This window comes from Schistocerca piceifrons, chromosome 2, assembly GCF_021461385.2.
Source record: "Schistocerca piceifrons isolate TAMUIC-IGC-003096 chromosome 2, iqSchPice1.1, whole genome shotgun sequence".
Lineage (NCBI taxonomy): Eukaryota > Metazoa > Arthropoda > Insecta > Orthoptera > Acrididae > Schistocerca > Schistocerca piceifrons.
In genome coordinates this window covers 1,117,301,970-1,117,446,148 of record NC_060139.1, presented here as the reverse complement: position 1 = coordinate 1,117,446,148, position 144,179 = coordinate 1,117,301,970, and positions in this window count along the sequence as shown.

Genomic DNA, 144,179 nt, shown 5'->3' with positions numbered 1-144,179 from the left:
AATGCCGACTTAGGTACAAGAAGAGTAAATTATCTCATTGTCTGTGGTTTGCTTTGAGCGTTTCCTGGCAGATCAGTATTAGATTCCGAAGCACTACTGCAGCATTACTCTATCCCTTGGACCTTCACATTGACGATGAAACACAGAAATAGCGTCTGGATTTATTACAAACGTTACAATGCCGACTTAAGTAAAGGAAGAGTATATCTTCTCATTGTTTGTGGTTTGATTAAGCGTTTCCTTGGAACCCAGCATTAGATTCCGATGCACTACTGAAGCTTTACTCTTTCATTTGGACCCTCACATTGACGATGAAACTCAGAAATTGCGTCGGGATTAATACCAAAGTCATATTGCCTACTTAAGTACAAGAAGAGTAAATCTTCTCGATGTTTGTGGTTTGCTTTGAGCGTTTCCTAGGAACTCAGTACTTGATTCGGATGCACTACTGCAGCTTTAATCCATCCCATGGACCTTCACATTGACGATGAACCACAGAAATTGCGTCGGGATTTAATACAGAAGGCACAATGCCGACTTAAGTACTAGAAGAGTAAATCTTCTCATTGTTTGTGGTTTGCTTTGAGGGTTTTCTGGAAGATCAGTGTTAGATTCCGATGCACTACTGCAGCTTTACTCTATCCCTTGGAATTTCACATTGTCTATGAAACACAGAAATTGCGTCGGGATTTAATAGAAAAGTCACAATGCCGACATCAGTACAAGAAGAGTAAATCATCTCATTGTTTGTGGTTTGCTTTAAGCGTTTCCTGGGAGATAAGTATTAGATTCCGATGCACTACTGAAGCTTTAATCTATCCCTTGGACCTACACATTGACGAAGAAACTCAGAAATGGCGTCGGGATTTAATACAAAGGCACAATGCCGACTTAAGTACAAGAAGTGTAAATCTTCTCATTGTCTGTGGTTTGTTTGAGCGTTTCTTGGGGGATCAGTACTAGTTTCCGATGCACTTCTGCAGCTTTACTGTATCCCTTGGACCTTCACATTGAGGATGAAACACAGAAATTGCGTCGGGATTTAATACTGAAGGCACAATGACGACTTAAGTACAAGAAGAGTAAATAATCTCTTTGTTTGTGGTTTGCTTTGAGCGTTTCCTGGGAGATCAGTAATTGATTCCCATGCACCACTGCAGCCCTTGCTCAATCCCTTGGACCTTCACATTGACGATGAAGCACAGAAATAGCGTCGGGATTTTATACAAAAGTTACAATGCCGACTTAAGTACATGAAGGTTAAATCTTCTCATTGCTTGTGGTTTGCTTTCAGCGTTTCCTGGGATATCAGTATTAGACTAGGATGCACTACTGCAGCTTCACTCTGTCCCTATTACCTTCACATTGACGATGAAACACAGAAAAAGCGTCGGGATTTAACACGAAAGGCACAATGCCGTCATAAGTAAAATAAAGTTAAATCCTCTCATTTCATGTGGTTTCTTTGAGCGTTTTCTTGTAGATCAGTATTAGTTTCCGATGCACTACTGCAGCTTTACTCTATTCCTTGGACCTTCACATTGACGATGAAACAAACAAATTGCGACGGGATTTAATACAAAAGGCACACTGCCGACTTGGGTACAAGAAATGTAAATCTTCTCATTGTTTGTGGTTTCCTTTGAGCGTTTCCTGGGAGATCAGTACTAGATTCCGTTGCACTACTCCAGTTTTACTTTATCCTCTGGACCATCACATTCACGATGAAAGACAGAAATTGTGTCGGGATTTTATACAAAGGGCACAATGCCGACTTAAGTACAAGAAAAGTATATCTTCTCATTGTTTGTGGTTTGCTTTTTGCGTTTCCTGGGTGATCAGTATTTGATTCCGATGCACTACTGCAGCTTTACTCTATCCCTTGGACCGTCACATTAACGATCAAACACATAACTTGCGTTAGGATTCAATACAAAAGGCACATTGCCGACTTAAGTACAAGAAGGTTAAATCTTCTCTATGTTTGTGGTTTGCTTTGGGCTTTCCCTGGGAGATCAGTACTAGATTCGGATGCACTACTGCAGCTTTAATCTATCGCATGAACCGTCTAATTGACGAAGAAATACAGAAATTGCGTCTGGGTTTATTACAAAAGGAAAATGCCGTCTTAAGTACAAGAAGAGTAAATATTCTCATTGTTTGTGGTTTGCTTTGAGCGTTTCCTGGGAGATCAGTATTAGATTCCGATGCACTACTGCAGCTTTACTCTATCCCTTGGACCTTCACATTAACGAAGAAACGCAGAAATAGCCTCGGGATTTAATACAAAAGGCACAATGCCGACCTAAGTAAAAGAAGAGTATATCTTCTCATTGTTTGCGGTTTGCTTTGAGCATTTTTTTCTGGGAGATCTGTGTTAGATTCCGATGCTCTACATCAGCTTCACTCTATCCCTTGGACCTTGACATTGACGATGCAACACAGAATTTACGTCGGGATTTAATACAAAAGGAAAATGCCATCTTAAGTACAAGAAGGGTGAATATTCTCATTGTTTGTGGTTTGCTTTGAGCGTTTCCTGGGAGATCAGTATTAGACTCCGAGGCACTAGTGCAGCTTTACTCTATCCTTTGGACCTTTACATTAAGGAAGAAATGTCGAAAAAGCCTCGGGATTTAATACAAAAGGCACAATGGCAACTTAAGTACAAGATGAGTTAATATTCTCTTTGTCGTGGTTTGCTTTGAACGTTTCCTGGGTGATCAGTATTAGATTCCGATTCACTAGTGCGGCTTTACTCTATCCCTTGGACCTTCACATTGACGATGAAACACAGAAATAGCGTCGGGATTTAATTCAAAAGTTACATTGCCGACTTTAGTACAAGAGGATTAAATCTTCTCATTGCTTGTGGTTTGCTTTGAGCGATTCCTGGGAGACCAGTATTAAATTCCGATGCACTACTGCAGCTTTACTCTATCCCTTGGACCTTCACATTGACGATGAAACGCAGAAATAGCCTCGGGATTTAATACAAAAGGCACAATGCCGACCTAAGTAAAAAAAGAGAAATTCTTCTCATTGTTTGTGGTTTGCTTTGAGCGTTTTCTGGGAGATCAGTATTAGATTCCGATGCTCTACATCAGCTTCACTCTATCCCTTGGACCTTGACATTGACGATGAAAAACAGAAATTGCGTCGGGATTTAATACAATAGGAAACTTCACATTGTTAGTGGTTTGCTTTGAGCGTTTCCTGGGAGATCAGTGTTAGATTCCTATGCACTACTGCAGCTTTACTCTAACCCTTGAACCTTCACATAGACGACCAAACACAGAAATTGCGCCGGTATTTAATACAAATGGCACATTGCCGACGTAAGTACAACAAGAGTAAATCTTCTCATTGTTTGTTGCTTGCTTTGAGCGTTTCCTGAAAGATCAGTACTATTTCGGATCACTACTGCCTCTTTAATCTATTCCCTGGACCTTCTCACGATGACACAGAAATTGCGTCGCGATTTATAACAAAAATCGCAATCCCGACTTAAGTACAAGAAGAGTGTATCTTCTCATTGTTTGTGGTTTGCTTTGAGCGTTTCCTGGGAGATCAGTGTTAGATTCCGATGCACTACTGCAGCTTTACTCTATCCCTCTGACTTTCAAATTGTCGATAAAAAACTGAAATTGCGTCGGGATTTAATACAAATGGCACACTGCCGACGTAAGTACAAGAAGAATAAATCTTCTCTTTGTTTTTGGTTTGCTTTGAGCGTTTCCTTGGAGATCAGTATTAGAATCCGATGCACTACTGCAGCCTTACTCTATCCCTTGGACTCTCACATTGGCGATGAAACAAGAAATTCCGTCGGGATTTAACACAAATGGCTCAATGCAGATTTGAGTACATGAAGAGAGAATCGTCTCATTGTTTGAGGTTTGCTTTGAGCGTTTCCTGGGAGATCAGTATTAGATTCCGATGCACTACTGCAGCTTTACCCTATCCCTTGGACCTTCACATTAAAGATGAAACACAGAAATTGCGTCGAAATTTAATGTAAATGGCACAATGCCGACTTAAGTAGAAGAAGAGTAAATCTTCTCTTTGTTTGTGATTTGCTTTGAGCGTTTCCTTGGAGATCAGTATTTGATTCCGATGCACTTCTGCAGCATTACTCTGTCTCTTGGACCTTCACTGTGACGATGAAGCACAGAAATTGCCTCAGGATTTAATACAATAGGCACAATGCCGACTTAAGTACAAGAAGAGTAAATTTTTTCATTGTTTGTGGTTTGCTTTGAGCGTACCTGGTATATATGTGTTAAAATTTCATGCACTACTGCAGCTTTACTCTATCCCTTGGACCTTCACATGGTCGATGAAACGCATACATTGCGTCGGGATTTAATAGAAAAGTCTCAATGCCGACTTCAGCACAAGAAGAGTAAATCATCTCAATGTTTGTGGTTTGCTTTAAGCGTTTCATGGGAGAACAGTATTAGATTCCGATGCACTCCTGCAGTTTTACTCTATCCCTTTACCCTCACATTGACGATCAAACACAGAAATTGTGTCGGTATTGAATACAAAGGCACATTGCTGTCTTAAGCATAAGAAGAGCATATCTTCTCGATGTTTGTGGTTTGCTTTGAGCGCTTCCTGGGAGATCAGTACTCGATTCGGATGCACTGCTGCAGCTTTAATCTATCCCTTGGACCTACACATTGACGAAGAAACTCAGAAATGGCGTCGAGATTTCATACAAATGGCACAATGCCGACTTCAGTACAAGAAGAGTAAATCTTCTCATTGTTAGTGGTTTGGTTTGAGCGTTTCCTGGAAGACCAGTATTAGATTCCGATGCACTACATCAGCTCCACTCTACCCCTTGGACCTTGACATTGACGATGAAACACAGAAATTGAGTCGGCATTTAATACAAAAGGACAATGCTGTCTTAAGTACAAGAAGAGTAAATCTTCTCTTTGTTTGTGGTTTGCTTTGAGCGTTTCCTGGGAGATCAGAATTAGATTCAGATGCAGTACTGCAGCTTTACTGTATCCCTTGGACCTCCACATTGGCGATGAAACACAGAGATTGCGTCGGGATTTAATACAATAGGCACAATGCCGACCTAAGTACAAGAAGAGTAATTTTCCCATTGCTTGTGGTTTGCTTTGAGCGTTTCCTGGGAGATGAGTATTAGATTCCGATGCTCTACTGCAGCTTTACTCTATCCCTTGGACATTCAAATTGAAGATGAAAATCAGAAATTGCCTCGGGATGCGATACAAAAGGCACAATGCCGACTTAAGTACAAGATGAGTAAATTTTGTCATCGCTTGTGTTTTGCTTTGAGCGGTTCCTGGGATATCAGTGTTAGATTCTGATGCACTACTGTAGCTTTACTCTATCCCTTGGACCTTCACATTGTCGATGAAACACAGACATTGCGACGGGTTTTAATACAAAAGGCACAATGCCGACTTAAGTACAAGAAGAGTAAATCATCTCATTGTTTGTGGTTTACTTTGAGCGTTTCCTGGGAGATCAGTATTAGATTCCGATGCACTACTGCAGCTTTACTCTATCCCTTGGCCCTTCACATTGACGATCAAACAAAGAAATTGTGTCGGGGTTGAATACAAAAGCACATTGCCGTCTTTGGTACAAGAAGAGTAAATCTTCTCGATGTTTGTGGTTTGCTTTGAGCGTTTCCTGGGAGATCAGTATTAGAATCCGATGCACTACTGCAGCTTTACTATATCCCTTGGACCTTCCCATTCACGATGAGACACAGAAATTTCGTCGGGATTTAATACAAAAAGCACAATGCGGACTTAAGTACAAGAAGAGTAAATCTTCTCATTGTTTGTGGTTAGCTTTCAGCGTATCCTGGGAGATCAGTATTTTATTCCGATGCATATCTGCAGTTTCACTCTATTCCTTGGACCTTCACAGTGACGATGAAACATAGAAATTGCATCGGGATTTAGTACAAAAGGCAGAATGCCGACTTAAGTACATGCAGATTAAATCTTCTTATTGCTTGTGTTTTGCTTTGAGCGTTTCCTGGGAGATCAGTACTAGATTCCGATGCACTACTGCAGGTTTTACTCTATCCCTCGGACCTTCACATTGACGATCAAACACAAATATTTCGTTAGGATTTAATACAAAAGGCTCATTGCTGACTTAAGTACAAGAAGAGTAAATATTCTCGATGTTTGTGGTTTGCTTTGAGCGTTTCCTGGAAGATCAGTATTAGAATCCGATGCACTACTGCAGCTTTACTCTATCCCTTTGGCCTTCACATTGACGATCAAACACATATATTGCGTTAGGATTTAATACAAAAGGCACATTGCTGACTTAAGTACAAGAAGAGTAAATCTTCTCGATGTTTGTGGTTTGCTTTGGTCTTTCCCTGGGAGATCAGTACTAGATTCGGATGCACTACTGCAGCTTTAATCTATCGCATGAACCTTCTAATTGACGAAGAAACACAGAAATTTCGTCTGGGTTTATTACAAAAGGAAAATCCTGTCTTAAGTACTAGAAGAGTAAATATTCACATTGTTTGTGGTTTGCTTTCGGCATTTCCTGGGAGATCAGTATTAGATTCTGATGCACTACTGCAGCTTTACTCTATCCCTTGGACCTTCACATTAACAAAGAAACGCAGAAATAGCCTCGGGATTTAATACAAAAGGCACAATGCCGACCTAAGTAAAAGAAGAGTAAATCTTCTCATTGTTTGTGGTTTGCTTTGAGCCTTTTTTTCTGGGAGATCAGTATTAGATTCCGATGCTCTACATCAGCTTCACTCTATCCCTTGGACCTTGACATTGACGATGAAACACAGAAATTACGTCGGGATTTAATACAAAAGGAAAATGCCGTCTTAAGTACAAGAAGGGTGAATATTCTCATTGTTTGTGGTTTGCTTTGAGCGTTTCCTGGGAGAATAGTATTAGATTCCGAGGCTCTCCTGCAGCTTTACTCTATCCTTTGGACCTTCACATTAAGGAAGAAACGTCGAAAAAGCCTCGGGATTTAATACAAAGGGCACTATGCCGACTTAAGTAAAAAAAGAGAACTTCTTCTCATTGTTTGTGGTTTGCTTTGAGCGTTTTCTGGGAGATCAGTATTAGATTCCGATGCTCTACATCAGTTTCACTCTATCCCTTGGACCTTGACATTGACGTTGAAACACAGAAATTGCGTCGGGATTTAATACAAAAGGAAACTTCACATTGTTAGTGGTTTGCTTTGAGCGTTTCCTGGGAGATCAGTGTTAAATTCCTATGCACTACTGCAGCTTTACTCTAACCCTTGAACCTTCACATAGACGATCAAACACAGAAATTGCGCCGGTATTAAATACAAATGGCACATTGCCGACCTAAGTACAACAAGAGTAAATTTTCTCATTGTTTGTGGTTTGCTTTGAGCGTTTCCTGGGAGATCAGTACTATTTCGGATGCACTACTGCCTCTTTAATCTATTCCCTGGACCTTCTCATTGACGATGACACTGAAATTGCGTCGGGATTTAAAACTAAAGGCGCAATGCCGACTAAAGTACAAGAAGAGTGTATCTTCTCATTGTTTGTGGTTTGCTTTGAGCGTTTCCTGGGAGATCAGTGTTTGATTCCGATGCACTACTGCAGCTTCACTCTATCCCTCGGACTTTCACACTGTCCATGAAAAACGGAAATTGCGTCGGGATTTAATACAAATGGCACAATGCCGACTTAAGTACAAGAAGAATAAATCTTCTCATTCTTTGTGGTTTGCTTTGAGCGTTTCCTGGGAGATCAGTATTAGAATCCGATGCACTACTGCAGCCTTACTCTATCCCTTGGACTTTCACATTGGCGATGAAACAAGAAATTGCGTCGGGATTTAATACAAATGGATCAATGCAGACTTGAGTACAAGAAGAGAGAATCTTCTCATTGTTTGAGGTTTGCTTTGAGCGTTCCTGGGAGATCAGTATTACATTCCGTTGCACTACTGCATCTTTAATCTATCCCTTGGACCTCCATATTGACGATGAGACACAGACATTGCGTCGGGATTTAATACAAAAGGCAGAATGCCGACTTAAGTACAAGAAGAGTAAATCTTCTCATTGTTTGTGGTTTGCTTTGAGCGTTTCCTGGGAGATCAGCATTAGAATCCGATGCACTACTGCAGCTTTACTCTATCCCTTGGACCTTCACATTGGCGATGAAACACAGAAATTGCGTCGGGATTTAATACAAAAGGCACAATGTCGACTTAAGTACAGGAAGAGTAAATAATCTCTTTGTTTGTGGCTTGCTTTCAGCGTTTCCTGGGAGATCGGTATTAGATTCCGATGCACTACTGCAGCTTTACTCTATCCCGTGGACCTTCACATTGGCGATGAAACACAGAAATTGCGTCGGGATTTAATACAAAAGGCACAATGCCGACGTAAGTGCAAGAAGAGTAAATCTTCTCATTGTTTGTGGTTTGCGTTGAGCGTTTCCTGGGAGATCAGTATTTGATTGCGATGCACTTCTGCCGCATTACTCTGTCCCTTGGACCTTCACTGTGACGATGAAACACAGAAATTGCGTCGGGATTTAATACAATAGGCACAATGCCGACTTAAGTACAAGAAGAGCAAATCTTCTCGATGTTTGTGGTTTGCTTTGAGCGCTTCTTGGGAGATCAGTACTCGATTCGGATGCACTGCTGCAGCTTTAATCTATCCCTTGGACCTACACATTGACGAAGAAACTCAGAAATGGCGTCGGGATTTCATACAAAAGGCACAATGCCGACATAAGTAATAGAAGAGTAAATCTTCTCATTGTTAGTGGTTTGCTTTGAGCGTTTCCTGGGAGACCAGTATTAGATTCCGATGCACAACATCAGCTCCACTCTACCCCTTGGATCTTGACATTGTCGATGAAACACAGAAATTGAGTCGGGATTTAATACAAAAGGAAAATGCTGTCTTAAGTACAAGAAGAGTAAATCTTCTCTATGTTTGTGGTTTGCTTTGAGCGTTTCCTGGGAGATCAGTATTAGATTCAGATGCTCTACTGCAGCTTTACTCTATCCCTTGGACCTCCACATTGGCGATGAAACACAGAAATTGCGTCGGGATTTAATACAAAAGGCACAATGCCGACTTAAGTACAAGAAGTGTAAATCTTCTCATTGTCTCTAGTTTGCTTTGAGCGTTACTTGGGGGATCAATACTAGTTTCCGATGCACTACTCCAGCTTTACTGTCTCCCTTGGACCTTCACATTGAGGATGAAACACAGAAATAGCGTCGGGATTTAATACTGAAGGCACAATGACGACTTTACAAGAAGAGTAAATAATCTCTTTGTTTGTGGTTTGCTTTGAGTGTTTCCTGGGAGATCAGTAATTGATTCCGATGCACTACTGCAGCATTACACTATTACTTGGACCATCATAATGACGATGAAACTCAGAAATTGCGTCGGGATTAATACCAAAGTCATATTGCCTACTTAAGTACAAGAAGAGTAAACCTTCTTGATGTTTGTGGTTTGCTTTGAGCGTTTCCTAGGAACTCAGTACTTGATTCGGATGCACTACTGCAGCTTTAATCCATCCCATGGAACTTCACATTGTCTATGAAACACAGAAATTGCTTCGGGATTTAATACAAAACGCACAATGCCAATTTGAGTACATGAAGAGTAAATCTTCTCATTGTTTTGTGGTTTGCTTTGAGTGTTTCCTGGGATATTAGTATTACAATCCGATTCACTACTGCAAGTTTTGCTCCATCCCTTGGCTCTTCACTTTGTCGATGAAACACAGAAATGGCGTCGGGATTTAATACAAAGGGCACAATGCCAACTTAAGTACAAGAGGAGTGAATCTCCACATTATTTGTGGTTTGCTTTCAGCGTTTCCTGGGAGATCAGTAATAGATTCAGATGCACTACTGCATCTTCACTCTATCCCTTCGACCTTCACATTCACGATGAGACACAGAAATTGCGTCGGGATTTATTACAAAAGGCACAATGCCGACTTAAGTACAGGAAGTGTAAATCTTCTCATTGTTTGTGGTTGGCGTTGAGCGTTTCCTGGGAGATCAGTATTTGATTCCGATCTACTTCTGCAGCATTACTCTGTCTCTTGGACCTTCACTGTGACGGTTAAACACAGAAATTGCCTCGGGATTTAATACAATAGGCACAATGCCGACTTAAGTGCAAGATGAGTAAATTTTTTCATTGTTTGTGGTTGGCTTTGAGCGTTACCTGGGATATATGTGTCAAAATTTCATGCACTACTGCAGCTTTACTCTATCCCTTGGACCTTCACATGGTCGATGAAACGCATACATTGCGTCGGGATTTAATAGAAAAGTCACAATGCCGACATCAGTACACGAAGAGTATATCTTCTCATTGTTTGTGGTTTGATTAAGCGTTTCCTTGGAACCCAGCATTAGATTCCGATGCACTACTGAAGCTTTACTCTTTCATTTGGACCCTCACATTGACGATGAAACGCAGAAATAGGGCATGGATTTAATATGAAAGGCACAATGCCGACTTATGTACAAGAAGGTTATATCATCTCATTGTTTGTGGTTTGCTATGAACGTTGCCTGGGAGATGAGTATTAGACCCCGATGCACTACTGCAGCATTACACTATTACTTGGACCTTCACATTGACGATGAAACTCAGAAATTGCGTCGGGATTAATACCAAAGTCATATTGCCTACTTAAGTACAAGAAGAGTAAATCTTGTGGATGTTTGTGGTTTGCTTTGAGCGTTTCCTAGGAACTCAGTACTTGATTCGGATGCACTACTGCAGCTTCAATCCATCCCATGGACCTTCACATTGACGATGAACCACAGAAATTGCGTCAGGATTTAATACAGAAGGCACAATGCCGACTTAAGTACTAGAAGAGTAAATCTTCTCATTGTTTGTGGTTTGCTTCGAGGGTTTTCTGGAAGATCAGTGTTAGATTCCGGTGCACTACTGCAGCTTTACTCTATCCCTTGGAATTTCACATTGTCTATGAAACACAGAAATTGCGTCGGGATTTAATAGAAAAGTCACAATGCCGACATCAGTACAAGAAGAGTAAATCATCTCATTGTTTGTGGTTTGCTTTAAGCGTTTCCTGGGAGATAAGTATTAGATTCCGATGCACTACTGCAGCTTTAATCTATCCCTTGGACCTACACATTGACGAAGAAACTCAGAAATTTCGTCGGGATTTAATACAAAAGGCACAATGCCGACTTAAGTACAAGAAGTGTAAATCTTCTCATTGTCTGTGGTTTGTTTGAGCGTTTCTTGGGGGATCAGTACTAGTTTCCGATGCACTTCTGCAGCTTTACTGTATCCCTTGGACCTTCACATTGAGGATGAAACACAGAAATTGCGACGGAATTTAATACAAAAGGCACACTGCCGACTTGGGTACAAGAAATGTAAATCTTCTCATTGTTTGTGGTTTCCTTTGAGCGTTTCCTGGGAGATCAGTACAAGATTCCGTTGCACTACTCCAGTTTTACTTTATCCCCTGGACCAACACATTCACGATGAAAGACAGAAATTGTGTCGGGATTTTATACAAAGGGCACAATGCCGACTTAAGTACAAGAAAAGTATATCTTCTCATTGTTTGTGGTTTGCTTTTTGCGTTTCCTGGGTGATCAGTATTTGATTCCGATGCACTACTGCAGCTTTACTCTATCCCTTGGACCGTCACATTAACGATCAAACACATAACTTGCGTTGGGATTCAATACAAAAGGCACATTGCCGACTTAAGTACAAGAAGGTTAAAACTTCTCTATGTTTGTGGTTTGCTTTGGGCTTTCCCTGGGAGATCAGTACTAGATTCGGATGCACTACTGCAGCTTCAATCTGTCGCATGAACCGTCTAATTGACGAAGAAATACAGAAATTGCGTCTGGGTTTATTACAAAAGGAAAATGCTGTCTTAAGTACAAGAAGAGTAAATATTCTCATTGTTTGTGGTTTGCTTTTTGCGTTTCCTGGGTGATCAGTATTAGATTCCGATGCACTACTGCAGCTTTACTCTATCCCTTGGACCTTCACATTAACGAAGAAACGCAGAAATAGCCTCGGGATTTAATACAAAAGGCACAATGCCGACCTAAGTAAAAGAAGAGTATATCTTCTCATTCTTTGCGGTTTGCTTTGAGCCTTTTTTTCTGGGAGATCTGTGTTAGATTCCGATGCTATACATCAGCTTCACTCTATCCCTTGGACCTTGACATTGACGATGAAACACAGAATTTACGTCGGGATTTAATACAAAAGGAAAATGCCGTCTTAAGTACAAGAAGGGTGAATATTCTCATTGTTTGTGGTTTGCTTTGAGCGTTTCCAGGGAGATCAGTATTAGACTCCGAGGCACTAGTGCTGCTTTACTCTATCCTTTGGACCTTTACATTAAGGAAGAAATGTCAAAAAAGCCTCGGGATTTAATACAAAAGGCACAATGGCGACTTAAGTACAAGATGAGTTAATATTCTCTTTGTCGTGGTTTGCTTTGAACGTATCCTGGGTGATCAGTATTAGATTCCGATTCACTAGTGCGGCTTTACTCTATCCCTTGGACCTTCACATTGACGATGAAACACAGAAATAGCGTCGGGATTTAATTCAAAAGTTGCATTGCCGACTTTAGTACAAGAGGATTAAATCTTCTCATTGCTTGTGGTTTGCTTTGAGCGATTCCTGGGAGACCAGTATTAAATTCCGATGCACTACTGCAGCTTTACTCTATCCCTTGGACCTTCACATTGACGATGAAACGCAGAAATAGCCTCGGGATTTAATACAAAAGGCACAATGCCGACCTAAGTAAAAAAAGAGAAATTCTTCTCATTGTTTGTGGTTTGCTTTGAGCGTTTTCTGGGAGATCAGTATTAGATTCCGATGCTCTACATCAGCTTCACTCTATCCCTTGGACCTTGACATTGACGATGAAACACAGAAATTGCGTCGGGATTTAATACAATAGGAAACTTCACATTGTTAGTGGTTTGCTTTGAGCGTTTCCTGGGAGATCAGTGTTAGATTCCTATGCACTACTGCAGCTTTACTCTAACCCTTGAAACTTCACATAGACGACCAAACACAGAAATTGCGCCGTTATTTAATACAAATGGCACATTGCCGACGTAAGTACAACAAGAGTAAATCTTCTCATTGTTTGTTGCTTGCTTTGAGCGTTTCCTGAAAGATCAGTACTATTTCGGATCACTACTGCCTCTTTAATCTATTCCCTGGACCTTCTCGCGATGACACAGAAATTGCGTCGCGATTTAAAACAAAAATCGCAATGCCGACTTAAGTACAAGAAGAGTGTATCTTCTCATTGTTTGTGGTTTGCTTTGAGCGTTTCCTGGGAGATCAGTATTTGATTCCGATGCACTTCTGCAGCATTACTCTGTCTCTTGGACCTTCACTGTGACGATGAAGCACAGAAATTGCGTCAGGATTTAATACAATAGGCACAATGCCGACTTAAGTACAAGAAGAGTAAATTTTTTCATTGTTTGTGGTTTGCTTTGAGCGTTACCTGGTATATATGTGTTAAAATTTCATGCACTACTGCAGCTTAACTCTATCCCTTGGACCTTCACATGGTCGATGAAACGCATACATTGCGTCGGGATTTAATAGAAAAGTCACAATGCCGACTTCAGCACAAGAAGAGTAAATCATCTCAATGTTTCTGGTTTGCTTTAAGCGTTTCATGGGAGAACAGTATTAGATTCCGATGCACTCCTGCAGTTTTACTCTATCCCTTTACCCTCACATTGACGATCAAACACAGAAATTGTGTCGGTATTGAATACAAAGGCACATTGCCGTCTTAAGCATAAGAAGAGCATATCTTCTCGATGTTTGTGGTTTGCTTTGAGCGCTTCCTGGGAGATCAGTACTCGATTCGGATGCACTGCTGCAGCTTTAATCTATCCCTTGGACCTACACATTGACGAAGAAACTCAGAAATGGCGTCGGGATTTCATACAAATGGCACAATGCCGACTTCAGTACAAGAAGAGTAAATCTTCTCATTGTTAGTGGTTTGCTTTGAGCGTTTCCTGGAAGACCAGTATTAGATTCCGATGCACTACATCAGCTCCACTCTACCCCTTGGACCTTGACATTGACGATGAAACACAGAAATTGAGTCGGCATTTAATACAAAAGGACAATGCTGTCTTAAGTACAAGAAGAGTAAATCTTCTCTTTGTTTGTGGTTTGCTTTGAGCGTTTCCTGGGAGATCAGAATGAGATTCAGATGCAGTACTGCAGCTTTACTGTATACCTTGGACCTCCACATTGGCGATGAAACACAGAGATTGCGTCGGGATTTAATACAATAGGCACAATGCCGACCTAAGTACAAGAAGAGTAATTTTCCCATTGCTTGTGGTTTGCTTTGAGCGTTTCCTGGGAGATGAGGATTAGATTCCGATGCTCTACTGCAGCTTTACTCTATCCCTTGGACATTCAAATTGAAGATGAAAATCAGAAATTGCCTCGGGATGTGATACAAAAGGCACAATGCCGACTTAAGTACAAGATGAGTAAATTTTGTCATTGCTTGTGTTTTGCTTTGAGCGTTTCCTGGGATATCAGTGTTAGATTCTGATGCACTACTGTAGCTTTACTCTATCCCTTGGACCTTCACATTGTCGATGAAACACAGACATTGCGACGGGTTTTAATACAAAAGGCACAATGCCGACTTAAGTACAAGAAGAGTAAATCATCTTATTGTTTGTGGTTTACTTTGAGCGTTTCCTGGGAGATCAGTATTAGATTCCGATGCACTACTGCAGCTTTACTCTATCCCTTGGCCCTTCACATTGACGATCAAACAAAGAAATTGTGCCGGGGTTGAATACAAAAGCACATTGCCGTCTTTGGTACAAGAAGAGTAAATCTTCTCGATGTTTGTGGTTTGCTTTGAGCGTTTCCTGGGAGATCAGTATTAGAATCCGATGCACTACTGCAGCTTTACTATATCCCTTGGACCTTCCCATTCACGATGAGACACAGAAATTTCGTCGGGATTTAATACAAAAAGCACAATGCGGACTTAAGTACAAGAAGAGTAAATCTTCTCATTGTTTGCGGTTAGCTTTCAGCGTATCCTGGGAGATCAGTATTTTATTCCGATGCATATCTGCAGTTTCACTCTATTCCTTGGACCTTCACAGTGACGATGAAACATAGAAATTGCGTCGGGATTTAGTACAAAAGGCAGAATGCCGACTTAAGTACATGCAGATTAAATCTTCTTATTGCTTGTGTTTTGCTTTGAGCGTTTCCTGGGAGATCAGTACTAGATTCCGATGCACTACTGCAGGTTTTACTCTATCCCTCGGACCTTCACATTGACGATCAAACACAAATATTTCGTTAGGATTTAATACAAAAGGCACATTGCTGACTTAAGTACAAGAAGAGTAAATCTTCTCGATGTTTGTGGTTTGCTTTGAGCGTTTCCTGGAAGATCAGTATTAGAATCCGATGCACTACTGCAGCTTTACTCTATCCCTTTGGCCTTCACATTGACGATCAAACACATATATTGCGTTAGGATTTAATACAAAAGGCACATTGCTGACTTAAGTACAAGAAGAGTAAATCTTCTCGATGTTTGTGGTTTGCTTTGGTCTTTCCCTTGGAGATCAGTACTAGATTCGGATGCACTACTGCAGCTTTAATCTATCGCATGAACCTTCTAATTGACGAAGAAACACAGAAATTGCGTCTGGGTTTATTACAAAAGGAAAATCCTGTCATAAGTACTAGAAGAGTAAATATTCACATTGTTTGTGGTTTGCTTTGGGCATTTCCTGGGAGATCAGTATTAGATTCTGATGCACTACTGCAGCTTTACTCTATACCTTGGACCTTGACATTAACAAAGAAACGCAGAAATAGCCTCGGGATTTAATACAAAAGGCACAATGCCGACCTAAGTAAAAGAAGAGTAAATCTTCTCATTGTTTGTTGTTTGCTTTGAGCCTTTTTTTCTGGGAGATCAGTATTAGATTCCGATGCTCTACATCAGCTTCACTCTATCCCTTGGAACTTGACATTGACGATGAAACACAGAAATTACGTCGGGATTTAATACAAAAGGAAAATGCCGTCTTAAGTACAAGAAGGGTGAATATTCTCATTGTTTGTGGTTTGCTTTGAGCGTTTCCTGGGAGAATAGTATTAGATTCCGAGGCTCTACTGCAGCTTTACTCTATCCTTTGGACCTTCACATTAAGGAAGAAACGTCGAAAAAGCCTCGGGATTTAATACAAAGGGCACTATGCCGACTTAAGTAAAAAAAGAGAAGTTCTTCTCATTGTTTGTGGTTTGCTTTGAGCGTTTTCTGGGAAATCAGTATTAGATTCCGATGCTCTACATCAGCTTCACTCTATCCCTTGGACCTTGACATTGACGTTGAAACACAGAAATTGCGTCGGGATTTAATACAAAAGGAAACTTCACATTGTTAGTGGTTTGCTTTGAGCGTTTCCTGGGAGATCAGTGTTAGATTCCTATGCACTACTGCAGCTTTACTCTAACCCTTGAACCTTCACATAGACGATCAAACACAGAAATTGCGCCGGTATTAAATACAAATGGCACATTGCCGACCTAAGTACAACAAGAGTAAATCTTCTCATTGTTTGTGGTTTGCTTTGAGCGTTTCCTGGGAGATCAGTACTATTTCGGATGCACTACTGCCTCTTTAAACTATTCCCTGGACCTTCTCATTGACGATGACACTGAAATTGCGTCGGGATTTAAAACTAAAGGCGCAATGCCGACTAAAGTACAAGAAGAGTGTATCTTCTCATTGTTTGTGGTTTGCTTTGAGCGTTTCCTGGGAGATCAGTGTTTGATTCCGATGCACTACTGCAGCTTCACTCTATCCCTCTTACTTTCACACTGTCCATGAAAAACGGAAATTGCGTCGGGATTTAATACAAATGGCACAATGCCGTCTTAAGTACAAGAAGAATAAATCTTCTCATTGTTTGTGGTTTGCTTTGAGCGTTTCCTGGGAGATCAGTATTAGAATCCGATGCACTGCTGCAGCCTTACTCTATCCCTTGGACTTTCACATTGGCGATGAAACAAGAAATTGCGTCGGGATTTAATACAAATGGATCAATGCAGACTTGAGTACAAGAAGAGAGAATCTTCTCATTGTTTGAGGTTTGCTTTGAGCGTTCCTGGGAGATCAGTACTAGATTCGGATGCACTACTTCAGCTTTAATCTATCCCTTTTACCGTCTTAATAGACGATGAAGCACAGAAATTGCGTCGGGATTTAATACAAAAGGCAGAATGCCGACTTAAGTACAAGAAGAGTAAATCTTCTCATTGTTTGTGGTTTGCTTTGAGCGTTTCCTGGGAGATCAGCATTAGAATCCGATGCACTACTGCAGCTTTACTCTATCCCTTGGACCTTCACATTGGCGATGAAACACAGAAATTGCGTCGGGATTTAATACAAAAGGCACAATGTCGACTTAAGTACAGGAAGAGTAAATAATCTCTTTGTTTGTGGCTTGATTTCAGCGTTTCCTGGGAGATCGGTATTAGATTCCGATGCACTACTGCAACTTTACTCTATCCCGTGGACCTTCACATTGGCGATGAAACACAGAAATTGCGTCGGGATTTAATACAAAAGGCACAATGCCGACGTAAGTGCAAGAAGAGTAAATCTTCTCATTGTTTGTGGTTTGCGTTGAGCGTTTCCTGGGAGATCAGTATTTGATTGCGATGCACTTCTGCCGCATTACTCTGTCCCTTGGACCTTCACTGTGACGATGAAACACAGAAATTGCGTCGGGATTTAATACAATAGGCACAATGCCGACTTAAGTACAAGAAGAGCAAATCTTCTCGATGTTTGTGGTTTGCTTTGAGCGCTTCCTGGGAGATCAGTACTCGATTCGGATGCACTGCTGCAGCTTTAATCTATCCCTTGGACCTACACATTGACGAAGAAACTCAGAAATGGCGTCGGGATTTCGTACAAAAGCACAATGCCGACATAAGTAATAGAAGAGTAAATCTTCTCATTGTTAGTGGTTTGCTTTGAGCGATTCCTGGGAGACCAGTATTAGATTCCGATGCACTACATCAGCTCCACTCTACCCCTTGGACCTTGACATTGTCGATGAAACACAGAAATTGAGTCGGGATTTAATACAAAAGGAAAATGCTGTCTTAAGTACAAGAAGAGTAAATCTTCTCTATGTTTGTGGTTTGCTTTGAGCGTTTCCTGGGAGATCAGTATTAGATTCAGATGCTCTACTGCAGCTTTACTCTATCCCTTGGACCTCCACATTGGCGATGAAACACAGAAATTGCGTCGGGATTTAATACAAAAGGCACAATGCCGACTTAAGTACAAGAAGTGTAAATCTTCTCATTGTCTCTAGTTTGCTTTGAGCGTTACTTGGGGGATCAATACTAGTTTCCGATGCACTACTCCAGCTTTACTGTCTCCCTTGGACCTTCACATTGAGGATGAAACACAGAAATAGCGTCGGGATTTAATACTGAAGGCACAATGACGACTTTACAAGAAGAGTAAATAATCTCTTTGTTTGTGGTTTGATTTGAGCGTTTCCTGGGAGATCGGTAATTAATTCCGATGCACTACTGCAGCCCTTACTCAATCCCTTGGACCTTCACATTGACGATGAAGCACAGAAATAGCGTCGAGATTTTATACAAAAGTTACAATGCCGACTTAAGTACATGAAGGTTAAATCTTCTCATTGTTTGTGGTTTGCTTTCAGCGTTTCCTGGGAGATCAGTATTAGTCTATAATGCCTTACTGCAGCTTCACTCTGTCCCTAGGACCTTCACATTGACGATGAAACACAGAAATTGCGTCGGGATTTATCACGAAAGGCACAATGCCGACATAAGTAAAGTAAAGGTAATCCTCTCATTTCATGTGGTTTCTTTGAGCGTTTTCTTAAAGATCACTATTAGTTACCGATGCCCTACTGCAGCTTTACTCTATTCCTTGGACCTTCACATTGACGATGAAACACAGTAATTGCGACGGGATTTAATACAAAAGGCACACTGCCGACTTGGGTACAAGAAATGTAATTCTTCTCATTCTTTGTGATTTGCTTTGAGCGTTTCCTGGGAGATCAGTACTAGATTCCGATGCACTACTCCAGTTTTACTCTATCCCCTGGAGCATCACATTCACGATGAAACACAGAAATCGCGTCGGGATTTTATACAAAGGGCACAATGCTGACTTAAGGAAAGAAGGTTAAATCTACTCAATGTTTGTGGTTTGCTTTGAGCGTTTCCTGGGAGATCAGTGTTAGATTCCGATGCACTACGGCAGCCTGACTCTATCCCTTGGGCTTTCACATTGTCGATGAAACACAGAAATTTTACTCTATCCCTTGCACCATTACATTGACGATGAAACACAGAAATTGCGTCGGGATTTAATACAAATGGCACAATGCCGACTTAAGTACAAGAAGAATAAATCTTCTCATTGTTTGTGGTTTGCTTTGAGCGTTTCCTGGGAGATCAGTATTAGAATCCGATGCACTACTGCAGCCTTACTCTACCCCTTGGACTTTCACATTGGCAATGAAACAAGAAATTGCGTCGGGAATTAATACAAATGGCACAATGCAGTCTTGAGTACAAGAAGAGAGAATCTTCTCATTGTTTGAGGTTTGCTTTGAGCGTTCCTTGGAGATCAGCATTAGATTCCGATACACTACTGCTGTTTTTTTCAATCCCTTGCACCACCACATTGCTGATGAAACACAGAAATTGCGTAGGGGATTTAATACAAATGGCACAATGCTGACTTAAGTACAAGAAGAATAATTCTTTTCATTGTTTGTGGCTTGCTTTGAGCGTTTCCTGGGAGATCAGAATTAGATTCCGATGCACCACTGCAGCTTTTTTCTATCCCTTGGACTTTCACACTGACGATGAAACACAGAAATTTGACACTATCCCATGCACCTTTACATTGACGTTGAAACACAGAAATTGCGTTGGGGTTTAATACAAAAGGCACAGTTCCAACTTTATTACAAGAAGAGTAAATCTTCTCCATGTTGTGGTTTCCTTTGAGCGTTTCCTGGGAGATCAATGCTAGGTTCGGATGCACTACTGCAGCTTTAATCTATTCCTAGGACCTTCTCATTGACGATGATACACAGAATTTGCGTGGGGATTTAATACAAAAGGCACAATGACGACTTAAGTACAAGAAGAGTAAATCTTCTCAACGTTTGTGGTTTGCGTTGAGCGTTTCCTGGGAGATCAGTAATAGATTCCGATGCACTACTGCAGCTTTACTCTATCCCATGGACTTTCACATTGTCGATGAGTTACGGACATTGCGTCGGGAATTAATACAAAAGGCACAATGCTAACTTGAGTACAAGAAGAGTAAGTCTTCTCATTGTTTGTGGTTTGCTTTGAGCGTTTCCTGGAATATCTGTATTACAATCCGTTGCACTACTGCAGCTTTACTCTATCCCTTGGACCTTCATATTAACAATGAAACACAGACGTTGCGTCGTGATTTAATACAAAAGGCACAATGCCGACTTAAGAACAAGAAGAGTAAATCTTCACATTGTTTTTGGTTTGCTTTGAGTGTTTCCTGTGAGATCAGTATTAGATTCGTATGCACTACTGCGGCTTTAATCTCTCCCTTGGACCTTCATATTGACGATGAAACACAGACATTGCGTCGGGATTTAATACAAAAAGCGCAATGCCGACATAAGTATAAGAAGGTTAAATCTTCTCAATGTTTGTGGTTTCCTTTGAGCGTTTCCTGGGAGATCAGTGTTAGATTCCGATGCACTACGGCGGCTTTACTCTATCCCTTGGACCTTCACATTGACGATCAAACACTGAAATTGCGCCGGTATTTTATACAAATGGCACATTGCCGTCTTAAGTACAACGAGAGTAAATCTTCTCATTGTTTGTGGTTTGCTTTGAGCGTCTCCTTGAATATCAGTATTACATTCCGTTGCACTACTGCAGCCTTAATCTATCCCTTGGACCTCCATATTGACGATGAGACACAGACATTTCGTCGGGATTTAAGACAAAATGCAGAATGCCGACTTAAGTACAAGAAGACAAAATCTGCTCATTGGTTGTGTTTTGCTTTGAGCGTTTCCTGCGAGATCAGTACTAGATTCTGATGCACTACTGCAGCTTTAATCAATTCCTTGGACCTTCTCATTGACGATTAGACACAGAAATTACGTCAAAATTTAATACAAAAGGCACAATGCTGACTTAAGTACAAGAATGTTGAATATACTCAATGTTTGTGGTTTGCTTTGAGCGTTCCTGGGAGATCAGTGTAAGATTCCGATGCACTACGGCATCCTTACTCTCTCCCTTGGACTTTCATATTGTCGATGAAACACAGAAATTGCGTCGGGATTTAATCCGAAAGGCACAATGCCGACTAAGTACATGAAGGCTAAATTTTCTCATTGACTGTGGTTTGCTTTGAGCGTTTCCTGGGATATCAGTATTAGATATCCATGCACTACTGCAGATTTACTCATTCCCTTGGACCTGCACATTGACGATGAAACACAGAAATTGCGTCGGGATTTAATACAAAAGGCACAATGGTGGCTTAAGTACAAGAAGAGTTATTCTTTTCATTCTTTGTGGTTAATTTGAGCGTTTCGGGGAGATCAGTAATAGATTCCGATGCACAACTGCAGCTTTACTAAATCCCTTGGACCTTCATATTGACGATCAAACACAGAAATTGCGTTGGGATTTAACACAAACGGCACATAGCCGAATTAAGTACAAGAAGAGTAAATCTGCTCAATATTTGTATTTTGCTTTAAACGTTCCCTGGGAGATCAGTACTACATACGGGTGCACTACTGCAGCTTTAATCTATGCCTTGGACCTTCTCATTGACGATGAAAGACAGATATTGCGTCGGGATTTAAAATAAAAGGCACAATGCTGACATCAGTAGAAGAGGCTTAAATCTTCTCAATGTTTGTGGTTTGCTTTGAGCGTTGCTGGGAGTTCAGTGTTTGATTCTGATGCACTACGACAGCCTTACTATATCCCTTGGACTTTTACATTGTCTATGAAACACAGAAATTGCGTCGGGATTTAATACAAAAGGCACAATGCCAACTTGAGTACAAGAAGAGTAAATCTTCTCATTGTTTGTGGTTTGCTTGAGCGTTTCCTGGGAGGTCAGTATTACATTTCGATGCACTACTGCAGCTTTACTCTATCCCTAGGACCTTCACATCCACGATGGAACACAGATATTGCGTCGGGATTTAATACAATAGGAACAATGCCGACTTAAGTACAAGAAGAGTAACTCTGCTCATTGTTTGTGGTTTGGTTTGAGCGTTTCCTGGGAGATCACTATTAGGTTCCGATGCACTACTGCAGCTTTACTCTATCACTTGGACCCTCACTTTGACGATGAAAAACAGAAATTGCTTCGGGATTTAATACGATAGGCACATTGCCGACTAAGAACAAGAAGGCTAAATTTTCTCATTGATTGTGGTTTGCTTTGAGCGTTTCCTGGGAGATCAGTACTAGATTCGGATGCACTACTTCAGCTTTAATCTATCCCTTTTACCGTCTTAATAGACGATGAAACACAGAAATTGCGTCGGGATTTAATACAAAAGGCACAATGCCAACTTGAGTACAAGAAAAGTAAATCTTCTCATTGTTTGTGGTTTGCTTTGAGCGTTTCCTGGGATATCAGTATTACATTCCGATGCACTACTTCTGCTATACTCTATCACTTGCACCTTCACATTGACGATGAAACACAGATATGGCGTCGGGAATAAATACAAAAGGCACAGTGCCGACTTAAGTAGAAGAGGAGTAAATCTTCTCATTGTTTGTATTTTGCTTTGAACGTTTCCTTGGAGCTCTGTATTAGATTCCGATGAACTACTGCAGCTTTACTCTATCCCTTGGAACTCCACATTGACGAAGAAACACAGAAATTGCGACGGGATTTACTCCATAAGCACAGTGTCGACTTAAGTACAAGAAAAGTATATCTTCTCGTTGTTTGTGGTTTGCTTTGAGCGTTTCCTGGGAGATCAGTGTTAGGTTCCGATGCCCTACTGCGGTTTTACTCTATCCCCTGGACTTTCACATTGTCGATGACACACCGAAATTGGGTCAGGATTAAATACAAAAGGCACGAAGCCTATTTGAGTACAAGAAGAGTAAATCAGGTCATTGTTTGTATTTTGGTTTGAGCGTTTCCTGGGAGCTCTGTATTAGATTCCGATGAACTACTGCAGCTTTACTCTATCCCTTGGACCTTCACATTGACGATGAAACACAGAAATGGCGGCGGGAATTAATACAAAAGGCAGAATGCGGACTTAGGTACAAGAAGAATAAATCTTCTCATTGTTTGTGGTTTGCTATGAGCATCTAATGGGAGATCACTGTTAGATTCCGATGCACTACTCCAGCTTTACTCTATCTATTGGACCTTCACATTGATGATGAGACACAAAAATTGCTCCGGGATATAATACAAAAGGCACAATGCCGACTTAAGTACAAGAGGAGTTAATCTTCTCATTGTTTGTGGTTTGCTTCGAGCGTTTCCTGGGAGAACAGTATTAGATTCCGACGCACTATTGCAGCTTTGCTCTATCCCTTGGACCTACACATTGGCGATGAAACACAGACATAGCGTCGGGATTTAATACAAATGGCACAATGCCGACTTAAGTACAAGAAGAGGAATTTTCTCATTGTTTGTGGTTTGCTTCGAGCGTTTCCTGGCAGATCAGTGTTAGATTACGATGCACTACTGCAGCTTTACTCTATCCCTTTGGACCTTCACATTGACGATGGAACCCAGAAATAGCGTCGGAATTTAATACAAATGGCACAATGCCAAATTGACTACAAGAAGAGTAAATGTTTTCATTGTTTGTGTTTTGCTTTGAGCGTTTCCTGGGATTTCAGTATTACATTCCGATGCAATACTGCAGCTTCACTCTACCCCTTGGACCTTAACGTTGACGGTGAAACACAGAAATAGCGTCGGGATTTAATACAAACGGCACAATGTCGACTTAAGTACAAGAAGAGTAAATCTTCTCAGTGTTTGTGATTTGCTTTGAGCGTTTCCTGGGAGATCAGTATTAGATTCCGATGCACTAATGCAGCTTTACTCTATCCCTTAGCCCTTCACATTGACGATGAAACACAGAAATTGCGTCGGGATTTAATACTAAAGGCACAATGCCGAGTTAAGCACAAGATGAGTAAATCTTCTCATTGTATGTGGTTTGCTTTGAGCGTTTCCTGTGAGATCAGTGTTATATTCCGAATCACTACTGCAGCTTTACTCTATCCCTTGGACCTTGACATTCATGGTGGAAACAACAATTGCGTCTGGATTTAATACAAAAGCACAATGCCGACATAAGTACAATAAGAGTAAATCTTCACATTGTTTGTGGTTTGCTTTAAGCGTTTCCTGGGAGATCAATATTAGATTCCGATGCACTACAGCAACATTACCTTATTTCTTTGTCCTTCACATTGACGATGAAACGCAGAATTTGCCTCGGGATTTAATACAAACGGTACAATGCCGACATAAGTACAAGAAGAGTAAATCTTCTCATTGTTTGTGGTTTGCTTTGAGCGTATCCTGGGAGATCTCTATTAGATTCCGATGCACTACTGCAGCTTTACTCTATCTCTTGGACCTTCACATTGACATTGAAACGCAGAATTTGCGTCGGGATTTCATACAAAAGGCACAATGCCAACTTGAGTACATGAGGAGTAAATGTTTTCATTGTTAGTGGTTCGCTTAGAGCGTTTTCTGGGATATCAGTATTACATTCCAATGCACTACCGCAGCTTTACTCTATCCCTTGGACCTTCACATTGACGGTGAAACACAGAAATTGCGTCGGGATTTAATACAAAAGGCACAATGCCGACTTAAGTACAAGAAGAGTAAATCTTCTCATTGTTTGTGGTTTGCTTTGAACCTTTCCTGGGAGATCAGTTTTAGATTCCGAAGCACTACTCCAGCTTCAATATATCACTTGGACCTTCACATTGACGATGAAACACAGAAATTGCATCAGGATTTAACACAAAAGGCACAATGCCGACTTAAGTACAAGAAGAGTAAATCTTCTCATTGTTTGTGGTTTGCTTTGAGCGTTATCTGGGGGATCAGTATTAGTTTCCGAAGCAGTACTGTATCATTACTCTATCCCTTGGACCTACACATTGACGACGAAACACAGAAATGGCGTCGGGATACAATACAAAAAGCACAATGCCGACTTAAGTACAAGCAGGGTAAACCTTCTCATTGTACGTGGATTGCTTTGAGCGTTTCCTTGGAGATCAGTGTTAGATTCCGATGTACCACTGCAGCTTTACTCTATCCCATTGGACGTTCACACTGACGATGAAACACAGAAATTGCGTCAGGATTTAACACATAAGCCACAATGACGTCTTAAGTACAAGAAGAGTAAATCTTCTCATTGTTTGTGGTTTGGTTTGAGCGTTTCCTGGAAGATCAGTTTTAGATACCGACGCACTACTGCAGTTTTACTCTACCCCTTGGACCTTCACATTGACGAAGGAACACAGATACTGCGTCGGGATTTAATCCAAAAGGGACACTGCCAACTTGAGTACAAGAAGAGTGAATCTCATTGTTTGTGGTTTGCTTTGAGCGTTTCCTTTGATATCAGTAATACCTTCCGATGCACTACTGCAGCTTTACTCTATCCCTTGGACCTTCACATTGTCGATGAAACACAGAATTTGCTTCGGGATTTAACATAAAAGGAACAGTGCCAACTTGAATACCGGAAGAGTAACTCTACTCTTTGTTTGCGGTTTGCTTGGAACGTTCCATGGGATATCAGTGTTAGATTCCGATGCTCTACTTCAGTTATACTCTATCCCTTGGACCTTCGCATTGACGGTCTGACACAGAATTGGCGTCAGGATTTAATACAAAAGGAAAAACCCGACTTAAGTACATTAAGAGTAAATCTTCTCATTGTTTGTGGTTTGCTTTGAGTGTTTCCTAGAAGATCAGTATTAGATTCTGATGCACTACTGCAGGTTTACTCTATCCCTTGGTTCTGCACATTGACGATGAAACACAGAAATTGCGTCGGGATTTAATACAAAAGGCACAATGCCAACTTGAGTACAAGAGGAATAAATCTTCTCATTGTTTGTGGTTTGCTTTGAGCGTTTCCTGGGATATCAGTATTACATTCCGATGCACTACCGCAGCTTTACTCTACCACTTGGACCTTCACATTGACGATGAAACACAAAATAGCGTCGGGAATTAATACAACAGGCAGAACGCCGACTTAAGTACAAGAAGAGTAAGTCATCTCATTGTTTGTGGTTTGCTTTGAGCGTTTCCTGGGAGATCAGTATTAGATACCGACGCCCTACTGCAGCTTTACTCTATCCCTTGGACTTCACATTGACGATGAAACACAGATATAGCGCCTGGATTTAATACACGAGGCACAATGCCGACTTAAGTACAAGAAGAGTAAGCCTTCTCATTGTTTCTGGTTTGCTTCGAGCGTTTCCTGGCAGATCAGTGTTAGATTGCGATGCACTACTGCAGCTTTACTATATCCCTTGGGCTTTCACATTGTCGATGAAACACAGAAATAGCGTCGGGATTTAATACAAATGGCACAATGCCAAATTGAGTACAAGAAGAGTAAATGTTTTCATTGTTTGTGTTTTGTTTTGAGCGTTTCCTGGGATATCATTTTTACATTCCGATGAAATACTGCTGCTTCACTCTATCCCTTGGACCTTCACATTGACGGTGAAACACAGAAATAAAGTCGGGATTTAATACAAAAGGCACAATTGCGACTTAAGTACAAGAAGAGTAGATCTTCTCATTGTTTTTGATTTGCTTTGAGCGTTTCCTGGGAGATCAGTATTAGATTCCGATGCTCTACTGCAGCTTTACTCTATCACTTGGAACTTCACATTGACGATGAAACATAGAAATTGCGTCGAGATTTAATACAAAAGGCACATTGCTGACTTAAGTACAAGAAGAGTAAGTATTCTCATCGTTTGTGGTTTGCTTTGAGCGGGTTTTTGGGAGATCAGTATTAGATTCCTAAGCACTACTGCATCTTTACTCTATCCCTTGGCCCATCACATTGACGTCGAAACACAGAAATGGCGTCGGGATATAATACATAAAGCACAATGCCGGCTTAAGCACAAGAAGGGTAACCTTCTCATTGTACGTGGATTGTTTTTAGCCTTTCCTGGGGGATCAGTGTTACATTCCGATGTACTACTGCAGCTTTACTCGATCCCTTGGACGTTCACACTGACGATGAAACACAGAAATTGCGTCGGGATTTAATACAAAATGCACAATGCCAACTTGAGTACATAGAGTAAATGTTTTCATAGTTTGTGGTTTGTTTTGAGCGTTTCCAGCGAGATCAGTATTAGATTCCGATGCACTACAGAAGCTTTACTTTATCCCTTGGATCTTCACATTCACGATGGAACACAGAAATTGCGTCGGGATTTAAATCAAAAGGTACAATGCCGACATAAGTACACGAAGAGTAAATCTTCTCATTGTTTGTGGTTTGCATTGAGCGTTTCCTGGGAGATCAGTATTAGATTCCGATGCACTACAGCAGCATTACCCTATCTCGTGGTCCTTCACATTGACGATGAAAAGCAGAAATTACCTGGGGTTTTAATACAAAAGGCACAATGCCGACTTAAGTACAAGAAGAGTAAATCTTCTCATTGGTTGTGGTTTGCTTTGAGCGTTTCCTGGGAGATCTCTATTAGATTCCGATGCACTACTGCAGCTTTACTCTATCCCTTGGAATTCCACATGTCGATGAAACACAGAAATTGCTTCGGGATTTAATACAAAACGCACAATGCCAACTTGAGTACAACAAGAGTAAATCTTCACATTGTTTGTGGTTTGCTTTGAGCGTTTCCTGGGATATGAGTATTACATTCCGATTCACTACTGCAAGCTTTACTCCATGCCTTGGATCTTCACATTGACGATGAAACACAGAAATGGCGTCGGGATTTAATACAAAGGGCACAATGCCAACTTAAGTACAAGAAGAGTAAATCTCCTCATTATTTGTGGTTTGCTTTCAGCGTTTCCTGGGAGATCAGTAATAGATTCCGTTGCACTCCTGCAGTTTTACTCTATCCCTTTACCCTCACATTGACGATCAAAGACAGAAATTGTGTCGGTATTGAATACAAAGGCACTCTGCCGTCTTAAGCACAAGAAGAGCAAATCTACTCGATGTTTGTGGTTGTCTTTGAGCGCTTCCTGGGAGATCAGTACTCGATTCGGATGCACTGCTGCAGCTTTTATCTATCCCTTGGACCTACACATTGACGAAGAAACTCAGAAATGGCGTCGGGATTACATACAAAAGGCACAATGCCGACTTACGTACAAGAAGAGTAAATCATCTCATTGTTAGTGGTTTGCTTTGAGCGTTTCCTGGGAGACCAGTATTAGATTACGATGCACTAAAACAGCTCCACTCTATCCCTTGGACCTTGACATTGACGATGAAACACAGAAATTGAGTCGGGATTTAATACAAAAGGAAAATGCTGTCTTAAGTACAAGAAGAGTAAATCTTCTCTTTGTTTGTGATTTGCTTTGATCGTTTCCTGGGAGATCAGTATTAGATTCAGATGCACTACTGCGGCTTTACTCTATCCCTTGGGCCTTCACATTGTCGATGAAACACAGATATTGCGTCGGGATTTAATACAGAAGGCGCAATGTCGACTTAAGTACAGAAAGAGTAAATAATCTCTTTGTTTGTGGTTTGCTTTGAGCGTTTCCTGGGAGATCAGTAATAGATTCCGATGCACTACTGCAGCCCTTACTCAATACCTTGGCCTTCACATTGACGATGAAGCACAGAAACAGCGTCGGGATTTTATACAAAAGTTACAATGCCGACTTAAGTACATGAAGGTTAAATCTTCTCATTGTTTGTGGTTTGCTTTCAGCGTTTCCTGGGAGATCAGTATTAGACTAGGATGACCTACTGCAGCTTCACTCTGTCCCTAGGACCTTCACATTGACGATGAATCTCTGAAATTGCGTCAGTATTTAACACGAAAGGCACAATGCCGACATAAGTAAAATAAGGTTAAATCCTCTCATTTCATGTGGTTTCTTTGAGCGTTTTCTTAAAGATCAGTATTAGTTTCCGATGCACTACTGCAGCTTTACTCTATCCCTTGGACATTCAAATTGAAGATGAAAATCAGAAATTGCTTCGGGATGTAATACAAAAGGCACAATGCCGACTTAAGTACAAGATGAGTAAATTTTTTCATTGCTTGTGTTTTGCTTTGAGCGTTTCCTGGGATATCAGTGTTAGATTCTGATGCACTACTGCAGCTTTACTCTATCCCTTGGACCTTCACATTGTCGATGAAACACAGACATTGCGACGGGATTTAATACAAAAGGCACAATGCCGACTTAAGTACAAGAAGAGTAAATCTTCTCGATTTTTGTGGTTTGCTTTGAGCGTTTCCTGGGAGATCAGTATTAGAATCCGATGCACTACTGCAGCTTTACTCTATCCCTTTGACCTTCACATTCTCGATGAGACACAGATATTACGTCGGGATTTAATACAAAAAGCACAATGCCGACTTAAGTACAAGAAGAGTAAATCTTCTCATTGTTTGTGGTTAGCTTTGAGCGTATCCTGGAAGATCAGTATTTTATTCCGATGCACTACTGCAGCTTTACTCTATCCCTTGGACCTTCAAATTGATGATGAAACTCAGAAATTGCCTCCTTATGTAATACAAAAGGCACAATGCAGACTTAAGTACAAGAAGAGTAAATTTTATCATTGTTTGTGGTTTGCTTTGAGCGTTTCCTGGGAGATCAGTATTAGATTCCGAGGCACTACTGCAGCTTTACTCCATCCTTTGGACCTTCACATTAAGGAAGAAACGTCGACAAAGCCTCGGGATTTAATACAAAAGGCGCAATGCCGACTTAAGTACAAGATGAGTTAATATCCTCTTTGTCGAGGTTTGCTTTGAACGTTTCCTGGGAGATCAGCATTAGATTCCGATTCAGTAGTGCGGCTTTACTCTATCCCTTGGACCTTCACATTGACGATGAAACACAGAAATAGCGTCGGGATTTAATTCAAAAGTTACATTGCCGACTTAAGTACACGAGGAGTAAATCTTCTCATTGCTTGTGGTTTGCTTTGAGCGATTCCTGGGAGACCAGTATTAGATTCCGATGCACTACTGCAGCTTTACTCTATCCCTTGGACCTTCACATTGACGATGAAACGCAGAAATAGCCTCGGGATTTAATACAAAAGGCACAATGCCGACCTAAGTAAAAAAAGAGAAATTCATCCCATTGTTTGTGGTTTGCTTTGAGCGTTTTCTGGGAGATCAGTATTAGTTTCCGATGCTCTACAACAGCTTCACTCTATCCCTTGGACCTTGACATTGACGATGAAACACAGAAATTGCGTCGGGATTTAATACAAATGGAAACTTCACATTGTTTGTGGTTTGCCTTGAGCGTTTCCTGCGAGATCAGTTTTAGATTCCTATGCACTACTGCAGCTTTACTCTAACCCTTTGACCTACACATAGACGATCAAACACAGAAATTGCGCCAGTATTTAATACAAATGGCACATTGCCGACATAACTACAACTAGAGTAATTCTTCTCACTGTTTGTGGTTTGCCTTGAGCGTTTCCTCGGAGATCAGTACTATTTCGGATGAACTACTGTCTCTTTAATCTATTCCTTGCACCTTCTCATTGACGATGACACAGAAATTGCGTCGGGATTTAAAACAAAAGGCGCAATGCCGACTTAAGTACAAGAAGAGTAAATCTTCTCGTTGTTTGTGGTTTGCTTGAGCGTTTCCTGGGAGTTCAGTATTAAATTCCGATCCACTACTGCGGCTTTACTCTATCCCTTGGACCTGCACATCCACGATGGAACACAGTTATTGCGTCGGGATTTAATATAAAAGGCACAATGCCGACTTATGTACAAGAAGAGTTACTCTGCTCATTCTTTGTGGTTTGCTTTGAGCGTTTCGTGGGAGTTAACTATTAGGTTCCGATGCACTACTGCAGCTTTACTCTATCACTTGGGCCCTCACATTGACGATGAAACACAGAAATTGCGTCGGGATTTAATACTACAGGCACAATGCCGACTTAAGTACAAGAAAGCTAAATCTTCTCATTGTTTGTGGTGTGCTTTGAGCGTTTCCTGATAGATCAGTATTAGATTCCGATGCACTACTGCAGCTTTACGCTATCCCTTGGACTTTCACATTGACGATGAAACACAGAAATTTTACTCTATCCCTTGCACCATTACATTGACGATGAAACACAGAAATTGCGTCCGGATTTAATACAAAAGGCAGAATGCCGACTTAAGTACAAGAAGAGTAAATCATCTCATTGTGGTTTGCTTTGTGCGTTTCCTGGGAAATCAGTATTAGATTCCGATGCACTACTGCAGTTTTACTCTATCCCTTGCACCTTCACTATGACGATGGAACACAGAAATTGCGTCGGGTTTTAATACAAATGTCACAATGCCGACTTAAGTACAAGAAGATTAAATTTTCTCATTGTTTGTGGTTTGCTTTGAGCGTTTCCTGGGAGATCAGTATTAGAATCCGATGCACTACTGCAGCCTTACTCTATCCCTTGGACTTTCACATTGGCGATGAAACAATAATTGCGTCGGGATTTAATACAAATGGCACAATGCAGACTTGAGTACAAGGAGAGAGAATCTTCTCATTGTTTGAGGTTTGCTTTGAGCGTTCCTGGGAGAACAGCATTAGATTCCGATGCAATACTGCAGTTTTACTCTATCTTTTGCACCATGACATTGCTCATGAAACACAGAAATTGCGTAGGGGAATTAATACAAAAGGCACAATGCCGACTTAAGTACAAGAAGAATAAATCTTTTCATTGTTTGTGGCTTGCTTTGAGCGTTTCCTGGGAGATCAGTATTAGATTCCGATGCACCGCTGCAGCTTTTTTCTATCCCCTGGACTTTCACATTGACGATGAAACACAGAAATTTGACACTATCACATCCACCTTTACATTGACGATGAAACACAGAAATTGCGTCGGGATTTAATACAAAAGGCACAATGCCGGCTTAAGTAGAAGAAGAGTAAATACTCTCATTGTTTGTGGTTTGCTTTGAGCGTTTCCTTGGAGATCAGTATTAGAATCTGATGCACTACTGCAGCTTTACTCCATCCCTTGGACTTTCACATTGACGATGAAACACAGAATTTGCGTCGGGATTTAATACAAATGGCACAAGGCCGGCTTAGGTAGAAGAAGAGTAAATACTCTCATTGTTTGTGGTTTGCTTTGAGCGTTTCCTTGGAGATCAGTATTAGATTCCGATGCAATGCAGCAGCTTTACTCTATCCCTTGGAACTTCCCATTGACGATGAAACACACAAATTACGTTGGGGTTTAATACAAAAGGCACAATTCCAACTTTATTACAAGAAGAGTAAATTTTCTCGATGTTGTAGTTTGCTCTGAGCGTTTCCTGGGAGATCAATGCTATATTCGGATGCACTACTGCAGCTTTAATCTATTCCTAGGACCTTCTCATAGACGATGATTCACAGAAATTGCGTCAGGATTTAATACAAAAGGCACAATGCCGACTTAAGTACAAGAAGAGTAATTCTTCTCAATGTTTGTGGTTTGCGTTGGGCGTTTCCTGGGAGATCAGTAATAGATTCCGATGCACTACTGCAGCAATACTCTATTCCTTGGACCTTCACATTGACATTGAAATACAGAAATTGCGTCGGGGTGTAATACAAAAGACACAATGCAGACTTAAGTACAAGAAGAGTAAATCTTCTCATTGTTTGTGGTTTGCTTTTAAAGCTTCCCGAGAGATCAGTTATAGATTCCGATGCACTACTGCAGCTTTACTCTAAGCCTTGGACCTTCACATAGACGCTCAAACACAGACATTGCACCGGGATTTAATACAAAAGGCACAATGCCGACTTAAGTACAAGAAGAGTAAATCTTCACATTGTTTGTGGTTTTCTTTGAGCGTTTCCTGGGAGATAGGTGTTAGATTCCAATGCACTACTGCAGCTTTTCTCTAACCCTTGGACCTTCACGTAGACGATCCAACACAGAAATTGCGCCGGTATTTAATACAAATGGCACATTGCCGACTTAAGTACAACAAGAATAAATCTTCTCATCGTTTGTGGTTTGCTTTGAGCGTTTCCTGGGAGATCAGTACTATTTCGGATGCACTACTGCTCCTTTAATCTATTCCTTGAACCTTCTCATTGACGATGACACAGAAATTGCGTCGGCATTTAATACAAAAGGCGCAATGCCGACTTAAGTACAAGAAGAGTATAACTTCTCATTGTTTGTGGTTTGCTTTGAGCGTTTCCTGGGAGATCAGTTTTAGATTCCGATGCACTACTGCAGCTTTACTCTATCCCTCGGACTTTCACATTGTCGATGAAAAACGGAAATTGCGTCGGGATTTAATACAAATGGCACAATGCTATCTTGAGAACAAGTGGAATAAATCTTCTCATATTTTGCGGTTTGCTTTGAGCGTTTCCTTGAATATCAGTATTACATTCCGTTGCACTACTGCAGCTTTAATCTATCCCTTGGACCTCCATTTGACGATGAGACACAGACATTGCGTCGGGATTTAATACAAAAGGCACATTGCCGACTTAAGTACAAGAAGACTAAATCTTCTCATTGGTTGTGTTTTGCATTGAGCGTTTCCTGCGAGATCAGTACTAGATTCGGATGCACTACTGCAGCTTTAATCTATTTCTATGACCTTCTCATTGACGATTAGACACAGAAATTGCGTTTGGATTTAATACAAAAGGCACAATGCTGACTTAAGTACAAGAAGGTTAAATATACTCAATGTTTGTGGTTTGCTTTGAGCGTTTCCTGGGAGATCAGTGTTAGATTCCGATGCACTACGGCAGCCTTACTCTATCCCTAGGACCTTGACATCCACGATGGATCACAGATATTGCGTCGGGATTTAATACAATAGGAACAATGCCGACTTAAGTACAAGAAGAGTAACTCTGCTCATTGTTTGTGGTTTGGTTAGAGCGTTTCCTGGGAGATCACTATTAGGTTCCGATGCACTACTGCAGCTTTACTCTATCACTTGGACCCTCACATTGACGATGAAAAACAGAAATTGCGTCGGGATTTAATACGATATGCACAATGCCGACTAAGAACAAGAAGGCTAAATTTTCTCATTGATTGTGGTTTGCTTTGAGCGTTTCCTGGGAGATCAGTACTAGATTCGGATGCACTACTGCAGCTTTAATCTATCCCTTGGACCGTCTTAATTGACGATGAAACACAGAAATTGCGTCGGGATTTAATACAAAAGGCACAATGCCGACTTAAGTACAAGAAAAGTAAATCTTCTCATTGTTTGTGGTTTGCTTTTAAAGCTTCCTGAGAGATCAGTTATAGATTCCGATGCAGTACTGCAGCTTTACTCTATCACTTGGACTTTCACATTGTCGATGAAACACGGAAATAGTGTCGGGATTTAATTCAACCGGCACAATGCTAACTTGAGTACAAGAAGAGCAAATCTACTCATTGTTCGTGGTTTGCTTTGAGCATTTTCCTGGAATATCATTATTACATTCCGTTGCACTACTGCAGCTTTACTCCATCCCTTGGGCCTTCATATTGACGACGAAACACAGACATTGCGTCGGGATTTAATACAAATAACGCAATGACGATATAAGTTCAAAAAGAGTAAATCTTCTCATTGTTTGTGGTTTGCTTTGAGCGTTTCCTAGGAGATCACTAATAGATTCCGATGCACTACTGCAGCTTTACTCTATCCCTTGGAGCTTCACATTGACGATCAAACACAGAAATTGCGTCGGGATTTAACACAAGCGGCACATAGACGACTTAAGTACAAGAAGAGTAAATCGTCTCATTGTTTGTATTTTGCTGTAAGCGTTTCCTGGCAGATCAGTACTAGATACGGATGCACTACTGCAGCTTTAATCTATGCCTTGGACCTTCTCATTGACAATGAAAGACAGATATTACGTCGGGATTTTAAACGAAAGGCAGAATGCCGACTTAAGTACAAGAAGAGTAAATCTTCTCATTGTTTGTGGTTTGCTTTGAGCGTTTCCTGGGATATCAGTAATACATTCCGATCACTACTTCAGCTTTACTGTATCACTTGGACCTTCACGTTGACGATGAAACACAGAAATGGCGTCGGGATTTAATACAAATGGCACAATGCAGACTTAAGTACTAGAAGAGTAAGTCTTCTCATTGTTTGAAGTTTGCTTGAGCGATTCCTGGGAGGTCAGTATTAGATTCCGGTGCACTACTGCAGCTTTACTCTAACCCTCTGACCTTCACATTCACGATGGAACACAGAAATTGCGTCGCGATTTACTACAAATGGCACATTGCCGACTTAAGTTTCAGAAGAGTAGATCTTCTCATTGTTTGTGGTTTGTTTTGAGTGTTTCGTGGGAGACCACTATTAGGTTCCGGTGCACTACTGCAGCTTTACTCTATCCCTTGGACCTTCACATTGACGATGAAACACAGATATAGCGCCGGGATTTAATACAAAAGGCACAATGCCGAGTTAAGTACAAGAGAAGTAAATCTTCTCATTGTTTGTGATTTGCTTTGAGCGTTTCCTGGGAGAACAGTATTAGATTCCGACGCACTAATGCCGCTTTACTCTATCGCTTGGACCTTCGCATTTACGATGAAACACAAAAATGTTGTTCGGATTTAATACAAAAGCACAATGCCGACTTATGTTCAAGAAGTGTAAATCTTCTCATTGTTTGTGGTTTGCTTTAAGCGTTTCCCGGTAGATCAGTATTAGATTCCTATGTACTACTGCACCTTTTCTCTATCCCTTGGACCTTCACGTTGACGATGAAACACAGAAATAGCGTCGGAATTTAATACAAATTGCACAATGCCAAATTGACTACAAGAAGAGTAAATGTTTTCATTGTTTGTGTTTTGCTTTGAGCGTCTCCTGGGATATCTGTATTACTATCCGATGCAATACTGGAGCATCACTCTACCCCTTGGACCTTCACATTGACGATGAAACAAATAAATGGCGTCGGGAATTAATACAAAAGGCAGAACGCCGAATTAAGTATGAGAAGAGTAATTCTTCTCATTGTTTGTGGTTTGCTTCGAGCGTTTCCTGGCAGATCAGTGTTAGATTACGATGCACTACTGCAGCTTTACTCTATCCCTTTGGACTTTCACATTGACGATGAAACACAGAAATAGCGTCGGAATTTAATACAAATGGCACAATGCCAAATTGACTGCAAGAAGAGTAAATGTTTTCATTGTTTGTGTTTTGCTTTGAGCGTTTCCTGGGATATCAGTATTACAATCCGATGCAATATTGCAGCTTCACTCTACCCCTTGGACCTTCACATTGACGGTGAAACACAGAAATAGCGTCGGGATTTAATACAAACGGCACAATTTCGACTTAAGTACAAGAAGAGTAAATCTTTCATTGTTTGTGATTTGCTTTGAGCGTTTCCTGGGAGATCAGTATTAGATTCCGATGCACTACTGCAGCTTTACTCTATCCCTTGGACCCTCTCATTGACGATGAAACACAGAAATTACGTTGGGATATAATACATAAAGCACAATGCCGACTTAAGCACAAGAAGGGTAAACCTTCTCATTGTACGTGGATTGTTTTGAGCCTTTCCTGGGGGATCAGTGTTACATTCCGATGTACTACTGCAGCTTTACTCGATCCCTTGGACGTTCACACTGACGATGAAGCACAATGCCAACTTGAGTACATAGAGTAAATGTTTTCATTGTTTGTGGTTTGTTTTGAGTGTTTCCATCGAGATCAGTATTTGATTCCGATGCACTACAGAAGCTTTACTTTATCCCTTGGATCTTCACATTCACGATGGGACACAGAAATTGCGTCGGGATTTAAATCAAAAATCACAATGCCGACTTAAGTACAAGAAGAGTAAATCTTCTCATTGTTTGTGGTTTGAGTTGAGCGTTTCCTGGGAGGTCAGTATTAGATTCCGATGCACTACAGCAGCATTACCCTATCTCGTGGTCCTTCACATTGACGATGAAAAGCAGAAATTGCCTCGGGATTTAATACAAAAGGCACAATGCCGACTTAAGTACAAGAGGAATAAATCATCTCATTGTCTGTGGTTTGCTTTGAGTGTTTCCTGGGAGATCAATATTTGATTCCGATGCACTACAGCAGCTTTACTTTATCCCTTGGATCTTCACATTCACGATGGAACAAAGAAATTGCGTTGGGATTTAATTCGATAGGCTCAATGCCGACATAAGTAGAAGAAGAGTTAATCTTCTCATTATTTGTGGTTTGCTTTCAGCGTTTCCTGGGAGATCAGTGTTAGATTGAGATGCACTACTGTAGCTTTACTATATCCGTTTGACCTTCACATTGACGATGAAACACAGAAATTGCGTCGGGATTTAATACAAAAGGCACAATGCCGAGTTAATTACAAGTTGAGTAAATCTTCTCATTGTTTGTGGTTTGCTTTGAGTGATTCCTGTGAGATCAGTGTTACATTCCGATGCACAACTGCAGCTTTACTCTATCCCTTGGACCTTCACATTCACGATGGAACACAGAAATTGCGTCCTGATTTAACACAAAAGCACAATGCCAACATAAGTACGAGAAGAGTAAATCTTCTCATTTTTTGTGGTTTGCTTTGAGCGTTACCTGGGAGATCAGTATTAGATTGCGATGCACAACACCAGCTTCACTATATCCTTTTGACCTTCACATTGACGATGAAACACAGAAATTGCGTCGGGATTTAATATGAAACGCACAATGGCGACATAAGTACAAGAAGGTTAAATCTTCTCATTGTTGTGGTTTGTATATCCGGGAGATCAGTACTAGATTCCGATGCACTACTGCAGTTTACTCTATCCCTTGGACCATCACATTGACGATGAAACACAGAAATTGCGTCGGTATTTAATACAAAAGGCACAATGCCGACTTAAGTACAAGAAGGGTAAATCTTCTCATTGCTTGTGATTTGCTTTGAGGGTTTCCTGGGTGATCAGTATTAGATTTCAATGCACTACAGCAGCATTACTCTATCTCTTTGATCTTCACATTGTCGATGAAACGCAGAAATTGCCTCGGGATTTAACACAAACGGCACATAGCCGACATAAGTACAAGAAGAGTAAATCTTCTCATTGTTTGTATTTTGCTGTAAGCGTTTCATGGCAGATCACTACTAGATACGGATCCACTACTGCAGTTTTAATCTATGCCTTGGACCTTCTCATTGACGATGAAACACAGAAATGGCGTCGGGATTCAATAGAAAAGGCTGAATGCCGACATAAGTACAGGGGGAGTAAATATTCGCATTGTTTGTGGTTTGCTATGAGCGTATCCTGGGAGATCAGTATAAGATTCCGATGCACTGCTGCAGCTTTACTCTATCCCTTTGACCTTCACATTCACGAAGGAACACAGAAATTGCGTCGCGATTTACTACAAATGGCACATTGCCGACTTACGTTTAAGAAGAGTAAATGTTCTCATTGTTTGTGGTTTTGTATGGGTGTTTCCTGGGAGATCACTATTAGGTTCCGGTGCACTACTGCAGCTTTACTCTATCCCTTGGACCTTCACATTGACGATGAAAGGCAGAAATCGCATCGGGTTTTAATACGAAAGGCTCAATGCCGACTAAGTACAAGAAGGTTAAATCTTCACATTGTTTGTGGTTTGCTTTGAGCGTTTCCTGGGAGATCAGTATTAGATTCCGATGCACTACTGCAGCTTTACTCGATCCCATGGACCTTCACGTTGACGATGAAACACAGAAAATGCGTCGGGATTTAATACAAAAGGCAGAATGCCGACATAAGTACAGGAGGAGTATATATTCTCATTGTTTAAGGTTTGCTATGAGCGTTTCCTGGGAGATCAGTACTAGATTCGGATGCACTACTGCAGCTTTAACCTATTACTTGGACCGTCTTAATTGACGATGAAACACAAAAATTGCGTCGGGATTTAATACAAAAGGCACAATGCCGACTTAAGTACAAGAAAAGTAAATCTTCTCATTGTTTGTGGTTTGCTTTTAAAGCTTCCTGAGAGATCAGTTATAGATTCCGATGCAGTACTGCAGCTTTACTCTATCACGTGGACTTTCACATTGTCGATGAAACACGGAAATAGTGTCGGGATTTAATTCAACCGGCACAATGCTAACTTGAGTACAAGAAGAGCAAATCTACTCATTGTTCGTGGTTTGCTTTGAGCATTTTCCTGGAATATCATTATTACATTCCGTTGCACTACTGCAGCTTTACTCCATCCCTTGGGCCTTCATATTGACGACGAAACACAGACATTGCGTCGGGATTTAATACAAATAACGCAATGACGATATAAGTTCAAAAAGAGTAAATCTTCTCATTGTTTGTGGTTTGCTTTGAGCGTTTCCTAGGAGATCACTAATAGATTCCGATGCACTACTGCAGCTTTACTCTATCCCTTGGAGCTTCACATTGACGATCAAACACAGAAATTGCGTCGGGATTTAACACAAGCGGCACATAGACGACTTAAGTACAAGAAGAGTAAATCGTCTCATTGTTTGTATTTTGCTGTAAGCGTTTCCTGGCAGATCAGTACTAGATACGGATGCACTACTGCAGCTTTAATCTATGCCTTGGACCTTCTCATTGACAATGAAAGACAGATATTACGTCGGGATTTTAAACGAAAGGCAGAATGCCGACTTAAGTACAAGAAGAGTAAATCTTCTCATTGTTTGTGGTTTGCTTTGAGCGTTTCCTGGGATATCAGTAATACATTCCGATCACTACTTCAGCTTTACTGTATCACTTGGACCTTCACGTTGACGATGAAACACAGAAATGGCGTCGGGATTTAATACAAATGGCACAATGCAGACTTAAGTACTAGAAGAGTAAGTCTTCTCATTGTTTGAAGTTTGCTTGAGCGATTCCTGGGAGGTCAGTATTAGATTCCGGTGCACTACTGCAGCTTTACTCTAACCCTCTGACCTTCACATTCACGATGGAACACAGAAATTGCGTCGCGATTTACTACAAATGGCACATTGCCGACTTAAGTTTCAGAAGAGTAGATCTTCTCATTGTTTGTGGTTTGTTTTGAGTGTTTCGTGGGAGACCACTATTAGGTTCCGGTGCACTACTGCAGCTTTACTCTATCCCTTGGACCTTCACATTGACGATGAAACACAGATATAGCGCCGGGATTTAATACAAAAGGCACAATGCCGAGTTAAGTACAAGAGAAGTAAATCTTCTCATTGTTTGTGATTTGCTTTGAGCGTTTCCTGGGAGAACAGTATTAGATTCCGACGCACTAATGCCGCTTTACTCTATCGCTTGGACCTTCGCATTTACGATGAAACACAAAAATGTTGTTCGGATTTAATACAAAAGCACAATGCCGACTTATGTTCAAGAAGTGTAAATCTTCTCATTGTTTGTGGTTTGCTTTAAGCGTTTCCCGGTAGATCAGTATTAGATTCCTATGTACTACTGCACCTTTTCTCTATCCCTTGGACCTTCACGTTGACGATGAAACACAGAAATAGCGTCGGAATTTAATACAAATTGCACAATGCCAAATTGACTACAAGAAGAGTAAATGTTTTCATTGTTTGTGTTTTGCTTTGAGCGTCTCCTGGGATATCTGTATTACTATCCGATGCAATACTGGAGCATCACTCTACCCCTTGGACCTTCACATTGACGATGAAACAAATAAATGGCGTCGGGAATTAATACAAAAGGCAGAACGCCGAATTAAGTATGAGAAGAGTAATTCTTCTCATTGTTTGTGGTTTGCTTCGAGCGTTTCCTGGCAGATCAGTGTTAGATTACGATGCACTACTGCAGCTTTACTCTATCCCTTTGGACTTTCACATTGACGATGAAACACAGAAATAGCGTCGGAATTTAATACAAATGGCACAATGCCAAATTGACTGCAAGAAGAGTAAATGTTTTCATTGTTTGTGTTTTGCTTTGAGCGTTTCCTGGGATATCAGTATTACAATCCGATGCAATATTGCAGCTTCACTCTACCCCTTGGACCTTCACATTGACGGTGAAACACAGAAATAGCGTCGGGATTTAATACAAACGGCACAATTTCGACTTAAGTACAAGAAGAGTAAATCTTTCATTGTTTGTGATTTGCTTTGAGCGTTTCCTGGGAGATCAGTATTAGATTCCGATGCACTACTGCAGCTTTACTCTATCCCTTGGACCTTCTCATTGACGATGAAACACAGAAATTACGTTGGGATATAATACATAAAGCACAATGCCGACTTAAGCACAAGAAGGGTAAACCTTCTCATTGTACATGGATTGTTTTGAGCCTTTCCTGGGGGATCAGTGTTACATTCCGATGTACTACTGCAGCTTTACTCGATCCCTTGGACGTTCACACTGACGATGAAGCACAATGTCAACTTGAGTACATAGAGTAAATGTTTTCATTGTTTGTGGTTTGTTTTGAGTGTTTCCATCGAGATCAGTATTTGATTCCGATGCACTACAGAAGCTTTACTTTATCCCTTGGATCTTCACATTCACGATGGGACACAGAAATTGCGTCGGGATTTAAATCAAAAATCACAATGCCGACTTAAGTACAAGAAGAGTAAATCTTCTCATTGTTTGTTGTTTGAGTTGAGCGTTTCCTGGGAGGTCAGTATTAGATTCCGATGCACTACAGCAGCATTACCCTATCTCGTGGTCCTTCACATTGACGATGAAAAGCAGAAATTGCCTCGGGATTTAATACAAAAGGCACAATGCCGACTTAAGTACAAGAGGAATAAATCTTCTCATTGTCTGTGGTTTGCTTTGAGTGTTTCCTGGGAGATCAATATTTGATTCCGATGCACTACAGCAGCTTTACTTTATCCCTTGGATCTTCACATTCACGAGGGAACAAAGAAATTGCGTTGGGATTTAATTCGATAGGCTCAATGCCGACATAAGTAGAAGAAGAGTTAATCTTCTCATTATTTGTGGTTTGCTTTCAGCGTTTCCTGGGAGATCAGTGTTAGATTGAGATGCACTACTGTAGCTTTACTATATCCGTTTGACCTTCACATTGACGATGAAACACAGAAATTGCGTCGGGATTTAATACAAAAGGCACAATGCCGAGTTAATTACAAGTTGAGTAAATCTTCTCATTGTTTGTGGTTTGCTTTGAGTGATTCCTGTGAGATCAGTGTTACATTCCGATGCACAACTGCAGCTTTACTCTATCCCTTGGACCTTCACATTCACGATGGAACACAGAAATTGCGTCCTGATTTAACACAAAAGCACAATGCCAACATAAGTACGAGAAGAGTAAATCTTCTCATTTTTTGTGGTTTGCTTTGAGCGTTACCTGGGAGATCAGTATTAGATTGCGATGCACAACACCAGCTTCACTATATCCTTTTGACCTTCACATTGACGATGAAACACAGAAATTGCGTCGGGATTTAATATGAAACGCACAATGGCGACATAAGTACAAGAAGGTTAAATCTTCTCATTGTTGTGGTTTGTATTTCCGGGAGATCAGTACTAGATTCCGATGCACTACTGCAGTTTACTCTATCCCTTGGACCATCACATTGACGATGAAACACAGAAATTGCGTCGGTATTTAATACAAAAGGCACAATGCCGACTTAAGTACGAGAAGTGTAAATCATCTCATTATTTGTGGTTTGCGTTGAGCGTTTCCTGGGAGATCAGTATTAGATTCCGATGCACTACTGCAGCTGTACTCTATCCCTTGGAACTTCACATTGACGATGATACCCAGAAATTGGCTCGGTATTTAATACAAAAAGCACAATGCCGACTTAAGTACAAGAAGGGTAAATCTTCTCATTGCTTGTGATTTGCTTTGAGGGTTTCCTGGGTGATCAGTATTAGATTTCAATGCACTACAGCAGCATTACTCTATCTCTTTGATCTTCACATTGTCGATGAAACGCAGAAATTGCCTCGGGATTTAACACAAACGGCACATAGCCGACATAAGTACAAGAAGAGTAAATCTTCTCATTGTTTGTATTTTGCTGTAAGCGTTTCATGGCAGATCAGTACTAGATACGGATCCACTACTGCAGTTTTAATCTATGCCTTGGACCTTCTCATTGACGATGAAACACAGAAATGGCGTCGGGATTCAATACAAAAGGCTGAATGCCGACATAAGTACAGGGGGAGTAAATATTCGCATTGTTTGTGGTTTGCTATGAGCGTATCCTGGGAGATCAGTATAAGATTCCGATGCACTGCTGCAGCTTTACTCTATCCCTTTGACCTTCACATTCACGAAGGAACACAGAAATTGCGTCGCGATTTACTACAAATGGCACATTGCCGACTTACGTTTAAGAAGAGTAAATGTTCTCATTGTTTGTGGTTTTGTATGGGTGTTTCCTGGGAGATCACTATTAGGTTCCGGTGCACTACTGCAGCTTAACTCTATCCCTTGGACCTTCACATTGACGATGAAAGGCAGAAATCGCATCGGGTTTTAATACGAAAGGCTCAATGCCGACTAAGTACAAGAAGGTTAAATCTTCACATTGTTTGTGGTTTGCTTTGAGCGTTTCCTGGGAGATCAGTATTAGATTCCGATGCACTACTGCAGCTTTACTCGATCCCATGGACCTTCACGTTGACGATGAAACACAGAAAATGCGTCGGGATTTAATACAAAAGGCAGAATGCCGACATAAGTACAGGAGGAGTATATATTCTCATTGTTTAAGGTTTGCTATGAGCGTTTCCTGGGAGATCAGTACTAGATTCGGATGCACTACTGCAGCTTTAATCTATCCCTTGGACCGTCTTAATTGACGATGAAACACAGAAATTGCGTCGGGATTTAATACAAAAGGCACAATGCCGACTTAAGTACAAGAAAAGTAAATCTTCTCATTGTTTGTGGTTTGCTTTTAAAGCTTCCTGAGAGATCAGTTATAGATTCCGATGCAGTACTGCAGCTTTACTCTATCACTTGGACTTTCACATTGTCGATGAAACACGGAAATAGTGTCGGGATTTAATTCAACCGGCACAATGCTAACTTGAGTACAAGAAGAGCAAATCTACTCATTGTTCGTGGTTTGCTTTGAGCATTTTCCTGGAATATCATTATTACATTCCGTTGCACTACTGCAGCTTTACTCCATCCCTTGGGCCTTCATATTGACGACGAAACACAGACATTGCGTCGGGATTTAATACAAATAACGCAATGACGATATAAGTTCAAAAAGAGTAAATCTTCTCATTGTTTGTGGTTTGCTTTGAGCGTTTCCTAGGAGATCACTAATAGATTCCGATGCACTACTGCAGCTTTACTCTATCCCTTGGAGCTTCACATTGACGATCAAACACAGAAATTGCGTCGGGATTTAACACAAGCGGCACATAGACGACTTAAGTACAAGAAGAGTAAATCGTCTCATTGTTTGTATTTTGCTGTAAGCGTTTCCTGGCAGATCAGTACTAGATACGGATGCACTACTGCAGCTTTAATCTATGCCTTGGACCTTCTCATTGACAATGAAAGACAGATATTACGTCGGGATTTTAAACGAAAGGCAGAATGCCGACTTAAGTACAAGAAGAGTAAATCTTCTCATTGTTTGTGGTTTGCTTTGAGCGTTTCCTGGGATATCAGTAATACATTCCGATCACTACTTCAGCTTTACTGTATCACTTGGACCTTCACGTTGACGATGAAACACAGAAATGGCGTCGGGATTTAATACAAATGGCACAATGCAGACTTAAGTACTAGAAGAGTAAGTCTTCTCATTGTTTGAAGTTTGCTTGAGCGATTCCTGGGAGGTCAGTATTAGATTCCGGTGCACTACTGCAGCTTTACTCTAACCCTCTGACCTTCACATTCACGATGGAACACAGAAATTGCGTCGCTATTTACTACAAATGGCACATTGCCGACTTAAGTTTCAGAAGAGTAGATCTTCTCATTGTTTGTGGTTTGTTTTGAGTGTTTCGTGGGAGACCACTATTAGGTTCCGGTGCACTACTGCAGCTTTACTCTATCCCTTGGACCTTCACATTGACGATGAAACACAGATATAGCGCCGGGATTTAATACAAAAGGCACAATGCCGAGTTAAGTACAAGAGAAGTAAATCTTCTCATTGTTTGTGATTTGCTTTGAGCGTTTCCTGGGAGAACAGTATTAGATTCCGACGCACTAATGCCGCTTTACTCTATCGCTTGGACCTTCGCATTTACGATGAAACACAAAAATGTTGTTCGGATTTAATACAAAAGCACAATGCCGACTTATGTACAAGAAGTGTAAATCTTCTCATTGTTTGTGGTTTGCTTTAAGCGTTTCCCGGTAGATCAGTATTAGATTCCTATGTACTACTGCACCTTTTCTCTATCCCTTGGACCTTCACGTTGACGATGAAACACAGAAATAGCGTCGGAATTTAATACAAATTGCACAATGCCAAATTGACTACAAGAAGAGTAAATGTTTTCATTGTTTGTGTTTTGCTTTGAGCGTCTCCTGGGATATCTGTATTACTATCCGATGCAATACTGGAGCATCACTCTACCCCTTGGACCTTCACATTGACGATGAAACAAATAAATGGCGTCGGGAATTAATACAAAAGGCAGAACGCCGAATTAAGTATGAGAAGAGTAATTCTTCTCATTGTTTGTGGTTTGCTTCGAGCGTTTCCTGGCAGATCAGTGTTAGATTACGATGCACTACTGCAGCTTTACTCTATCCCTTTGGACTTTCACATTGACGATGAAACACAGAAATAGCGTCGGAATTTAATACAAATGGCACAATGCCAAATTGACTGCAAGAAGAGTAAATGTTTTCATTGTTTGTGTTTTGCTTTGAGCGTTTCCTGGGATATCAGTATTACAATCCGATGCAATATTGCAGCTTCACTCTACCCCTTGGACCTTCACATTGACGGTGAAACACAGAAATAGCGTCGGGATTTAATACAAACGGCACAATTTCGACTTAAGTACAAGAAGAGTAAATCTTTCATTGTTTGTGATTTGCTTTGAGCGTTTCCTGGGAGATCAGTATTAGATTCCGATGCACTACTGCAGCTTTACTCTATCCCTTGGACCTTCTCATTGACGATGAAACACAGAAATTACGTTGGGATATAATACATAAAGCACAATGCCGACTTAAGCACAAGAAGGGTAAACCTTCTCATTGTACGTGGATTGTTTTGAGCCTTTCCTGGGGGATCAGTGTTACATTCCGATGTACTACTGCAGCTTTACTCGATCCCTTGGACGTTCACACTGACGATGAAGCACAATGCCAACTTGAGTACATAGAGTAAATGTTTTCATTGTTTGTGGTTTGTTTTGAGTGTTTCCATCGAGATCAGTATTTGATTCCGATGCACTACAGAAGCTTTACTTTATCCCTTGGATCTTCACATTCACGATGGGACACAGAAATTGCGTCGGGATTTAAATCAAAAATCACAATGCCGACTTAAGTACAAGAAGAGTAAATCTTCTCATTGTTTGTGGTTTGAGTTGAGCGTTTCCTGGGAGGTCAGTATTAGATTCCGATGCACTACAGCAGCATTACCCTATCTCGTGGTCCTTCACATTGACGATGAAAAGCAGAAATTGCCTCGGGATTTAATACAAAAGGCACAATGCCGACTTAAGTACAAGAGGAATAAATCTTCTCATTGTCTGTGGTTTGCTTTGAGTGTTTCCTGGGGGATCAATATTTGATTCCGATGCACTACAGCAGCTTTACTTTATCCCTTGGATCTTCACATTCACGAGGGAACAAAGAAATTGCGTTGGGATTTAATTCGATAGGCTCAATGCCGACATAAGTAGAAGAAGAGTTAATCTTCTCATTATTTGTGGTTTGCTTTCAGCGTTTCCTGGGAGATCAGTGTTAGATTGAGATGCACTACTGTAGCTTTACTATATCCGTTTGACCTTCACATTGACGATGAAACACAGAAATTGCGTCGGGATTTAATACAAAAGGCACAATGCCGAGTTAATTACAAGTTGAGTAAATCTTCTCATTGTTTGTGGTTTGCTTTGAGTGATTCCTGTGAGATCAGTGTTACATTCCGATGCACAACTGCAGCTTTACTCTATCCCTTGGACCTTCACATTCACGATGGAACACAGAAATTGCGTCCTGATTTAACACAAAAGCACAATGCCAACATAAGTACGAGAAGAGTAAATCTTCTCATTTTTTGTGGTTTGCTTTGAGTGTTACCTGGGAGATCAGTATTAGATTGCGATGCACAACACCAGCTTCACTATATCCTTTTGACCTTCACATTGACGATGAAACACAGAAATTGCGTCGGGATTTAATATGAAACGCACAATGGCGACATAAGTACAAGAAGGTTAAATCTTCTCATTGTTGTGGTTTGTATTTCCGGGAGATCAGTACTAGATTCCGATGCACTACTGCAGTTTACTCTATCCCTTGGACCATCACATTGACGATGAAACACAGAAATTGCGTCGGTATTTAATACAAAAGGCACAATGCCGACTTAAGTACGAGAAGTGTAAATCATCTCATTATTTGTGGTTTGCGTTGAGCGTTTCCTGGGAGATCAGTATTAGATTCCGATGCACTACTGCAGCTGTACTCTATCCCTTGGAACTTCACATTGACGATAATACCCAGAAATTGGCTCGGTATTTAATACAAAAAGCACAATGCCGACTTAAGTACAAGAAGGGTAAATCTTCTCATTGCTTGTGATTTGCTTTGAGGGTTTCCTGGGTGATCAGTATTAGATTTCAATGCACTACAGCAGCATTACTCTATCTCTTTGATCTTCACATTGTCGATGAAACGCAGAAATTGCCTCGGGATTTAACACAAACGGCACATAGCCGACATAAGTACAAGAAGAGTAAATCTTCTCATTGTTTGTATTTTGCTGTAAGCGTTTCATGGCAGATCAGTACTAGATACGGATCCACTACTGCAGTTTTAATCTATGCCTTGGACCTTCTCATTGACGATGAAACACAGAAATGGCGTCGGGATTCAATACAAAAGGCTGAATGCCGACATAAGTACAGGGGGAGTAAATATTCGCATTGTTTGTGGTTTGCTATGAGCGTATCCTGGGAGATCAGTATAAGATTCCGATGCACTGCTGCAGCTTTACTCTATCCCTTTGACCTTCACATTCACGAAGGAACACAGAAATTGCGTCGCGATTTACTACAAATGGCACATTGCCGACTTACGTTTAAGAAGAGTACATGTTCTCATTGTTTGTGGTTTTGTATGGGTGTTTCCTGGGAGATCACTATTAGGTTCCGGTGCACTACTGCAGCTTTACTCTATCCCTTGGACCTTCACATTGACGATGAAAGGCAGAAATCGCATCGGGTTTTAATACGAAAGGCTCAATGCCGACTAAGTACAAGAAGGTTAAATCTTCACATTGTTTGTGGTTTGCTTTGAGCGTTTCCTGGGAGATCAGTATTAGATTCCGATGCACTACTGCAGCTTTACTCGATCCCATGGACCTTCACGTTGACGATGAAACACAGAAAATGCGTCGGGATTTAATACAAAAGGCAGAATGCCGACATAAGTACAGGAGGAGTATATATTCTCATTGTTTAAGGTTTGCTATGAGGGTTTCCTGGGAGATCAGTACTAGATTCGGATGCACTACTGCAGCTTTAATCTATCCCTTGGACCGTCTTAATTGACGATGAAACACAGAAATTGCGTCGGGATTTAATACAAAAGGCACAATGCCGACTTAAGTACAAGAAAAGTAAATCTTCTCATTGTTTGTGGTTTGCTTTTAAAGCTTCCTGAGAGATCAGTTATAGATTCCGATGCAGTACTGCAGCTTTACTCTATCACTTGGACTTTCACATTGTCGATGAAACACGGAAATAGTGTCGGGATTTAATTCAACCGGCACAATGCTAACTTGAGTACAAGAAGAGCAAATCTACTCATTGTTCGTGGTTTGCTTTGAGCATTTTCCTGGAATATCATTATTACATTCCGTTGCACTACTGCAGCTTTACTCCATCCCTTGGGCCTTCATATTGACGACGAAACACAGACATTGCGTCGGGATTTAATACAAATAACGCAATGACGATATAAGTTCAAAAAGAGTAAATCTTCTCATTGTTTGTGGTTTGCTTTGAGCGTTTCCTAGGAGATCACTAATAGATTCCGATGCACTACTGCAGCTTTACTCTATCCCTTGGAGCTTCACATTGACGATCAAACACAGAAATTGCGTCGGGATTTAACACAAGCGGCACATAGACGACTTAAGTACAAGAAGAGTAAATCGTCTCATTGTTTGTATTTTGCTGTAAGCGTTTCCTGGCAGATCAGTACTAGATACGGATGCACTACTGCAGCTTTAATCTATGCCTTGGACCTTCTCATTGACAATGAAAGACAGATATTACGTCGGGATTTTAAACGAAAGGCAGAATGCCGACTTAAGTACAAGAAGAGTAAATCTTCTCATTGTTTGTGGTTTGCTTTGAGCGTTTCCTGGGATATCAGTAATACATTCCGATCACTACTTCAGCTTTACTGTATCACTTGGACCTTCACGTTGACGATGAAACACAGAAATGGCGTCGGGATTTAATACAAATGGCACAATGCAGACTTAAGTACTAGAAGAGTAAGTCTTCTCATTGTTTGAAGTTTGCTTGAGCGATTCCTGGGAGGTCAGTATTAGATTCCGGTGCACTACTGCAGCTTCACTCTAACCCTCTGACCTTCACATTCACGATGGAACACAGAAATTGCGTCGCGATTTACTACAAATGGCACATTGCCGACTTAAGTTTCAGAAGAGTAGATCTTCTCATTGTTTGTGGTTTGTTTTGAGTGTTTCGTGGGAGACCACTATTAGGTTCCGGTGCACTACTGCAGCTTTACTCTATCCCTTGGACCTTCACATTGACGATGAAACACAGATATAGCGCCGGGATTTAATACAAAAGGCACAATGCCGAGTTAAGTACAAGAGAAGTAAATCTTCTCATTGTTTGTGATTTGCTTTGAGCGTTTCCTGGGAGAACAGTATTAGATTCCGACGCACTAATGCCGCTTTACTCTATCGCTTGGACCTTCGCATTTACGATGAAACACAAAAATGTTGTTCGGATTTAATACAAAAGCACAATGCCGACTTATGTACAAGAAGTGTAAATCTTCTCATTGTTTGTGGTTTGCTTTAAGCGTTTCCCGGTAGATCAGTATTAGATTCCTATGTACTACTGCACCTTTTCTCTATCCCTTGGACCTTCACGTTGACGATGAAACACAGAAATAGCGTCGGAATTTAATACAAATTGCACAATGCCAAATTGACTACAAGAAGAGTAAATGTTTTCATTGTTTGTGTTTTGCTTTGAGCGTCTCCTGGGATATCTGTATTACTATCCGATGCAATACTGGAGCATCACTCTACCCCTTGGACCTTCACATTGACGATGAAACAAATAAATGGCGTCGGGAATTAATACAAAAGGCAGAACGCCGAATTAAGTATGAGAAGAGTAATTCTTCTCATTGTTTGTGGTTTGCTTCGAGCGTTTCCTGGCAGATCAGTGTTAGATTACGATGCACTACTGCAGCTTTACTCTATCCCTTTGGACTTTCACATTGACGATGAAACACAGAAATAGCGTCGGAAATTAATACAAATGGCACAATGCCAAATTGACTGCAAGAAGAGTAAATGTTTTCATTGTTTGTGTTTTGCTTTGAGCGCTTCCTGGGATATCAGTATTACAATCCGATGCAATATTGCAGCTTCTCTCTACCCCTTGGACCTTCACATTGACGGTGAAACACAGAAATAGCGTCGGGATTTAATACAAACGGCACAATTTCGACTTAAGTACAAGAAGAGTAAATCTTTCATTGTTTGTGATTTGCTTTGAGCGTTTCCTGGGAGATCAGTATTAGATTCCGATGCACTACTGCAGCTTTACTCTATCCCTTGGACCTTCTCATTGACGATGAAACACAGAAATTACGTAGGGATATAATACATAAAGCACAATGCCGACTTAAGCACAAGAAGGGTAAACCTTCTCATTGTACGTGGATTGTTTTGAGCCTTTCCTGGGGGATCAGTGTTACATTCCGATGTACTACTGCAGCTTTACTCGATCCCTTGGACGTTCACACTGACGATGAAGCACAATGCCAACTTGAGTACATAGAGTAAATGTTTTCATTGTTTGTGGTTTGTTTTGAGTGTTTCCATCGAGATCAGTATTTGATTCCGATGCACTACAGAAGCTTTACTTTATCCCTTGGATCTTCACATTCACGATGGGACACAGAAATTGCGTCGGGATTTAAATCAAAAATCACAATGCCGACTTAAGTACAAGAAGAGTAAATCTTCTCATTGTTTGTGGTTTGAGTTGAGCGTTTCCTGGGAGGTCAGTATTAGATTCCGATGCACTACAGCAGCATTACCCTATCTCGTGGTCCTTCACATTGACGATGAAAAGCAGAAATTGCCTCGGGATTTAATACAAAAGGCACAATGCCGACTTAAGTACAAGAGGAATAAATCTTCTCATTGTCTGTGGTTTGCTTTGAGTGTTTCCTGGGAGATCAATATTTGATTCCGATGCACTACAGCAGCTTTACTTTATCCCTTGGATCTTCACATTCACGATGGAACAAAGAAATTGCGTTGGGATTTAATTCGATAGGCTCAATGCCGACATAAGTAGAAGAAGAGTTAATCTTCTCATTATTTGTGGTTTGCTTTCAGCGTTTCCTGGGAGATCAGTGTTAGATTGAGATGCACTACTGTAGCTTTACTATATCCGTTTGACCTTCACATTGACGATGAAACACAGAAATTGCGTCGGGATTTAATACAAAAGGCACAATGCCGAGTTAATTACAAGTTGAGTAAATCTTCTCATTGTTTGTGGTTTGCTTTGAGTGATTCCTGTGAGATCAGTGTTACATTCCGATGCACAACTGCAGCTTTACTCTATCCCTTGGACCTTCACATTCACGATGGAACACAGAAATTGCGTCCTGATTTAACACAAAAGCACAATGCCAACATAAGTACGAGAAGAGTAAATCTTCTCATTTTTTGTGGTTTGCTTTGAGCGTTACCTGGGAGATCAGTATTAGATTGCGATGCACAACACCAGCTTCACTATATCCTTTTGACCTTCACATTGACGATGAAACACAGAAATTGCGTCGGGATTTAATATGAAACGCACAATGGCGACATAAGTACAAGAAGGTTAAATCTTCTCATTGTTGTGGTTTGTATTTCCGGGAGATCAGTACTAGATTCCGATGCACTACTGCAGTTTACTCTATCCCTTGGACCATCACATTGACGATGAAACACAGAAATTGCGTCGGTATTTAATACAAAAGGCACAATGCCGACTTAAGTACGAGAAGTGTAAATCATCTCATTATTTGTGGTTTGCGTTGAGCGTTTCCTGGGAGATCAGTATTAGATTCCGATACACTACTGCAGCTGTACTCTATCCCTTGGAACTTCACATTGACGATGATACCCAGAAATTGGCTCGGTATTTAATACAAAAAGCACAATGCCGACTTAAGTACAAGAAGGGTAAATCTTCTCATTGCTTGTGATTTGCTTTGAGGGTTTCCTGGGTGATCAGTATTAGATTTCAATGCACTACAGCAGCATTACTCTATCTCTTTGATCTTCACATTGTCGATGAAACGCAGAAATTGCCTCGGGATTTAACACAAACGGCACATAGCCGACATAAGTACAAGAAGAGTAAATCTTCTCATTGTTTGTATTTTGCTGTAAGCGTTTCATGGCAGATCAGTACTAGATACGGATCCACTACTGCAGTTTTAATCTATGCCTTGGACCTTCTCATTGACGATGAAACACAGAAATGGCGTCGGGATTCAATACAAAAGGCTGAATGCCGACATAAGTACAGGGGGAGTAAATATTCGCATTGTTTGTGGTTTGCTATGAGCGTATCCTGGGAGATCAGTATAAGATTCCGATGCACTGCTGCAGCTTTACTCTATCCCTTTGACCTTCACATTCACGAAGGAACACAGAAATTGCGTCGCGATTTACTACAAATGGCACATTGCCGACTTACGTTTAAGAAGAGTAAATGTTCTCATTGTTTGTGGTTTTGTATGGGTGTTTCCTGGGAGATCACTATTAGGTTCCGGTGCACTACTGCAGCTTAACTCTATCCCTTGGACCTTCACATTGACGATGAAAGGCAGAAATCGCATCGGGTTTTAATACGAAAGGCTCAATGCCGACTAAGTACAAGAAGGTTAAATCTTCACATTGTTTGTGGTTTGCTTTGAGCGTTTCCTGGGAGATCAGTATTAGATTCCGATGCACTACTGCAGCTTTACTCGATCCCATGGACCTTCACGTTGACGATGAAACACAGAAAATGCGTCGGGATTTAATACAAAAGGCAGAATGCCGACATAAGTACAGGAGGAGTATATATTCTCATTGTTTAAGGTTTGCTATGAGCGTTTCCTGGGAGATCAGTACTAGATTCGGATGCACTACTGCAGCTTTAATCTATCCCTTGGACCGTCTTAATTGACGATGAAACACAGAAATTGCGTCGGGATTTAATACAAAAGGCACAATGCCGACTTAAGTACAAGAAAAGTAAATCTTCTCATTGTTTGTGGTTTGCTTTTAAAGCTTCCTGAGAGATCAGTTATAGATTCCGATGCAGTACTGCAGCTTTACTCTATCACTTGGACTTTCACATTGTCGATGAAACACGGAAATAGTGTCGGGATTTAATTCAACCGGCACAATGCTAACTTGAGTACAAGAAGAGCAAATCTACTCATTGTTCGTGGTTTGCTTTGAGCATTTTCCTGGAATATCATTATTACATTCCGTTGCACTACTGCAGCTTTACTCCATCCCTTGGGCCTTCATATTGACGACGAAACACAGACATTGCGTCGGGATTTAATACAAATAACGCAATGACGATATAAGTTCAAAAAGAGTAAATCTTCTCATTGTTTGTGGTTTGCTTTGAGCGTTTCCTAGGAGATCACTAATAGATTCCGATGCACTACTGCAGCTTTACTCTATCCCTTGGAGCTTCACATTGACGATCAAACACAGAAATTGCGTCGGGATTTAACACAAGCGGCACATAGACGACTTAAGTACAAGAAGAGTAAATCGTCTCATTGTTTGTATTTTGCTGTAAGCGTTTCCTGGCAGATCAGTACTAGATACGGATGCACTACTGCAGCTTTAATCTATGCCTTGGACCTTCTCATTGACAATGAAAGACAGATATTACGTCGGGATTTTAAACGAAAGGCAGAATGCCGACTTAAGTACAAGAAGAGTAAATCTTCTCATTGTTTGTGGTTTGCTTTGAGCGTTTCCTGGGATATCAGTAATACATTCCGATCACTACTTCAGCTTTACTGTATCACTTGGACCTTCACGTTGACGATGAAACACAGAAATGGCGTCGGGATTTAATACAAATGGCACAATGCAGACTTAAGTACTAGAAGAGTAAGTCTTCTCATTGTTTGAAGTTTGCTTGAGCGATTCCTGGGAGGTCAGTATTAGATTCCGGTGCACTACTGCAGCTTTACTCTAACCCTCTGACCTTCACATTCACGATGGAACACAGAAATTGCGTCGCGATTTACTACAAATGGCACATTGCCGACTTAAGTTTCAGAAGAGTAGATCTTCTCATTGTTTGTGGTTTGTTTTGAGTGTTTCGTGGGAGACCACTATTAGGTTCCGGTGCACTACTGCAGCTTTACTCTATCCCTTGGACCTTCACATTGACGATGAAACACAGATATAGCGCCGGGATTTAATACAAAAGGCACAATGCCGAGTTAAGTACAAGAGAAGTAAATCTTCTCATTGTTTGTGATTTGCTTTGAGCGTTTCCTGGGAGAACAGTATTAGATTCCGACGCACTAATGCCGCTTTACTCTATCGCTTGAACCTTCGCATTTACGATGAAACACAAAAATGTTGTTCGGATTTAATACAAAAGCACAATGCCGACTTATGTACAAGAAGTGTAAATCTTCTCATTGTTTGTGGTTTGCTTTAAGCGTTTCCCGGTAGATCAGTATTAGATTCCTATGTACTACTGCACCTTTTCTCTATCCCTTGGACCTTCACGTTGACGATGAAACACAGAAATAGCGTCGGAATTTAATACAAATTGCACAATGCCAAATTGACTACAAGAAGAGTAAATGTTTTCATTGTTTGTGTTTTGCTTTGAGCGTCTCCTGGGATATCTGTATTACTATCCGATGCAATACTGGAGCATCACTCTACCCCTTGGACCTTCACATTGACGATGAAACAAATAAATGGCGTCGGGAATTAATACAAAAGGCAGAACGCCGAATTAAGTATGAGAAGAGTAATTCTTCTCATTGTTTGTGGTTTGCTTCGAGCGTTTCCTGGCAGATCAGTGTTAGATTACGATGCACTACTGCAGCTTTACTCTATCCCTTTGGACTTTCACATTGACGATGAAACACAGAAATAGCGTCGGAATTTAATACAAATGGCACAATGCCAAATTGACTGCAAGAAGAGTAAATGTTTTCATTGTTTGTGTTTTGCTTTGAGCGTTTCCTGGGATATCAGTATTACAATCCGATGCAATATTGCAGCTTCACTGTACCCCTTGGACCTCCACATTGACGGTGAAACACAGAAATAGCGTCGGGATTTAATACAAACGGCACAATTTCGACTTAAGTACAAGAAGAGTAAATCTTTCATTGTTTGTGATTTGCTTTGAGCGTTTCCTGGGAGATCAGTATTAGATTCCGATGCACTACTGCAGCTTTACTCTATCCCTTGGACCTTCTCATTGACGATGAAACACAGAAATTACGTTGGGATATAATACATAAAGCACAATGCCGACTTAAGCACAAGAAGGGTAAACCTTCTCATTGTACGTGGATTGTTTTGAGCCTTTCCTGGGGGATCAGTGTTACATTCCGATGTACTACTGCAGCTTTACTCGATCCCTTGGACGTTCACACTGACGATGAAGCACAATGCCAACTTGAGTACATAGAGTAAATGTTTTCATTGTTTGTGGTTTGTTTTGAGTGTTTCCATCGAGATCAGTATTTGATTCCGATGCACTACAGAAGCTTTACTTTATCCCTTGGATCTTCACATTCACGATGGGACACAGAAATTGCGTCGGGATTTAAATCAAAAATCACAATGCCGACTTAAGTACAAGAAGAGTAAATCTTCTCATTGTTTGTGGTTTGAGTTGAGCGTTTCCTGGGAGGTCAGTATTAGATTCCGATGCACTACAGCAGCATTACCCTATCTCGTGGTCCCTCACATTGACGATGAAAAGCAGAAATTGCCTCGGGATTTAATACAAAAGGCACAATGCCGACTTAAGTACAAGAGGAATAAATCTTCTCATTGTCTGTGGTTTGCTTTGAGTGTTTCCTGGGAGATCAATATTTGATTCCGATGCACTACAGCAGCTTTACTTTATCCCTTGGATCTTCACATTCACGAGGGAACAAAGAAATTGCGTTGGGATTTAATTCGATAGGCTCAATGCCGACATAAGTAGAAGAAGAGTTAATCTTCTCATTATTTGTGGTTTGATTTCAGCGTTTCCTGGGAGATCAGTGTTAGATTGAGATGCACTACTGTAGCTTTACTATATCCGTTTGACCTTCACATTGACGATGAAACACAGAAATTGCGTCGGGATTTAATACAAAAGGCACAATGCCGAGTTAATTACAAGTTGAGTAAATCTTCTCATTGTTTGTGGTTTGCTTTGAGTGATTCCTGTGAGATCAGTGTTACATTCCGATGCACAACTGCAGCTTTACTCTATCCCTTGGACCTTCACATTCACGATGGAACACAGAAATTGCGTCCTGATTTAACACAAAAGCACAATGCCAACATAAGTACGAGAAGAGTAAATCTTCTCATTTTTTGTGGTTTGCTTTGAGTGTTACCTGGGAGATCAGTATTAGATTGCGATGCACAACACCAGCTTCACTATATCCTTTTGACCTTCACATTGACGATGAAACACAGAAATTGCGTCGGGATTTAATATGAAACGCACAATGGCGACATAAGTACAAGAAGGTTAAATCTTCTCATTGTTGTGGTTTGTATTTCCGGGAGATCAGTACTAGATTCCGATGCACTACTGCAGTTTACTCTATCCCTTGGACCATCACATTGACGATGAAACACAGAAATTGCGTCGGTATTTAATACAAAAGGCACAATGCCGACTTAAGTACGAGAAGTGTAAATCATCTCATTATTTGTGGTTTGCGTTGAGCGTTTCCTGGGAGATCAGTATTAGATTCCGATGCACTACTGCAGCTGTACTCTATCCCTTGGAACTTCACATTGACGATGATACCCAGAAATTGGCTCGGTATTTAATACAAAAAGCACAATGCCGACTTAAGTACAAGAAGGGTAAATCTTCTCATTGCTTGTGATTTGCTTTGAGGGTTTCCTGGGTGATCAGTATTAGATTTCAATGCACTACAGCAGCATTACTCTATCTCTTTGATCTTCACATTGTCGATGAAACGCAGAAATTGCCTCGGGATTTAACACAAACGGCACATAGCCAACATAAGTACAAGAAGAGTAAATCTTCTCATTGTTTGTATTTTGCTGTAAGCGTTTCATGGCAGATCAGTACTAGATACGGATCCACTACTGCAGTTTTAATCTATGCCTTGGACCTTCTCATTGACGATGAAACACAGAAATGGCGTCGGGATTCAATACAAAAGGCTGAATGCCGACATAAGTACAGGGGGAGTAAATATTCGCATTGTTTGTGGTTTGCTATGAGCGTATCCTGGGAGATCAGTATAAGATTCCGATGCACTGCTGCAGCTTTACTCTATCCCTTTGACCTTCACATTCACGAAGGAACACAGAAATTGCGTCGCGATTTACTACAAATGGCACATTGCCGACTTACGTTTAAGAAGAGTAAATGTTCTCATTGTTTGTGGTTTTGTATGGGTGTTTCCTGGGAGATCACTATTAGGTTCCGGTGCACTACTGCAGCTTTACTCTATCCCTTGGACCTTCACATTGACGATGAAAGGCAGAAATCGCATCGGGTTTTAATACGAAAGGCTCAATGCCGACTAAGTACAAGAAGGTTAAATCTTCACATTGTTTGTGGTTTGCTTTGAGCGTTTCCTGGGAGATCAGTATTAGATTCCGATGCACTACTGCAGCTTTACTCGATCCCATGGACCTTCACGTTGACGATGAAACACAGAAAATGCGTCGGGATTTAATACAAAAGGCAGAATGCCGACATAAGTACAGGAGGAGTATATATTCTCATTGTTTAAGGTTTGCTATGAGCGTTTCCTGGGAGATCAGTATTAGATTCCGATGCCCTACTGCAGTTTTACTCGATCCCTTGGACTTTCACATTGTCGAAAACACACCGAAATTGCATCGGGATTTAATACAAATGGCACGATGCCGACTAAGGTACAAGAAGAGTATATCTTCTCATTGATTGTGGTTTGCTTTGAGCGTATCCTGGGAGATCAGTAGAAGTTTCGGATGCACTACTGCCGTCTTTATCTATCTCTTGGACCTACTCATAGACGATGAAACACATAAATTGCGTCGGGATTTAATTCAAAAGGCACAATGCCGACTTAAGTACAAGAAGAGTAAATCATCTCATTGTTTGTGGTTTGCTTTGAACGTTTCCTGGGATATCAGTATAACATTCCGATGCACTACTGCAGCTTAATTCAATCCCTTGGACCTTCACATTGACGATGAGACACAGAAATGGCGTCGGGAATAAATACAAAAGGGACAATGCCGACTTATTTAGAAGAGGAGTAAATCTTCTCATTGTTTGTATTTTGCTTTGAGCGTTTCCTTGGAGCTCTGTATTAGATTCCGATGAACTACTGCAGCTTTACTCTATCCCTTTTAACTCCACATTGACGATGAGACACAGAAATTGCGTCGGGATTTACTCCATAAGCACAATGTCGACTTAAGTACAAGAAGAGTAAATCTTCTCGATGTTTGTGGTTTGCTTTAAGCGTTTCCTGGGAGATCAGTGTTAGATTCCGTTGCCCTACTGCAGTTTTACTCGATCCCTTGGACTTTCACATTGTCGAAAACACACCGAAATTGCGTCGGGATTTAATACAAAAGGCACAAAGCCTACTTGAGTACAAGAAGAGTAAATCTGGTCATTGTTTGTATTTTGCTTTGAGCGTTTCCTGGGAGCTCTGTATTGGATTCCGATGAACTACTGCAGCTTTACCCTATCTATTGGACCTTCACATTGACGATGAAACACAAAAATTGCGCCGGGATATAATACAAAAGGCACAATGCCGACTTAAGTACAAGAAGAGTAAATCTTCTCATGTTTTGTGGGTTGCTTTGAGCGTTTCCTGGTAGAACATTATTACATTCCGACGCACTAATGCCGCTTTACTCTATCGCTTGGACCTTCGCATTTACGATGAAACACAGAAATGTTGTTGGGATTTAATACAAAAGTACAATGTCGACTTATGTACAAGAAGAGTAAATCTTCTAATTGTTTGTGGTTTGCTTTAAGCGTTTCCTGGTAGATCAGTATTGGATTCCGATGTACTACTGTAGCTTTTCTCTATCCCTTGGACCTTCACGTTCACGATAAAACACAGAAATTGTGTCGGGATTTAATGTTAAAGGCACAATGCCGACTTAAGTACAAGAAGAGTTAATGTTCTCCATGTTTGTGGTTTGCTTTGAGCGTTTCCTTGGAGATCAGTGTTGGATTCCGATGCACTACTGCAGTTTTACTCTATCCCTTTGATTCTCACATTGTCGATGAAACACAGATATTGCGTCGGGATTTAAAACAAAAGGCACAATGCCAACTTGAGTACAAAAAGAGTAAATCTTCTCATTGTTTTAGGTTTGCTTTGTGCGTTTCCTGGAATAAGAGTAATTCATTCCGACGCCCTACTGCAGCTTTTTTCTATCCCTTGGAACTTCCCAATGACGATGAAACACAGTAATGGCGTCGGGATTTAATACAAATGGCAGAATGCCGACCTAAGTACAAAAAGAGTAAATCTTCTCATTGTTTGTGGTTTGCTTTGAGCGTTTCCTGGGAGAAAAGTGTTAGATTCCGATGCACTACAGCAGCTTTACTCTATGCCTTAGGCCATCACATTGGTGATGAAGCACAGAAATTGCGTCGGGATTTAATACTAAAGGCACAATGCTGAGTTCAGTACAAGATGAGTAAATCTTCTCATTGTTTGTGGTTTGCTTTGAGCGTTTCCAGTGAGATCAGTGTTATATTCCGATGCACTGCTGCAGCTTTACTGTATCCCTTGGACCTTGACATTCACGATGGAAACAAAAATTTCGTCGGGATTTAATACAAAAGCACAATGCCAACATAAGTACAAGAAGAGTAAATCATCACATTGTTTGTGGTTTGCTTTGAGCGTTTCCTGGGAGATCAGTATTAGATTCCGATGCACTACAGCAGCATTACCTTGGTCCATCACATTGACGATGAAACGCAGAATTTGCCTCGGGATTTAATACAAACGGCACAATGCCGACTTAAATACAAGAAGAGTAAATCATCTCATTGTCTGTGGTTTGCTTTGAGCGTTTCCTGGGAGATCTCTATTAGATTCCGATGCGCTACTGCAGTTTTACTCTATCCCTTGGACCTTCAGATTGACGATGAAACACAGAAATTGCGTCGGGATTTAATACAGAAGGCACAATGCCAACTTGAGTACAGGAAGAGTAAATGTTTTGATTGTTAGTGGTTCGCTTAGAGCGTTTTCTGGGATATCAGTATTACATTCCAATGCACTACTGCAGCTTTACTCTATCCCTTGGACCTTCACATTGACGGTGAAACACAGAAATTGCGTCGGGATTTAATACAAAAGGCACAAAGCCAACTTAAGTACTAGAAGAGTAAATCTTCTCATTGTTTCTGGTTTGCTTCGAGCGTTTCCTGGCAGATCAGTGTTAGATTCCGATGGACTACTGCAGCTTTACTCTATCCCTTGGACTTTCACATTGTCGATGAAACACAGAAATAGCGTCGGGATGTAACACAAATGGCACAATGCCAAATTGAGAACAAGAAGAGTAAATGTTTTCATTGTTTGTGTTTTGATTGGAGCGTTTCCTGGGATATCATTATTACATTCCGATGAAATACTGCTGCTTCACTCTATACCTTGGACCTTCACATTGACGGTGAAACACAGAAATAAAGTCGGGATATAATACAAAAGGCACAGTTTCGACTTAAGTACAAGAAGAGTAAATCTTCGCATTGTTTGTGATTTGCTTTGAGCGTTTCCTGGGAGATCAGTATTAGATTCCGATGCTCTACTGCAGCTTTACTCTATCTCTTGGACCTTCACATTGACATTGAAACGCACTACTGCAGCTCTACTCTATCCCTTGGAACTTCACATTGACGATGATATCCAGAAATTGGGTCGGGATTTAATACAAAATGCACAATGCCGACTTAAGTACAAGAAGAGTAAATCTTCTCATTGCTTGTGGTTTGCTTTGAGGGTTTCCTGGGAGATCAGTATTAGATTCCGATGCACTACTGCAGCTTTACTCTATCCCTTGGACCGTCACATTGACGATGAAACACAGAAATCGCGTCGGTATTTAATACAAAAGGCACAATGACGACTTAAGTACGAGAAGTGTAAATCATCTCATTGTTTGTGGTTTTCATTGAACGTTTCCTGGGAGATCAGTATTAGATTCCGATGCACTACTGCAGCTCTACTCTATCTCTTGGACCTTCACATTGTCGATGGAACGCAGAAATTGCCTCGGGATTTAATACAAAAGGCTCAATGCCGACTTAAGTACAAGAAGAGTAAATCTTCTCATTGTTTGTGGTTTGCTTTTAGCGTTTCCTATGGGATTTCTATTAGATTCCGCTGCACTACTGCAGCTTTACTCTATTTCTTGGACCTTCACATTGACATTGAAACGCAGAATTTGCGTCGGGATTTAATAAAAAAGGCACAATGCCGACATAAGTAAAAGAAGGTTAAATCTTCTCATTGTTAGAGATTTGCTTTGAGCGTTTCCTGGGAGATCAGTGTTACATTCCAAAGCACTACTGCAGCTTTACTCTATCCCTTGGACTTTCACATTGTCGATGAAATACAGAAATTTTGTCGGGATTTAACACAATAAGCACAATGCCAACTTGAGTACAAGAAGAGTAAATCTTCTCATTGTTTGTGGTTTGCCTTGAGCGTTTCCTGGGATATCAGTATTATATTCCGATGCACTACTTCAGCTATACTCTAGGCCTTGGACCTTCGCATTGGCGCTCTAACACAGTAATGGCGTCGGGATATTATACAAAAGGCACAAATCCGACGTAAGTACATTAAGGGTAAATCTTCTCATTGTTTGTGGTTTGTTTTGAGCGTTTCCTGGAAGATCAGTATTAGATTCCGATGCACTACTGCAGTTTTACTCTATCCCTTGGACTTTCACATTGTCGATGATACACAGAAATTGGTCCGGATTTAATACAAAAGGCACAATGGAAACTTGAGTACAAGAAGAGTAATTCTTCTCATTGTTTGTGATTTGCTTTGAGGGTTTCTTGGGATATCAGTAATACATTCCGATGCACTACTGCAGCTTTACTCTACCCCTTGGACCTTTACATTGACGATGAAACACACAAATGGCGTCGGGATTTAAATCAAAATGCAGAATTCCCACTTAAGTACTAGAAGAGTAAATCTTCTCATTGTTTGTGGTTTGCTTTGAGCGTTTCCTGGGAGATCAGTGTTAGATTCCGATGCACTACTGCAGCCTTACTCTATCCCTTGGACCTTCACGTTGACGATGAATTACAGAAATTGTGTCGAGATGTGATAAAAGAGGCACAATGCCGACTTAAGTACAAGAGGAATAAATCTTCTCATTGTCTGTGGTTTGCTCTGGGCGTTTCCTGGGAGAACATTATTTGATTCCGATGCACTACAGCAGCTTTACTTTATCCCTTGGATTTTCACATTCACAATGGAATACAGAAATTGCGTCGGGATTTAATTCAAAAGGCTCTATGCCGACATAAGTAGATGAAGAGTAAATCTTCACATTGTTTGTGGTTTGTTTTGAGCGTTTCTTGGCAGATCAGTATTAGTTTCCGATCCACTACAGCAGCATTACCCTATCTCGTGGTCCTTCACATTGACGATGAAATTCAGAAATTGCCTCGGGATTTAATACAAAAGGCACAATGCCGACTTAAGTACAAGAAGAGTAAATCTTCTCATTGATTGTGGTTTGCTTTTAGCGTTTCCTGGGATATCTCTATTAGATTCCGATGCACTACTGCAGCTTTACTCTATCTCTTGGACCTTCACATTGACATTGAAACGCAGAATTTGCGTCGGGATTTACTACAAAAGGCACAATGCCAACTTGAGTACAACAAGAGTAAATGATCTCATTGTTAGTGGTTCGCTTAGAGCGTTTTCTGGGATATCAGTATTAGATTCCAATGCACTACTGTAGCTTTACCCTATCCCTTGGACCTACACATTGACGGTTAAACACAGAAATTGCGTCGGGATTTAAAACAAAAGGCACAATGCCGACTTAAGTACAAGAAGTGTCAATCTTCTCTTTGTTTGTGGTTTGCTTTGACCGTTTCCTGTGAGATCAGTATTAGATTCCAATGCACTACTGCAGCTTTACTCTATCTCTTGGACCTTCACATTGACGATGAAACACAGATATAGCGTCGGGATTTAATACAAAAGGCACAATGCCAACTTAGGTCCAAGTAGATAAATGTTTGCATTGTTGTGGTTCGCTATGGGCGTTTCCAGCGGGATCAGTATTAGATTCCGATGCACTATTGCAGCTTTACTTTATCCCTTGGATCTTCAAATTCACGATGGAACACAGATATTGCTTCGGGATTTAAATCAAAAGGAACAATGCCGACTGAAGTACAAGAAGAGTAAATCTTCTCATTGTTTGTGGTTTGCTTTGAGCGTTTCCTGGGAGATCAGGAGTAGATTCCGATGCACTACTACAGCTTTACTCTATCCCTTGGACTTTCACATTGTCGATGAAACACAGAAATTTTGTCTGGAGTTAACACAAAAAGCACAATGCCAACATGAGTACAAGAAGAGTAAATCTTCTCATTGTTTGTGGTTTGCTTTGAGCGTTTCCTGGGATATCAGTATTATATTCCGATGCACTACTTCAGCTTTACTCTATTCCTTGGACCTTCGCATTGGCGGTCTAACATAGAAATGCCGTCGGGATTTTATACAAAAGGCACAAATCCAACGTAAGTACTTTAAGAGTAAATCTTCTCATTGTTTGTGGTTTGTTTTGAGCGTTTCCTGGATGATCAGTATTAGATTCCGATGCACTACTGCAGCTTTACTCTATGCCTTGGACTTTCACATTGTCGATGATACACAGAAATTGCGTCGGGATTTAATACAAAAGGCACAATGCAAACTTGAGTACAAGAAGAGTAAATCATCTCATTGTTTGTGGTTTGCTTTGAGGGTTTCTTGTTATATCAGTAATACATTCCGATGCACTACTGCAGCTTTACTCTACACCTTGGACCTTCACATTGACGATGAAACACAGTAATGGCGTCGGGATTTAATACAAAATGCAGAATGCCGACTTAAGTACTAGAAGAGTAAATCTTCTCATTGTTTGTGGTTTGCTTTGAGCGTTTCCTGAGAGATCAGTGTTAGATTCCGATGCACGACTGCAGCCTTACTCTATCCCTTGGACCTTCACGTTGACGATGAAATACTGAAATTGTGTCGAGATGTGATAAAAAAGGCACAATGTCGACTTAAGTACAAGAGGAATAAATCTTCTCATTGTCTGTGGTTTGCTTTGGGCGTTTCCTGGGAGAACATTATTTGATTCCGATGCACTACAGCAGCTTTACTTTATCCCTTGGATCTTCACATTCACGATGGAACACAGAAATTGCGTCGGGATTTAATACAAAAGCACAATGCCGACATAAGTACAAGAAGAGTAAATCTTCTCATTTTTTGTGGTTTGCTTTGAGGGTTTCCTGGGAGATCAGTATTAGATTCCGAGTCACCACTGCAGCTCTACTCTATCTCTTGGACCTTCACATTGTCGATGAAACGCAGAAATTGCCTCGGGATTTAATACAAAAGGCTCAATGCCCACTTAAGTACAAGAAGAGTAAATCTTCTCATTGTTTGTGGTTTGTTTTGAGGGTTTCTTGGGAGATTTCTATTAGATTCCGCTGCACTACTGCAGCTTTACTCTATCTCTTGGACCTTCACATTGACATTGAAACGCAGAATTTGCGTCGGGATTTAATAAAAAAGGCACAATGCCGCCATAAGTAAAAGAAGGTTAAATCTTCTCATTGTTTGAGGTTTGCTTTGAGCGTTTCCAGGGAGATCAATATTAGATTCCAAAGCACTACTGCAGCTTTACTCTATCACTTGGACCTTCAAGTTGACGACGAAACACTGAAACGGCGTTGGGTTATAATACAGAAAGCACAATGCCGACTTGGATACAAGAAGGGAAAACCTTCTCATTGAACGTGGATTGCCTTGAGCGTTTACTGGGCGATCAGTGTTAGATTACGATGTACTACTGCAGCTCTATTCTATCCCTTGGACCTTCAGATTGACGATGAAACACAGAAATTGCGTCGGGATTTATTACAAAAGGCACAATGCAGACTTATGTACAAGAAAAGTATATCTTCTCATTGTTTGTAAATTGCTTTGAGCGTTAACTAGGTGATCAGTTTTACATACCGACGCACTACTGCAGCTTTACTCTATCCCTTGGACCTTCACATTGACGAAGAAACAATGATACTGCGTCGGGATTTAATCCAAAACGGACAATGCCAACTTGAGTACAAGGAGAGTAAGTCTCATTATTTGTGGTTTGCTTTGAGCGTTTCCTGGGATATCAGTATTACATTCCGATGCACTACTGCAGCTTTACCCTATCCCTTGGACCTTCACATTGACGATGAAACACAAAAATTGCGCCAGTATTTAATAGAAAAGGCACAATGTCGACTTAAGTACAAGTAGAGTAAATGTTTTCATTGTTTGGGTTTGCTTTGAGCGTTTCCAGCGAGATCAGTATTAGATTCCGATGCACTACTGCAGCTTTACTCTATCGCTTGGACCTTCACATTGAAGATAAAACACAGAAATTACGTCGGGATTTAATACAAAAGGCAAAATGCCGACTAAAGTACAAGAAGATTAAATCTTCTCAATTTTCCTTGTTTGCTTTGAGCGTTACCTGGGAGATCAGTATTCGATTCCGATGCACTACTGCAGCTATACTCTTTCCCTTGGACCTTCACATTGACGATGAAACACAGAAACTGCGTCGGGATTTAATACAAAAGGCACAATGTCGACTTAAGTACAAGAAGAGTAAATCTTCTCATTGTTTGTGGTTTGCTTTGAGCGTTTCCTGGGGATCAGTATTAGATTCCGATGCACTACTGCAGCTTTACTCTATCTCTTGGACCTTCACATCGACGATGAAACACAGCTATTGCGTCGGGATTTAATACAAAATGCACAATGCCGACGCAAGTATAAGAAGAGTATATCTTCTCATTGTTTGTGGTTTGCTTTGAGCGTTTCCTTTGGGATCAGTATTAGATTCCGACGCACTACTGAAGCCTAAAAATGAGTTGGACCTTTACATTGACGTTGAAACACAGAAATAACGTCGGGATTTAATACTAAAGGCGCAATGGCGTCTTAGGGACAAGATGAGTAAATCTTCTCAATGTTTGTGGTTTGCTTTGATGGTTTCCTGGGAGATAAGTGTTAAGTTCCGATGCACTACTGCAGCTTTACTCTATCCCTTGGACCATCACATTGATGATGAAACACAGATATTGCGTCGGGATTTAACACAAACGGCACAATGCCGACCATAGTACAAGAGGAATATATCTTCTCATTGTTTGTGGTTTGCTTTGATCGTTTACTGGTAGAGAAGTGTTAAATTCCGATGCACTACTGCAGCTTTACTCTATCCCTTGGACCATCACATTTAGGATGAAACTAAGAAATTGCGTCGGGATTTAATACAAAAGGCACAATTCCGACTTAAGTACAAAAACAGTAAAACTTCTCATTGTTTGTGGTTTGATTTCCGGGTTTCCTGGGCGATCTGTATAAGATTCCGATGCACTACTGCAGATTTACTTAGTTCCTTAGACATTCACATTGCCGATGAAACACAGAAATTGCGTCGGCATTTATTACAAAAGGCACAATGCCGGCTTAAGTACAAGGACAGTAAATGTACTCATTGTTCCTGGTTTGCTTTGATCCTTTCCTGGGAGATCAGTATTAGATTCCGATTCACTACTGCAGATTTTTCTCCATCCCTTGGACATTCACATTGATGATGAAACACAGAAATTGCGTTGGGATTTAATACAAAAGGCGCAATGCCGACTTAAGTACAAGGAGAGTAAATCTTCTCATTGTTTGTGGTTTGCTTTGAGCCTTTCGAGGGAGATCACAATTACATTCCGATGTACATCTGCAGCTTTACTCTATCTCTTGGACATTGACATTGACGATGAAACACAGAAATTGCGTCGGGATTTAATACATAAGGCACAATGCCGACATAAGTACAAGAGGAGTAAATCTTCTCATTGTCCGTGGTTTGCTTTGAGCGTATCCTGGTAGTTCTGTATTACTTACCGAAGCACTAATGCAGATTTACTCTATCCCTTGGACCTTCACATTGACGGTGAACTACAGAAATTGTGTCGGTATTTAACTCCAAAAGCACAATGCCTACTTAAGTACATGAAGAGTGAATATTCTCACTGTTTGTGGTTTGCTTTGAGCGTTTTCTGTTACATTAGTATTGGATTCCGAAGCACCATTTCAGCTTTACTCCATCGCTTGGAACTTCACATTGACAGCGAAACACAGTAATTCTGCCGGGATTTAATACAGAAGGCCCATGCCGACTTAAGTACAAGAAGAGTAAATCATCTCATTGTTTGTGGTTTGCTTTGAACGTTTCCTGGGAGATCAGTATTAGATTCCGATGCACTACTGCAGCTTTACTCTATCACTTGGAACTTCACATTGACGATGAGACACAGATATTACGTCGGGATTTAATACAAACGGCACAATGCCGACTTAAATACAAGAAGAGTAAATCTTCTCATTGTTTGTGGTTTGCTTTACAGCTTTTCCTGGGAGATCAGTATTAGATTCCGAATCACTACTGCAGCTTTACTCTATCCGTTGGACCTTCACATTGACGATGAAACACAGAAATTGCGTCGGGATATAATACAAAAGGCACAATGCCGACTTATGTACAAGAAGAGTAAATCTTCTCATTGTGTGTGGTTTTCTTTGAGCGTTTTCTGAGAGATCAGTATTACATTCCGATTCACTACTGCAGCTTTACTCTATCCCTTGGACCTTCACATTGACAATGAAACACAGAAATCGCGTCGGGATTTAATGCAAAGGGCACAATGGCGTGTTAAGTACAAGAAGAGAAAATCTTCTAATTGTTTGTGGTTTGCTTTGTGCGTTTCCTGGGAGATCAGTATTAGACTGCGATGCACTAGTGCAGCTTTACTCTATCACTTGGACCTTCACATTGTCGATGAAACACAGATATTGCGTCGGGATTTAATATAAAATGCGCAACGCCGAATTAAGTACAAGAGAAATATATCTACTCATTGTTTGTGGTTTGGTTGTAGCGTTTCCTGGGGGGATCAGTATTAGATTCCGATGCACTACTGAAGTTCTACTCAATCCCTTGGACTTTCACACTGACGATGAAACACAGAAATTGCATCGGGATATTATACAAAAGGCTCAATGCTGGCTTAAGTACAAGAAGAGTAAATCTTCTCATTGTTTGAGGTTTGCTTTGAGCGTTTCCTGCGAGATCAGTATTCCGATGCACTACTGCGGATTTACTCGATCCCTTGGACCCTCACATTGACGATGAAACACAGAATTAGCGTCGGGGTTTAATACATATGCACAATGCTGACTTAAGTACAAGCAAAGTAAATCTTCTCATTGTTCGTGGTTTGCTTAAAGCATTTCCTGGGAGATCAGTATTAGATTCCGATGCACTACTGGAGCCTTACTCTATCCCTTGGACCTTCACATTGACGATGAATCACAGAAATTGCGTCCGGATTTAACATAAAAGGCGCAATGCCGACTGAAGTACAAGAGGAATAAATCCTCTTATTGTTTGCGGTTTGCTTTGAGCGTTTCCTGGGAGATCAGTATTGGATTCCGATGCACTACTGCAGCCTTACTCTATCCCTTGGATCTTCACATTGACGTTGAACCACAGAACTTGCGTCGGGATTTAATAGAAAAGGCACAATGCCGACTTGTGTACAAGAAGAGTAAATCTTCTCATTGTTTGTGGTTTGCTTTGAGCGTTTCCTAGGAGATCAGTATTAGATTCCGAAGCATTTCTGCAGCATTACTCTATCCCTTGGACCTTTACATTGACGATGAGACACAGATATTGCGTCGGGATTTCATACAAAAGGCACAATGCCGACTTAAGTAGAAGAGGGGTATATCTTCTGAATGTTTGTGGTTTGCTTCGAGCGTTATCTAGAGGAACAGAATTAGATTCCGATGCACTACTGAATCTTTACTCAATCCCTTGGACCTACACATTGACGATGAAACACAACGAAACTCTATCGGGATTTAATACAAAAGGCACAATGCCGGCTTAAGAACAAGAAGAGTAAGTCTTCTCATTGTTTGTGATTTGTTTTGAGCGTTTCCTGGGAGATCAGTGTTATATTCTGATGCACTACTGCAGCTTTACTCTATTCCTTGGACCTTCACATTGACGATGAAACACAGAAATAGCGTCGGGATTTAATACAAAAAGCACAATGCCGACTTAAGTACAAGAAGAGTAAATCTTCTCAGTGTTCGTGGTTTGCTTTGAGCGTTTAATGGGAGATCAATATTAGATTCTGATGCACTACTGCAGCTATACTCTATCCCTTAGAACTTCACATTGACGATGAAACACATAAATTTCGTCGGGAATTAATACATAAGGATAAATGCCGACTCAAGTACAAGTAGAGTAATTCTTCTCTTTGTTTTTGGTTTGCTTTGAGTGTTTCCTGTGAGAACAGTATTAGATTCCGATGCACTACTGCAGATTTACTCTATTCCTTGGACCTTCACATTGACAATGAAACACAGAAATTGCGTCGGGATATAATACAAAAGGCACAATGCCGATTTATGTACAAGAAGAGTAAATGTTCTCATTGTTTGTGGTTTGCTTTGAGCGTTTCCTGAGAGATTGGAGTTAGTTTCCGATGCACTACTGCAGCTTTACTCTATCCCATGATCCTTCACATTGACGATGAAACACAGAAATTGCGTCGGGATTTAATGCAAAATGCACAATGCCGTCTTAAGTACAAAAAGAGAAAATCTTCTCATTGTTTGTGGTTTGCTTGGAGCGTTTCCTGGGAGATCAGTATTAGATTCCGATGCACTACTGCAGCTTTACTCTATCCCTTGGACCTTCACATTGACGATGAGACACAGATATTGCGTCGGGATTTAATACAAAAGGCACAATGCCGAATTAAGTACAAGAGAAGTATATGTTCTCATAGTTTGTGGTTTGCTTTAGCGTTTCCTGTTGGATCATTATTAGATTCCGATGCACTACTGAAGCTTTACTCAATCCCTTGGACTTTCACATTGACGATGAAACACAGAAATTGCATCTATTTGTGCAGTTAATTTTCGTTCTGTCTCTTCGGCCTGATCTGTAAGTTCCTTTGTCTTCGCCTCTATCCGCTGCTCTAATTCGGAAAATCGGTCTAGTAACGGCTGCTTAATCTCAGTAATCAAATTTTCCTGCCCCTCCGTAACTGAGGCTAATTTCGCGTTCAAATCATTTTGCCCTTCAGTAACTGAGGCTAATTTCGCGTTAATGTCGGTTTTCAGATTTTCCTGTACTCAGTAACTGAGGCTAATTTTGTATTCATATTATTCATGCTCTCGGTTATCATCTGCATCTGTCTCATGATAATGACCAACGGATCTAACCCATTTTGTGTACTTGCCGTTTCATCTGCAGCCGTGTCTACAGGGCGTTCTCTTGCGCTATATGTAGCAATCGGTTCTACAGCACTTCTTACTACATCATTAGCAGGCTCCCTTCCCCACCAATTACAGGGCCAAGATAATCATCAATGATTCAGACAGAGAACTCATTCGTCATTCACTCTAGAATAAAAGGGTCACAAACATTATTTCTGAGGAAAATTGTACAATCAATCCATCTCCATTACATGTTCCGTTTTCTGTAGATTCCAAGTCTTACTTAATTTGCGTTTACATTTTTTCTCTCTATTCAAATAACCCGCTAGTGCAACAAACGTTAATAGCTCGCTTTAGCGAGAACAAGAGCAAATATGTCTCTTTGAGCAACCCGACAATCTTCCAACAGATATTTCCGAAGCTGTCCTAGTTATCCGTCCCTAACAACCATGGAGAATACATATATGTATCTCTGTTCTTCCAAAGAATTAACGTACTAGAAAAATACCTTGGCGTCGACGAGCTGTCGGCGCATATATTACTAGAAAATCCGATCAGATACTTTCCAAAAGTGAATGAATGTGGATGATTTGATTGATAATTATTAATTATTGCATGGTAGAGGGTAATTTTCCGTGGGGAGATTGTATACTGCAGCTTTACTCTATACCTTGGACCTTCACATTGACGATGAAACACAGAAATTGCGATTTAATACAAAAGGCACAATGCTCACTTAAGTACAAGAGGAATAAATCTCCTCATTATTTGTGGTTTGCTTTGAGCGTTTCCTGGAAGATAAGTATTAGATTCCGACGCTCTACTGCAGCTTTACTCTATCCCTTGGACCTTCACATTGACGATGAAACACAGAAATTGCATCGGGATTTAATACAAAAGGCACAATGCCGACTGAAGTACAAGAAGGGTAAATCTCCTGATTGTTTGTGGTTTGCTTTGAGCGTTTCCTGGGAGATCAGTATTGGATTCTGATGCACTACTGCAGCTTTATTCTATCCCTTGGACCTTCACATTGACGATGAAAAACAGAAATTGCGTCTGGATTTAATACAAAAGGCAAAATGCCGAATGAAGTACAAGAAGAGTAAATCTTCTGATTGTTTTTGGTTTGCTTTGAGCGTTGCCTATGAGATCAGTATTAGATTCCGATGCACTACTGCAGATTTACTCTATCCCTTGGACCTTCACATTGACGATGAAACACAGAAATTGCGTTGTGATTTAACACAAGAGGCACTATGCTGACTTAAGTACAAGATGAGTAACTGTTCACATTGTTTGTGGTTTGCTTTGAGCGTTTCCTGGGAGGTCAGACTTAGATTCCGATGCACTACTGCAGCTTTACTCCATCCCTTTGACCTTCACATTGTCGATAAAGCACAGAAATTGCGTCGGGATTTAATACAAAGGGCACAGTGCCGACTAAAGTACAAGATGAGTAAATATTCTCATAGTTTGTGGTTCGCTTAGAGCGTTTCCTGGGATATCAGAATTAGATTCCGATGCACTACTGCAGCTTTACCTTATCCCTTGGACCTTCACATTGACGATGAAACACAGAAATAGCGTCGGGATTTAATACAAAAGGCACAATGCCGACTTAAGGACAAGAAGAGAAAATCTTCTCATTGTTTGTGGTATGCTTTGAGCATTTCCTGGGAGATAAGTATTAGATTTCGATGCACTACTGCAGCTTTATTGTATCCCTTGGACCTTCACATTGACGATGAAACACAGAAATTGCGTCGGGATTAAATACAAAAGGCACAATGCCGACTTAAGTACAAGAAGAGTAAATCTACTCATTGTTTGTGGTTTGCTTTCGGCGTTTCCTGGGAGATCTGTATTAGATTACGATGCACTACTGCAGATTTTATGTATCCCTTGGACCTACAGATTGACAATTAAACACAGATATTGGGTCGGGATTTAATAAAAAAGGCACAATGCCGTCTTAAGTACAAGAAGAGTAAATCTCTTCATTGTTTGTATTTTGCTTTGAGCGTTTCCTGGGAGATCAGTATTAGATTCCGATGCACTACTGCTGCTTTACTCTATCCCTTGGTCCTTCGCATTTACGATGAAACACAAAAATTGCGTCGGGATTTAATACAAATGGCTCAATGCTTACTTAAGAACAAGAAGGCTAAATCTTCTCATTGTTTCTGCTTTGCTTTGAGCGTTTCCTGGGAGATCAGTATTAGATTCCGTTGCACTACTGCAGATTTAATTTATCCCTTGGACCTACACATTGACAATTAAACACAGAAATTGAGTCCGGATTTTATACAAAAGGCTTAATGCCGACTTAAGGACAAGAAGAGAAAATCCTCTCATTGTTTGTGGTTTGCTTTGATCGTTTTCTGGGAGATCAGTATTAGATTCCGATGCACTACTGCAGAATTAATGTATCCCTTGTGCCTACACATTGACGATGAAACACAGAAATTTCATCGGGATTCAATACAACAGGCACAATGCCGGTTTAAGTACAAGAAGAGTAAATCTTCTCATTGTTTGTGGTTTGCTCTGAGCGTCTCCTGGGAGATCAGTACTAGATTCCGATGCACTACTGCAGCTTTTCTCCATCCCTTGGACCTTCACATTGACAATGAAACACAGAAATTCCGTCAGGATTTAATACGAAAGGCACAATGACGACTTAAGAACAAGAAGCGTAAATCTTCTCATTGTTTGTGGTTTGCTTTGAGTGTTTCCTGGGAGATAAACATTACATTCCGACGCACTACAGCAGCTTTTCTCTATCCTTTGGACCTTCACATTGACGATAAAACACAGAAATTGCGTTGCCATTTAATACAAAAGGCACAATGCCGTCTTAAGGACAAGAGGAGCAAATCTTTTAATTGTTTGTGTATAGCTTTGAGCGTTTCCTGGGAGATCAGTATTAGATTCCGACGCACTATTGCAGCTTTACTCTATCCCTTGGACCTTCACATTGACGATGAAACACAAAAATTGGGTCGGGTTTTATACAAATGGCTCAATGCCTATTTAAGTACAAGAAGAGTAAATCTTCTCATTGTTTCTGGTTTGCTTTGAGCGTTTCCTGGGAGATCAGTATTAGATTCCGATGCACTACTGCAGCTTTACTCTATCCCTTGCACGTTCACTTTGACGATGAAACACAGAAATTCCGTCGGGATTTAATACTAAAAGCACAATGCCGACAAAAGTACAAGAAGAGTAAATCTTCTCATTGTTTGTGGTTTGTTTTGAGCGTTTCCTAGGAGAACAGTATTAGATTCCGACACACAACTGCAGCTTTATTCTATCCCTTGGACCTTCACATCGACGGTGAAACACAAAAATTGCGTCGCGATTTAATACAAAAGGCACAATGCCGACTTAAGTACAAGAAGAGTAAATCTTCTCGTTGTTCATGGTTTGCTTTGAACGTTTCCTGGGAGATCAGTATTAGATTCCGATGCACTACTGCAGATTAAATGTATCCCTTGGACCTGCACATTGACAATTACACACAGAAATTGTGTCTGGATTTAATACAAAAGGCACAATGCCGTGTTAAGTACAAGAGGTGTAAATCTTTTTATTGTTTGTGTTTTGCTTTGAGCGTTTCCTGACAGATCAGTATTAGATTCCGACGCACTACAGCAGCTTTACTCTATTTCTTGGACCTTCACATTGACGATGAAACACAGAAATTGCTTCGGGATTTAGTGCAAAAGGCACAATGCCGACAAAAGTACAAGAAGAGTAAATCTTCTCATTGTTTGTGGTTTGCTTTGAGCGTTTCCTGGGAGATCAGAATTAGATTCCGTTGCACTACTGCAACTTTTTCTCTATCCTTTGGACCTTCACATTGACGATGAAGCACAGAAATTGCGGCGGGATTTACTACAAAAGGCACAATGCCGACTTCAGTACAAGAAGAGTAAATCTTCTTATTGTTTGTGGTTTGCTTTGAGCGTTTCCTGAGAGTTCACTATTAGATTCCGATGCACCACATCAGGTGTACCGTATCCCTTATACATTCATGTCTTCCATTCAAACACAGATATTGCGTCGAAAATTAATACAGAAGGAACAACGCCGACTTAAATACAAGAAGTGTAAATCTTCTCATTGTATGTGGTTGGCTTTTTGCGTTTCCTGGGAGTTAAGTATTAGATTCCGATGCACTACTGCAGCTTTACTGTATACCTTGGATCTTCAGTTTGATGATGAAACACAGAAATTGCGTCTGGATTCAAAACGAAAGGCACAATGCCGATCCAAGTAAAAGAAGAGTAAATCTTCTCATTGTTTGAGGATAGCTTTCAGCGTTTCCTGGTAGATCAGTATTAGACTCCGATGCAATACTGCAACTTTACTCTATCCCTTGAACTTCATATTGACGATGATACACAGAAATTGACTCAGGATTCAATACAAAAGGCAGAATGCCGACTTAAGTACAAAAAGAGTTAATCTTCTCATTGTTTGTGGTTTGCTTTGAGCGTTTCCTGGGGGATCAGTGTTGGATTCCGATACACTACTGCAGCTTTACTCTATCATTTGGACTTTCACATTGACGATGAAACACAGATATTGCGTCGATATTAATTACAAAAGCACAATGCCAACTGAAGTACAAGTAGAGTAAATCATCTAATTGTTTGTGGTTTGCTTTGAGCGTTTCCTCTGGGATCAGTATTAGATTCCGATGCAATATTGCGGCTTTACTTTATCCCTTGCGCATTCACATTGACGATGAAATACAGATATTGCAACGGTATTTAATATAAAAGGCACAATGCCGACTTATGTACAAGAATAGTAAATCCTCTCATTGTTCGTGGTGTGCTTAGAGTGTTACCTGGGAGATCAGAATAAGATTCCGATGCACTACAGCAGCTTTACTCCATCGCTTGGACTATCACATTGTCGATGAAACACAGAAATTGCGTCGCGATTTAATACAAAAAACAGAATGGTAACTTGAGTACAAGCAGAGTAAATCCTCTCAATTTTTGTGATTTGCTTTGAGCGTATCCTGAGAGATCATTATCAGATTCCGATGCACTACTGCAGCTTTACTCTATCGCTTGGAGCTTCACATTGACGATGAAACACAGAAATTGCGTCTGGATTTAATCCAAAAAGCACAATGCCAACTTAAGTACAAGAGGAGTAAATCTTCTCATAGTTTGTGGTTTGTTTTGAGCGCTTCCTTGGGGATCAGTATAAGATTCCAATGCACTACCGCAGCTTTACTCTAACTCTTGGACCTTCTCATTGAAGATGAACCACAGAAATTGCGTCGGGATTTTATACAAGATGCGCAATGAGGACATAAGTACAACTAGAGTAAATCTTCTCATTGTTTGTGGTTTGTTTGTGCGTTTCCTGGGAGATCAGCATTCGATTCCGATACACTACTGCAGTGTTACTCTACCCCTTGGAACTTCACATTGAGGATGAAACACAGAAATTGCGTCGGGATTTAATACAAAAAGCACAATGCCAACTTAAGTACAAGAAGAGTAAATCTTCTCATAGTTTGTGGTTTGCTTTGAGCGTTTCCTCGGAGATCAGTATTAGATTCCGATGCACTACTGCAGCGTCACTCTATCCCTTGGACCCTCTCATAGACGATGAAGCACAAAAATTTCGTCGGTATTTAATACAAAAGGCACAATGCCGACTTAAGTACAACAGGAGAAAATCTTCTCATTCTTTGTGGTTTGCTTAGAGTGTTACCTGAGAGATCAGAACAAGATTCCGAAGCACTACTGCAGCTTTACTCTATCGCTTGGACCTTCACATTGACGATGAAACACAGAAATTTCGTCGGTATTTAATACAAAAGGTGCAATGCCGACATAAGTACAAGAAGAGTACATCATCTCAATGTTTGTGGTTTGCTTTGAGCGTTTCCTGTGGGATCAGTATTAGATTCTGATGCACTACTGCAGCTTTACTCTATCCCTTGGACCTACACATTGAAGATGAAACACAGAAATTGCGTCGGGATTTAATAGAAAAGGTACAATGCCAACTTAAGTACAAGAAGAGTAAATGTTGTTTCTTTTGTGGTTAGCTTTGAGCGTTTCCTGGGAGATCAGTATTACATTCCGATGCACTACAGCAGCTTTACTCCATCCCTTGGACCTTCACATTGCCGATGAAACACAGATATTGCGTCGGGATTTAAAACAAAAGGCAAAATGCCGCTTTATGTATTAGATAAGTATATCTTCTCATTGTTTGTGGTTGCTTCGAGCGTTTCCTGCGAGATGAGTGTTAGATTCCGATGCACTACTGCAGCTTTACTCTATCCCTTGGATCTTCACATTGACGATGAAACACAGATATTGCGTCGCAATTTAATACAAAAGAAACAATGCCGACTTAAGTACAAGTAGAGTAAATTTTCTCACTGTTTCTGGTTTGCTTTGAGCGTTCCTTGGGTGATCAGTAATAGATTCCGAAGCACTACTACAGCTTTACTCTATCCCTTGGTTCTTCACATTGACGATGAAACGACGAAATTGCGTCGGGATTTAATGCAACAGGCACAATGCCTATATAAGTACAAGAAAAGTAAATCTTCTCATTGTTTGTGGCTTCCTTTGAGCGTTTCCTGCGAGAACAGTATTAGATTCCGATGCACTACTGTAGCTTTACTCCTTCCCTTGTACCTTCACATTGACAATGAGACACAGAAGTTGCGTCTGGATTTAATACATAAGGCAGAATGCCGGCTTAAGTAGAAGAAGAGTAAATCTTCTCATTGTTTGTGGTTTGTTTTGAGCGTTTCCTGGGAGATCAGTATTAGACTCCGATGCACTACTGTAGCTTTACTCCATCCCTTGTATCTTCACATTGACGATGAAACACAGAAATGGCGTCGGGATTTAATATAAAAAGGCAGAATGCCGACTTAAGTACAAGAAGGGTAAATCTTCTCATTGTTTGAGGTTTGTTTTGAGCGTTTCCTGGTAGATCAGTATTAGACTCCGATGCAATACTGCAGCTTTACGCTATCGCTTGGACCTTCACATTGACGATGAAACACCGAAATTGCGACGGGATTTAATACAAAAGGCACATTACCGACTTAAGTACAAGAAGAGTAAATCTTCTCATTGTTTGAGGTTTGCTTTGAGCGTTTCCTGTTAGATCAGTATTACACTCCGATGCAATACTGCAGCTTCACTCTATCCCTTGGACCTTCACATTGCCGATGAGACACAGAAATTGCGTCGGGATTTAAAACAAATGCCAATATGCCCACTTATGTATTAGATAAGTATATCTTCCCATTGTTTGTGGTTGGTTTGAGCATTTCCTGGGAGACCGGTATTAGATTCCGATGCACTACTGCAGCTTTACTCTATCCCTTGGAACTTCACATTGACGATGAAACACAGAAATTGCGTCGGAATTTTATACAAAAGACACAATGCCGACGTAAGTACAGGCAGAGTAAATATTCTCATTGTTTGTAGTTTGCTTTGAGTGTTTCCTGGGAGATCAGTAATAGATTCCTATGCACTACTACAGCTTTACTCTATCCCTTGGACGTTCACATTGACGATGAATCGACGAAATTGCGTCGGGATTTAATGCAAAAGGCACAATGCCCACTTAAGTAGAAAAAGAGTAAATCTTCTAATTGTTTGTGGTTTACTTTAAGCGTTTCCTGGGAGATCAGTATTAGATTCCGATGCACTACTGCAGCGTCACTCTATCCGTTGGACCCTCTCATTATCGATGAAGCACAGAAATTTCGTCGGTATTTAATACAAAAGGCACAATGCCGACTTAAGTACAAGAAGAGTAAATCTTCTCATTCTTTGTGGTTTGCTTAGAGTGTTACCTGGGAGATCAGAATAAGATTCCGATGCACTACAGCAGCTTTACTCCATCACTTGGACTATCACATTGTCGATGAAACACAGAAATTGCGTCGCGATTTTACACAAAAGACAGAATGGCAACTTGAGTACAAGCAGAGTAAATCCACTCAATTTTTGTGATTCCTTTGAGCGTTTCCTGGGAGATCATTATCAGATTCCGATGCACTACTGCAGCTTTACTCTATCGCTTGGACCTTCACATTGACGATGAAACACAGACATTGCGTCGGGATTTAATACAAAAGGCAGAATGCCAACTTAAGTACAGGAAGAGTAAATCTCCTCATAGTTTGTGGTTTGTTTTGTGCGTTTCCTGGTAGATCAGCATTCGATTCCGATACACTACTGCAGTGTTACTGTATCCCTTGGACCTTCACATTGACGTTGAATAACAGATATTGCGTAGTGATTAAGTACAAAAAGCACAATGCCGACTTTAGTACTAGAAGAGTACATCTTCTCAATGTTTGTGGTTTGCTTTGAGCGTTTCCTGTGGGATCAGTATTATATTCCGATGCTCTAATGCAGCTTTACTCTATCCGTTGGACCTACACATTGAAGATGAAACACAGAAATTGCGTCGGGATTTAAAACAAAAGGCAAAATGCCGACTTATGTATTAGATGAGTATATCTTCACATTGTTTGTGGTTTGCTTCGAGCGTTTCCTGGGAGATGAGTGTTAGATTCCGATGCAATACTGTCGCTTTACTCTATCCCTTGGAACTTCACATTGACGATTAAACACAGAAATAGCGTCGGAATTTAATACATAAGGCAGAATGCCGACTTAAGCAGAGGAAGAGTATATCTTCTCATTGTTTGTGGTTTGCTTTGAGCGTTTCCTGGGAGATCAGTATTAGATTCCGATGCACTACTGCAGCCTTATTCTAACCCTTGGACCTTCAGATTGACGATGAAACAATGAAATTGCGTCGGGATTTAATACATAAGGCACAATGCCGACTTAAGTACCAGAAGAGTTAATTTTTCATTGGTTATGGTTTGCTAGGCGCGTTTCCTGGGAGATCAGTATTAGATTCCGATCCACTACTGCAGCTTTACTCTATCCCTTGGATCTTCAGATTGACGATGAAACACATTATTTGCGTCGGGATTCAAAACAAAAAAGGCACAATACCGACCCAAGTAAAGGAAGAGTAAATCTACTCATTGTTTGAGGTTTGCTTTGAACGTTTCCTGGTAAATCAGTATTTGACTCTGATGCAATACTGCAGCTTTACGCTATTCCTTGGACCTTCACACTGACGATGAAACACAGATATTGCGTCGGGATTTTTTACAAAAGCACAATTCCAACATAAGTACAAGAAGAGTAAATCGTCTCATTGTTTGTGGTTTTCTTTGAGCGTTTCCTCTGGGATCAGTATTGGATTCCTTTGCACTATTGCGCCTTTACTCTATCCCTTGGACCTTCACAGTGACGATGAAACACAGAAATTGCGTCGGGAATTAATACGAAAGGCACAATGTCGACTTAAGTACAAGAAAGGTAAATATTCTTTTTGTTTGTGGTTTGATTTGACCTTTTTCTGGGAGATCAGTATTAGAATCCGATGCACCACTGCAGCATTACTCTATCCCTTGGATCTTCAGATTGACGATGAAACACAGAAATTACGTCGGGATTCAAAACAAAATGCACAATGCCGACTCAAGTACAAGAAGGGTAAATCTTCTCATTGTTTGAGGTTTGCTTTGAGCGTTTCCTGTTAGATCAGTATTAGACTCCGATGCAATACTGCAGCTTTACTCTATCCCTTGGACTTTAACATTGCCGATGAAACACAGAAATTGCGTCGGGATTTAAAACAAATGGCAATATGCCGACATATGTATTAGATAAGTATATCTTTTAATTGTTTGTGGTTGCTTTGAGCGTTTCCTGGGAGATCAGTATTAGATTCCGATGCACTACTGCTGCTTTACTCTGTCCCTTGCACCTTCTCATTGTCGAAGAAACACAGAAATTGCGTCGGGATTTAATACAAAATGCACAACGCCGAATTCAGTACAAGAAGAGTAAATCTTCTCATTGTTTGTTTTTTGCTTTGAGCGTTTCCTGGGGGATCAGTATTAGATTCCGATGCACTACTGCATCATTACACTATCCTTAGGACCTCCACATCGACGATGAAACACAGAAATTGCGTCTGGATTTAATACAAAAGGCACAATGTCGACTGAAGTACAAGATAACTAAATATTCGTTTTGATTGTGGTTTGCTTTGGGCGTTTCTTGGGAGATCAGTATTAGATTCCGATGCACCACTGCAGCTTTACCCCATTCCTTAAGCCTTCATATTGACGATGAAACACAGATATTGCTTCGGTATTTAATTTAAAAGGCACAATGCAGATTTATGTACAAGAATAGTAAATCCTCTCATTGTTCGTGGTGTGCTTTGAGCGTTTCCTGGGAGATCATTATTAGATTCCGATGCACTACTGCTGCGTCACTGTATCCCTTGGACCCTCTCATTGACGATGAAGCACTGAAATTTCGTCGGTATTTAATACAAAATGAACAATGCCGACTTAAGTACAAGAAGAGTAAATCTTCTCATTCTTTGTGGTTTGCTTAGAGTGTTACCTGGGAGATCAGAATAAGATTCCGATGCACTACAGCAGCTTTACCCTATCACTTGGACTATCACATTGTCTATGAAACTCAGAAATTGCGTCGCGATTTAATTTAAAAGGCAGAATGGCAACTTGAGTACAAGAAGAGTAAATCCTCTCAATTTTTGTGATTTGCTTTGAGCGTTTCGTGGGAGATCATTATCATATTCCGATGCACTACTGCAACTTTACTCTATCGCTTGGACCACCACATTGACGATGAAACACAGAAATTGCGTCGGGATTTAATACAAAAGGCACAATGCCAACATAAGTACAAGAAGAGTAAATCATCTCATAGTTTGTGGTTTGCTTTGAGCGTTTCCTGGGTGATCAGTAATAGATTCCAATGCACTACTGCAGCTTTACTCTATCATTTGGACCTTCACATTGACGATGAAACACCGATATTGCTTCGGTATTAGTTACAAAAGGCACAATGCCGAATTCAGTACAAGAGGAGTAAATCTTCTCATTGTTTGTGGTTTGTTACGAGCGTTTCCTGGGGGATCAGTATTAGATTCCGATGCCCTACTGCATCATTACTCTATCCTAAGGACCTCCACATTGACGATGAAACACTGAAATTGCGTCTGGATTTAATACAAAAGGCACAATGTCGACCGAAGTACAAGAAAAGTAAATATTCGTTTTGATTGTGGTTTGCTTTGTGCGTTTCCTGGGAGAACAGTATGAGATTCCGATGCACCACTGCAGCTTTACCCCATCCCTTAGACCTTCACATTGACGATGAAACAGAGATATTGCTTAGGTATTTAGTATAAAAATCACAATGCCGATTTATGTACAAGAATAATAAGTCCTCTCATGGTTCGTGGTGTGCTTTGAGCGTTTCCTGGGAGATCATTATTAGATTCCGATGCACTACTGCAGCGTCACTCTATCTCTTGGACCCTCTCATTGTCGATGAAGCACAGAAATTTCGTCGGTATTTAATACAAAATGAACAATGCCGACTTAAGTACAAGAAGAGAAAATCTTCTAATTCTTTGTGGTTTGCTTAGAGTGTTACCTGGGAGATCAGAATAAGATGCCGATGCACTACAGGAGCTTTACTCTATCACTTGGACTATCACATTGTCGATGAAAATCAGAAACTGCGTCGTTATTTAATATAAAAGGCATAATTGCAACTTGAGTACAAGAAGAGTAAATCCACTCATTTTTTGTGATTTGCTTTGAGCTTTTCCTGGGAGATCATTATCAGATTCCAATGCACTACAGCAGCTTTACTCTATCGCTTGGAACACCACATTGACGATGAAACACAGAAATTGCGTCGGGATTTAATACAAAAGTTAAAATGCCAACTTAAGTACAAGAACAGTAAATCATCTCATAGTTTGTGGTTTGCTTTGAGCGTTTCCTGGGTGACAGTAATAGATTCCGTTGCACTACTACAGCTTTACTCTATCTCTTGGACCTTCACATTGACGATGAAACGACGAAATTGCGTCGGGATTTAATACAAAGGGCACAATACCGACTTAAGTACAAGAAGAGTAAATCTTCTCATTGTTTGTGGTCTGCTTTAAGCGTTTCCTGGGAGATCAGTATTAGTTTCCGATGCACTACTGTAGCATTACTTTATCTCTTGGACTTTCACATTGACGATGAAACACAGAAATTGTGTCGGGATTCAAAACAAAAGAGGCGCAATGCCGACTCAAGTAAAAGAAGAGTAAATTTTCTCATTGTTTGAGGTTTGTATTGAGCGTTTCCTGGTAGATCAGAATTATTCTCTGATGAAATACTGCAGCTTTACGCTATCCCTTGGACCTTCACATTGACGATGAGACACAGAAATTGCGTCGGGATTCAATACAAAAGGCACAATACCGACTTAATTACAAGAGGAGTATATCTTCTCATTGTTTCTGGTTTGCTTTGAGCGTTTCCTGGGAGATCAGTATTATATTCCGATGCACTACGGCAGCTTTACTCTATCCCTTGGACCTTCACATTGACGATGAAGCACAAATAATTCGTCGGTCTTAATACAAAGGGCACAATGCCGACTTAAGTACAAAAAGAGTAAATCTTCTAATTGTTTGTCGTTTATTTTACGCGTTTCCTGGGAGATCAGTATTAGATTGCGATGCACTACTGCAGCTTTACTCTATCCCTTGGACCTTCACATTGACGATGAAACACAGAACTTGCGTCGGGATTTAATACAGAAGGCACAAAGCCGACTTAAGTACAAGAAGAGAAAATCTTCTCATTGTTTGTGGTTTGCTTTGAGCGTTTTCTGGGAGATCAGGATTAGATTCCGATGCACCACTGCATCTTTAATCAATCTCTTGGATCTTCAGATTGACGATGAAACACAGAAATTGCGTCGGGATTCAAAACAAAAGGCACAATGCCGACTCAAGTACGAGAAGAGTAAATCTTCTCATTGCTTGAGGTTTGCTTTGAGCGTTTCCTGTTAGATCAGTATTAGACTCCGATGCAATACTGCAGCTTTACTCTATTCCTTGGACCTTCACATTGCCGATGAGACACAGAAATTGCGTCGAGATTTAAAACAAATGGCATTATGCCGACTTATGTATTAGATAAGTATATCTTCTCATTGTTTGTGGTTTGGTTTGAGCGTTTCCTGGGAGATCGGTATTAGATTCCGATGCACCACTGCAGCTTTACTTTATCCCTTGGAACTTCACATTGACGATGAAACACAGAAATTGCGTCGGAATTTTATGCAAAAGACACAATGCCGACTTAAGTACAAGAAGAGTAAATCTTCTCATTCTTTGTGGTTTGCTTAGAGTGTTACCTGGGTGATCAGAATAAGATTCCGATGCACTACAGCAGCTTTACTCTATCCCTTGGACCTTCACATTGACGATGAAACACAGACATTGCGTCGGGGTTTAATACAAAAGGCACAATGCCATCTTAAGTACAAGAAGAGTAAATCTTCTCATAGTTTGTGGTTTGCCTTGAGCGTTTCCTCGGAGAACAGTATTAGATTCCAATGCACTACCGCAGCTTTACTCTACCCCTTGGACCTTCTCATTGAAGATGAACCACAGAAATTGCGTCGGGATTTTATACAAGAGGCACAATGCCGACTTAAGTACAAGTAGAGTAAATCTTCTCATTGTTTGTGGTTTGTTTTGTGCGTTTCCTGGGAGATCAGCAGTCGATTCCGATACACAACTGTAGTGTTACTCTATCCCTTGGACCTTCACATTGACAAAAGTCACAATGCCGACTTAAGTACAAGAAGAGTACATCTTCTCAATGTTTGTGGTTTGCTTTGAGCGTTTCCTGTGGGATCAGTATTATATTCCGATGCACTAATGCAGCTTTACTCTATCTCTTGGACCTACACATTGACGATGAAACACAGAAATTGCGTCTGGATTTAATACAGAGTACACAATGTCGACTTAAGTACAAGAAGAGTAAATGTTGTTTCTTTTGTAGTTAACTTTGAGCGTTTCCTGGGAGGTCAGTATTAGATTCCGGTGCACTACTGCAGCTTTACTCCATCAATTGGACCTTCACATTGCCGATGAAACACTGAAATTGCGTCGGGATTTAAACCAAAGGGCAAAATGCTGACTTATGTATCAGATGAGTATATCTTCTCATTATTTGTGGTTTGCTTCGAGCGTTTCCTGTGAGATGAGGGTTAGATTCCGATGCACTACTGTAGCTTTACTCTATCCCTTGGAACTTCACATTGACGATCAAAAACACAGAAATAGCGTCGGAACTTAATACAAAAGACACAATCCCGACTTAAGTACAAGTAGAGTAAATATTCTCTTGGTTTGTGGTTTGCTTTAGCGTTTCCTGGGTGATCAGTAATAGATTCCGATGCACTACTACAGCTTTACTCTATCATTTGCTCCTTCACATTGACGATGTAACGACGAAATTGCGTCGGGATTTAATGCAAAAGGCACAATGCCTACTTAAGTACAAGAAAAGTATATCTTCTCATTGTTTGTGGCTTGCTTTGAGAGTTTCCTGCGAGAACAGTATTAGATTCCGATGCACAACTGTAGCTTTACTCCATCCCTTGTACCTTCACATTGACGATGAGACACAGAAATTCGTCGGGATTTAATACATAAGGCAGAATGCCGACTTAAGTAGAGGATGAGTAAATCATCTCATTGTTTGTGGCTTGCTTTGAGCGTTTCCTGGGAGATCAGTATTAGATTCCGATGCACTACTGCAGCCTTACTCTAACCCTTGGACCTTCAGATTGACGATGAAACAATGAAATTGCGTCGGGATTTAATACATAAGGCACAATGCCGACTTATGTACCAGAAGAGTTAATTTTCCCATTGGTTATGGTTTGCTAGGAGCGTTTCCTGGGAGATGAGTATTAGATTCCGATGCACTACTGCAGCTTTACACTATCCCTTGGATCTTCAGATTGACGATGAAACACATTATTTGCGTCGGGATTCAAAACAAAAAAAGAGGCGCAAGCCGACTCAAGTAAAGGAAGAGTAAATCTACTCACTGTTTGAGGTTTGCTTTGAACGTTTCCTGGTAGATCAGCATTTGACTCCGATGCAATACTGCAGCTTTACTCTATCATTTGGACCTTCACACTGACGATGAAACACAGATATTGCGTCGGGATTTATTACAAAAGCACAATGCCAACATAAGTACAAGAAGAGTAAATCGTCTCATTGTTTGTGGTTTTCTTTGAGCGTTTCCTCTGGGATCAGTATTAGATTCCGTTGCACTATTGCGCCTCTACTCTATCCCTTGGAACTTCACAGTGACGATGAAACACAGTAATTGCGTCGGGAATTAATACGAAAGGCACAATGTCGACTTAAGTACAAGAAAGGTAAATATTCTTTTTGCTTGTCGTTTGATTTGACCGTTTTCTTGGAGATCAGTATTAGATTCCGATGCACCACTGCAGCTTTACTCTATCCCTTGGATCTTCAGATTGACGATGAAACACAGAAATTGCGTCGGGATTCCAAACAAAATGCACAATGCCGACTCAAGTACAAGAAGGCTAAATCTTCTCATTGTTTGAGGTTTGCTTTGAGCGTTTCCTCTTAGATCAGTATTAGACTCCGATGCAATACTGCAGCTTTACTCTATCCCTTGGACCTTCACATTGCAGATCAAACACAGAAATTGCGTCGGGATTTAAAACAAATGGCAAAATGCCGACTTATGTATTAGATAAGTATATCTTCTCATTGTTTGTGGTTGCTTTGAGCGTTTCCTGGGAGATCTGTATTAGATACCGATGCACTACTGCGGTTTTACTCTATCCCTTGCACCTTCACATTGTCGAAGAAACACAGAAATTGCGTCGGGATTTAATACAAAAGGCACAATGTCGACTGAAGTACAAGAAGAGTATATCGTCTCATTGTTTGTGATTTGCTTTGAGCGTTTCCTCTGGGATCAGTATTAGATTCCGATGCACTATTGCACCATTACTCTATCCCTTGGACCTTCACAGTAACGATGAAACACAGAAATTTCGTCGGGATTTAATACGAAAGGCAAAATATCGACTTAAGTACAAGAAAGGTAAATATTCTTTTTGTTTGTGGTTTGATTTGAGCGTTTCCTAGGAGATCAGTATTATATTCCGATGCACTACTGCAGCTTTACTCTATCCCTTAGACCTTCACATTGGCGAAGAGGCACAAATATTTCGTCGGTCTTAATACAAAAGGCACAATGCCGACTTCAGTACAAAAAGAGTAAATCTTCTCATTGTTTGTGGTTTGCTTTGAGCGTTTCCTGGGGGATCAGTATTAGATTGCGATGCACTACTGCAGCTTTAATCTATCCCTTGGATCTTCAGATTGACGATGAAACACAGAATTTGCGTCGCGATTCAAAACAAAAAAGGCACAATGCCGACTCAAGTAAAAGAAGACTAAATCTTCTCAATGTTTGAGGATTGTTTTGAGCGATTCATGGTAAATCAGTATTATTCTCTGATGCAATACTGCAGCTATACGCTATCCCTTGTACCCTCACATCGACGATGAAGCACAGAAATTGCGTCGGGATTTACTACAAAAGGCACAATACCGACTTAAGTACAAGAACAGTATATCTTCTCATTGTTTGTGGTTTGCTTTGAGCGTTTCCCGGGAGATCAGTATTAGATTCCGATAAACTACTGCAGCTTAATTCTATCCCTTGGAACTTCACAATGACGATGATACAAAGAAATTGCCATGGGATTTAATACAAAATGCACAATACCGACTTAAGTACAAGAAAAGTATATCTTCTCATTGTTTGTAGTTTGCTTTTAGCGTTTCCTGGGAGATCAGTATTATATTCCGATGCACTACAGCAGCTTTACTCTATCACTTGGTCTATCACGTTGTCGATGAAACACAGAATTTGCGTCGCGATTTAATATAAAAGGCAGAATGGCAACTTCAGTACAAGAAGAGTAAATCCTCTCAATTTTTGTGATTTGCTTTGAGCGTTTCCTGGGAGATCATTATCAGATTCCGATGCAATACTGCAGCCTTACTCAATCGCTTGGACCACCGCATTGACGATGAAACACAGAAATTGCATCGGGATTTAATACAAAAGGCACAATGCCAACATAAGTACAAGAAGAGTAAATCATCTCATTGTTTGTGGTTTGCTTTGAGCGTTTCCTGGGTGATCAGTAATAGATTCCGATGCACTACTACAGCTTTACTCTATCCCTTGGACCTTCAAATTGACGATGAAACGACGAAATTGCGTCGGTATTTAATACAAAGGGCACAATACCGACTTAGGTAAAAGAAGAGTAAATCTTCTCATTGTTTGTGGTCTGTTTTAAGCGTTTCCTGTGAGATTAGTATTAGTTTCCGATGCACTACTGTAGCAGTACTCTATCCCTTGGACCTTCACAGTGACGATGAAACACAGAAATTGTGTCGGGATTTAATACAAAAGACACAATGCCAACTTAAGTACAAGTAGAGTAAATATTCACATTGTTTGTGGTTTGCATTGAGCGTTTCCTGGGTGATCAGTAATAGATTCCGATGCACTACTACAGCTTTACTCTATCCCTTGGACCTTCACATTGACGATGATACACAAAAATTGCTTCGAGATTTAATACAAAAGGCACAATGCCAACATAACTACAAGAAGAGTAAATCATCTCATAGTTTGTGGTTTGCTTTGAGCGTTTCCTGTGTGATCAGTAATAGATTCCGATGCACTACTACAGCATTACTCTATCCCTTGGGCCTTCACATCGACGATGAAACGACGAAATTGATTCGGGATTTAATACAAAGAGCACAATACCGACTTAAGTACAAGACGAGTATATCTTCATATTGTTTGTGGTTTGCTTTGAGCGTTTCCTGGGAGATCAGTATTAGATTCCGATGAACTACTGCAGCTTAACTCTATCCCTTTGAACTTCACAATGACGATGATACACAGAAATTGCCTTGGGAGTTAATACAAAAGGCACAATACCGACATAAGTACAAGAAAAGTATATCTTCTCATTGTATGTGGTTTGCTTTGAGCGTTTCGTCGGAGATCAGTATTAGATTCCGATACACTACTGCAGCTTTACTCTATCACTTGGACCTTCACATTGACAATGAAACACAAATATAGCTTCGGTATTAATTACAACAAGCACAATGCCGACTTCAGTACAAGAAGAGTAAATCTTCTCATTGTTTGTGGTATGTTTTGAGCCTTTCCTGTGGGATCAGTATTAGATTCCGATGCACTACTGCTGCTTTACTCTATCACTTGGACCTTCACATTGACGATAAAACACAGATATAGCTTCGGTATTAATTACAAAAGGCACAATGCCGACTTCAGTACAAGAAGAGTAAATCTTCTCATTGTTTGTGGTATGCTTTGAACGTTTCCTGTGGGATCAGTATTAGATTCCGTTGCACTACTGCAGCATTACTCTATCCCTTGGAACTCCACATTGACGATGAAACACACAAATTGCGTCTGAATTTTATACAAAAGGCACAATGTCGACTGAAGTACAAGAAAAGTAAATATTGGTTTTGATTTTGGTTTGACTTGAGCGTTTCCTGGGAGATCAGTATTAGATTCCGATGCACTACAGCAGCTTTACCCCAAACCTTGGGCCTTCACATTGACGATGAAGTACAGATTTTGCGTCGGTATTTAATATAAAAGGCACAATGCCGACTTATGTACAAGAATAGTAAATCCTCTCATTGTTCGTGGTGCGCTTTGAGCGTTTCCTGGGAGATCAGTCTTAGATTCCGATGCACTACTGCAGCGTCACTCCATCCCTTGGACTCTCTCATTGACGATGAAGCACAGAAATTTCGTCGGGATTTAATACAAAAGGCACAATGCCAACATAAGTAAGGGAAGTGTAAATCATCTCATAGTTTGTGGTTTGCTTTGAGCGTTTCCTGGGTGATCAGTAATAGATTCCGATGCACTACTACAGCTTTACTCTATCCCTTGGACCTTCACATCGACGATGAAACGACGAAATTGCGTCAGGATTTAATACGAAGTACACAATACCGACTTAAGTACAAGAAGAGTAAATCTTCTCATTGTTTGTGGTCCGTTTTTAAGCGTTTCCTGGAGATCAGTATTAGTTTCCGATGCACTACTGTAGCATTACTCTATCCCTTGGACCTTCACATTGACGATGAAACACAGAAGTTGCGTCGGGTTTTAATACAAAAGGCACAATGCTGACCTATGTACAAGAAGAGTAAATCTTCTCATTGTTTGTGGTTTGCTTTAAGCGTTTCCTGGGTGATCAGTATTAGATTCCGATGCACTACTGCGGCTTTACTCTATCCCTTGCACCTTCACATTGTCGATGAAACACAGAAATTGCGTCGGGATTTAATACAGAAGACCCAATGCCAACTTAAGTACAAGTAGAGTAAATATTCACATCATTTGTGGTTTGTTTTGAGCTTTTCCTGGGTGATCAGTAATAGATTCCGATGCACTACTACAGTTTTACTCTATCCCTTGGACCTTCACATTGACGATGAAACGACGAAATTGCGCCGGGATTTAATGCTAAAGGCACAATGCCCACTTACGTACCAGAAGAGTTAATTTTCTCATTGTTTGTGGTTTGCTAGGAGCGTTTCCTGGGTGATAAGTATTAGATTCCGATGCACTACTGCAGCTTTACTCTATCAGTTGGATCTTCAGATTGACGATGAAACACAGAATTTGCGTCGGGATTCAAAACAAAAAAGGCACAATGCCGACTCAAGTAAAAGAAGAGTAAATCTTCTCATTGTTTGAGGTTTGTTTTGAGCGTTTCCTGGTAGATCAGTTTTATTCTCTGATGCAATACTGCTGCTTTACGTTATCCCTTGGTCCTTCACATTGACGATGAAACACAGAAATTGCGTCGGGACTTAATACAAAAGGCACAATGCCGACTTATGTACAAAAAGAGTAAATCTTCTCATTGTTTGTGGTTTGCTTTGAGCGTTTCCTGGGAGATCAGTATTAGATTGCGATGCACTACTGCAGCTTTACTCTATCATTTGGACCTTCACGTTGACGTTGAACCACAGATATTGCGTCGGGGATTAATTACAAAAGCACAATGTCAACCTAAGTACAAGAAGAGTAAATCGTCTCATTGTTTGTCTTTTGCTTTGAACGTTTCCTCTGGGATCAGTATTAGATTCAGATGCACTATTGCGACTTTACTCTAACCCTAGGACCTTCACAGTGACGATGAAATACATAAATTGCATCGGGATTTAATACAAAAGGCACAATGTCGACTTAAGTACAAGAAAGGTAAATAATTTTTTTGTTTGTGGTTTGCTTTGAGCGTTTCCTGGGAGATCAGTATTAGATTCCGATGCACTACTGCAGCTTTACTCTATCCCTTGGACCTTCACATTGACGATGAAGCACAGATATTTCGTCGGTTTCAATACAAAAGGCCCAATGCCGACTTTAGTACAAACAAGAGTAAATCTTCTCATTGTTTGTGGTTTGCTTTGAGCGTTTCCTGGGAGATCAGTATTGTATTGCGATGCACTACTGCAGCTTTACTGTATCCCTTGGACCTTCACATTGACGATGAAAAACAGAAATTGCGTCGGGATTTAATACAGAAGACCCAATGCCAACTTAAGTACAAGTAGAGTAAATATTCACATCATTTGTGGTTTGTTTTGAGCTTTTCCTGGGTGATCAGTAATAGATTCCGATGCACTTCTACAGTTTTACTCTATCCCTTGGACCTTCACATTGACGATGAAACGACGAAATTGCGCCGGGATTTAATGCTAAAGGCACAATGCCCACTTACGTACCAGAAGAGTTAATTTTCTCATTGTTTGTGGTTTGCTAGGAGCGTTTCCTGGGAGATAAGTATTAGATTCCGATGCACTACTGCAGCTTTACTCTATCCCTTGGATCTTCAGATTGACGATGAAACACAGAAATTGCCTCAGGATTTAATAGAAAAAGCAGAATGCCGACTTAAGTACAAGAAGAGTAATTCTTCTCATTGTTTGTGGTTTGCTTTGAGCGTTTCCTGGGAGATCAGTATTAGATTCCGATGCACTACTGCAACTTTACTCTTTCCCTTGAAACTTCACACTGATGATGAAGCTCAGAAATTGCGTCGGGATTTAACACAAAGGGCAGAATACCGACTTAAGTACAAGAAGAGTAAATCTTCTCATTGTTTGTGGTCTGTTTTAAGCGTTTCCTGGAGATCAGTATTAGTTTCCGATGCACTACTGTAGCATTACTCTATCCCTTGGACCTTCACATTGACGATGAAACACAGTAATTGCGTCGGGGTTTTATACAAAAGGCACAATGCTGACTTATGTACAAGAAGAGTAAATCTTCTCATTGTTTGTGGTTTGCGTTAAGCGTTTCCTGGGTGATCAGTATTAGATTCCGATGCACTACTGCGGCTTTACTCTATCCCTTGCACCTTCACATTGTCGATGAAACACAGAAATTGCGTCGGGATTTAATACAAAAGACCCAATGCCGACTTAAGTACAAGTAGAGTAAATAATCACATTATTTGTGGTTTGTTTTGAGCGTTTCCTGGGTGATCAGTAATAGATTCCGATGCCCTACTACAGCTTTACTCTATCCCTTGGACCTTCACATTGACGATGAATCGACGATATTGCGCCGGGATTTAATGCTAAAGGCACAATGCCCACTTACGTACCAGAAGAGTTAATTTTCTCATTGTTTGTGGTTTGCTAGGAGCGTTTCCTGGGAGGTAAGTATTAGATTCCGATGCACTACTGCAGCTTTACTCTATCCCTTGGATCTTCAGATTGACGATGAAACACAGAATTTGCGTCGGGATTCAAAACAGAAAAGGCACAATGCCGACTCAAGTAAAAGAAGAGTAAATCTTCTTATTGTTTGAGGTTTGTTTTGAGCGTTTCCTGGTAGATCAGTATTATTCTCTGTTGCAATACTGCTGCTTTACGTTATCCCTTGGACCTTCACATTGACGATGAAACACAGAAATTGCGTCGGGATTTATTTCAAAAGGCACAATGCCGACTTATGTACAAAAAGAGTAAATCTTCTCATAGTTTGTGGTTTGCTTTGAGCGTATTTTGGGACATCAGTATTAGATTCCGATGCACCACTGCAGCTTTACTCTATCCCTTTGATCTTCAGATTGACGATGTAACACAGAAATTGCGTCGGGATTCAAAACAACAGGCACAATGCCGACTCAAGTACAAGAGGAGTAAATCTTCTCATTGTATGAGGTTTGCTTTGAGCGTTTCCTATTAGATCAGTTTAGACTCCGAGGCAATACTGCAGTTTTACTCTATCCCTTGGACCTTCGCGTTGCCGATGAAACACAGAAATTGCGTCGGGATTTAAAACAAATGGCAAATTGCCGACTTATGTAGTAGATAAGAATATCTTCTCATTGTTTGTGGTTTGCTTTGAGCGTTTCCTGGGAGATCAGTATTAGATTCAGAAGCACTACTGCAGCGTTACTCAATCCCTTGGAACTTCACACTGACGATGAAACACAGAAATTGCGTCGGAATTTAATACAAAAGACACAATCCTGACTTAAGTACAAGTAGAGTAAATATTCTCATTGTTTGTAGTTTGCTTTGAGCGTTTCCTGGGAGATCAGTAATAGATTCCGATGCACTACTACAGCTTTACTCTATCGCTTGGACCTTCACATTGACGATGAAACGACGAAATTGCGTCGGGATTTAATACAAAAGGCACAATGCCCACTTAAGTACAAGAAGAGTAAATCTTCTCATTGTTTGTGGTTTGTTTTGAGCGTTTCCTGGGAGATCAGTATTAGATTGCGATGCACTACTGCTGCTTTACTCTATCCCTTGGACCTTCACATTGACGATGAAACGCAGAAATTGCGTCGGGAATTAATAGAGAAGGAACAATGAAGACATAAGTACAAGAAGAGTAAATCTTCTCATTGTTTGTGGTTCGCTTTGAGCATTCCCTGGGAGGTCAGTATTAGATTCCGATGCACCACTGCAGATTTACTCTATACCCTGGACCTTCACATTGACGATGAAACACATAAACTGCGTCGGTATATACTGCAAACTTCACAATGCCGACTTAAGTACGAGAAGAATAAATCTTCTCATTGTTTGTGGCTTGCTTTGAGCGTTTCCTGCGAAGTCAGTATTAGATTCCAATGCACTACTGTAGCTTTGCTCCATCCCTTGTACCTTCACATTGACGATGAAACTCAGAAATTGCGTCGGGATTTAATACAAAAGGCAGAATGCCGACTTAAGTACAAGAAGAGTAAATCTTCTCATTGTTTGTGGTTTGCTTTGCGCGTTTCCTGGGAGATCAGTATCAGATTCCGATGCACTACTGCAGCTTTACTCTATCCCTTGAACCTTCACACTGATGATGAAACTCAGAAATTGCGTCGGGATTTAATACAAAGGGCACAATACCGACTTAAGTACAAGAAGAGTAAATCTTCTCATTGTTTGTGGTATGCTTTCAGCGTTTCCCGGGAGATCAGCATTAGATTCCGATGCACTACAGTGGCTTTACTCTATCCCTTGCACCTTAACATTGTAGATGAAACACAGAAATTGCGTCGGGATTTAATACAAAAGGCAGAATGCCGACTTAAGTACAAGAAGAGTAAATCTTCTCATTGTTTGTGGTTTGCTTTGCGCGTTTCCTGGGAGATCAGTATCAGATTCCGATGCACTACTGCTGCTTTACTCTATCCCTTGGACCTTCACATCGACGATGAAACGACGAAATTGTGTCGGGATATAATGCAAAAGGTACAATGCCGACGTAAGTACAAGAAGAATAAATCTTCTCATTGTTTGTGGCTTGCTTTGAGCGATTCCTTCGAGATCAGTATTAGATTCCGATGCACTACTGTAGCTTTACTCCATCCCTTGTAGCTTCACATTCACGATGAAACACAGAAATTGCGTCGGGTTTAATACAAAAGTCAGAATGCCGACTTAAGGACAAGAAGAGTAAATCTTCTCATTGTTTGTGGTTTCTTTGAGCGTTTCCAGGGAGATCAGTATTAGATTCCGATGCACTACTGCAGCTTTACTCTATCCCTTGTACCTTCACACTGACGATGAAACTCAGAAATTGCGTCTGGAATTAATACAAAAGGCATAATGTCGACTGTAGTACAAGGAAAGTAAATAATCGTTTTGATTGTGCTTTGCTTTGAGCGTCTCCTGGGAGATCAGTATTAGATCCGATGCACTATTGCAGCTTTACCCTATTCCTTGGGCCTTCACATTCACGATGAAACACAGATATTGCGTCGGTATTTAATATAAAGTGCACAATGCCGGCTTATGTACAAGAATAGTACATCCTCTCATTGTTCGTGGTGTGCTTTGAGCGTTTCCTGTGAGATCAGTATTATATTCCGATGCACTACTGCAGCGTCACTCTAGCCCATGGACCCTCTCATTGACGATGAAGCACAGAAATTTCGTCGGTATTTAATACAAAAGGCACAATGCCGACTTAAGTACAAGAAGAGTAAATCTTCTCAATCTTTGTGGTTTGCTTAGAGCGTTACCTGGGAGATCAGAATAAGATTCCGATGCAATACAGCTGCTTTACTCTATCACTTGGACTATCACATTGTCGATGAAACACAGAAATTGCGTCGCGATTTTTTACAAAAGGCAGAATGGCAACTTGAGTACAAGAAGAGTAAATCCTCTCAATTTTTGTGATTTGCTTTGAGCGTTTCCTGGGAGATCATTATCTGTTTCCGATGCTCTACTGCTGCTTTACTCTATCGCTTGGACCTTCAGATTGAGGATGAAACACAGATATTGCGTCGTGATTAATTACAAAAGTCACAATGCCGACTTAAGTACAAGAAGAGTAAATCTTCTCAATGTTTGTGGTTTGCTATGAGCGTTTCCTGTGGGATCAGTATTAGATTCCGATGCACTAATGCAGCTTTACTCTATCCCTTGGACCTACACATTGACGATGAAACACAGAAATTGCGTCGGGTTTAATACAAAAGGCACAATGCCGACTTAAGTACAAGAAGAGTAAATCTTCTCAATCTTTGTGGTTTGCTTAGAGCGTTACCTGGGAGATCAGAATAAGATTCCGTTGCAATACAGCTGCTTTACTCTATCACTTGGACTATCACATTGTCGATGAAACACAGAAATTGCTTCGCGATTTAATACAAAAGGCAGAATGGCAACTTGAGTACAAGAAGAGTAAATCCTCTCAATTCTTGTGATTTGCTTTGAGCGTTTCCTGGGAGATCATTATCTGTTTCCGATGCTCTACTGCTGCTTTACTCTATCGCTTGGACCTTCAGATTGACGATGAAACACAGATATTGCGTCGTGATTAATTACAAAAGGCACAATGCCGACTTAAGTACAAGAAGAGTAAATCTTCTCAATGTTTGTGGTTTGCTATGAGCGTTACCTGGGAGATCAGTATTAGATTCCGATGCACTACAGCAGCTTTACTAAATCCATTGGACCTTCACATTGCTGATGAAACACTGATATTGCGTCGGGATTTAAAACAAAAGGCAAAATGCCGACTAATGTATTACATGAGTATATCTTCTCATTGTTTGTGGTTTGCTTCAAGCGTTTCCTGGGAGATGAGTGTTAGCTTTCGATGCACTACTGCGGCTTTACTCTATCCCTTGGAACTTCACATTGACGATGAAACGACGAAATTGCGTCGGGATTTAATGCAAAAGGCACAATGCCTACTTAAGTACAAGAAAAGTAAATCTTCTCATTGTTTGTGGCTTGCTTTGAGCGTTTCCTGCGAGAACAGTATAAGATTCCGATGCACTACTGTAGCTTTACTCCATCCCTTGTACCTTCACATTGACGATGAGACACAGAAATTGCGTCGGGAAGTAATACATAAGGCAGAATGCCGACTTCAGTAGCAGAAGAGAAAATCTTCTCATTGTTTGTGGTTTGCTTTGAGCGTTTCCTGGGAGATCAGTATTAGATTCCGATGCACTACTGCAGCCTTACTCTATAACTTGGACCTACAAATTGACGATGAAACACTGAAATTGCGTCGGGATTTAATACATAATGCACATTGCCGACTTAAGCACCAGAAGAGTTAATTTTCTCATTGTTTGTGGTTTGCTAGGAGCGTTTCCTGGGAGATCGGTATTAGATTATGATGCACTACTGCAGCTTTAATCTATCCCTTGGATCTTCAGATTGATGATGAAACACGGAATTTGCGTCGGGATTTTAAATTAAAAGGCACATTGCCGACTGAAGTAAACGAAGAGTAAATCTTCTCATAGTTTTAGGTTTGTTTTGAGCGTTTCCTGGTAGATCAGTATTAGTCTCCGATGCAATACTGCAGCTTTACGCTATCCTTTGGACCTTCACATTGTCGATGAAACACAGAAATTGCCTCGGGATTTAATACAAAAGGCACAATACCGACTTAAGTACAAGAAGAGTATTTCTTCTCACTGTTTGTGGTTTGCTTTGAACGTTTCCTGGGAGATCAGTATTAGATTCCGATACACTACTGCAGCTTTACTCTATCATTTGGACCTTCACACTGACGATGAAACACAGATATTGCGTGGGGATTAATTACTAAAGCACAATGCCAACATAAGTACAAGAAGAGTAAATCGTCTCATTGTTTGTGGTTAGCTTTGGGCGTTTCCTCTGTGATCAGTATTAGATTCCGATGCTCTATTGCGCCTTTACTCTATCCCTTGGACCTTCACATTGACGATGAAACACAGAAATTGCGTCGGGATTTAATACAAAAGTCAGAATGGCAACTTGAGTACAAGAAGAGTAAATCCTCTCAATTTTTGTGATTTGCCTTGAGCGTTTCCTGGGAGATCATTATCAGATTCCGATGGACTACTGCAGCTTTACTCTATCGCTTGGACCTTCAGATTGACGATGAAAAACAGATATTGCGTCGTGATTAATTACAAAAGGCACAATGCCGACTTAAGTACAAGAAGAGTACATCTTCTCAATGTTTGTGGTTTGCTTTGAGTGTTTCCTGTGGGCTCAGTATTAGATTCCGATGCACTAATGCAGCTTTACTCTATCCCTTGGACCTACACATTGACGATGAGACACAGAAATAGCGTCGGGATTTAATACAAAGTACGCAATGTCGACTTAAGTACAAGATGAGTAAATGTTGTTTCTTTTGTGGTTAGCTTTAAGCGTTTCCTGGGAGATCAGTATTAGATTCCGATGCACTACTGCAGCTTTACTCTATTCCTTGGACCTTCAGATTGACGATGAAAAACTGAAATTGCGTCGGGATTTAATACATAAGGCACAATGCCGACTTAAGTACCTGAAGAGTTAATTTTCTCATTGTTTGTGGTATGCTAGGAGCGTTTCCTGGGAGATCAGTATTAGATTCCGATGCACTACTGCAGCTTTACTCTATCCCTTGGTTCTTCAGATTGACGATGAATCACAGAATTTGCGTCGGGATTCAAAACAAAAAAGGCACAATGCCGACTCAAGTAAAAGAAGAGTAAATCTCATTGTTTAAGTTTTGTTTTGAGCGTTTCCTGGTGGACCAGTATTAGTCTCCGATGCAATACTGCAGCTTTACGCTATTCTTTGGTCCTTCACATTGACAATGAAACACAGAAATTGCGTCGGGAATTAATACAAATTGCACAATGTTGACTTAAGTACAAGAAAGATAAATATTCATTTTGTTTGTGGTTTGATTTGAGCGTTTCCTGGGAGATCAGTATTATATTCCAATGCACTACTGCAGCTTTACTCTATCCCTTGGACCTTCACATTGACGATGAAGCACAAATAATTCGTCGGTCTTAATACAAAAGGCACCATGCCGACTTAAGTACAAAAAGAGTAAATCTTCTCATTTTTTGTGGTTTGCTTTGATCGTTTCTTGGGAGATCAGTATTAGATTGCGATGCACTACTGCAGCTTTACTCTATCCCTTGGACCTTCACATTGACGATGAAACATAGAAGATGCGTCGGGATTTAATACAACAGGCACAATGCCGACCTAAGTACAGGAAGAGTATAGTTTCTCATTGTTTGTGGTTTGCTTTGAGCGTTTCCTGGGAGATCAGTATTAGATTCCGATGAATTACTAAAGCTTTAATCTATCACTTGGAACTTCACATTGACGATGATTTATAGAAATTGCCTCGGGATTTAATACAGAAGTCACAATACCGACTTAAGTACAAGAAGAGTATATCTTCTCATTGTTTGTGGTTTGCTTTGAGCGTTTCCTGGGAGATCAGTATTAGATTCCGATACACTACTGCAGCTTTAATCTATCATTTGGACCTTCACGTTGACGTTGAAACACAGATATTGCGTCGGGATTAATTACAAAAGCACAATGTCAACCTAAGTACAAGAAGAGTAAATCGTCTTATTGTTTGTCTTTTGCTTTGAACGTTTCGTCTGGGATCAGTATTAGATTCCGATGCACTATTGCACCTTTACTCTAACACTAGGACCTTCACAGTGACGATGAAACACATAAATTGCATCGGGATTTAATACAAAAGGCACAATGTCGACTTAAGTACAAGAAAGGTAAATATTCTTTTTGTTTGTGGTTTGCTTTGAGCGTTTCCTGGGAGATCAGTATTAGCTTCCGATGCACTACTGCAGCTTTACTCTATCCTTTGGACCTTCTCATTGACGATGAAGCACAGATATTTCGTCGGTTTCAATACAAAAGGCCCAATGCCGATTTTAGTACAAACAAGAGTTAATCTTCTCATTGTTTGTGGTTTGCTTTGAGCGTTTCCTGGGAGATCAGTATTGTATTGCGGTGCACTACTGCAGCTTTACTGTATCCCTTGGACCTTCACATTGACGATAAAACACAGATATATCTTCGGTATTAATTACAAAAGGCACAATGCCGACTTCAGTACAAGAAGAGTAAATCCTCTCATAGTTTGTGGTATGCTTTGAGCGTTTCCTGTGGGATCAGTATTAGATTCCGATGCACTACTGCAGCATTACTCTATCCCTTGGAACGCCACATTGACGATGAAACACAGAAGTTGCGTCGGGTTTTAATACAAAAGGCACAATGCTGACTTATGTACAAGAAGAGTAAATCTTCTCATTGTTTGTGGTTTGCTTTAAGCGTTTCCTGGGTGATCAGAATTAGATTCCGACGCACTACTGCGGCTTTACTCTATCCCTTGCACCTTCACATTGTCGATGAAACACAGAAATTGCGTCGGGATTTAATACAGAAGACCCAATGCCAACTTAAGTACAAGTAGAGTAAATATTCACATCATTTGTGGTTTGTTTTGAGCGTTTCCTGGGTGATCAGTAATAGATTCCGATGCACTACTACAGTTTTACTCTATCCCTTGGACCTTCACATTGACGATGAAACGACGAAATTGCGCCGGGATTTAATGCTAAAGGCACAATGCCCACTTACGTACCACAAGAGTTAATTTTCTCATTGTTTGTGGTTTGCTAGGAGCGTTTCCTGGGAGATAAGTATTAGATTCCGATGCACTACTGCAGCTTTACTCTATCCCTTGGATCTTCAGATTGACGATGAAACACAGAATTTGCGTCGGGATTCAAAACAAAAAAGGCACAATGCCGACTCAAGTAAAAGAAGAGTAAATCTTCTCATTGTTTGAGGTTTGTTTTGAGCGTTTCCTGGTAGATCAGTATTATTCTCTGATGCAATACTGCTGCTTTACGTTATCCCTTGGACCTTCACATTGACGATGAAACACAGAAATTGCGTCGGGATTTAATACAAAAGGCACAATGCCGACTTATGTACAAAAAGAGTAAATCTTCTCATTGTTTGTGGTTTGCTTAGAGCGTTTCCTGGGAGATCAGTATTAGATTGCGATGCACTACTGCAGCTTTACTCTATCATTTGGACCTTCACGTTGACGTTGAACCACAGATATTGCGTCGGGGATTAATTACAAAAGCACAATGTCAACCTAAGTACAAGAAGAGTAAATCGTCTCATTGTTTGTCTTTTTCTTTGAACTTTTCCTCTGGGATCAGTATTAGATTCCGATGCACTATTGCGACTTTACTCTAACCCTAGGACCTTCACAGTGACGATGAAACACATAAATTGCATCGGGATTTAATACAAAAGGCACAATGTCGACTTAAGTACAAGAAAGGTAAATACTTTTTTTGTTTGTGGTTTGCTTTGAGCGTTTCCTGGGAGATCAGTATTAGATTCCGATGCACTACTGCAGCTTTACTCTATCCCTTGGACCTTCACATTGACGATGAAGCACAGATATTTCGTCGGTTTCAATACAAAAGGCCCAATGCCGACTTTAGTACAAACAAGAGTAAATCTTCTCATTGTTTGTGGTTTGCTTTGAGCGTATCCTGGGAGATCAGTATTGTATTGCGATGCACTACTGCAGCTTTACTGTATCCCTTGGACCTTCACATTGACGATGAAACACAGAAATTGCGTCGGGATTTAATACAAAAGGCACAATGCCAACTTAAGTACAAGAAGAGAAAATCTGCTCATTGTTTGTGATTGGCTTTGAGCGTTTTCTGTGAGATCAGTATTAGATTCCGATGCACCACTGCAGCTTTACTCTATCCCTTGGATCTTCAGATTGACGATGAAACACAGAAATTGCCTCAGGATTTAATAGAAAAAGCAGAATGCCGGCTTAAGTACAAGAAGAGTAATTCTTCTCATTGTTTGTGGTTTGCTTTGAGCGATTCCTGGGAGATCAGTATTAGATTCCGATGCACTACTGCAACTTTACTCTATCCCTTGAACCTTCACACTGATGATGAAGCTCAGAAATAGCGTCGGGATTAAACACAAAGGGCACAATACCGACTTAAGTACAAGAAGAGTAAATCTTCTCATTGTTTGTGGTCTGTTTTAAGCGTTTCCTGGAGATCAGTATTAGTTTCCGATGCACTACTGTAGCATTACTCTATCCCTTGGACCTTCACATTGACGATGAAACACAGTAATTGCGTCGGGGTTTTATACAAAAGGCACAATGCTGACTTATGTACAAGAAGAGTAAATCTTCTCATTGTTTGTGGTTTGCTTTAAGCGTTTCCTGGGTGATCAGTATTAGATTCCGATGCACTACTGCGGCTTTACTCTATCCCTTGCACCTTCACATTGTCGATGAAACACAGAAATTGCGTCGGGATTTAATACAAAAGACCCAATGCCGACTTAAGTACAAGTAGAGTAAATATTCACATTATTTGTGGTTTGTTTTGAGCGTTTCCTGGGTGATCAGTAATAGATTCCGATGCACTACTACAGCTTTACTCTATCCCTTGGACCTTCACATTGACGATGAAACGACGAAATTGCGCCGGGATTTAATGCAAAAGGCACAATGCCCACTTACGTACCAGAAGAGTTAATTTTCTCATTGTTTGTGGTTTGCTAGGAGCGTTTCCTGGGAGATAAGTATTAGATTCCGATGCACTACTGCAGCTTTACTCTATCCCATGGATCTTCAGATTGACGATGAAACACAGAATTTTCGTCGGGATTCAAAACAGAAAAGGCACAATGCCGACTCAAGTAAAAGAAGAGTAAATCTTCTCATTGTTTGAGGTTTGTTTTGAGCGTTTCCTGGTAGATCAGTATTATTCTCAGATGCAATACTGCTGCTTTACGTTATCCCTTGGACCTTCACATTGACGATGAAACACAGAAATTGCGTCGGGATTTAATACAAAAGGCACAATGCCGACTTATGTACAAAAAGAGTAAATCTTCTCATAGTTTGTGGTTTGCTTTGAGCGTATTTTGGGACATCAGTATTAGATTCCGATGCACCACTGCAGCTTTACTCTATCCCTTTGATCTTCAGATTGACGATGTAACACAGAAATTGCGTCGGGATTCAAAACAACAGGCACAATGCCGACTCAAGTACAAGAGGAGTAAATCTTCTCATTGTTTGAGGTTTGCTTTGAGCGTTTCCTATTAGATCAGTTTAGACTCCGAGGCAATACTGCAGCTTTACTCTATCACTTGGACCTTCGCGTTGCCGATTTAACACAGAAATTGTGTCGGGATTTAAAACAAATGGCAAATTGCCAACTTATGTAGTAGATAAGGATATCTTCTCATTGTTTGTGGTTTGCTTTGAGCGTTTCCTGGGAGATCAGTATTAGATTCAGATGCACTACTGCAGCGTCACTCAATCCCTTGGAACCTCACACTGACGATGAAACACAGAAATTGCGTCGGAATTTAATACAAAAGACACAATCCCGACTTAAGTACAAGTAGAGTAAATATTCTCATTGTTTGTAGTTTGCTTTGAGCGTTTCCTGGGAGATCAGTAATAGATTCCGATGCACTACTACAGCTTTACTCTATCCCTTGGACCTTCACATTGACGATGAAACGACGAAATTGCGTCGGGATTTAATACAAAAGGCACAATGCCCACTTAAGTACAAAAAGAGTAAATCTACTCTTTGTTTGTGGTTTGTTTTGAGCGTTTCCTGGGAGATCAGTATTAGATTGCGATGCACTACTGCTGCCTTACTCTATCCCTTGGACCTTCACATTGACGATGAAACGCAGAAATTGCGTCGGGAATTAATAGAGAAGGAACAATGAAGACATAAGTACAAGAAGAGTAAATCTTCTCATTGTTTGTGGTTCGCTTTGAGCATTCCCTGGGAGGTCAGTATTAGATTCCGATGCAACACTGCAGATTTACTCTATACCCTGGACCTTCACATTGACGATGAAACACAGAAACTGCGTCGGCATATACTGCAAAATTCACAATGCCGACGTAAGTACGAGAAGAATAATTCTTCTCATTGTTTGTGGCTTGCTTTGAGCGTTTCCTGCGAAGTCAGTATTAGATTCCGATGCACTACTGTAGCTTTGCTCCATCCCTTGTACCTTCACATTGACGATGAAACACAGAAATTGCGTCGGGATTTAATACAAAAGACCCAATGCCGACTTAAGTACAAGTAGAGTAAATATTCACATTATTTGTGGTTTGTTTTGAGCGTTTCCTGGGTGATCAGTAATAGATTCCGATGCACTACTACAGATTTACTCTATCCCTTGGACCTTCACATTGACGATGAAACGACGAAATTGCGCCGGGATTTAATGCTAAAGGCACAATGCCCACTTACGTACCAGAAGAGTTAATTTTCTCATTGTTTGTGGTTTGCTAGGAGCGTTTCCTGGGAGATAAGTATTAGATTCCGATGCACTACTGCAGCTTTACTCTATCCCTTGGATCTTCAGATTGACGATGAAACACAGAATTTTCGTCGGGATTCAAAACAGAAAAGGCACAATGCCGACTCAAGTAAAAGAAGAGTAAATCTTCTCATTGTTTGTGGTTTGCTTTGAGCGTATCCTGTGGGATCTGTATTAGATTCCGATGCACTACTGCAGCATTGCTCTATCCCTTGGACCTCCACATTGACGATGAAACACATAAATTGCGTCTGGATTTAATACAAAAGGCACAATGTTAACTGAAGTACAAGAAAAGAAAATATTCGTTTTGATTGTTGTTTGCTTTGAGCGTTTTTTGGGAGATCAGTATTAGATTCAAATGCACTACAGCAGCTTTACCCTATCCCTTGGGCCTTCACATTGACGATGAAACACAGATATTGCGTCGGTATTTAATACAAAAGGCACAATGCCCACTTAAGTACAAGAAGAGTATATCTTGCCATTCTTTGTGGTTTGCTTAGAGTGTTACCTGGGAGATCAGAATAAGATTCCGATGCACTACAGCGGCTTTACTCTATCACTTTGACTATCACTTTGTCGATGAAACACAGAAATTGCGTCGCGACTTAATACAAAAGGCAGAATGGCAAATTGAGTACAAGAAGAGTAAATCCTCTCAATTTTTGTGATTTGCTTTGAGCGTTTCCTAAGAGATCATTATCAGATTCCGATGCACTACTGCAGCTTTACTCTATCGCTTGGACCTTCACATTGACGATGAAATACAGAAATTGCGTCGGGATTTAATACAAAAGTCACAATGCCAACTTAAGTACAAGAAGAGTAAATCATCTCAAAGTTTGTGGTTTGCTTTGAGCGTTTCCTCGGAGTTTAGTATCAGATTCCCATGCACTACCGCAGCTTTACTCTATCCCATGGACCTTCACATTGACGATGAAACACAGAAATTGCGTCGGGTTTAATACAAAAGTCAGAATGCCGACTTAATAAGAAGAAGAGTAAATCTTCTCATTGTTTGTGGTTTCTTTGAGCGTTTCCTGGGAGATCAGTATTAGATTCCGATGCACTACTGCAGCTTTACTCTATCCCTTGTACCTTCACACTGACGATGAAACTCAGAAATTGCGTGGGGATTTAATACAAAAGGCACAATACCGACTCAAGTACAAGAAGCGTAAATCTTCTCATTGTTTGTGGTCTGTTTTAAGCATTTCCTGGGAAATGACAATTAGTTTCTGATGCACTACTGTAGCATTTCTCTATTCCTTGGACCTTCACATTGTCGATGAAACACAGATATTGCTTCAGTATTAATTACAAAAGGCACAATGCCGACTTCAGTACAAGAAGAGTAAATCTTCTCATTGTTTGTGGTTTTCTTTGAGCGTTTCCTGTGGGATAAGTATTAGATCCTGATGCACTACTGCAGCATTACTCTATCCCTTGGACCTCCACATTGACGATGAAACACAGAAATTGCGTCTGGACTTAATACAAAAGGCATAATGTCGACTGTAGTACAAGGAAAGTAAATAATCGTTTTGATTGTGCTTTGCTTTGAGCGTCTCCTGGGAGATCAGTATTAGATTCCGATGCACTATTGCAGCTTTACCCTATCCCTTGGGCCTTCACATTCACGATGAAACACAGATATTGCGTCGGTATTTAATATAAAGTGCACAATGCCGGCTTATGTACAAGAATAGTACATCCTCTCATTGTTCGTGGTGTGCTTTGAGCGTTTCCTGTGAGATCAGTATTATATTCCGATGCACTACTGCAGCGTCACTCTATCCCATGGACCCTCTCATTGACGATGAAGCACAGAAATTTCGTCGGTATTTAATACAAAAGGCACAATGCCGACTTAAGTACAAGAAGAGTAAATCTTCTCAATCTTTTTGGTTTGCTTAGAGCGTTACCTGGGAGATCAGAATAAGATTCCGATGCAATACAGCTGCTTTACTCTATCACTTGGACTATCACATTGTCGATGAAACACAGAAATTGCGTCGCGATTTAATACAAAAGGCAGAATGGCAACTTGAGTACAAGAAGAGTAAATCCTCTCAATTTTTGTGATTTGCTTTGAGCGTTTCCTGGGAGATCATTATCTGTTTCCGATGCTCTACTGCTGCTTTACTCTATCGCTTGGACCTTCAGATTGACGATGAAACACAGATATTGCGTCGTGATTAATTACAAAAGGCACAATGCCGACTTAAGTACAAGAAGAGTAAATCTTCTCAATGTTTGTGGTTTGCTATGAGCGTTTCCTGTGGGATCAGTATTAGATTCCGATGCACTAATGCAGCTTTACTCTATCCCTTGGACCTACACATTGACGATGAAACACAGAAATTGCGTCGGGATTTAATGCAAAAGGCACAATGCCTACTTAAGTACAAAAAAAGTAAATCTTCTCATTGTTTGTGGCTTGCTTTGAGCGTTTCCTGCGAGAACAGTATAAGATTCCGATGCACTACTGTAGCTTTACTCCATCCCTTGTACCTTCACATTGACGATGAGACACAGAAATTGCGTCGGGAAGTAATACATAAGGCAGAATGCCGACTTCAGTAGCAGAAGAGAAAATCTTCTCATTGTTTGTGGTTTGCTTTGAGCGTTTCCTGGGAGATCAGTATTAGATTCCGATGCACTACTGCAGCCTTACTCTATAACTTGGACCTACAAATTGACGATGAAACACTGAAATTGCGTCGGGATTTAATACATAATGCACATTGCCGACTTAAGCACCAGAAGAGTTAATTTTCTCATTGTTTGTGGTTTGCTAGGAGCGTTTCCTGGGAGATCGGTATTAGATTATGATGCACTACTGCAGCTTTAATCTATCCCTTGGATCTTCAGATTGATGATGAAACACGGAATTTGCGTCGGGATTTTAAATTAAAAGGCACATTGCCGACTGAAGTAAACGAAGAGTAAATCTTCTCATAGTTTTAGGTTTGTTTTGAGCGTTTCCTGGTAGATCAGTATTAGTCTCCGATGCAATACTGCAGCTTTACGCTATCCTTTGGACCTTCACATTGTCGATGAAACACAGAAATTGCGTCGGGATTTGATACAAAAGGCACAATACCGACTTAAGTACAAGAAGAGTATTTCTTCTCACTGTTTGTGGTTTGCTTTGAGCGTTTCCTGGGAGATCAGTATTAGATTCCGATGAACTACTGCAGCTTTACACTATCATTTGGAACTTCACAATGATGATGATACACAGATATTGCCTTGGGATTTAATACAAAAGGCACAATACCGACTTAAGTATCAGAAAAGTATATCTTCTCATTGTTTGTGGTTTTCCTTTGGGCGTTTCCTGGGAGATCAGTATTAGATTCCGATACACTACTGCAGCTTTACTCTATCATTTGGACCTTCACACTGACGATGAAACACAGATATTGCGTGGGGATTAATTACTAAAGCATAATGCCAACATAAGTACAAGAAGAGTAAATCGTCTCATTGTTTGTGGTTAGCTTTGGGCGTTTCCTCTGTGATCAGTATTAGATTCCGATGCTCTATTGCGCCTTTACTCTATCCCTTGGACCTTCACATTGACGATGAAACACAGAAATTGCGTCGGGATTTAATACAAAAGTCAGAATGGCAACTTGAGTACAAGAAGAGTAAATCCTCTCAATTTTAGTGATTTGCCTTGAGCGTTTCCTGGGAGATCATTATCAGATTCCGATGGACTACTGCAGCTTTACTCTATCGCTTGGACCTTCAGATTGACGATGAAAAACAGATATTGCGTCGTGATTAATTACAAAAGGCACAATGCCGATTTAAGTACAAGAAGAGTACATCTTCTCAATGTTTGTGGTTTGCTTTGAGTGTTTCCTGTGGGCTCAGTATTAGATTCCGATGCACTAATGCAGCTTTACTCTATCCCTTGGACCTACACATTCACGATGAGACACAGAAATAGCGTCGGGATTTAATACAAAGTACGCAATGTCGACTTAAGTGCAAGATGAGTAAATGTTGTTTCTTTTGTGGTTAGCTTTGAGCGTTTCCTGGGAGATCAGTATTAGATTCCGATGCACTACTGCAGCCTTACTCTATTCCTTAGACCTTCAGATTGACGATGAAACACTGAAATTGCGTCGGGATTTAATACATAAGGCACAATGCCGACTTAAGTACCAGAAGAGTTAATTTTCTCATTGTTTGTGGTATGCTAGGAGCGTTTCCTGGGAGATCAGTATTAGATTCCGATGCACTACTGCAGCTTTACTCTATCCCTTGGTTCTTCAGATTGACGATGAATCACTGAATTTGCGTCGGGATTCAAAACAAAAAAGGCACAATGCAGACTCAAGTAAAAGAAGAGTAAATCTCATTGTTTAAGTTTTGTTTTGAGCGTTTCCTGGTGGATCAGTATTAGTCTCCGATGCAATACTGCAGTTTTACGCTATTCTTTGGTCCTTCGCATTGACAATGAAACACAGAAATTGCGTCGGGAATTAATACAAAAGGCACAATGTTGACTTAAGTACAAGAAAGATAAATATTCTTTTTGTTTGTGGTTTGATTTGAGCGTTTCCTGGGAGATCAGTATTATATTCCGATGCACTACTGCAGCTTTACTCTATCCCTTGGACCTTCACATTGACGATGAAGCACAAATAATTCGTCGGTCTTAATACAAAAGGCACAATGCCGACTTAAGTACAAAAAGAGTAAATCTTCTCATTGTTTGTGGTTTGCTTTGATCGTTTCTTGGGAGATCAGTATTAGATTGCGATGCACTACTGCAGCTTTACTCTATCCCTTGGACCTTCACATTGACGATGAAACATAGAAGTTGCGTCGGGATTTAATACAACAGGCACAATGCCGACCTAAGTACAGGAAGAGTATATTTTCTCATTGTTTGTGGTTTGCTTTGAGCGTTTCCTGGGAGATCAGTATTAGATTCCGATGAATTACTAAAGCTTTAATCTATCACTTGGAACTTCACATTGACGATGATTTATAGAAATTGCCTCGGGATTTAATACAGAAGTCACAATACCGACTTAAGTACAAGAAGAGTATATCTTCTCATTGTTTGTGGTTTGCTTTGAGCGTTTCCTGGGAGATCAGTATTAGATTCCGATACACTACTGCAGCTTTAATCTATCATTTGGACCTTCACGTTGACGTTGAAACACAGATATTGCGTCGGGATTAATTACAAAAGCACAATGTCAACCTAAGTACAAGAAGAGTAAATCGTCTTATTGTTTGTCTTTTGCTTTGAACGTTTCGTCTGGGTTCAGTATTAGATTCCGATGCACTATTGCGCCTTTACTCTAACACTAGGACCTTCACAGTGACGATGAAACACATAAATTGCATCGGGATTTAATACAAAAGGCACAATGTCGACTTAAGTACAAGAAAGGTAAATATTCTTTTTGTTTGTGGTTTGCTTTGAGCGTTTCCTGGGAGATCAGTATTAGATTCCGATGCACTACTGCAGCTTTACTCTATCCTTTGGACCTTCTCATTGACGATGAAGCACAGATATTTCGTCGGTTTCAATACAAAAGGCCCAATGCCGACTTTAGTACAAACAAGAGTTAATCTTCTCATTGTTTGTGGTTTGCTTTGAGCGTTTCCTGGGAGATCAGTATTTTATTGCGGTGCACTACTGCAGCTTTACTGTATCCCTTGGACCTTCACATTGACGATAAAACACAGATATATCTTCGGTATTAATTACAAAAGGCACAATGCCGACTTCAGTACATGAAGAGTAAATCCTCTCATTGTTTGTGGTATGCTTTGAGCGTTTCCTGTGGGATCAGTATTAGATTCCGATGCACTACTGCAGAATTACTCTATCCCTTGGAACTCCACATTGACGATGAAACACACAAATTGCGTCTGAATTTAATACAAAAGGCACAATGTCGACTGAAGTACAAGAAAAGTAAATATTCGTTTTGATTTTGGTTTGACTTGAGCGTTTCCTGGGAGATCAGTATTAGATTCCAATCCACTACAGCAGCTTTACCCCAACCCTTGGGCATTCACATTGACGATGAAATACAGATTTTGCGTCGGTATTTAACATAAAAGGCACAATGATGACTTATGTACAAGAATAGTAAATCCTCTCGTTGTTCGTGGTGGGCTTTGAGCGTTTCCTGGGAGATCAGTATTAGATTCCGATGCACTACTGCAGCGTCACTCCATCCCTTGGACCCTCTCATTGACGATGAAGCACAGAAATTTCGTCGGGATTTAATACAAAAGACCCAATGCCGACTTAAGTACAAGTAGAGTAAATATTCACATTATTTGTGCTTTGTTTTGAGCGTTTCCTGGGTGATCAGTAATAGATTTCGATGCACTACTACACATTTACTCCGTCCCTTGGACCTTCACGTCGACGATGAAACGACGAAATTGCGTCGGGATTTAATACGAAGGGCACAATACCGACTTAAGTACAAGAAGAGTAAATCTTCTCATTGTTTGTCTTCTGTTTTAAGCGTTTCCTGGAGATCAGTATTAGTTTCCGATGCACTACTGTAGCATTACTCTATCCCTTGGACCTCCACATTGACGATGAAACACAGAAATTGCGTCGGGTTTTAATACAAAATGCACAATGCTGACTTACGTACAAGAAGATTAAATCTTCTCGTTGTTTGTGGTTTGCTTTAAGCGTTTCCTGGGTGATCAGTATTAGATTCCGATGCACTACTGCGGCTTGACTCTATCCCCTGCACCTTCACATTGACGATGAAACACAGAAATTGCGTCGGGATTTAATACGAAAGACCCAATGCCGACTTAAGTACAAGTAGAGTAAACATTCACATTATTTGTGGTTTGTTTTGAGCGTTTCCTGGGTGATCAGTAATAGATTCCGATGCACTACTACAGCTTTACTCTATCCCTTGGACCTTCACATTGACGATGAAACGACGAAATTGCGTCGGGATTTAATGCAAAAGGCACAATGCCCACTTACGTACCAGAAGAGTTAATTTTCTCATTGTTTGTGGTTTGCTAGGAGCGTTTCCTGGGAGATAAGTATTAGATTCCGATGAACTACTGCCGCTTTACTCTATCCCTTGGATCTTCAGATTGACGATGAAACACAGAATTTGCGTCGGGATTCAAAACAAAAAAGGCACAATGCCGACTCAAGTAAAAGAAGAGTAAATCTTCTCATTGTTTGAGGTTTGTTTTGAGCGTTTCCTGGTAGATCAGTATTATTCTCTGATGCAATACTGCTGCTTTACGTTATCCCTTGGACCTTCACATTGACGATGAAACACAGAAATTGCGTCGGGATTTAATACAAAAGGCACAATACCGACTTAAGTACAAGAAGAGTATATCTTCTCGTTGTTTGTGGTTTGCTTTGAGCGTTTCCTGGGAGATCAGTATTAGATTCCGATGAACTACTGCAGCTTACCTCTATCCCTTGGAACTTCACAATGACGATGATACACAGAAGTTGCCTTGAGATTTAATACAAAAGGCACAATACCGTCTTAAGTACAGGAAAGGTATATCTTCTCAGTGTTTGTTGTTTTCTTTGAGCGTTTCCTGGGAGATCAGTATTAGATTCCGATACACTACTGCAGCTCTACTTTATCTTTTGGTCCTTCACACTGACGATTAAACACAGATATTGCCTCGGGATTAATTACAAATGCACAATGCCTACATAAGTACAAGAAGAGTAAATCGTCTCTGTGTTTGTGGTTTGCTTTGAGCGTTTTCTCTGGGATCAGTATTAGATTCCGATGCACTATTGCGCCTTTACTCTATCCCTAGGACTTTCACAGTAGCCTTGAAACACAAAAATTGCGTCGGGATGTAATACGTAAGTTAAAATGTCGACTTAACTACAAGAAATGTAAATGTTCTTTTTGTTTGTGGTTGATTTGAGCGTTTCCTGGGAGAACAATGTTATATTCCGATGCACTACTGCAGCTTTACTCTATCCCCTGGACTTTCACATTGACGAAGAGGCATAAATATTTCGGCGGTCTTAATACAAAAGGCACAATGCCGACTTATGTACAAAAAGAGTAAATCTTCTCATTGTTTGTGGTTTGCTTTGAGCGTTTCCTGGGAGATCAGTATTAGATTCCGAAGCACTACTGCAGCGTCACTCTATCCCATGGACCCTCTCATTGACGATGAAGCACAGAAATTTCGTCGGTATTTAATACAAAAGGCACAATGCCGACTTAAGTACAAGAAGAGTAAATCTTCTCAATCTTTGTGGTTTGCTTAGAGCGTTACCTGGGAGATCAGAATAAGATTCCGATGCAATACAGCTGCTTTACTCTGTCACTTGGACTATCACATTGTCGATGAAACACCGAAATTGCGTCGCGATTTATTACAAAAGGCAGAATGGCAACTTGAGTACAAGAAGAGTAAATCCTCTCAATTTTTGTGATTTGCTCTGAGCGTTTCCTGGGAGATCATTATCTGCTTCCGATGCTCTACTGCTGCTTTACTCTATCGCTTGGACCTTCAGATTGACGATGAAACACAGATATTGCGTCGTGATTAATTACAAAAGCCACAATGCCGACTTAAGTACAAAAAGAGGAAATCTTCTCAATGTTTGTGGTTTGCTTTGAGCGTTTCCTGTGGGATCAGTATTAGATTCCGATGCACTAATGGAGCTTTACTCTATCCCTTGGACCTACACATTGACGATGAAATACAGAAATAGCGTCGGGATTTAATACATAGTACACAATGTCGACTTAAGTACAAGAAGAGTAAATGTTGTTCCTTTTGTGGTTAGCTTTGAGCGTTACCTGGGAGATCAGTATTAGATTCCGATGAACTACTGCAGCCTTACTCTATAACTTGGACCTACAAATTGACGATGAAACACTGAAATTTCGTCGGGATATAATACATAAGGCACATTGCCGACTTAAGCACCAGAGGAGTTAATTTTCTCATTGTTTGTGGTTTGCTAGGAGCGTTTCCTGGGAGATCGGTATTAGATTATGATGCACTACTGCAGCTTTAATCTATCCCTTGGATCTTCAGATTGATGATGAAACACAGAATTTGCGTCAGGATTCAAAATTAAAAGGCACATTGCCGACTGAAGTAAACGAAGAGTAAATCTTCTCATAGTTTTAGGTTTATTTTGAGCGTTTCCTGGTAGATCAGTATTAGTCTCCGATGCAATACTACAGCTTTACGCTATCCTTTGGACCTTCACATTGACGATGAAACTCAGAAATTGCGTCGGGATTTAATACAAAAGGCAGAATACCGACTTAAGTACAAGAAGAGTATTTCTTCTCACTGTTTGTGGTTTGCTTTGAGCGTTTCCTGGGAGATCAGTATTAGATTCCGATGAACTGCTGCAGCTTTACACTATCATTTGGAACTTCACAGTGATGATGATACACAGATATTGCCTTGGGATTTAATACAAAAGGCACAATACCGACTTAAGTATCAGAAATGTATTTCTTCTCATTGTTTGTGGTTTGCTTTGAGCGTTTGCTGGGAGATCAGTATTAGATTCCGATACTCTATTGCAGCTTTACTCTATCATTTGGACCTTCACACTGACGATGAAACACAGATATTGCGTCGGGATTAATTACTAAAGCACAATGCCAACATAAGTACAAGAAGAGTAAATCGTCTCATTGTTTGTGGTTAGCTTTGGGCGTTTCCTCTGTGATCAGTATTAGATTCCGATGCTCTATTGCGCCTATACTCTATCCCTTGGACCTTCACATTGACGATGAAACACAGAAATTGCGTCGGGATTTAATACAAAAGTCAGAATGGCAACTTGAGTACAGGAAGAGTAAATCCTCTCAATTTTTGTGATTTGCCTTGAGCGTTTCCTGGGAGATCATTATCAGATTCCGATGGACTACTGCAGCTTTACTCTATCGCTTGGACCTTCAGATTGACGATGAAAAACAAATATTGCGTCGTGATTAATTACAAAAGGCACAATGCCGACTTAAGTACAAGAAGAGTACATCTTCTCAATGTTTGTGGTTTGCTTTGAGTGTTTCCTGTGGGATCAGTATTAGATTCCGATGCACTAATGCAGCTTTACTCTATCCCTTGGACCTACACAATGACGATGAGACACAGAAATAGCGTCGGGATTTAATACAAAGTACACAATGTCGACTTAAGTACAAGCAGAGTAAATGTTGTTTCTTTTGTGGTTAGCTTTGAGCGTTTCCTGGGAGATCAGTATTAGATTCCGATGCACTACTGCAGCCTTACTCTATTCCTTGGAACTTCAGATTGACGATGAAACACTGAAATTGCGTCGGGATTTAATACATAAGGCACAATGCCGACTTAAGTACCAGAAGAGTTAATTTTCTCATTGTTTGTGGTATGCTAGGAGCGTTTCCTGGGAGATCAGTATTAGATTCCGATGCACTACTGCAGCTTTACTCTATCCCTTGGTTCTTCAGATTGACGATGAAACACAGAATTTGCGTCGGGATTTAAACCAAAAAAGGCACAGTGCCGACGCAAGTAAAAGAAAAGCAAATCTCATTGTTTAAGTTTTGTTTTGAGCGTTTCCTGGTGGATCAGTATTAGTCTCCGATGCAATACTGCAGCTTTACACTATTCTTTGGTCCTTCACATTGACAATGAAACACAGAAATTGCGTCGGGAATTAATACGAAAGGCACAATGTTGACTTAAGTACAAGAAAGATAAATATTCTTTTTGTTTTCGGTTTGATTTGAGCGTTTCCTGGGAGATCAGTATTATATTCCGATGCACTACTGCAGCTTTACTCTATCCCTTGGACCTTCACATTGACGATGAAGCACAAATAATTCGTTGGTCTTAATACAAAAGGCACAATGCCGACTTAATTACAAAAAGAGTAAATCTTCTCATTGTTTGTGGTTTGCTTTGAGCGTTTCCTGGGAGATCAGTATTAGATTGCGATGCACTACTGCAGCTTTACTCTATCCTTGGACCTTCACATTGACGATGAAACATAGAAGTTGCGTCGGGATTTAATACAACAGGCACAATGCCGACCTAAGTACAGGAAGGGTATATCTTCTCATTGTTTGTGGTTTGCTTTGAGCGTTTCCTGGGAGATCAGTATTAGATTCCGGTGAATTACTAAAGCTTTAATCTATCACTTGGAACTTCACATTGACGATGATTTACAGAAATTGCCTCGGGATTTAATACAAAAATCACAATACCGACTTAAGTACAAAAAGAGTATATCTTCACATTGTTTGTGGTTTGCTTTGAGCGTTTCCTGGGAGATCAGTATTAGATTCCGATACACTACTGCAGCTTTACTCTATCATTTGGACCTTCACGTTGACGTTGAAACACTGATATTGCGTCGGGATTAATTACAAAAGCACAATGTCAACCTAAGTACAAGGAGAGTAAATCGTCTCATTGTTTGTCTTTTGCTTTGAACGTTTCCTCTGGGATCAGTATTAGATTCCGACGCACTATTGCGCCTTTACTCTAACCCTAGGACCTTCACAGTGACGATGAAACACATAAATTGCATCGGGATTTAATAGAAAACGCACAATGTCGACTTAAGTACAAGAAATGTAAATATTCTTTTTGTTTGTGGTTTGCTTTGAGCGTTTCCTGGGAGAACAGTATTAGATTCCGATGCACTACTGCAGCTTTACTCTATCCCTTGGACCTTCACATTGACGATGAAACACAGAAACTGCGTCGGGATTTAATACAAAAGGCACAATGCCGACTTAAGTACAAGAAGAGTAAATCTTCTCATTGTTTGTGGTTCGCTTTGAGCGTTTCCTGGGAGATCAGTATTAGATTCCGATACACTACTGCAGCCTTACTCTATCATTTGGACATTCTGTTTGACGATGAGACACAGATATTGCGTCGCGATTAATTACAAAAGGCACAATGCCGACTTAAGTACAAGAAGAGTACATCCCCTCATTGTTTGTGGTTTGCTTTGAGCATTTCCTGTGGGATCAGTATTAGATTCCGAAGCACTAATGGAGCTTTACTCTATCCCTTGGAACTTCACATTGACGATGAAAAACAGAAATTGCGTCGGGATTTCATACAAAATCCACAATGTCGACTTAAGTACAAGAAGAGTAAATGATGTTTCTTTTGTGGTTTGCTTTGAGCGTTTCCTGGGATATCAGTATTAGATACCGATGAACTACAGCAGCTTTACCCTATCCCATGGACCTTCACATTGCCGATGAAAGAGAGAAATTGCGTCGGCATTTAATACAAAAGGCAAATTGCCGACTTATGATTTAGATGAGTATTTCTTCTCATTGTTAGTGGTTTGATTTGAGCGGTTCCTTGGACATCAGTATTAGAATCCGATGCACTACTGCAGCATTACTCTATCCCTTGGACCTTCACATTGATGACGAAACACAGAAATTGCGTCGTAATTTAATACAAAGGGTACAATGCTGACTTAAGTACAAGAGGAGTAAATCTTCTCATTGTTTGTGGTTTGCTTTGATCGTTTCCTGGGAGATCAGTATCAGATTCCGATGCACTACTGCAGCTTTACTCTATCCCTTGCAACTTCACATTGACGATAAAACACAGAAATTGCGTCGGGGTTTAATACAAAAGGCACATTGTCAACTTAAGTAAAAGAATTGTAAATCATCTCATTGTTTGTGTTTTGCTTTGAGCGGATCCTGGGGGATCAGTATTAGATTCCGATACACTACTGCAGCCTTACTCTATCATTTGGACCTTCACACTGACGATGAAACACAGATATTGCATCGGGATTAATAACAAAGGACACAATGCCGACTTAAGTACAAGAAGAATATATCTTCTCATTGTTTGTGGTTTGCTTTGAGCGTTTCCTCTGGGATCAGTATTAGATTTTGATGCACTATTGCGGCTTTATTCTATCCTTTGGACCTTCACAGTGAGGATGAAACACAGAATTTGCGTCGGGATTTAATACAAAAGGCGCGATGTAAACTTGAGTAAAAGAAAAGTAAATATTCTTTTTGTTTGTGGTTTGCTTTGAGCGTTTCCTTGGAGATCAGTATTAGATTCCGATGCACTACTGCTGCTTTACTTTATCCCTTGGACGTTCACATTGACGATGAACACAGAAATTGCGATGGGATTTAACATAAAAGGCACAATGCCGACTTAAGTACAAGAAGAGTAAATCGCCTAATTGTTTGTGGTTTGCTTTGACCGTTTCCTAAGAGATCAGTACTAGATCCCGATGCACTATTGCAGCTTTACTTCATCTCTTGGACCTTCATATTGATGATGGAACACAGAAATTGCGTAGGGATTTAATTCAAAAGGCACAATGCCGACTGAAGTACAAGACGAGTAAATATTCCATTTTTTTGTTTGTGGTTTGCACTGAGCGATTCCTGGGAGATCAGTATTAGATTCTGATGCACCACTCTAGAGTTACTCTATCCCCTGGACCTTCAGATTGACAATGGAGCACAGAAATTGCGTCGGGATTTAATACAGAAGGCGCAATGCCGACTTAACTACAAGAAGAGGAAATCTTCTCATTGTTTGTGGTTTTCTGTGAGCATTTCCAGGGAGATCAGTATTAGTTTGCAATGCACTACTGCAGCTTTACTCTATCACCTGGAACTTCACATTCACGACGAAACACAGAAATTGCGTCGGGATTTAATACAAAGGGCACAATGCCGACTTAAGTACAAGAAGGTTAAATCTTCTCATTGTTTGTGGTTTGCTTTGAGCGTTTCCTGCGAGATCAGTATTAGTTTCCGATTCACTACTGCAGCTTTACTCTATCCCTTGGACCTTCACAATGACGATGAAACACAGAAATCGCGTCGGGATTTAATCCAAAAGGCACAATACCGGATTAAGTTCAAAAAGAGTAAATCTCCTCATTGTTTGTGGTTTGCTTTGAGCGTTTCCTGGGAGATCAGTATTAGTTTCCGATGCACTGCTGTACCTTTACCCTATACTTTGGACCTTAACATTGCCGATGAAACACAGAAATCGCGTCGGGATTTAATCCAAAAGGCACAATACCGACTTAAGTTCAAAAAGAGTAAATCTTCTCATTGTTTGTCGTTTGCCTTGAGCGTTTCCATGGAGATCAGAATTAGATTCCAATGCACTGCAGCATTACTCTATCCCTTCGACCTTCACATTGACGATGAAACACAGAAATTGCGTCGGGATTTAATATATAAGGCACAATGCCGACTCAAGTACAAGAATAGTCAATCTTCACATTGTTCGTGGTTTGCTATGAGCGTTTCCTGGGAGATCAGTATTAGATTCCGATGCCCTACTGCAGCTTTACTCTATGCCTAGGACCTTCAAATTGAGGATGAAACACAGAGTTTGTGTCGGGATTTAATACAAAAGGCACAATGCCGCCCTAGGTTCAAGAAGAGTAAATCTTCTCATCTTTTCTGGTTTGCTTTGAGCGTTTCCTGGGAGATCAGTATTAGATTCCGATGCACTACTGCAGCTTTACTCTATCCCATCTACCTTCACATTGACGATGGAACACAGAAATTGCGTCGGGATTTAATACAAAAGGCATAATGCCGACTTAAGTACAAGAGGAGTAAAAAATCTCATTGATTGTGGCTTGTTTGAGCGTTTCCTTGGAGATCAGTATTAGATTCCGATACACTACTGCAGTTTTACTCCATCCCTTGGACCTCCACATTGGCGATGAAACACAGAAATTGCGTCGGGATTTAATACAAAAGGCACAATGTGGACTTAAGTACAAGAACAGTAAATATTCTTTATGTTTGTGGTTTGCTTTGATCGCGTCCTGGGAGATCAGTATTAGATTCCGATGCCCTACTGCCGCTTTACTATATCCCTAGGACCTTAACATTGTGGATGACACACAGAGATTGCCTCGGGGTTTAATACAAAAGGCACAATGCCGACATAAAGTCAAGAAGAGTAAATTCTCTCATTGTATGTGGTTTGCTTGGAGCGTTTCCTGTGAGAACAGTATTAGATTCAGATGCACTACTGCAGCTTTACTCTATCCCTTAGACCTTCTGATTGACGATAAAACACAGAATTTGCGTCGGGATTTAATTCAAAAGGCACAATGCCGACATAAGTACAAGAAGAGTAAATCGTCTGACTGTGGTTTGCTTTGAGCGTTTCCTGGGAGATCAATATTAGATTCCGATGCACTACTGCAGCTTTACTTTATCCCTTGGACCTTCACATTGACGATCAAACACAGAATTTGCGTCGGAATGTAATACAAAAGACACATTGTCGACATAAGTACAAGAAGAGTAAATCTCCTCATTGTTTGTGGTTTGCTTTGAGCGTTTCCTGGGAGATCAGTATTAGATTCCGATGCACTACAGCAGCTTTACTCTATCCCTTGCACCTTCCCACTGACGATGAAACACAGAAATTGCGTCGGGATTTAATACATAAGGCTCAATGCCGACTTAAGTACAAGAAGAGTAAATCTTCTCATTGTTCGTTGTTTGCTTCGAGCGTTTCCTGGGAGATCAGTAATAGATTCCGATGCACTACTGCAGCTTTACTCTATGCCTTGAACCTTCACACTGACGATGATACTCAGAAATTGGGTCAGGATTTAATACAAAGAGCACAATGCCGACTTAAGTACAAGAAGAGTAAATCTTCTAATAGTTTGTGGTTTGCTTTGAACGTTTCCTGGGAGATCAGTATTAGATTCCGATGCACTACAGCAGCTTCACTCTATACCTATGACCCTCACATTGACGATGAAACACAGAGATTGCGCGGCATTTAATACAAAACGCAGAATGCCGATTTAAGTTCAAAAGGAGTAAATCTTCTGATTGTTTGAGGATTGCTTTGAGCGTATCCTGGGAGATCAGCATTAGATTCCGATGCACCACTGCAGCTTTACTCTATCCCTTATCCCTTCACATTGACGACGAAACGACGAAATTGCGTCTTGATTCAATGCAAAAGGCACAATGCCTACTTAAGTACAAAAAGAGTAAATGTTCTCATTGTTTGTGGTTTGCTTTGAGCGTTTCCTGGGAGATCAGTCTTAGCTTCCGATGCACTACTGCAGTTCTACTCTCTCCCTTGGACCTTCACATTCACGATGAAACACAGAAATTGCGTCGGGATTTAATACAAAATGCACAATGCCGGATTTAGTACAAGTAGATTAAATATCCTCATTGTTTGTGGTTTGCTCTGAGCGTTTCCTGGGAGTTCAGTAAAAGATTCCGAAGCACTACTGCAGCTTTACTCAATCCCTCGGACCTTCACATTGACGATGAAACACAGAAATTGCGTCGGGATTTAATAACAAATTCACTATGTCGTCTTAAGTACATGAAGAGAAAATGTTGTTTCTTTTGTGGTTTGGTTTGAGCGTGTCCTGGGAGATCAGTATTAGATCCCGATGCACTACAGCAGCTTGACTCTATCCCTTTGTCCTTCACATTGCCGATGAAACAGACAAAATGCGTCGGGATTTAAAACAAAAGGCAAAATGCCGACTTATGTATTAGATGAGTATATCTTATCATTGTTTGTGGTTTGCTTTGAGCGTTTCCTGAAGGATCAGTATTAGATTCCGATGCACTACTGCAGCTTTACTCTATCCCTTGGACCTTCACATTGACGATGAAATACAGAAATTGCGTCGGAATTTAATAAAAAAGACACAATGCAGACTTAAGTACAAGTAGAGTAAATATTCTCATTGTTTGTGGTTTGCTTTGAGCGTTTCCTGGGAGATCAGTAAAAAATTCCGATGCAATGCTGCAGCTTTACCCTATCCCTTGAACCTTAACACTGACGATGATACTCAGAAATTGCGTCGGGATTTAATACAAAGGGCACAATGCCGACTAAAGTACAAGTAGAGTAAATTTTCGCATTGTTTTTGGGGTGTTTTAAGCGTTACCTGGGAGATCAGTATTAGTTTCCGATGCACTACCGTAGCATTACTCTATCTCTTGGACCTTCACATTGTCGATGAAACACAAAAACTGCGTCGGGATTTAATACAAAAGTCACAATGCCGACTTAAGTACAAGAAGAGTAAATCTTCTCATTGTTTGTGGTTCGCTTTAAGCGTTTCCTGGGAGATCAGTATTAGATTCCGATACACTACTGCAGCCTTACTCTATCATTTGGACAGTCTGATTGACGATGAAACACAGATATTGCGTCGGTATTAATTACAAGAGGCACAATGCCGACTTCAGTACAAGAAGAGTAAATCTTCTCATTGTTTGTGGTTTGCTCTGATCGTTTCCTGTGGGATCAGTATTAGATTCCGATGCACTGCTGCAGCTTCACTCTATCCCTTGGACCCTCTCATTGACGATGACGCACAGATATTTCGTTGGTATTTAAAAAAAAAGGACAATGCCGACTTAAGTACAAGAAGAGTACATCTTATCATAGTTTGTGGGTTGCTTTGTGCGTTTCCTGGGAGATCAGTATTCGATTCCGATACACTACTCCAGCGTTACTCTATCATTTGGACCTTCACATTGACGATGAAACACAGATATTGCATCGGGATTAATAACAAAGGGCACAATGCTGACTTAAGTACAAGAAGAGTATATCTTCTCATTGTTTGTGGTTTGCTTTGAGCGTTTCCTTTGGGATCAGTATTAGATTTTGATGCACTATTGCGGCTTTATTCTAACCTTTTACCTTCACAGTGACGATGAAACACAGAATTTGCGTCGGGATTTAATACAAAAGGCTCAATGTCAACTTAAGTACAAGAAAAGTAAATATTCTTCTTGTTTGTGGTTTGCTTTGAGCGTTTCCTGGGAGATCAGTATTAGATTCCGATGCACTACTACAGCTTTACTTTATCCCTTGGACGTTCACATTGACGATGAACACAGAAATTGCGTTGGGATTTAACATAAAAGGCACAATGGCGACTTAAGTACAAGAAGAGTAAATCACCTAATTGTTTGTGGTTTGCTTTGAGCGTTTCCTGGGAGATCAGTACTAGATCCCGATGCACTATTGCAGCTTTACTCTATCACTTGGACCTTCACATTGACGATGGAACACAGAAATTGCGTAGGGATTTAATTCAAACGGCACAATGCCGACTGAAGTACAAGAGGAGTAAATATTCCATTTTTTTGTTTGTGGTTTGCACTGAGCGATTCCTGGGAGATCAGTATTAGATTCTGATGCACCACTGCAGCGTTACTCTATCCCCTGGACCTTCAGATTGACAATGAAACACAGAAATTGCATCGGGATTTAATACAGAAGGCACAATGCCGACTTAACTACAAGAAGAGGAAATCTTCTCAATGTTTGTGGTTTGCTGTGAGCTTTTCCAAGGAGATCTGTATTAGATTCCGATGCACTACTGCAGCTTTACTCTATCAAATGGACCTTCACATTGACTTAGAAACACAGATATTGCGTCGGGATTGATTACAAAAGGCACAATGCCGACTTAAGTACAAGAAGAGTACATCTTCTCATTGTTTGTGGTTTGCTTTGAGGGTTTCCTGTGGGATCAGTTTAAGATTGCGATGCACTACTGCAGTATTACTCTATCCCTTGGACCTTATCATTGACGATGAAACACAAAAATTGCGTCGGTATTTAATACAAAAGGCACAATGTCGACATAAGTACAAGAAGAGTCAATCTTCTCATTGTTTGTGGTGTGCTTTGAGCGTTTCCTGGAGGATCAGTTTTAGATTCTGATGCACTGCTGCAGCTTTAATCTATCCCTTGGACCTTCACATTGACGATGAAACACAGAAATTGCGTCGGGATTTAACATAAAAGGCACAAAGCCGACTTAAGTACAAGAATAGTAAATCTTCTCATTGTTCGTGACGTGTTTTGAGCGTTTCCTGGGAGATCAATATTAGATTTTGATGCACTACTGCAGCTTTACTCTATTACTTGGACTTTCACATTGTCGAAGAATCACTGAAATTGCGTGGGTATTTAATATAAACGGCACAATGCCGACATAAGTACAAGCAGAGTAAATCGCCTCATTGTTTGTGGTTTGCTTCGTGCGTTTCTCGGGATATTTGTATTAGATTCCGATGCACTACTGCAGGTTTACTCTATCCCTAGGACCTTCACATTGACGATGAAACACAGAGATAGCGTCGGCATTTAATACAAAAGGCAGAATGCCCTTTTAAATTCAAGAAGAGTAAATCCCATCATTGTTTGGGGTTTGCTTTGAGCGTTTCCTGGGAGATCAGTATCAGATTTCGATGCACTACTGCAGCTTAACTCTATCCCTTGAGTCTTCAGATTGACGGTGAAACACAGAAATTGCGTCATGATTTAACACAAAAGGCACAATGCCGACTTAAGAACAAAAAGAGTCAATTTCCTCACTGTCAGTTGTTTGCTTTGAGACTTTCATGGGAGATCACTATTAGATTCCGATGCACTACTGCAGCTTTACTCCATCGCTTGGACCTTCACATTGACGATGGAACACAGAAATTGCGTAGGGATTTAATTCAAAAGGCACAATGCCGACTGAAGTACATGAGGAGTAAATATTCCATTTTTTTTTGTGGTTTGCCTTAGCGATTCCTGGGAGATCAGTATTAGATTCTGATGCACCACTGCAGCTTTACTCTATCACCTGGACCTTCACATTCACGACGAAACACAGAAATTGCGTCGGGATTTAATACAAAGGACACAATGCCGACTTAAGTACAAGAAGGTTAAATCTTCTCATTGTTTGTGGTTTGCTTTGAGCCTTTCCTGCGAGATCAGTATTAGTTTCCGATTCACTGCTGCAGCTTTACTCTATCCCTTGGACCTTCACAATGACGATGAAACACAGAAATCGCGTCGGGATTTAATCCAAAAGGCACAATACCGACGTAACTTCAAAAAGAGTAAATCTTCTCATTGTTTGTGGTTTGCTTTGAACGTTTCCTGGGAGAAGAGTATTAGTTTCCGATGCACTGCTGTAGCTTTACCCTATACCTTGGACCTTAACATTACGATGAAACACAGAAATCGCGTCGGGATTTAATATAAAAGGGACAATAACGACTTAAGTACAAGAAGAGTAAATCTTCTCATTGTTTGTGTTTTGATTTGAGCGTTTTCTGGGAGAACAGTATTGGACTCAGATGCACTACTGCAGATTTACTCTATCCCCTGGACCTCCACATTGACGATGAAACAGAGAAATTGCATCGGGTTTTAATACAAGATGCACAATGCCGACTTAAGTACAACAAGAGTAAATCTTCTCATTGCTTGTGGTTTGCTTTGAGCGTTTCCTGGGAGATCAGTATTAGATTCCGATGCCCTACTGCAGCTTTTCTCTATGCCTAGGACCTTCAAATTGAGGATGAAACACAGAGTTTGTGTCGCGATTTAAAACAAAAGGCACAATGCCGACATAAGTACAAGAAGAGTATACCTTCTCATTGTTTGTGGTCTGCTTTGAGCGTTTCCTGGGAGATCAGTATTAGATTCCGACTCACTACTGCAGCTTTACCTTATCCCTTGGACCTTCACATTGACGATGAAACACAGAAATTGCGTCGGGATTTTACACAAAAGGCACACTGTCGACTTACGTACAAAAAGAGTAAATATTATTTTGTTTGCGGTTTACTTTGAGCGTCTCCTGGGAGATCAGTATTAGACTCGGATGCACTATTGTAGCTTTACTCTATCCCTTGGACCTTCACATTGACGATGAAAGACAGAAATTGCGTCGGGATTTAATACAAAAAGCACAGTGTCGACTTCAGTACACGAAGAGTAAATATTCTTTTTGATTGTGGTTGTCTTTGAGTGTTTTCTGGGAGATCAGTATTAGATTCCGATGCACTACTGCAGCTTTACTCTATCGCTTGAACCTTCACATTGACGATGAAACACAGAAATTTCGTCGGGATTAAACATAAAATGCACGATGCCGACTTAAGTACAAGAAGAGTAAATCTTCTCATTGTTCGTGGTTTGCTTTGAGCGTTTCCTGGGAGATCAGTATTAGATTCCGATGCACTACTGCAGCTCTCCTCTATCCCTTTGAACTTCACATTGACGATGAAACACAGAAATTTCGTCGGGATTTAAAACAGAAGGCTCAATGCTGACGTAAGTACAAGAAGAGTAAATCTTCTCATTGTTTGTGGTTTGCTTTGAGCGTTTCCTGGGAGATCAGCATTAGTTTCCGATTCACTACTGCAGCTTTACTCTATCCCATGGACCTTCACACTGACGATCAATCACAGAATTTGCGTCGGGATTTACTACTAAAGACACAATGCCGACTGTAGTACAAGAAGAGTAAATCTACTCATTGTTTGTGGTTTTCTTTGAGCGTTTCCTGGGAGATCGGTATTAGGTTCCGACGCACTACTGAGGCTTTACTCTATCCCTTAGACCTTCACATTGACGACGAAACACAGAGATTGCGTCGGGATATAATGCAAAAGGCACTATGCCGACTTATTACATGAAGAGTAAATGTTCTCATTGTTTGTGGTTTGCTTTGAGCGTTTCCTGGGAGATGAGTATTAGATTACGATGCACTACTGCAGATTCTCTCTATCCCTTGGACCCTCACACTGACGATGAAACACAGAAATTGCGTCGGGATATAATACAAAAGGTATCATGCCGAGTTAAGTACAAGAAGTGTCAATCATCTCTTTGATTGTTCTTTGCTTTGAGCGTTCCCTGGGAGATCAGTATTAGATTCCGATGCTCTACTGCAGCTTTACTCTATCCCTTGGACCTTCACATTGACGATGAAACTTAGAACTTACGTCGGGATTTAATACAAAAGGCACAATGCCGACTTAAGTACAAGAAGAGTAAATCTTCTCATTGTTCGTGGTATGCTTCGAGGGTTTCCTGGGAGATCAGTACTAGATTCCTATGCACTACTGCAGCTTTACCCTATACCTTGGACCTTCACATTGACGATGGAACACAGAAATTGCGTCGGGATGTAATACAAAAGGTACCATGCCGAGTTAAGTACAAAAAGAATCAATCTTCTCATTGTTTGTGGTTTGCTTTGAACGTTTCCTGGGAGATCAGTATTAGATTCCAATACACTACTGCAGCTTTACTCCATCCCTTGTACCTTCAAATTGACGATGAAACTCAGAAATTGCGTCGGTATTTAATACAAAACGCACAATGCCGACATAAGTACAAGAAGAGTAATTCTTCTCATTTTTTGTGGCTTGCTTTGAGCGTTTATTGGATGATCCGTATTAGTTTCCGATGCACTACTGCAGCGTTACTCTATCCCTTGGACCTTCACATTGACGATTAAACACAGAAATTGCGTCGGGATTTAATACAAAAGGCACAATGCTGACTTAAGTACAAGAAGAGTAAATCTTCTCATTGTTCGTGGTATGCTTCGAGGGTTTCCTGGGAGATCAGTACTAGATTCCGATGCACTACTGCAGATTTACCCTACACCTTGGACCTTCACATTGACGATGAAACACAGAAATTGCGTCGGGATTTTATACAAAAGGCACAATGTCGGCTTAAGTACAAGAAGAGTAAATCTTCTCATTGTTTGTGGTTTGCTTTGAGCGTTTCCTGGGAGATGAGTATTAGATTACGATCCACTACTGCAACTTCTCTCAACACCCTGGACCTTCACACTGACGACGAAACACAGAATTTGCGTCTGGATTTAAAACAATAGCCACAATGCCGACTTAAATACAACAAGAATATATCTTCTTATTGTTTGCTGTTTGATTTGAGCGTTTCCTTGGACATCAGTATTAGATTCCGATGCACTACTGCAGCTTTATTCAATCCCTTGGACTTCAGATTGACGATCAAACACAGAATTTGCGTCGGAATGTAATACAAAAGACACAATGCCGACTGAAGTACAAGAAGAGTAAATCTCCTCATTGTTTGTGGTTTGCTTTGGGCGCTTCCTTGGAGATCAGTATTATATTCCGATGCACTGCTGCAGCTTTACTCTATCCCTTGCACCTTCCCATTGACGATGAAACTCAGAAATTGCGTCGGGATTTAATACAAAAGGCACAATGTCGACTTAAGTACATGAAGAGTAAATAGTCTTTTTGTTTGTGGTTTGCTTTGAGCGTTTTCTGGGAGATCAGTATTCGATTCCGATGCACTACTGCAGCTTTACTCTATCCCTTGGACCTTCACATTGATGACGAAACACAGAAATTGCGTCGGAATTTAAAACAATAGCCACAATGCCGACTTAAATTCAAGATAAGTATATCTTCTTGTTGTTTGTTGTTTAGTTGAGCGTTTCCTTGGACATCAGTATTAGATTCCGATGCACTACTGCAGCTTTACTCAATCCCTTGGACCTTCACATTGACGAACAAACACAGAATTAGCGTCGGAATGTAATACAAAAGACTCAATGCCGACTGAGGTACAAGAAGAGTAAATCTCCTCATTGTTGGTGGTTTGCTTTGAGCGTTTCCTGGGAGATCAGTATTAGATTTCGATGCACTACTGAGGCTTTACTCTATCCCTTAGACCTTCACATTGACGATGAAACACAGAAATTGTGTCGGGATTTAATACAAAAGGCAGAATGCCGACTGAAGTACAAGAAGAGTAAATCTCCTCATTGTTGGTGGTTTGCTTTGAGCGTTTCCTTGGACATCTGTATTAGATTCCGATGCACTACTGCAGCTTTACTCAGTCCCTTGGACCTTCACATTGACGATCAAACACAGAATTTGCGTCGGAATGTAGTAAAAAAGGACACAATGCCGACTGAGGTACAAGAAGAGGAAATCTCCTCATTGTTTGTGGTTTGCTTTGGGCGTTTCCTGGGAGATCAGTATTAGATTCTGATGCACTACTGCAGCTTTACTCCATCTCTTGCACCTTCCCATTGACGATGAAACTCAGAATTTGCGTCGGTATTTAACACAAAGGGCACTATGGTGACTTAAGTACAAGAAGAGTAATTCTTCTCATTGTTTTCGGTTTGCATTGAGCGTTTCCTGGGAGAACAGTATTAGTTTCCGATGCACTACTGCAGCGTTACTCTATCCCTTGGACCTTCAGATTGTCGATGAAACACAGAAATCGCGTCGCGATTTAATACAAAAGGCACAATGCCGACTTAAGTACAAGAAGAGTAATTCTTCTCATTGTTCGTGGTTTGCTTCGAGCGTTTCCTGGGAGTTCAGTACTAGATTCCAATGCACTACTGCAGCTTTACTCTATACCTTGGACCTTCACATTCACGATGAAACACAGAAATTGCGTCGGGATTTTATACAAAAGGCACAATGTCGACTTAAGTACAAGAAGAGTAAATATAATTTTGTTTGTGGTTTACTTTGTGCGTTTCCTGTGAGACCAGTATTTGACTTGGATGCACTAGGTCAGCTTTCCTCTATCCCTTGGACCTTCACATTGACGATGAAACACAGAGATTGAGTCGGGATTTAATATAAAACGCCAAATGCCGAATTAAGTACTAGAAGAGTAAATCTTCTCATTGTTCGTGGATTGCTTTGAGCGTTTCCTGGGAGATCAGTATTAGATTCCGATGCACTACTGCAGCTTTACTCTATCCCTTGGACCTTCACAGTGACGATGAAACTCAGAAATTGCTTCGGGATTTAATACAAAAGGCACAATGCCGACTTAAGTACAAGAAGAGTATATCCTCTCGTTGTTTGTGGTTTGTTTTCAGCGTTTCCTCGGAGATTAGTATTAGATTCCGATGCACTACTGCAGCTTTACTCTATCACTAGGACCTTCACATTGACGATGAAACACAGAAATGGCGTCGGGATGTAATACAAAAGGCACAATGCCGACTTAAGTACACGAAGTGTAAATCTGCTCATTGTTTGTGGTTTGCTTTGAGCGTTTCCTGGGAGATGTGTATTAGATTACGATGCACTACTGCAGCTTTTTTCTATCCCTTGGACCATCACACTGACGATGAAAGACAGAAATTGCGTCGGGATGTAATACAAATTCACAATGCCGACTAAAGTACCAGAGAGTATATCCTCTCCTTGTGTGTGGTTTGCTTTGAGCGTTTCCTGGGAGATCAGTATTAGTTTCCTATGCTCTACTGCAGCGTTACTCTATCCCTTGGACCTTCACATTGTCGATGAAACACAGAAATCGCGTCGCGATTTAATACAAAAGGCACAATGCCGACTTAAGTACAAGAAGAGTAATTCTTCTCATTGTTTGTGGTTTGCATTGAGCGTTTCCTGGGAGATCAGTATTAGTTTCCGATACGCTACTGCAGCGTTACTCTATCCCTTGGACCTTCACATTGACGATGAACCACAGAAATTGCGTCGCGACTTAATACAAAAGGCACAATGCCGACTTAAGTACAAGAAGAGTTAATCTTCTCATTGTTTGTGGTTTGCTTTGAACCTTCCTTGGGAGATCAGTACTAGATTCCGATGCACTACTGGGGCTTTACTCTATACCTTGCACCTTCACATTGACGATGAAACACAGAAATTGCGTCGGGATTTAATACAAGTGGCACAATATCGACTTAAGTACAAGAAGAGTAAATAATTTTTTGTTTGCGGTTTACTTTGAGCGTTTCCTGGGAGTTTAATATTAGGCTCGGATTCACTAGTTCAGCTTTACTCTATCCCTTGCACCTTCACATTAACGATGAAACACAGAGATTGAGTCGGGATTTAATATAAAAGGCAAAATGCCGAATTAAGTACTAGAAGAGTAAATCTTCTCATTGTTCGTGGATTGTTTTGAGCGTTTCCTCGGAGATCAGTATTAGATTCCAATGCACTACTGCAACTTTACTCTATCCCTTGGACCTTCACAGTGACGATGAAACACGGAAATTGCTTCGGGATTTAAAACAAAAGGCACAATGCCGACTTAAGTACAAGAAGAGTATATCTTCTCGTTGTTTGTGGTTTGTTTTCAGCGTTTCCTCGGAGATCAGTTTTAGATTCCGATGCACTACTGCAGCTTTACTCTATACCTTGCACCTTCACAATGACGATGAAATACAGAAATGGCGTCGGGATGTAATACTAAAGCCACAATGCCGACATAAGTACTGGAAGAGTAAATCTTCTCATTGTTTGTGGTTTGATCTGAGCGTTTCCTGGGAGATCAGTACTAGATTCCAGTGCACTACTGCAGCTTTAATCTATCCCTAGGCCTTCACATTCACGATGAAACACAGACATATGCGTCGGGATTTATACAAAAGGCACAAGGAGGACTGTGGTACAAATAGATTCAATCTTCTCATTGTTTGAGGTTGGTGTTGAGCGTATCCTGGGAGATCAGCATTTGATTCCGATGCACTACCACAGCTATACTCAATCCCTTGAACCTTCATATTGTCGATGAAACACAGAAATGGCGTCGGGATTTAATACAAGAGGCACAATGCAGACTTAAGTACAAGAAGGCTAAATCTTCTCATTGTTTGTGGTTTGGTTTGGGCGCTTCCTGGGACATGAGTATTACATTCCGATGCACTACTGCAGCTTTACTCTAGCTCTTGGACCTTCCCCTTCACGATGAAACAGAGGAATTGCGTCGGGATTTAATACAAAATGCACAATGCCGACTTAAGTACAAGAAGAGTAACTCTTCTCATTGTTTGTGGTTTCCTTTGAAGATTTCCTGGGAGATCAGTACTGGATTCCAAAGCACTAACGCAGCTTCAATCCATCACTAGGACCTTCACATTGACGATGAAACACAGAAATGGCGTCGGGATGTAATACAAAAGGCACAATGCCGACTTAAATACAAGAAGAGTAAATCTGCTCATTGTTTGTGGTTTGCTTTGAGCGTTTCCTGGGAGATCAGCATTAGTTTCCGATTCACTACTGCAGCTTTATTCTATCCCATGGACCTTCACATTGACGATCAATCACAGAATTTGCGTCGGGATTTACTACTAAAAACACAATGCCGACTGTAGTACAAGAAGAGTAAATCTACTCATTGTTTGTGGTTTGCTTTGAGCGTTTCCTGGGAGATCAGTATTAGATTCCGACGCACTACTGAGGCTTTACTCTATCCCTTAGACCTTCACATTGACGACGAAACACAGAGATTGCGTCGGGATATAATGCAAAATGCACAATGCCGACTTATTACATGAAGAGTAAATGTTCTCATTGTTTGTGGTTTGCTTTGAGCGTTTCCTGGGAGATGAGTATTAGATTACGATGCACTACTGCAGATTCTCTCTATCCCATGGACCCTCACACTGACGATGAAACACAGAAATTGCGTCGGGATATAATACAAAAGGTACCATGCCGAGTTAAGTACAAGAAGTGTCAATCATCTCTTTGATTGTTCTTTGCTTTGAGCGTTCCGTGGGAGATCAGTATTAGATCCCGATGCACTACTGCAGCTTTACTCTATCCCTTGGACCTTCACATTGACGATGAAACTTAGAACTTACGTCGGGATTTAATACAAACGGCACAATGCCGACATAAGTACAAGAAGAGTAATTCTTCTCATTTTTTGTGGCTTGCTTTGAGCATTTATTGCGTCGGATTGTAATACAAAAGACACAATGCCGACTAAAGTACAAGAAGAGTAAACCTCCTCATTGTTTGTGGTTTGCTTTGAGCGTTTCCTGGGAGATCAGTATTAGATTCCGACGAACTACTGAGGCTTTACTCTATCCCTTAGACCTTCACATTGACGACGAAACACAGAGATTGCGTCGGGATATAACGCAAAAGGCACAATGCCGACTTATTACATGAAGAGTAAATGTTCTCATTGTTTGTGGTTTGCTTTGAGCGTTTCCTGGGAGATGAGTATTAGATTACGATGCACTACTGCAGATTCTCTCTATCCCTTGGACCCTCACACTGACGATGAAACACAGAAATTGCGTCGGGATATAAAACAAAAGGTACCATGCCGAGTTAAGTACAAGAAGTGTCAATCATCTCATTGATTGTTCTTTGCTTTGAGCGTTCCCTGGGAGATCAGTATTAGATTCCGATGCACTACTGCAGCTTTACTCTATCCCTTGGACCTTCACATTGACGATGAAACTTAGAACTTACGTCGGGATTTAATACAAAAGGCACAATGCCTACTTAAGTACAAGAAGATTAAATCTTCTCATTGTTCGTGGTATGCTTCGAGGGTTTCCTGGAAGATCAGTACTAGATCCCGATGCACTACTGCAGCTTTACCCTATACCTTGGACCTTCACATTGACGATGGAACACAGAAATTGCGTCGGGATATAATACAAAAGGTACCATGCCGAGTTAAGTACAAAAAGAATCAATCTTCTCATTGCTTGTGGTTTGCTTTGAACGTTTCCTGGGAGATCAGTATTAGATTCCAATACACTACTGCAGCTTTACTCCATCCCTTGTACCTTCAAATTGACAATGAAACTCAGAAATTGCGTCGGTATTTAATACAAAACGCACAATGCCGACATAAGTACAAGAAGAGTAATTCTTCTCATTTTTTGTGGCTTGCTTTGAGCGTTTATTGGATGATCCGTATTAGTTTCCGATGCACTACTGCAGCGATAGTCTATCCCTTGGACCTTCACATTGACGATTAAACACAGAAATTGCGTCGGGATTTAATACAAAAGGCACAATGCTGACTTAAGTACAAGAAGAGTAAATCTTCTCATTGTTCGTGGTATGCTTCGAGGGTTTCCTGGGAGATCAGTACTAGATTCCGATGCACTACTGCAGATTTAACCTACACCTTGGACCTTCACATTGACGATGAAACACAGAAATTGCGTCGGGATTTTATACAAAAGGCACAATGTCGGCTTAAGTACAAGAAGAGTAAATCTTCTCATTGTTTGTGGTTTGCTTTGAGCGTTTCCTGGGAGATGAGTATTAGATTACGATCCACTACTGCAACTTCTCTCAACCCCCTGGACCTTCACACTGACGACGAAACACAGAATTTGCGTCTGGATTTAAAACAATAGCCACAATGCCCACTTAAATACAACAAGAGTATATCTTCTTATTGTTTGTTGTTTGATTTGAGCGTTTTCTTGGACATCAGTATTAGATTCCGATGCACTACTGCAGCTTTATTCAATCCCTTGGACTTCAGATTGACGATCAAACACAGAATTTGCGTCGGAATGTAATACAAAAGACACAATGCCGACTGAAGTACAAGAAGAGTAAATCCCCTCATCGTTTGTGGTTTGCTTTGGGCGCTTCCTTGGGGATCAGTATTATATTCCGATCCACTGCTGCAGCTTTACTCTATCCCTTGTACCTTCCCATTGACGATGAAACTCAGAAGTTGCGTCGGGATTTAATACAAAAGGCACAATGTCGACTTAAGTACATGAAGAGTAAATAGACTTTTTGTTTGTGGTTTGCTTTGAGCGTTTTCTGGGAGATCAGTATTAGATTCCGATGCACTACTGCAGCTTTACTCTATCCCCTGGACCTTCACATTGATGACGAAACACAGAAATTGCGTCGGGATTTAAAACAATAGCCACAATGCCGACTTAAATTCAAGATAAGTATATCTTCTTATTGTTTGTTGTTTAGTTGAGCGTTTCCTTGGACATCAGTATTAGATTCCGATGCACTACTGCAGCTTTACTCAATCCCTTGAACCTTCACATTGACGATCAAACACAGAATTAGCGTCGGAATGTAATACAAAAGACTCAATGCCGACTGAGGTGCAAGAAGAGTAAATCTCCTCATTGTTGGTGGTTTGCTTTGAGCGTTTCCTGGGAGATCAGTATTAGATTTCGATGCACTACTGAGGCTTTACTCTATCCCTTAGACCTTCACATTGACGATGAAACACAGAAATTGTGTCGGGATTTAATACAAAAGGCAGAATGCCGACTGAAGTACAAGAAGAGTAAATCTCCTCATTGTTGGTGGTTTGCTTTGAGCGTTTCCTTGGACATCTGTATTAGATTCCGATGCACTACTGCAGCTTTACTCAATCCCTTGGACCTTCACATTGACGATCAAACACAGAATTTGCGTCAGAATGTAGTACAAAGGACACAATGCCGACTGAGGTACAAGAAGAGTAAATCTCCTCATTGTTTGTGGTTTGCTTTGGGCGTTTCCTGGGAGATCAGTATTAGATTCTGATGCACTACTGCAGCGTTACTCCATCTCTTGTACCTTCCCATTGACGATGAAACTCAGAAATTGCGTCGGTATATAACACAAAGGGCACTATGGCGACTTAAGTACAAGAAGAGTAATTCTTCTCATTGTTTTCGGTTTGCATTGAGCGTTTCCTGGTAGAACAGTATTAGTTTCCGATGCACTACTGCAGCGTTACTCTATCCCTTGGACCTTCACATTGACGAAGAAACACAGAAATTGCGTCGGATTTAATACAAAAGCGACAATGCGGGCTTAAGTACAAGTAGAGTAAATATTCTCATTGAATGTGGTTTGATTTGAGCGTGCCTGGGAGGTCAGTATTAGATTCCGATGCACTACTGCAGCTTTACTCTATCCCTTGGACCATGTCATTGACGATGAAACACAGAAATTGCGTCGGGATTCAATACAAAAGGCACAATGCCGACTTAAGTACAAGAAGAGTAAATCGACTCATTGTTCGTGGTTTGCTTTGAGCGTTTCCTGGGGGTTCAGTACTAGATTCCGATGCAATACTGCAGCTTTACTCTATACCTTGGACCTTCACATTGACGATGAAACACAGAAATTGCGTCGGGATTTTATACAAAAGGCACAATGTCGACATAAGTACAAGAAGAGTAAATATTATTTTGTTTGTGGTTTACTTTGTGCGTTTCCTGTGAGATCAGTATTTGACTTGGATGCACTAGGTCAGCTTTCCTCTATCCCTTGGACCTTCACATTGACGATGAAACACAGAGATTGAGTCGGGATTTAATATAAAACGCCAAATGCCGAATTAAGTACTAGAAGAGTAAATCTTCTCGTTGTTCGTGGATTGCTTTTAGCGTTTCCTGGGAGATCAGTATGAGATTCCGATGCACAACTGCAGCTTTACTCTATCCCTTGGACCTTCACTGTGACGATGAAACTCAGAAATTGCTTCGGGATTTAATACAAAAGGCACAATGCCGACTTAAGTACAAGAAGAGTATATCTTCTCGTTGTTTGTGGTTTGTTTTCAGCGTTTCCTCGGAGATCAGTATTAGATTCCGATGCACTACTGCAGCTTTACTCTATACCTTGCACCTTCACAATGACGATGAAACAAAGAAATGGCGTCGGGAAATAATACTAAAGGCACAATGCCTACATAAGTACTGGAAGAGTATGTCTTCTCATTGTTTGTGGTTTGCTCTGAGCATTTCCTGGGAGATCAGTACTAGATTCTAGTGCACTACTGCAGCTTTAATCTATCCCTAGGCCTTCACATTCACGATGAAACACAGACATATGCTACGGGATTTATACAAAAGGCACAAGGAGGACTGTGGTACAAATAGAGTCAATCTTCTCATTGTTTGAGGTTTGTGTTGAGCGTATCCTGGGAGACCAGTATTTGATTCCGATGCAATACCGCAGCTACACTCAATCCCTTGAACCTTCACATTGTCGATGAAACACAGAAATGGCGTCGGGATTTAATACAAGAGGCACAATGCAGACTTAAGTACAAGAAGTCTAAATCTTCTCATTGTTTGTGGGTTGGTTTGGGCGTTCCCTGCGACATCAATATTACATTCCGATGCACTACTGCAGCTTTACTCTATCACTAGGACCTTCACATTGACGATGAAACACAGAAATGGCGTCGGGATGTAATACAAAACGCACAATGCCGACTTAAGTACACGAAGAGTAAATCTGCTCATTGTATGTGGTTTGCTTTGAGCGTTTCCTGGGAGATGTGTATTAGATTACGATGCACTACTGCAGCTTTTTTCTATCCCTTGGACCCTCACACTGACGATGAAACACAGAAATTGCGTCGGGATGTAATACAAATTCACAATGCCGACTAAAGTACCAGAGAGTATATCCTCTCCTTGTGTGTGGTTTGCTTTGAGCGTTTCCTGGGAGATCAGTATTAGTTTCCTATGCGCTACTGCAGCGTTACTCTATCCCTTGGACCTTCACATTGACGATGAAACACAGAAATCGCGTCGCGATTTAATACAAAAGGCACAATGCCGACTTCAGTACAAGAAGAGTTAATCTTCTCATTGTTTGTGGTTTGCTTTGAACCTTCCTTGGGAGATCAGTACTAGATTCCGATGCACTACTGGGGCTTTACTCTATACCTTGCACCTTCACATTGACGATGAAACACAGAAATTGCGTCGGGATTTAATACAAATGGCACAATGTCGACTTAAGTACAAGAAGAGTAAATAATTTTTTGTTTGCGGTTTACTTTGAGCGTTTCCTGGGAGTTTAATATTAGGCTCGGATTCACTAGTTCAGCTTTACTCTATCCCTTGCACCTTCACATTAACGATGAAACACAGTGATTGAGTCGGGATTTAATATAAAAGGCAAAATGCCGAATTAAGTACTAGAAGAGTAAATCTTCTCATTGTTCGTGGATTGCTTTGAGCGTTTCCTGGGAGATCAGTATTAGATTCCGATGCACTACTGCAGCTTTACTCTATACCTTGCACCTTCACAATGACGATGAAATACAGAAATGGCGTCGGGATGTAATACTAAAGGCACAATGCTGACATAAGTACTGGAAGAGTAAATCTTCTCATTGTTTGTGGTGTGGTTTGGGCGTTTCCTGGGACATCAGTATTACATTCCGATGCACTACTGCAGCTTTACTCTATCTCTTGGACCTTCTCCTTCACGATGAAACAGAGAAATTGCGTCGGGATTTAATACAAAATGCACAATGCCGACTTAAGTACAAGAAGAGTAAATCTGCTCATTGTTTGTGGTTTGCTTTGAGCGTTTCCTGGGAGATGTATATTAGATTACGATGCACTACTGCAGCATTTTTCTATCCCTTGGACCCTCACGCTGACGATGAAACACAGAAATTGCGTCGTGATATAATTCAAAAGGCACAATGCCGACTAAAGTACAAGAAGAGTATATCCTCTCATTGTTTGTAGTTTCCTTTGAGCGTTTCCTGAGAGATCAGTATTAGTTTCCGATGCGCTAATGCAGCGTTACTCTATCCCTTGGACCTTCACATTTACGATGAAACACAGAAATCGCGTCGCGATTTAATACAAAAGGCACAATGTCGACTTAAGTACAAAAAGAGGATATCTTCTCATTGTTCGAGGTATGCTTCAAGGGTTTCCTGCGAGATCAGTACTAGATTCCGATGCACTACTGCAGCTTTACTCTATACCTTGGACCTTCACATTGACGATGAAACACAGAAATTGCGCCGGGATTTTACACAAATGGCACAATGTCGACTTAAGTACAAGGAGAGTAAATAATTTTTTGTTTGTGGTTTACTTTGAGCGTTTCCTAGGAGTTTAATATTAGACTCGGATTCACTAGTTCAGCTATACTCTATCCCTTGCACCTTCACAGTGACGATGAAACATAGAGATTGAGTCGGGACTTAATAAAAAAGGCAAAATGCCGAATTAAGTACTAGAAGAGTGATTCTTCTCAATGTTCGTGGTTTGCTTTATGCGTTTCCTGGGAGATCAACATTAGATTCCGATCCACTACTGTAGTTTTACTCTATCCCTAGGACCTTCATATTGACGATGAAACTCAGATATTGCGTCGGGATATAATACAAAAGGCACGATGCCGACTTAAGTTCAAGTAGTCTAAACTTACTCATTGTTTCTGGTATGATCTGCGCGTTTCCTGGGAGATCAGTATTAGATTCCGATGCACTACTGCACCTTTACTCTATCCCTTGGACTTAACATTGACGATCAAATACAGAATTTGCGTCGGATTGTAATACAAAAGACACAATGCCGACTAAAGTACAAGAAGAGTAAACCTCCTCATTGTTTGTGGTTTGCTTTGAGCGTTTCCTGGGAGATCAGTATTAGATTACGCTGCACTACTGCAGCTTTACTCAATCCCTTGTACCTTCCCATTGAAGATGAAACTCAGAAATTGGGTCGGGATTTAATACAAAAGGCACAATGCCGACTTAAGTACAAGAAGAGTATATCTTCTCGTTGTTTGTGGTTTGTTTTCAGCGTTTCCTCGGAGATCAGTGTTAGATTCCGATGCACTACTGCAGCTTTACTCTATACCTTGCACCGTCACAATGACGATGAAACACTGAAATGGCGTCGGGATGTAATACTAAAGGCACAATGCCGACATAAGTACTGGAAGAGTAAATCTTCTCATTGTTTGTGGTTTGCTCTGAGCGTTTCCTGGGAGATCAGTACTAGATTCCAGTGCACTACTCCAGCTTTAATCCATCCCTAGGCCTTCACATTCACGATGAAACACACAAATATTCGTCGGGATTTATACAAAAGGCACAAGGAGGATTGAAGTACAAATAGAGTTAATCTTCTCATCGTTTGAGGATTGCGTTGAGCGTTTCCTGGGAGATCAGCATTAGATTCCGATGCACTACTGCAGCTATACTCAATCCCTTGCACCTTCACATTGACGATGAAACTCAGATATTGCGTCGGGATTTAATACAAAAGGCACAATGCCAACTTAAGTACAACAAAAGTAAATCTTCTAATAGTTTGTGGTTTGCTTTTAGCGTTTCCTGGGGGATCAGTATTAGATTCCGATGCAGTACTGCAGCATTACTCTATCCCTTGGACCTTCACATTGACGAAGAAACATAGAAATTGCGTCGGGATGTAATACAAAAGGCAAAATGCCGACTGAAGTACATTGTTTGTGGTTTGGTTTGGGTGTTTGCTGGGACAACAGTATTAGATTCCGATGCACTTCTGCAGCTTCACTCTATACCTTGGACCTTCTCCTTGATGATGAAACAGAGATATTGCGTCGGTATTTAATACAAAATGCACAGTGTTGACTTAAGTACAAGAAGATTCAATCTTCTCATTGTTTGTGGTTTCCTTTGAGCGCTTCGTGGGAGATCAGTACTAGATTCCGAAGCACTACTGCAGCTTTACTCTGTTCCTAGGACTTTCACATTGTCGAAGAAACACAGAAATGGCGTCGGGATTTAATTCAAAAGGCACAATGCCGACTTAAGTACAAGAAGACTAAATCTTCTCATTGTTGTGGTTTGGTTTGTGTGTTTCTAGGAACATCAGTATTAGATTCCGATGCACTACTGCAGCTTTACTCTATCCCTTGGACCTTCTCCTTCACGATGAAACAGAGTAATTGCGTCGGGATTTAATAAAAAATGCACAATGCCGACTTAAGTACAAGAAGAGTAAATCTCCTCATTGTTTGTGGTTTCCTTTGAAGGTTTCCTGGGAAGTCAGTACTAGATTCTGAAGCACTACTGCAGCTTTACTCTTTCACTAGGACCTTCACATTGAAGATGAAACACAGAAATGGCGTCGGGATTTACTACAAAGGGCATAATGCCGACTTAAGTACAAGAAGAGTAAATCATCTCATTGTTTGTGGTTTTCTTTGAGCGTGTCCTGGGAGATCAGTATTAGATTCCAATGCACTACTGCAGCTTTACTATATTCCTTGGACCCTCACCTTGATGATGAAACACAGAAATTGCGTCGTTATTATATACAAAAGGCACAATGCCGACTTAAGTAGAAGAAGAGTATATCCTGTCGTTGTTTGTGGCTTGCTTTGAGCGTTTCCTTACGAGATCAGTATTAGATTCTGATGCTCTACTGCAACTTTACTCTATCCCTTGGAACTTCACTTTGACGATGAAGTACAGAAATTGCGTCAGGAATTAACCCGAAAGGCACAATACCGACTTAAGTACAAGAAGACTTAATCATCTCGATGTTTGTGGTTTGCTTTAAGCGTTTCAGTATTAGATTCCGATGCACTACTGCAACTTTACTCTATGCCTTGGACCTTCACTTTGCCGATGAAACACAAAGATTGCGTCGGGAATTAACCCAAAAGGCACAATGCTGACTTAAGTACAAGAAGACTAAATCTTCCCATTGTTTGTGGATTAATTTGGTCGTTTCCAGGGACATCAGTATTAGATTCAGATGCACTACTGCAGCTTTACTCTATCCCTTGGACCTTTACCTTGACGATGAAACAGAGAAATTGCGTCGGGATTTAATACAAAATGCACAATGCCGAATTAAGTACAAGAAGAGTAAATCCTCTCATTGATTGTGGTTTCCTTTGAGCGTTTCCTGGGAGATCAGTACTACATTCCGAAGCACTACTGCGGCTTTACTCTATCCCTAGGACCTTCACATTGACGATGAAACACTGAAATGGCGTCAGGATTTAATACAAAAGGCACAATGCCAACTTAAGTACAAGAAGAGTAAATCTTCTCATTGATTGTGGTTTGCTTTGAGCGTTCCCTTGGAGATCAGTATTAGATTCCGATGCACTACCGCAGCTTTACTTCTATCCCTTCGACTTTTACATTGACGATGAAACACAGAAATTGTGTCGGAATTTATTACAAATGGTACAAAAGGCACAATGCCGACTTAAGTACAATAAGAGTAAATCTTTTAATTGTTTGTGGTTTCCTTTTAGCGTTTCCTTTGAGATCAGTATCAGATTCCGATGCACTACTGCAGCCTTACTCTATACCTTTTACCTTCACATCGACGATGAAACACAGAAATTGCCACGGGATTTAATACAAAAGGCACAATGCCGACTTAAGTACAAAAAGAGACAATCTATTCATTGTTTGTGGTTTGTTTTGAGCATTTCCTGCTAGATAAGTATTACATTCCGATGCACTACTGCAGCTTTGCTATATCCCTTGAAGCTTCACATTGACGATGAAACTCAGTATTTCCGTCGGGAGTTAATAAAAAAGGCACAGTGCCGAAATAAGTACAAGAAGTGTAATTCTACTCATTGTTTGTGGTTTGCATTAAGCGTATCCTGAGAGATCAGTATTAGTTTCCCATGCACTACTACAGCATTACTCAATCCCTTGGATCTCCACATTGACGATGAAACACAGAATTTGCTTCGGGATTTAATACAAAAGGCACAATGCCGATTTAAGTACAGGAAGAGTAAATCTTCGCATTGTTTGTGGTTTGCTTTGAGCGTTTCCTGGGAGATCAGTATTAGTTTCTGTTGCACTACTGCAGCTTTACTGTATACCTGGATCTTCACATTGACGATGAAACAGAGAAATTGCGTCGGGATTTAATACAAAATGCACAGTGTTGACTAAAGTACAAGAAGAGTCAATCTTCTCATTATTTGTGGTTTCCTTTGAGCGATTGGTGGGAGATCAGTACTAGATTCCGAAGCACTACTGCAGCTTTACTCTATTCCCAGGACCTTCACATTGTCGAAGAAACACAGAAATGGCGTCGAGATTTAATGCAAAAGGCAGAATACCAACTTATGTACAAGAAGACTACATCTTCTCATTGTTTGTGGTTTGGTTTGGGCGTTTCCTGGGACATCAGTATTAGATTCGGCTGCATTACTGCAGCTTTACTCTATCCCTTGGACCTTCTCCTTCACGATGAAACAGAGAAATTGCGTAGGGGATTTAATACAAAATGCACAATGCCGACTTAAGTACAAGATGAGTAAATCTTCTCATTGTTTGTGGTTTCGTTTGATCGTTTCCTGGGAGATCAGTACTAGATTCCGAAGGACTACTGCAGGTTTACTCTATCCCTTGGATTCACAATGGCGATTAAACACAGATATTGCGTCGAGATTTAATACAAAAGGCGCAATGCCGACTTAAGTATAAGAAGGGTAAATCTTTTCATTGTTTGTGGTTTGCCCTGAGCGTTTCCTGGGAGATCAATAAAAGATTCCATTGCACTAGTGCAGCTTTACTCTATCACTTGGTCCTTCACATTGACGATGAAACACAGCAATATGCGTCGGGATTTAGTACAAATGGCACAAGGCCTTGTGAAATCCAAAAGGAGTCAATCTTTTCATTGTTTGTGGTTTGCTTTGAGCGTTTCCTGGGAGATCAGCATTAGATTCCGATACACTACTGCAGCTGTACTCCATCCCTTGAACCGTCTCATAGACGATGAAACTCAGAAATTCCGTCGGTATTTAATACAAAAGGCACAATGCCGACTTTAGTTTAAGAAGAGTAAATCTTCTCATTGTTTGTGGTTTCGATGAAGGTTTCCTGGGAGATCAGTACTAGATTCCAAAGGACTACTGCAGCTTTACTCTATCCCTTGGTCCCTCACATTGGTAATGAAACACAGAAATTGCGTCGAGATATAATACAAAAGGCGCAATGCCGACTTTAGTTTAAGAAGAGTAAATCTTCTCATTGTTTGTGGTTTGCTCTGAGCGCCTCCTGGAAGATCAGTACTAGATTTCATTGCACTACTGTAGCTTTACTCTACCACTTGGTCCTTCACATTGATGATGAAACACAGCAATATGGGTCGGGATTTAATACAATAGGCACAAGGCCGACTGAAATACAAAAGGAGTCAATTTTCTCATTGTTTGTGGTTTGCTTTGAGCGTTTCCTGGGAGATCAGCATTAGATTCCGATACACTACTGCAGTTATACTCTATCCCTTGAACCGTCACATAGACGATGAAACTCAGAAATTGCGTCGGTATTTAATACAAAGTGCACAATGCCGACTTAAGTACAAGAAGAAGAAATCTTCTCATTGTTTTTGGTTTGATTAGGGCGTTTCCTTGTGAGATCAGGATTAGATTCCGATGCACCACTGCAGCTTTACTCTATCCCCTGGACCTTCACATTGACGATGAACCACAGAAATTGCGTCGGGATTTAACCCAAAAGGCACAATGCAGACTTAAGTACAAGAAGACTAAATCTTCTCATTGTTTGTGGTTTGCTATGAGCGTTTCCTGGGACATCAGTACTAGATTCCTATGCACTATTGCAGCTTTATACCTTGGACGTTCACATTGACTATGAAACATAGAAATTGCGTCGGGATTTAATACAAAAGGCACAATGCCGACTTAAGTACAGGAAGAGTAAATGTTCACATTGTTTGTGGTTTGCTTTGAGCGTTT